This window comes from Oryctolagus cuniculus, chromosome 16, assembly GCF_051225735.1.
Source record: "Oryctolagus cuniculus isolate XC-2025 breed Fujian yellow rabbit chromosome 16, ASM5122573v1, whole genome shotgun sequence".
Classification (NCBI taxonomy): Eukaryota; Metazoa; Chordata; class Mammalia; order Lagomorpha; family Leporidae; genus Oryctolagus; species Oryctolagus cuniculus.
Window position 1 is genome coordinate 62,094,789 of NC_142882.1, and position 115,988 is coordinate 62,210,776.

Below are 115,988 nucleotides of genomic sequence, written 5' to 3' on the forward strand. Positions count from 1 at the left end.
TTACCAGCATCTCCCTGGGAGAACCCCGTGTTGTTGTTGACAGTTGTTTAACAACCTCACTTCCATCGTCAGCAGGAGCCTACTGGATGACACCGTGTCACAAAGTCCGTTTCACTATCTGCTCCAGACACACGTCCAAGCGATTCTGCAGTTCTCTGCTGTTACGAACCTTTTGTACTTGTCTCCTAGAGCAGGTTTTCAGAACTCTGTAGAGCAGGTGTCTAAGGAGCAGAGATGCTGGCTCGTGGGGTGTACATTCTCAAATTGATCAGTGTCACTTACTTCCCTAGCGGTTATCCTCCTTGGGGAACAGGGGAGAATCCATGCTGCTCCACCTTTTTCTCTGTACTTAAAATTTCTTACCACTGTTATCTTACAACCTTAAGGATTTATTTTGCATTTCCTTGATTTGGAAGAGGTTGCATTTGTTTTGTAATATTTTAAGCCATTTGCATTTCTTTTTCTTTGAAATGTCCATGGCTTTGGCTGGTTTTCCTAATGGATTCTTCATCGTTTTCTTACTGTTGCAGTTCTTCATTCTGGATTCTAATCTTTGTGAGATATACAAACTGCAAATATCTCCTACACATCATGACTTGCTTAACTCTCTTTCTGATGTCTTTCGATGAGAAGTTATTAACCATACCACAGGGAATGCACCGATCCTCATAGGCAGTTTTCACAGATGAGATATTAGGAAGTCCTTCTTCGCCAAAGTGCTTGTCTTCTCTTTTCTACTTGTCTCTCATGTTTAGGTCTTTAAGCCATCCAGAATTTTATTTTATTTGTATGATGCAGGGATTCCATTTCATTATTTTCCATATGAAAAATCAGTTGTTGCAGTCTCATTTGCCAAATGTATGTGCACATATGCTCCCGGGCTAGTTATTCTATTGGTCATTTTTTAAAAGATTTATTTATTTATTTGAAAGGCAGAGTTATGAGAGATAGGGAGACACAAAGAGAAAAGGGGGAGGAGGAGGGAGAGAGAGATATCTTCCATCTGCTAGTTCACTCCCAAAATGGGCAACATGGACAACAGCAGCCAGGGCTGTGCCCGGCTGAAGCCAGGAGCCAGGAACTCCTCTAGTTGTCCCATGTGGGTGAGAGGGGTGCAAGCACTTGGGGGCATTTTCCACGGCTTTCCCAGGCACATTATCAGGGAGTTGGATGGGAAGTGGAGCAGCTAGGACTTGAATACGTACTCATATGAGATACCAGCATCACAGTGGTGGCTTAACCCACCACACCACAATGCCCAGTCCCAATTTTTTTTTTTTTATATCCAATACCTCTGCGGCTGTTACAATAAATCTATCTGGTAAGAAAAATGTCCTTATCTCATCCTCTTCAGAAATATCTTGTTTATTCTTCATCTATAAAATTTTTACATTGTTTGTCAAGCTCCATAAAAATTCTTATTGGGATTTTGATTAAAACTAGGGACAAACCTGAGAACTGATATTTTATCTCTTATGCTAAATTTATACCTAGGTTCTTGTATGCATCCGTATTTATGAATCTAATATTCCTGTAGCTTTCCTTCACTGCATCGAGCCTACCTTGCTCTTGCTATTAACATTGCAGTCATCTAAAAACTGAAATCTCTCATTTCCGACTCTTCGGATGTTTGTGTGAGACTGGAATAATCAGTACACTGAATTTTTCTGGATTTGTTGCTTTCTTTGAGGGAGGATTTTTTTTAATTTTAATTTGCTAGATTTGTTATTTTTAATTTCTACTTCTCCTTGGATCAGTTCTGTCAAGCTGTGTTTTAAAGGAATGAAGCAATTTCATCTAAGTACCTAAATTTATTGAAGAAATTGCTTATACTATCCTCCTGTTACCTGTTTACTACCTGCAGCCTTTGTAGTTTGACATTCCTGTTTTTTATGGCACCTTTCTTTTCTTCTGATAGTGATTACAAATAACCAACTTTGATTTTTGTTCATCTCTTCTATTTATTTTCTGCTTTCAATTTCTGCCTGTTATGTCCTCTAACTATAGGAGTGGGTGGAAGTGCAGGGACTGTGCTATATTTACCTATATTCCTGACATGTTCTACTTAATTATTATATACTTTAGAACCCACAAGCTATTTGTGCTTCCCCCACCATCATTCTGTTTCCTCCCAAGTTTTCACCATAAGCTTTTGGACTCTCATAATTATTTATGATTTATTTTAAAATTTTGTATTGATTTCCAACTTAAGGGCATTGTATCTCTTCTTTGCTTGATTTGCTATTTGGTCACGTCTACCCAACTGTTATCATCCAACAAATACTGAGCACCCATCAGTGCCAGGTACTGTTCTAGGTGCTTATGTTCCATCAGGGAACAAGAGGCTCAAATCCCCTGTGGTGGCCATGGATTTGTCTGCACCTTCTGTTTTTAAGTACCACCCCAGGATGTGCATCCTATACTAGAATGAAGAAACATGCCCTATTCCAGTTTGTAAACGATGGACATAGGATTCTAATTTAGTTGCTTCTGACAGTATTAATTATGCAATCGCTGCCATCTGTTTTGCCTAACATCTTCATCTAATACCACACCAGTCTCTTCCCGCACTGTGGAAATTTCCTCCTCTAGACTTGAGCTCCTCGCTCCCGGGTCAGACCACAGGACCACACAACTGAACCAGGTCCACGAAGAGCCCCTTCCCCGGAGACAGAGAAACCTGTCTTTGCCATATCGCTTCCCAGTAGACACACAGTTACCAGCCCTGCCCGAATGTACTCAAGTACCCAGACAGGGTGTGTTCGAGTTAGCTTTTGTTTGGCTCTTTGTCAAGGCCACTGTCCTCCTATGTGTGACATTAATCTCATCTGAAGATGTCCAGCTTTTCTTTATTTCTTCTCCACAGTTGGGATAAATCAACTTCCATTTAAACAAATTGCTAAAATAATTTTAGTGCCATCTAGGATGTACCACATTGTTGAATAAAGTATGGTTTATTTCAAAAAATCATTGGTCAGTACAACTTGCCAGGAACTCTGCTGGGAGGCACTGTGGGTTCATAACGGAATCAAATGCACGCCCGTTTCCAGCAGGACAAGTCGTGGTAACAACCGTGTGATGTAACGGTTACAGGAGCATGGGCAGGGTGAGCAGGTCAGCCGAGGGGGAGGCAGTTACAGAGGGCTTCACAGAGAAGAGACCATTGTGTTGCATCTTGAGGTACCCACTGATCAAGAAAAGCATTTTGCAGGAAAAAAAGTATCTACAATGGAAAAAAACAAACAAACAAAAAAAAAAAAACCCAAGTTCCACATTTGTATTGCCAAGTTGATTCTTAATTTAACTGTCCTGGTTTTTTCTCATTGTTTCTTCTCTGCTTTTTGCTGCTACCTTCTGATTCCTCACTGACACGCTCATCAGGGTTTGCACAAGGCGGCTCTAGCACTGCCACTGCCTGCCTTCTCCTAGCCGCACCAGGAACACACTGGACACAGCATTCTCTCCTCAAAAAGTCTGCTCAAGACCACGTTCCCCGACAAGTAGAAATAATGCTGAAATTAAGTCAGTCATTAATAAGAGAGACACCAGCTTCCAATTCCTTCTTGATGGAAGGAGACTTGGAGAGGGGTTGCCCAGTGGTGAAGCAGGGAGGCAGGGTCTAACCTGTCAGCCGAAGCTTCCCATCGCCAACTCATAGTGACAGGCAGACAAGTTGGAGAATGGCTGCCATAGGCTTTCATTAGAAAAAGCTACACTCGGGGCGAAGGCTGTGGTGCAGAGGGTGAAGTGCCTGCCTGGAACACTGGCGTCCCACAAGGGCGGCGGTTGGTGTCACTCTGATCCAGTTCTCTGTTAATGTGCCTGGGAAAGCAGCAGAGGACGGCCCAAGGCTTGGTCCCCCGTACCCACATGGGAGACCTGGATAAAATCCTGGCTCCCGACCTCAGGACTTCACTTAGCCCAGTCCTGGCTGTTACAGCCATCTGGGGAGCGAACCAGTGGACAGATCTCTCTCTCTTCCTCTCCCTCTCTTAAGTCTGACTTTCAAATAAGTAAATAAATCTTTAAAGAAAGAAAGAGGAAAGCCATGCTCGCCTGCCTGTGTAGAGTGCTGGAGGGGTTACTGATTTGTACCTCCTCGAGAGAGGATTTTCTGAGTCTGAGGTCTGATCAGTAAGTAGATACCACAAATAAAATCCTGCGGGGCCTGGCCAAAGACAGGGATCAGCAGGGACGCAGCCATGGCCTGAGCGGTGCCGATAATGCTGGGCTTGAGAGGCAGCCCGCAGGCATCTTTAACAAAATCAGTGTTCATGGCAAGCCGCCAAATCTATTTAGAAACAGTCATTTCTGACATTCATTTCTAATTTTTTATAAGCAGGTAAGGACTACAGCCATCAGAGCAATCAGCATAACAACTGAATGAACTTAATTTTGCTAAATTTAACTTTTTTCCCAAGGTATTAAATCTGGATGCAGCAAAAGAAAAAATACACCCAGGTACTTAAAAATCAACGAAATGATAAATATGCTGCATTAAAAAGAGCATGCCTAAACAGAATACTGGATAGCATTACCATTTATTTTTCAGTCATTTTGGCAACGTCGTGCATCAAGAAATTAGAATTGAGGTTAGAGATAATTGAGTATAGAGAATCGGTTTTGACTGTGCAGCCAATGTCAATGCTACCCTAATCTCTTTGCACAAAAGAAAAATCTTATCACTCAATTATACGACAATGACTCAAAATCTTAAGTCTTCAACTCTTAACATTCAGAATTTTAAACCCCTCTAATGGGAAGAAATGTAAGAGAGGGTTTCTAAGTCCTTTCTGTACCTTGATACCCTTTCCAACTTCTAATATAAAAACACGCTTGTCCTGATACAGTGCTGTGAAATAAAGACCAATTCAGAAGTCTAATGAAATTTAAAAGCAGCTCCTTTTTTTCTACATTGAGAGCAATTTTACTGATCTAAACTGAGCCTCCGGCTGGAGAGAGGAGGAAGAGAAAGCAGCCAGTGTGTGACCCTGTGACCCCAGGCTGACTCCTGGTCACCCTCCTATAGAGGGAGGAGATTAAGAATTTCTGGGGTGAAAACCTAATAAAGTGCAAAAGCTTCAAATCCCACACATCAGTGAATTCACTTGTTTTCTTCTAAGTGAAGTAAGGTTACAAAAGGAAGCTGTGTTTCAAGGGATTTTCACTCTTTTTCCATCTCTGAAAAGGTTACAATTCCAAAATATTTAAATGACCCATAACTTAACACCAATGTTCTGATTAAAAATTACCTTATCTGTTTTCACCTCTAACAGTCAAAGGAGGGACTTGGTAAAATACAGCTCCAGACAGAGGGACCGTCAATGGGCCTGGGTGGGATGTGCTTCAGGGGTGGAGCGCCCCCTGGAGGCTGGTCTCCCAGCCAGTCTGTCCCCACGCATTAGGGCAGCTCTTCTCAACCATGGGTGGTCCTTAGGTTAACAGCACCAGCACCACCTGAGCCCTGGTAGGAACTGCACCCTCATGGTGGAAGCAGCAACTCAGGCTCCTTGGAGGTGATTCTGAGAACCGCTGTGTTAGAACACGCCATTCACAAAGACGCCGGCATCGAGGTGGCACTGCAGAAAAGAAATTAATTATATAAGAATGAGCAAAGCTAAACTGCCTTTCCTCCAAGGAGACAACACAATAAAACTGATGTTTGTATTAAATTAAAACATGGAGCTATAATTTGGGAAATGTTATGGCACCAAATTGTCCACAGTTTAATGTATGAGAAAATGCTTTCAGCTACTCTGCAATAATTCCTAACCTATAACTTTCATGAACTATTGTGTCCCTTAGTGGAAAGGATAAAATAATGTGACTCTACCCTATATGGGAAAAGTATCTGGAAAATTCCAGTGAATACCACCCACCAATGATGAGCCAAGGAGGCTCATGGAGCCCACCATTAGAACCCTTCCCTTTGTCTTCGTGACTGCAACACGTCTCAACCGAGTTCATGGCTACGTGGTTACAAAATGAGGCCAAATACGTCCACAGCTGAGGTGGAAATGAAAATAACATCAAGACAAGAAACACTTTGTACATTTTTCATGATCTTTTTTATTTAACATATATAGTACGTGTAAACAAGTGGCATAAAATTCATAAAAATACAATACTTCTATGCAACATTACTTTATTCCTGATACATCCTTCCATTTTCTCCTTAATTTCATTGGCCTATTTTAACACTACACTTGCTGCCAACATTGTTAGAGGATTATTTTTAACAGAAATACTGCCTCAACTTGGTTTGCTTAAGTGTCATAACAACAACTATTTTTGTCGCCTCCTGCCCAACCTTGCTTTCCTCACACTAAAACAAAAGTATTTGAAAATGTTAAAGGTATATAAAATACTGAGCCGTAATACTGCTTTGCCGTTCACACGGAACCCACTGCTCCTCTGTGTTGCCATGACAGACGCTTCCCCAGTGCTGGTGGCTGCTAGACACGATGAAGCCCAGGCGTGCACTGAGCCCCGTCTACACTGGCTTGTCCAGAGCAGAACCAGAGCTTGTTGGTGGGGTTACATCAATCCGTGCTGTCATCAAAGGATTCTTCTGGAAAAAGCTTGTTTAGCTGACTTCAATGTTTTCCAGCACAGAGATAGTAACATTTTATTGTTTTCCTGTGCAGAATTTTCATTCCCTACATCAGAATGTATTAGGAAAGGAATTTAAGGGAGGTGAGAAGAATAGAGAATAGCTTTAGAGGAGTGACTGGAGAACGTCAAGCAGACTTGGGTGGGAGCAGTCGCAGGGAGGGCAGAGCACACCTTCCCTGTCTCCAGCCAGTCTTTGCTTCTCAGCCTCCAGGGCCCTCTTCCCGTCTCCGTGTCGCTGCGTCATGGCTCAAATGTTTCCCTTCATCCACAATCTCCAGGAGCTTCCCTACTTTCTGAAACTGGCCAAAGTCTTAGAAATAAAGCAGCCAGCCAGCAATGTCCGGAGGACACTGACGGAATCAGTCTCCAGGCCGACTCCGGGGAAGGAGCTGCTGGCTCTGGGCACCCTCCCCCACAGGCTGTGCTGGCTCGGCAGCTGGCTGATACCACAAGCCAGTGCTCCCCCAGCCCAGCCGTGTCCTCTGGCAGAGAGCAAACAGCTCCCGGTGGCTCGCAGGACTGAGCACTGGAAGCCCTCCCGGAGGACGCGGCTCCCGGACAGTCCACAGGGAGGTTACCCTGCCTGTGGTTAACACAGAGAACGCTGTATGATTAAATGTATACTCAGTCACAGTCATGGTTTGCTTAGAGTTTAAAACTTTAAAACCATTTCGCAGAACTGTGAGGATTTACTACTGTTTTGAAGAATCTCATTTCACACAAATTAATTCCTAAGAGACAAAAAAGTTCATACAAAAAATTCAAAGTAAGTTTGGAAATTTTTCAAAATAAAAATAAATAGCAAGAAAAAAGAGGAAGACTTAATATACTTATTCCTCATACTAAAATAATGGTTTTTAGAACCAAACTTGTAACATAAGGCTTAAGGCTTTGTCTTATTTAAGACAGGCAATCTTAAAGTAAAATATAAAAACTCCATTTATCATATTTGCTTTTTGACTCAAAAATTAGTCACATTTTAATTATATTTGAATAGTAAAAGAAAAATTACCTTATACTTCTAGCTACTATCCCACTGTAAATTATGTCTAATCAAATATACATTAGTTTCTAGATACATTATATTTGGGGTTGTTCAAAATAGTTTTTCTTAAAACTACAATTAAACATGAAAAAATTTAAAAGTGGTTTAAAGGTATTAAAATATAAACATTTGAATAATATTAAAAATGAGAAAAATACAGCTACCATTACTGTTTTTTTTTTCTTTTTCTTTTCTTTTTTTTTTTTTAGCCAAGAGTAAGTACTGGATGAGCAACTAAAGGAGTAAAGAGCACATATTTGACAAGAATGGCAGGGATGGGGAGAAGGACGGGTTGGAGACGTGGGAGTTTCAGACAGTAATGCCGCAGGCCGCCAGTAAAGGAACTGAAAGGCGACTGGTCCTAAGCACTAACTCCGCGAGCCTGGGAAAGGAACGGGCAGGGAAGGCTTCCCTCACAAGTGCAGCAGACAACAGGAAGCAGTGAAATAAACACATGATTCCATACGCCGGGCCCACGTCTGCCCCGTCTTCTACACCCTGGCTGCCGGCAGGGGCTGACATGACAGGAGAGCTTAGAGGAATCAACAAAGTTCCCAAAAGACAAGAGCAAGAAGCAAAAGAAAAAAGCCAAGGGCGTTAGTTGCCCCTCCACTGTAAAATGCGTCCCTAGGTGGTTTAGAATTGAGTCTGTTCACATCACCCTTGTCATGATCCGTCATATTTTTTTTTGACCGGTAGCTTAGCTCACTTTAGCACAAATATTTAAGTACAAGCATATACTCATTTGCATAGCAAATTTTAAGGGATGCATTGAAATAGTAACCAACTGATAAAGGTATACGTTGTTTTACAATCAGAATGGCATTCAAATTAACCAAATAAAGCGTTTTCTATTTGAAAACAGTTACCTATAAAAGATTTTGGGATCTGAATTAAAAACAACACATGACTTCTTAGCAAAACATTAAAACCATTACTGATGTAGTTCTCTGGAGGCAGCAATTCATGTAGCAGTCACTCTTTTATAACTTCTAGAACTTTGTAAACACTGTTCTGGAACACGGTGGTGAAGTGAGGCTTGGACTCCTTCACCAAGAGGTTACATAAGGGTGTTTTCCCCGCATTAGCAGGATCTTCCACATCCCAAATTTCAGGCATACTGCAACCAGGCCTAGACAAATAAATACACACATTTGAAAAAAAAAAAATCAATGTATGTTATATAACTGCAAATAAAGCAGAGCAGTTTTTACATTCTTCACTTCAATTTCCTTTTTTTTTTTCTACTTGAATTAACTTAGTTTAAAAGAAACCCTATCATGGCTATTTATATTTTTGTAACTGCCATAAGTCCTCTTTGCGACAAGATGAATGAGAGGCCAAGGTGATGAGGAAGAAACAGATCTGGAGAACACACACATTCATGTGCTGGAGTAAGAGAGACCATGGTTCACGTCCGCCTCAGTCACCTGCCTAGAAGCAGACGCACAGGTAGCTTCCATAGCTGTGAAAGGGAGAAACACCATGACACAGGTCTGTGGCAAGGGTTGAGAGAGATCAGATATCTAGTACCATACCTGGCACGTAGTGATTACAGGTATTTTTAGAACTGTGATTGTAAAATATGCTCAATTCACAGGGAAACTGCAACAATTGTATTCTTAATGAGTCAATTTAAAGAAAGTCAGGTGGTATTAAGCTTACATCTTAGCTAAGAGCATAATTAAATATTAAAAGCTATATATATTTTTGTATAGAAACAGTGTAAGTGTAACGGGTATCATGAGATGTTTGCCTAAGTAAATCCTTTAAAGTTAACTAGCACTCTTTTAAATCAAGAACTGTTTTATAGATATAACTATTGGAACATGATAAAATTGACATTTTCTTACTTGCTTTTTGAGAAATTTTAAGACACAGAAAGCTGACAACTGCTTATGTTTTGTCAGTCGCTTCACTTTAAGAAAAAACTGCTCCACGAGCCCGTCAGCCTCCGTGCCAGTCCTGTTTGACTCTGCACCACCAGCGGAGACAAACATGCCTTCCCTTTCAAATAACATGTTTAATCAGAAAGTAATCAGAAAGTAATCTGAAAGTAATCAGGGGCCAGTGTCCTGGCGCAGCGGGTAAAGCTACTACCTGAGACATCGGCACACCTACACAGGCACTGGTTTGTGCCTTGGCTGCTCCACTTCCAATCCAGTTCCTTGCTAATGTACCTAGGAAAAGCAGTGGGAGACCCAGATGAAGCTCCTGGCTCCTGGCTTCAGCCTGGCCGAGCCCTGGCCACTGCAGCCATCTCGGGAATGAACCAGTAGATGGAAGATCTCCCTGGCTTTCTCAGGGACAGCCCTCTAACTCTTTCAAATAAATCTTACAAAAAAATAATCAGTCATTATCAAAGTGTCAAAATACAAATGAAAACAAAGTAAAAGAAATGAGGTTGAGGCCAGTGCTATGGTTGCCTGCAGTGCCGGCATCCCATATGGGTGCCAGTTCAAGTTCTGGCTGCTCCACTTCCGACCAAGCTCTCTGCTACAACCTGGGAAAGCAGTGGAAGATCACCGAAGTGCTTGGGCCCCTGTAGCCGTGTGGGAGACCTGGAGGAAGCTCTAGGTTCCTGGCTTTGGATCGCCTCAGCTCTGGCCGTTGTGGTCATCTGGGGAGTGAACCAGCAGATGGAAGACTCTCTCTACCTCTCTGTAACTCTGCCTTTCAAATAAATAAATAAATAAATAAATAAATAAATAAATAAATAAAATGGAAGAGAGAGAGAAAGAGAGAAAGAGAAAGAGAGAGAGAGAGAGAGAGAGAGAGAGAGGTCAACAGCATGTCCAATGCCATTCTCAGCAAACCCCCTGCGAGACCTTGTTATACACGTGGAGACAGAGGTGTGTGTGTGCGCACACACACAGACACCAACATACAGACATGCTCAGATGCTCCTGGGTTGTTTTTACAAAAATGGGGTCATTTTGGGATTCTCTGCTTAACCAAAATGTGGTCTCTGTTACCATCCCAGGATATAAAGGCCTACTTCAATCTTTTCAACAGTTGCTAGCACTCACATTGGATTAATCAATCAGTCACTCCTTTAGGCATGGATATTTTAATTATTTACATTTTGTCATCATAAAAACAATGTGTTTCTCAGCGAGTGTTCCCTTAACGAGGATTTGAACGCACATGTTTTGCAGAGACTCATTGACACTGGATGCCTATGAGATGACAGACAATACGGTTGGGCTTGGGCTTGTTACCTTTACATTTTCTCACAAGTGTCAAAGCCAAACTGTTAAGTGCTGAGGGCCAGTGGGAGAACAGAGAGAGAAGTACAGGAAGCAGACAATGACCCGGAGCTCTCCTGAGATCAACAGCTTTTAGGAAAAAGCGAGGGCAAAGAGCTGTCTTTGTGAGCTCTGTCTGCCCCGCAGTCTTTCTCTGAGTTTCCTAGGTTCTCCCCGGGCCAGCCAGCTACATCGTTAAATAGCATTAGTGGAAATTTGAATAATTTTCTTCTGAATACATATTTCAATTTTATGTCAACTCTATTATTGAAATAATGAAGAAAGGCAGAGAACTGAGAATAAAAGAGTAGTTAAGTAAAAACTCATCTACAGCTTGCATTTGAACAGCAACTGCTGAATATTTAAGAAATACTTAAGCCACTTGGAAAGGAGAGCATATGAATTCAGTGCTCACCCCTGTGCCAGGCAGGTGAGGTGCTGGATAACTATTAGTCCCTCTCCCTTTCCTCTCCTGCCTAAGGTCCCCATCTGCCCCACGTGGGAACAGAAAGCACAGCTTTTGCTTCTCCTTCAAGGTTGCAGCAGAGCGATCTGTCCAGGGTTTCCTGAGAGTAAGCAGTTAATCTGGTGCAAACCTTACAGTGGATGGAAATGTTACTTCGGGTGATGAGTCGGGAAAACAAGTGGGAGCAGGTTACTCTGAGTTTCCTTCCTCCCTCTCAGGTCCCGCCGGGACAGGCACAGCAAAGGCCACCCAAGGTCCACAAGGGGAAACCGCACTCCTGCCCCACCCTCTCTCTCACTGGAAGTGACCTGAACCCAACTGTCTTTGTTTGGTGTGCATAATGTATCACCACATGGAACAGATTTGCCTCTACATCCCTTCTTGTGGAAACAGGGCTCTGCGTATCAGAACATGAGACTACCACAGTTGCACAAATCCAAGGAGCACATCAACACCTTATAACACAAAGCCTCTGCAATGCTGACATTTTCAAATATGCAAGGGTCCAGAAAAAAAAGAATGAAGAATTTTGACCCAGGTCCAATTGTCAGCTTGGAGGAAAAAAAAAAAGATTGAAAATTGTTTTTACGTTCCAGTAACCTATAACTCTCAGCAAAATGAAGCCCAAGGAAATCAGAGATTCCAATTCTAGTGGAAACCTGTCAAGAAACAGAATTCTTCCTATTGAAAATGCCAGCTATCATTTATTACAATTCGCTCATAAAGATGAGAGATCTGTATAATTTTGCTCCAAATTTATATAACAAAATTCATTAAAGCTGTGTGAAATTTCACATATATTCACATATCTGAAAGTACTAAAAGCATTTTCTAAATTACAAGAACGTATTTTCTATAAATCTTGATTATAGTCAAGTCAACTGGAATCATTCCACAATTGCCAATTACTTTCTTTCCCTTGTGTACAAAGCTGAGTAGCTCCTATGCTACAAAACTATTTTCACCGGTGAGTCAATATTCAACCTTTTGTCTTATTACCCACGTGTTTCCTTGAAACAGATGATGGGCTATACAGTTAAGCCACAGATGTTGCAATCTCCTGAAGGTTCCTGTTTATAGAGTAAGAAATTTTTAAATAATAATGTCCCACAAAATACCCTTGATTTCTAATGAAAGTGCTCAAGTGCCATGCTTTTCAGGCACAGCATGGCCTTGATACTCCAAAGGCAAGCAACTGCCAACCCGCTGTCCTGCCACCCAGGTGCAACGTTTCCATATGCTTGACTGGAAACACTTGGACTTCCACTGTGCTTACTGAACTTCTCTGTGGGAACAGAAATTTTTAAACTATAAACCCAAGAGAGCATGTCACAGTAAAGTTAATTATTTTTCCACCCAAGGAAGAGATTAAACGGCAAGAAGGTAAAGTTTCATTCGCAGATGATGCTGCCAGGACGTCCTATCCATCCGCAGGACACAGTGTAGAGAAGATCACAGGTAGTCTGGGCACTGAAAGACAACGCTAAGCTGCCTGCCTCACTTCATCACAGTGTTGAGTTTCAGACTCTGGAAGCTTCTTCAATGAAAAATACATCCAACTTTCAAATAAAAGCTTTTAAAACATTGTAGGCAAATATGAACAATTTGAGATATTATCAGTCAGTGCCAATATAATCCCTTTAAGGTAGTGTGTGCAGGTAGATGGTTATAAAAGAAATATTCATAATGAGTAGAAACAAAAAAAAAAATACCACTCCAACCCAAATAATTATCTAAAAAGATTTTTCCACTTAGAGTTTGCAAACTGTTATCTGTCTCAGACCACCAGCAAAGCACTTGCCATGAGGGTGAATTAACTTTTCACATTTCATGACCATAGGGACTGTGTCCAGTACTCACTTGGATCTCCTTATACACCATGATTCTTCTAAGATGTAATAATTCACTTTCAACTTTATCAATTCTCGCTTCACTTCTTCAGCTGCTTTTCGACTATACATTGAGTATACTATTTTTGTTCTAGCTCTTTAAAGAAAAATAAGGGGGTAGAAAATTTTCAAAATTAAAAGGATACAATCACCATATTCAGAAGAAAGACCACACAGAATCAGGTCACCAGAAACTTCCTCCCAGGCGAAGCGGCATGTGCCCCGGGAGGAAAGGTCTGGGTTTAACACATCCCTTTGCTTCCCAACTTAGAGAGCCTTTTGCCTGTTGGTTGGTTTTGTTTTTAAAAGCTTTGTCATTCTATATATCACAAATAATTCTAAGGCACTCTGTGTGTGGACAGGGATGAGCTACAACCAACACAACCACAGGACCGTGCTGAAGATCATCAGCCTCAGCACTCTGATATCAACAATTAGCATTATATGGTTCTCCACTTTATAGATTTAAGAAAAACCAAACTTACTCAATGTAATTGCCCTGGAAATTAGCTGCTAAAAATGATTTTTAATGAAAATGTTTTATTTATAAGTTGTACATCCTATGGTTCTACAAAAAAACATATGCACTAACAGGATTTGCCTAGGAAATGAATAGCTTCACCTACCCTAGAAATTGCATGAAAATTAAATCAATTACTTTTATGAAGAGAATACAAGACTATAAATTAGGAACAAATGGTCTCAAAAAATAAATCAAAATAAAAATCCAAAGATTATTTTAGTAGGCTATATTGGTGAGAACCAGAATAAAATCCTCTTTGAAAGTGATTCTATTTCAACTGATTCCTCAGAATTCAAGAAAAATAGCCTATAAGAAGCCTTAAAAACAATAAGCTGCTGACTCTTCAGGAGAACTTGAGGATGATGACAACTAATGAGGACCTAGTTATCTGGAGCCCTGTGAGCCTGCAGAAACTGAAACAGCATGCAGCCTTCATCTGCCTGGTACAGAAGATCACCCAAAGGTTATAGGTCTACCGTCCTGTGGCAGTAAAAAGCTTAACAGTTCTGGTTCTAGGTTAGCAGTCTGATTTCAGCATTCCTCTCCCTGGCCCTGTAATTCTCAGTTCAACACTGCCTTTTTGAAACCTCATTACTTGGCTGGCTTCTTCACTCACTATTTATTTATATTTAACAGTTAGAGATCATATACTGACCTCAAACCTGCATCTTCATAGTGTGGATGATTCACAACTGGCCGAAGCGCGGAGAGCTTAACGCTCGCCATGGTGGGCATGGCACCCGCAAACACGGCATCTGCAAGGCAAGGAGGGCTTAGGGAGACGCTCGGGCAGCAGCAGCCGGAGTCTCCTCGAGGCTCAGCTCAGTTCTCTCACAGGTGACAGAGCTGAGGCACGGCAAGGTTTGTGACTTAATGACTTAAAGGTAGAACCAGAATGAACTGGACTGCTGAGAAAGCAGAGATCAACTGTTTTCCTTGGAAAACACAGGTTCATCATCTCACCACTGAGGGTTTCTTTTCTTTTCTTTTTTTTAGTTTCACAGCATTAGAATTAGAAATCTTCCCCATTTCTAAGAAAGTAGCAAATTGACTAGGAAAGTTTCATAGCACCAAGAAAATTCTGGAAGATGATTCAATATTCAGTCCCTGATATTCCAACGATTACAGTCTTGCTTTCTATGTATGAATAAAATATCACATTCCAAGAGTTCGTTTCAAGAAGGAATATGAGGACTACTATTAAAAATTCATTAAGAAAATAAGCATAATAAAATTATTTTAAAATGGAGCATTTAAACTTTGGATAACTTTTGAAAAAAAAGGATTTATGTAAAGTAGTGGACTATTAAGAGAATATTATAACATTTCCCCCTGCAAACCATTAAGAAGCACTGATAACTCCCATTTTTTAAATACAGAAGCAGCACTGCTTAGAAAAAGAGCATTGGAAACAACAGGAGTTTAGGATATCAACTCTAGGAAAAACACTAGCTATATAATATGATTTTTTTTGTTGTTTACCTGGTTTAGTACTATATTTGATCCATTCTATAAGTTCTTCTTGAGGCAAATTGCTGAACTCCCCTACAATATTCCACTGGGTCTGTAGATTTGCAGAACCTTGTATCGACATTGCTGCTAATATAGCAAAAACAACAGCACCAGGGTGTATTTTGCAAAAGAGCCATCCAAACAGCTGAAACCAAATTAAGAATACATTGGTAACTGCTGGTACAAAGCAGCGTGTACCCAATAAACAAAAGTCCTTCCCAGAAAAGAACATGGCCCCTGCTAGAGTCTTAGAGAAAGAATTATCCTAAAAAAGTCCAGACAAATTGATTCTTGGGATCAAAAAGGACATGACTTAAGGACATGACTTAAGAAGATCTATCTCTCAACCTGCTCCCTCTACTCTCAGATCCACATAAAGCCAGGACCATCTAAACTATTTATGAGGCTCAGTGAAAACTGAAAATGTGGGGCCCCTTGTTCAAAATCATTAAGAAGTTCAAAACAGCAAGAGCAGGCATTAAACTCAATGTCGGGTCCTCCTGAGTTTGAGTCTCTGGGCAGAGAAGACAGCAGAGTTCCTACCCATCAAAGCCAGCCTAAGTGACGTTTGCCACCCTGATGGGATTTCAGAAAGGTTCCCAATCAGCCTCCTTTCCAGCCCCCGACTGGAAGCACCAGGGACAGTGGACAGTCATGCCTAATGTAATACCCACATTGTAAAGTTGGCTGTTTTTTCCCAACAGTCCTCTCTCAGTAGCAATACTTGGTCCCTATCGTCTCCTTAATATCATTTCTCTACATCTTTATAGCTAGATCCCAAGCTCTGGAGGGCCTTTTCATCTTCCACCTACCCCACTGCCACGCCCAGGGTGCAGAGCAGGTGCTTGGTAACCATGCTCTGCATTTCTACAAGGAGCTGCCGCCGCCCCCTGGCTGGCAGAAGCACGAGAAGGTGACACTGTGGAGAACACAGAGCCAGGCGGCAGTTGCCAAGAAACACAAATCATCAAGCTTGGCTGGAACTAAATTTTACAAAGTGAAAATCGGGGATGTGTACACAAAATGTACACTCAAATGGAAAAAAAAACTGTTAAAGTTTGATAACAAAGTATCATAAAAGTACTTATGACAAAATATCCATTTCATTTCACTCCAATATATTCCATTTTAGACCCTCGACTAGTTACCCCGATCAGGGAAAAACATATGTTATCTGTCTTTTTGGGACTGGCGTATTTCACTAAGTATAATGGTTTCCAATTGCATCCATTTTGTGGCAAATGACAGGATTTCTTTTTTTTTTATAGCTGAGTACTCTACTCCATAGTGTATATATACCATAATTTCTTTATCCTGTCTTCAGTTGATGGACATTTTGAGATTTCATGATTGCTTACAACCCTTGTCTCTTCTGTTGAAGAATGGTGTTTTTTTTTTCCTTCATACTATTTGTTGAACCTTTATTTACTGAAGGGTTAACCTTAGGATCATTAAATAAGTTAAAAGTAGATCTCTGTAAAAATCTAAAGTGGGAATGGGAGAGGGAGGAGGCGGAAGCGTTGGACAAGGGTGGGAGGGAGGGAAATATCACTAAGTTCCTAAATCTGTATATATGAGAAACATGAAACTTATAACTTAAATAAAATTGAAAAAAAGTACTTATGACTTGAACTCAATTCTCAGAATTCCTTGTGATATGTATATCGAAACACCAAAAAATTATTTCCACAATTAAGCTTCACTTTCTATCAGCACCTGTAGTCACAACTCAGGAACTTAGCCTGCGCTGATTTAGGGTTTGCTATATGCCATGCTTAGCTTTGGCCCTTACCTTGGAGGAAAGATGAGAACAGAACCAGGAAGAACTTTAACTACAATGACCGGAAGAACTCAGGCTAACTCAGTATTGTTTCCAGGCCACACAACTAAGGCTGGGGTAAGTTACCCTGGCAGCTACAGCTCCTACATCAGCCCCAAGTTACCTGTCTTGAACACAGCAAGGAAGCCATGACACACATGTGTGGGGTCAAGAAGAGCTTCAGTCTCATAATTAAAATGCCAAGCACTGTATATGCTAACAGTTGCAATGCATGATAAACCAGCTGAAAGAAAGAAGAAAACCTTTTTTTACTCCTATTATTTGTGAGGTTTAAGAATATCCAGTTAAACAGGTGGATATACAGGAAAAAGTACTTTTCTTAGTAACAAAAATGAAGACTACTCTGATTTCTGAAATTTCTAAAACAATTCTTAAAATTCACTGCCCCATTCTAGTAAAAGGCTAAAATTATCAAGCCCCAAAGGCGAGTGTTTCTGTAATTCCACTTGGAGTGAAACATGCAGTTAATTAAGCCCACATTTCTGAATCCACGTTGGTGCTACCAGCAGAGGCAGGCAGGAACATGGTAAGAGAAGCAATGCTGCCTCTAGGTCCTAGAGCTCCACCTGGGAGCTACCAGGGAAATCAGGCTGCAGTTCCCAGAGACAGGAACAGGCAGCAGCCACATCTGAAGCCTTGGGGCCAGCAGGCAGCAAGGAAAGTCGTCTCCACGTGCGTTTAAAGGGGCTACGGGAATCAACTGTGATTACTGCAAGGATTATCAGAGCAGCCCCGATGAGCTTCCTACTTAATTGTTTCAACAAATGAACGGTCTGTGAATCTTAATTTAACATTCTCATAGAAACACACACTGGGCTGATCTGAAGATGATACATGCCAATAGACTGAGAAACGGGAACTAGAAAGGACAGTACAAATATATACAAACATAAGTAGAATTTTAGTAATGTTAGGTCCTTACCTCTCCATGATCAAAGTGGTGTTTTCTGAAATGGAAAAAGAAATATATATAGTGAATTTTTATTAGAACTACTTCCTTCACTTATTTGCATTTTAGCTTACAAATTTGAGTTTCACAACTTCTATAATATTCCCCCAGGACATATATATGCAAGTCAAGATAACTAGAAGTTATATACCAAAACAAGTGCTAGAATCCTTTATGACAGTTTATTTTAAACATAACAATGCTGTATTAGACTCTGAACATTTGACGAAATGGGTATTTATCAGGCCAACAGAGGCACCCCACGGTGGAGGAGATCCATCTCCGGTGATGTCCCAGTGAAGCAGAGAGTGCAACAGAGCTCTGATGCTTTCACAGTGCCATACACCTGCTTCCATCCCCAGTGGTCCTTCAGCTCCCACACACAATGAAGACACAATGGAGACAATCTAGTTGGGGCCGCCACTTGAATCTTCTCAGCACCAGCCGTGGAATACACAAATAGCCACAGAACTCCACCGTTAGCATTGCTGAACAGGTCTAATTTCCTCAGAAAGGATCCCTGCTCAGAGGCCAGACCACATCCCTACCATGGATTCTCATCCCAGCAGTGGGAGCAACCTTTCCACTCTCTCACTTAAAACCCCAAAGTAGGTTCCCTTCACAGTTAATCCTGATACAGTCATCCTGAACCAGCCACTGACAGTCACCTCATCCCAGGCCATCACAGAGCTCCAGTAAAACTAGACTAATGTGTTCCTTCCAGCATCTGAGAGGTCTCCCCTTGATCACTCCTACCCCACTGCCTTGGTTTATTCTCATACAGAAAACAAAGTTCTCACTTGTGGTTTACTTAATGGACATCTGTCTTTCCCTATAAAAAGGATCACTTCAGGAGTCAAGCCCCAACCTCTCAATTTCATTGAGGACTGAGGGCTCTAGAGACAGAGCAGTGACAAGATGGAAAGCCCTTTACCCTCAGAGGTTACTTGTAAGTCAAAGGGGACAGATGGAAAGCAAACACCCATTATGTCCCATGGTGACAAGTGCTGTGGAGAACAGGAAATGGGGGACAGATACGGGGAGGCACGATCAGCCTGATTGCCAACTGAGCGACATCTGGGGGAGCTGGGAGCACCAGCCCCAGGGACCCTGCAAGGAAAGCGCATTTCAGCAGGAAGGGGATTGTTGCAAAGGCCCCACGCTAAGGACACCCTAATGGGCTAACCACAAGGACAACGCGATTAGAGCAGGTGAAGGGGTATGACACGGGAGATCAGAGGGGACCAGAAGAGCCAGGGGCCTGGAGACCACGGTGAGGACTTTGGTTTTACTCCAAGTCATCTGGAAAACTCCTTGAAGAGAGCACTAGCAGGACCTGCCTTCTGTCTGAAAGGCCCATTTTGCTGCCGTGTGCCGTGGGAGAACAGCCCGGGGGCAGCAAGGGCAGAAGCAGGGAGTCAGATAGGAAGACAGGAAGCAGTAGCTGAGGGGAGGTGATGGCAACACAGACCGGACAGGATGGAAGTCAAAGTCTGGATAGAGTTCTGAAGCTGACAATGACAGCATCTGCAGATGGACAGATGTGCAGCGTGAGATAAAGAACACAGTCAAGAACAAGGACGGGACTTTTGAGCTGACCCACCAGGACTGCAGCCGAGGTACGTGTGCAAGCACGCCAGCAGGGCAACAGTCAGACCTTCCGTGCTGCATTCATAAAAACAGAAATTCTCAACCCCGAGGGTTGAGAGAGGAGTGGTTACACAGTAAATCTGGAGTTCAAAGAGGCTAGGTGAGAGACAGAGATGCGTGAGCTGACAACGATATGGGATAAGGCAGCTAGGATAGGGTCATGAGCTGGAAGCCACAGCTCCCCCGGTCCATGTAATCTTATCCACCCACCTATCAATCGGATGACCCCTTCCCCAGGAAGTACTTCCCCTAACTGAGAACCTGGGGGCAATACCATGGAAACACTTCCCTTTCTAAGATCATCAGAAGCGAGATAAAGGGAAGCTCATGCTCATCTCTCTCTCTCTCTCTCTCTCTCTCTCTTCATGTGGACCCAGAGTGAGTACGCTATGGAGATTTCTCTTTTCCTTTCACGATCCATTCTCCCTGGACAATGCCCACCTATGCATGTGTGTTTTACTCACTTTGTAAATAAACTTCATCTCATTGCACATCGTGTTTGTGCCTGTATTTAGAATGCTTCTCTAAGAGGCCAAAGGTCTGGAATAGGAATTTGGCCTAGGTTTGCCCACAACAACATACGTCCGCTCTGTTTTAAGCACTGATATGGCCCCAAGACCTAGAGCAATGACTGGCACATACAGCTCAGTTTTTTTTTTTTTCCCTAAAGAACGGACAGAACTATTAAGTGGTAGCCAGAACCATATGTGGACTGATTTCAGAGTCAATGTATGTCCTACTATGTCATGCTGCTTCTGTTTCACTTCATCCCCTAGATTCTTGAACAAAGGGGATACTAGTAGTCACATATTGATGATGAAAATGAATCTTCTACCTCTCGTCTTTGTATACTGAAATGTGACTTTGGAACTTACATGAAATGAAAAGTCAGCAAGCTATTCCACTTCCAGAAAAGAGTTCTGATCCTACTTGAATTGAATACCCCAAGCTCGATGGTTTTCTAAAACTATTCCTATAGTTGAGTTATTCTTGAAAGGAGAGTTTTGCTTCTGAGAGGAGTTCCATTCCTCTTCTCAAACTGTATACTATAGCTATAACCTTGTTGCTGTTTCCGAAGTTCTTCAGAAATAATTATCTCCAGCAAAGAGAAACGATAATATTGCATACCAGAAACTTTCCTTTTCCCTCAGTCCTCAATTCAAATGCTATGTGTATAATAAGTAAGAGTACAGTTACAGAAAAATGTCTCTAAATGAGAAGAATTCATTCAGGAGTGAGTAATAATTTATCATTGTGTTCCTAGAGATTTGGAGGTGAGGGAATATGGACAATTCCTTCTTCCTCAAAATAAACATAGAAATAAAATTTCTTTTTATCCATTATCCTATCTCATATTTTCAGTAGGTAAAAGTTTGATTCTCATAGATTATTCTTATGCACAAATAAACATGTAAAATTTCCATTTTGGGGCTGGCCCCATGGCTCACTTAGTTAACCCTCCGCCTGCAGCACCAGCATCCCATATGGGCGCCGGGTTCTAGTCCTGGCTGCCCCTCTTCCAGTCCAGCTCTCTGCTGTGGCCTGGGAGGGCAGTGGAGGATGGCCCAAGTGCTTGGGCCCCTGCACCCACATGGGAGACCCGGAAGAAGCACCTGGCTCCTGGCTTCGAATGGGCACAGCGCCGGCTGTAGCGGTCATCTGGGGAGTGAACGAAGGAAGACCTTTCTCTCTGTCTCTCACTGTCTATAACTCTTCCTATCAAATAATTAAAAAAAAAAATTTCCATTCTTTAAACAAATATGTAATCATGCTATACAGTTTGGCTAACTTTTATTCAATGACGAATGAAACTATTTGCATAAAGATGCCTCAACATTGCACTCCATGACCTGACCTTAATTAAAGCAATCTTTTCATAGATATTTTTGGTTGTTTCCATTGTTCATATTACACACAATGCCACAATGTGCATTTTTTTTATCATTTCTGTGTACATTTCTAGAGGATACAGTTGCCTTGCAGGAACTGCTAAAGGGTAAGCTCACTGTACTTTTTGCTATGTATTTATATGATCAAACCACTCTCCTACCTACTTCCTACCACCCTGGCATGCATTGGGTATTATTAATTTTTACAGATCTAATTAATAAATGGTTTTCATTTTAATCTGTCTTTCCCATAGGACTGGTCACTTTTTCATGTGTCCACTTACTGTGTGTAAATCATTCATTGTTCAACTAGTATTCTTTACATGTCCCAAGCACCATATAGAAACAGTTGAACTAAACAGAAATTATCCGTCCCTTCAGGCGATACAAGTAAAACATCAGTATTTAAGAACAAACGATGATAAATGGCAAGAGAGAAAGACAGAGGCTGTGATGTATTGAAAATAGCAAGCAAAGGGAAAAGAAATTTAATCAGAAATGATGGTTAGGAAAGCCTACCTGAAGAAGGTGACACTCGAGCGAGAACTAACAGAGTTAGCCATGCAGAGTCAGGCTGGGGCAGGAAGGGGGCGGAAGGGGCAGGGCACAGTTATGGGCACAGAGCATAACTCCTGCAAAGCTGCACAAACAGGAAACAACTTGCTGTTGTCAAAGAACAGAAAGCAGATCCATGGGACATAGATGTAGTAGGAAAGGAAAGATGTGAATTGAGTTTTCTCGCAATTGCTTGTTTGTGTTCTTCACTCATCTTCCACATGGGTTTTTAGCATTTTTCTTATTAATCTGTAGAAGTGCATTATCTATGATAGTCATTAGTCCTGAGTCATGCACTGCAAAATTTTCCCCAATTTGATCTTTCTCTTTGAACAATGCTCATTCTACTTTTTCTACATCAAAGTATTTCTCTACTCAACTTCATCAACCTGTCTTCCCAGTAGATAGGCTTTATGTTCCCTTGGCTAATTTGGGGGCTTGAATTTTTGTTATATTTAAATCATTACTCCATCTGGAATCTATTTTGTGTAAAAAGCAACATCTGAATCCAGTTTTATATTTTCCTACTCATTTCTCAAAAGGCAGTCCATGAAACCTAAAACCACTCAACATAACAATTTACTTTCTCTTCTGAATGGAATCACAATGCTGCACCCATCAAATACGACTTACGTGCAGGGCAACTGTCAGATTGTGCTAATGAGGGAATAAGGAGAAAGTCAAGAGGGGGAAAGACAACAACAGGAAGCATCAACTGCCAAACACTGAAATGTGAAACATGTAAGTATTCAACTAACACACAGCAAATATTTAATAAATGAATAGAGGAGATAACAAAATTGTAGCATATTTACCTTATATGTGTCTGTTGTTTAGTTAAGACACACCACATATCACTAATAATCTGCAAATAGATTTTTAAACATTTTAGAAAAGCTGTTGGGGAAAAACAAAATTTTAACTAAAATATCTTCCAAATTTTCAAAATTTTAATTAAAAATTTGAGAAGTGATAACTCAGAAAATAATAACTACAACATAGTCTTATATTTGCATAATATTTGACCATATCTAATATTCAACAATCCTGTTAGGTAGAGTATAACTTCCTCATTTTGAAAATGAACAATGGGCTCAGGTGGATTACATGATCTCCCTGAAGGTAGTCAACTATTAAGAAGCACTGCTGGGACTTGAAATCTGATCTTCAGGCTTCAAGTTCACATTCAGTGCTGCTTCCACTCTGCCTACGTTATTGGCAATGCCTCTGCTCATTTATATACATACAAAATTGGAGGCCTGGCTCAGAAACTGATAACTACAACAACATACATTCAAAACACGCTTCACTGTGCTTTCACATTTAGCACTAACTCCGAGGTCACTGAATCTGAAATCCAACTCCCAACACGGATGTTTTTGATGACATCAATGACAGGTTTTAATCCAGCCTTGGAAAAACCACCTTGCTGCTGTTTTAATCTGTAATACCTTCTGAATCAGCCCAGATCACTGATGGTCAAAGTCCAGTCTCCTAGAATTGTCATCATTCTAAAGAGCTAACATGAGTATAATCTTATTTTCAAATAGTATGCTTTTAAATATTTGGAAGTAATTATCCTCCTATTTGAATTTCTTCTTTTTAAGCCAAACCACTCAGCTTCTTTAATCTGATTTGTTTTTATCATTTCTTACCAGCAGCTTGTTGCCTTCTGAATATATTCTGGAGGGCTAATGCCTAGTACATATTTCTTGAGTTCCTACTAGATGCAAACCCACTGAAAGTATAAAGAAGTACAAAGCAGCACTTAGCACATAGCAGGGACTGCCTAGAGGTGACAAGTGTTGTGAGAACACCAAGTGGAACATCACTGAAGGGGCCGGTGCAGAGCATCTTTGCTTTGTAATGGGCATGATGTGCTAACCTGTCTTGCAAAATACCAAATATTCCAAAATATCAAAACGTGAACCATCCTTTTTCTATGTTTATTTTATGCCAGTAGATGTCAGAATATTTTGAAGAACTGTGAATGTCCATGAAAGGCTATCAATAAGAAAATATGTGTTTCAACAAACCCATACAAAGCACTGTATCACATGAACATGCAGCTAAGTACATGTAGCTATGATGTAAAAACAAGAAAATGCTGCTTTTATAAGAAAGAGCTCTCAAATGATAAACGTACCTTTCTAACAATTGCAATAAACACTACAAGAACAACTGGAAGCAACAATGTCTTTGTATACCTCAGCGGAGTCTGAAATTCAGAGAGGTTTTGTTAGAGGCAAATATTATTTTAACCAAACAAAATTTCATTTCAAATAATAAACAGATGATTTTCTGAAACTGTAAGTAGAGAAGCAGGAACATTCACTCATCAAGATTCCGATCTACCCACTGACTCCCATCATGAAAATGAAGGTGCATTTCCATAGAAATGAATTTCCCTAAAACGTTGAATTGAAAACACTGAAAAGTACAGTTCCCAAACACTCGCTAGAATGAAATGCGACTAGAGAGATTACTCTTCACTGTTTGCATGCTCCTCATCCAACTGGAACGTCACACTTAATATTCAACTAAGTTAAGCAGGGCTCTTTTTTTAAAAAAAAAAAAGTATTTATTTTTTGCTTATGAGAGAGAGAAAGCCATGGGTCATGCATCTGCTGGTTCACTCTCCAAATGTCTGTGACAGCTAGGGGTAGATCAGGCTAAAACCAGGAGCCTGGAACTCAATCCAGTTCTCCCACATGAGTTGCAGGGATCCAAGCACTTGAGTCATCACTTGCTGCCTTCCAGGGTGTGGGAGAGAAACTCAGGCACTCCGATATGGGATGTGGGTGTGCCAAACAGCATCTTGACTGCTATACCAAACACCCACCCCATAGAGCTCCTTTAAGGTTGTCTTGAATATATGTGCTAGTGGAGGATAAAAATCTTACCCACGACACACACATGCATGCATGCACACATTCACTGTCACCCACACAAATTCATACAAAATAATGACCAGTGTTGATGATGCGAACACAACACATTTTTTGTATTTGTTAGTAACAGGTAAAACGTCACAGAGGTGCAGGTCGAAGACGCAGCTGCCTCTACTCCAAACCACCCCTCTGACTCGGGACTTCTCTGGGGTCAGCAGCTGTGGGGAGCAACTGGGAGCAACTCGGACTAGACTAAGTTACTGGAATTAAGACTTATTCTATGCATCTGCTCTCCCACAATATGGCGCTGAGAAGGGAAAACAGCTTCTACACAGCTGCCTCCAGTTCAACCAATAAACTGTGGGACCTGCTCCTGATTGGAGGAGAGCAGCGTACTCGGCGTGTGGGTAGCAGAGTTGGGATTGGCGGAAGAGGACTATAAAGGAGGAGAGAGACAACATGCACCAGGAACATCTAAGGGGAACACCTGTGCAGCCCCCGAGAGAGCCGGCCGGCGGTGTGCCGCTCCCCCGCGGAAGTGGGGAAAGTGGCAGGGGGAACCGCCCTTCCACGGAGGTGGAAGGGACGGTAGCCAACCCGGGAAGAACCAGCAGCAAACCCGGGAAGGGCCGAGCAGACGAAAGAACAACGCAGGGTCCTGTGTCGTTCCTCCATGAAGAAGGGGAGCGACAAGCAGCCACCTGACTAATGGCCCAGAGCCGCCGGCTTGGCCGACGACCATGGGTGGCCAACCAGCGGCGAAGCGGCCCAAGGAGGACGAGCCTCAGATGCTGCATGGAGCCAACACCTGTAAGCAGTTCAACGTGCACATGGGGTTCGGCTTCCTGTCCACAACCGCCCAGGCCAGGGTCCCACTCGACCCCCCAGTAAAGGTCTTTGTGCACCACAGTAAAGGGCACATGGAGGGCTTCCAGGTCCCCAAGGAGGGTAAAGCAGAGGAATCTTTCTGCATCACTGGGTCTGGGATGCATCACTGGGATGTTCTGTCCTGGGTGTGCAAGGTGGCCAAGAGAGAAGAACGTGCAGAAACGCAGACTTGCAGGGGACAAGTGCTAAACCTGTGGGGGCCTAGACCACTGTGCCAAGGAGTGCAAGCTGTGTGTGCCCAAGAAGGGCCACTTCTGCCAGCACATCAACCATTTGGTGGCCTCGGGGCCCCCGAAGGCCCAGCAGGCCCCCAGCTCCCAGGGAAAGGCAGCCTACCACTGAGAGGGTGAAGAGGGCCACAGCCCTGCCCTGCTCCCTGAGGCCCAGAATTGAGCCACAGTGGCCATGGGGTGTTCTTTCACTATCAGTAAATTTCAAGGGGTACATACCAGCTGCAGAGTAGAGAAAGTGGGGCTATGGTGGGTTGGAGACAGCTGGCTCTACCACGTATCTCGGGCTGGGGTTCCCAGCATCACCCTTCCCCTGTTCATGCTGGGAGGAAGGAGTGAGGCAAAGGTATTACAACCAAACTCTATCCAGATACAAGCGAGGACTTGGGCAGGTCTTCACCCTGTAACGCACATGCTTCATCCGAGGCCTCCCATTCAGAATCTCCAGCTTTAGAAAGAAGCCTGGATGGGGAAGTGTTTTCCTTTCAAGGAAGGATATGGAATACTACTTCCCTGGCCAGGGTGAAAAGACTGGCTGTGGGACCAGATTACTGGGCCCAACCTGCAAGCCACTGCACTCTGGGGGAGAATCTCTCTTGTTTCTTCATAACCCAATCCTGGGACAGGGTGCTGGAAATTGTCCATAGCAATGGGTTGGGACAACAACAGGCAAAAAAGGGGGCTGGGGACACAGCCACAGACCCCATTCTGGGCCAATGTGATCTTAGCTATTTGCTCCCTTGCATGACTGCACCTTGGGGCCCACTTTCTCCAGGATGCCAACTGCACTGTGTGTGAATGACGTATCTTGTGCATTTTAACTTGTTTTTCTTAATATAAATAATCTGGTTTTATATTTTTGTGTATTTTAATCTAAGGTCCTCATTCCTGTATGCGTTCTCAGGTATGCAAGCAATCTCAGGGATACGTTGGCAGCAGCTCGAGGCCTGCACAGCAGGAAGAGTTTTTGCTGTTTCTGTCACCGTGGAGAGCAATTGTCTGGAGTGCACAGCCTATTGAACTACCCCATTCTGCCAATTAGAGCTGGTTTTTCTTGCCACAGAATCCTCTTGAAACCCCCTCTATCTGGAACATGTTTCATGGGAGATGAGGTTTTAATTGGGTTGCCCCATGACTTGACCTCCTCTCACTGGAAGACTCAAAATTAGTCTGAACAGGAAAAGGTGGTGCAGGCAAGTTCACAGAGGCTGAGTGGGGGAAAGGCCCAGAGAGGAAGCCACGGCCAGGGTTGCCTGATTCGAGCACATGGGTTTCTGCTTCACATAACACATCTATCCTTCACCAGGTAAGGACGAACCCATTACTCACAACAGGGTGTGTGTGCACACACACGTGTGAACAAATGTGAGCTGGTAAGGCTAAGTTTGAAGACCAAAACCCCTGTGCCCGTTCTGTGCCGTCCAGGGACAGAAACGTGAAGCAAGGACTAAAAATCTTGAACCTTTCCAAATTCTTGGCTTCCAGGGAGACAGACAAGCTAGGGCCTCGTGGTGCCAGGATCCAGGGTCCTGCCTTGGGACAGTAGTGAGCACTAGTGTCGTGGTGACTAGCGGAGAAAAAGGGGTTCTGTTTACATGCCGAGAGATCACTGCAAGCCTCCCTCACTGTGTTGGAATGGGACAAATGCAGTAGAGCACACTGGGTAGTGAGAGACTGGTCCTGGGTTCCTGTCTTCCCCAGATGCTGCCCCCTTTCAGTTACTGTACTTGTCTGGGCTTTGTAGGGCTTCACTGAGTCTCTGAGCTGGTGACTGCTAGGTGGCCGGGTCTGTGTAAATATAATGTGTTGGTCTTTCTCCACATTTGGGATTTTATTATTATTGGGTTCATTTGGGATTTTATGATTATTAACAAACTTCTTTTTGTATTGAGAGAAAACAGCTGAAGCATCTTCAACAGAAGGTTCCAGGCAGGCAAAAGGATTGGAAACATAAATTTGGGGGGACCCTCTTCTTGGAGTGGGGATCTAAAATCATCTTTTCTTTTGTGTTCCCTTTCTCCTATCCTATTTTGAATCTTCTATTCTTAAAACTCCTCCCTACCCTCTTCTCCATTCCCCCATCCACAAAAGGAAATACATACACCCACACATAAACATTTAATTCTTGGGTGTCTCCACAACTCTAAAGGATTCATGCAAAAATCCTAAAGAAAATAGGAAACTTCTACCCCTTGTTCCCAACCTCTGGAGTCAAGACCATTTCTTGGTATGACTCACACCAAAAGTTAAGACACTGATGTATTTGGATGGGTCAAACATACTTAATTTGTATCTGAAAGAAGAGAAGCTACTGGGGACCTTCTGTGTAGAAAGTGGGGTTTGGAGACCAAGAAGGAGGCTTTGAATGTATAGCCAAGTCACTCAGGAACTTTCACACAAATGCAAGAAACTTATGTCAAAATGGCCAAGACTGTTTGATAGGAGACAGATGAATGTAACTCCATGTTCACTGCTAGAAACCAAAGCTTTGTGTGAAATCTTGAATTGATGGGGAGGGAGGGAGGAAAGGTAAGAAAGCTTGTTCCTGTTCTTTCAAGGATCCCTGCCCCTCGTCCCTGAACGGCAGGAGACTTAAGTCCCCTTGGGCTTTGTTGAACCCCATCACTGGGGGGTGTTTATTTGAAGGTTGATTTTGCTGTACTGGGTACTTCCTTTCCCATTTTCTAATCGCTTTGTAACACAAATACTGACTCCTCCCACCCCTTCTCATTTTTCTGGAAAAATAAAGTGAATAAATCAAGATCTAGTGGTATGGGGGAAAAGAAAACAGCACAGAAATGTTTTTAATAACGAAGACCCACACACTGCAATCACACATACCTCATCATCTTTCAACAAAAACACTGATAAGACTGTTCTTTTTTACTTTATGTGTATTATTTATAGATACGTAAGTCATACAATTTTGTTCCCTCCATCATACATCAGAGGCATCTTACATTCTCAGGATGACAGCATGTGATGGGATAGCATGTGAATTTTTCCCTTTTCCCCACTGGATGGATATTCATGTCAGGGATGCACTTCCTGAACTGGCACTGCCCTCTCTACAGCAGAGTTGTTATGAACTAGGGGCCTCTGAAGGTGAGGGAGAAACAGCTTTGTTTATTTTAAATCAGCTGAAACCACTGTCTGCTTTGATAAGCAACTTCTTTCATCATGTAAATGAGGAGTAATATTCTCATGTTAATAGTGGCATGTATGTGTCCTCAGTAATGTTACAGGGCTTCCGATATGTCTTAATTATCCACTGATTTTACCCTCTATTTTCTTTACTGCTGCCTTGAATAATCTTGATCTCCTGTCTTGGAAGAAACCTTTCCTTTGTTTCCTTCAGCAGGGTCAACACTATCACACACCTTTTTATTAGCCATGTTTTGTCAAGATCACTTGCCAGAACACAATAAATGAAGACTCATGGGCCCCTGGGGTAAACATCGTATCTACAGGACACACTCTACTCAGAATGGCTGGCTGATAAGACTTTGCATGTGGTGCACCAAGGTCCACTGGCCCAGGGCTCAGGACACTGACCAATACAGTGGGATCATGGGGGACACGAATTTGTCATGAAAGTATCGTTAGCCAGTTTAATACACATATACCAATAGCTTTGAAGGAAAATATGTCACTGATGATAAAATACAATAAATCAGTGTCACATGAGAGGCATAAAAAAAACCACACATATACAAGTTTTTGAAACAAACCAGCTCAAAAACTATTGTGACATCATATTTTATTTAAAACACTGAAGTATTTTCCTATGTATTACCACATTTTTGTCTGCACAATATCCATTCATAGCATACTGCCAGAAACTAGTAAACTGTAACACAAAGAATCAGAGTCACTTGTTCGAGACCATTAGGTAATAGTGCAGGCTTCTGCCTCCCAGTCTTCAGAGGACAGTTTCAGGAAAAACAACGTTGGAATGAAAAACTCATACTCAAAGATATTTCAAAGCAATGTGATCATTCAAACCACCACAAAATGAGCGGAAATATAAGAACCTGAAAGCTTGACTGTATTAATGCGCTCTCTGAAAAGAGGCAACTTGAAATGCCTCTGTGTTTACTCATCCAAAAAACTACTGCAAGCCTGAACGCCTGTTTCCAAATTACCAAAACGAGAAACGGCCACATACTTCAAGAAGCTGCACTAAGGTAAACAGGAGCATCTTCTCTAAGCTGCCAGATTTTCCTTTTCCTTCAAACTGCGATAAGAGCACACAGTGTCTGAAATAGCAGGAGCACCTTTTATAAAAAATGAATGGACCAAAACCCACGGAAGGAGTACGAGAAATCACAGCTTACCTCCTTTTCCATAAAGTCAAACTCTGCTGCACAGGTGTACAATAAAGTATCAAAATCCTTATAACTGAAGAATTTTGATGTTAGTAAGTTGCCAATGTGAGCCTAGCAAGAAATAGAGAGGAACCATTACATTGAGTCGAATATTATAATACTTTTTAATTTAAATACTATCTAAAAATAGTTTTTTTTTTTTTTTTTTTTTTTTTTTTTTTTTTTTTTTTTTTGACAGGCAGAGTGGACAGTGAGAGAGAGAGACAGAGAGAAAGGTCTTCCTTTTGCTGTTGGTTTACCCTCCAATGGCCGCCGCGGCCGGCGCGCTGCGGCCGGCGCACCATGCTGATCTGAAGCCAGGAGCCAGGTGCCTCTCCTGGTCTCCCATGCGGGTGCAGGGCCCAAGCACTTGGGCCATCCTCCACTGCCTTCCCGGGCCACGGCAGAGAGCTGGCCTGGAAGAGGGGCAACCGGGACAGAATCTGGCACCCCGACCAGGGCTAGAACCCGGTGTGCCAGCACCGCAAGGTGGAGGATTAGCCTATTGAGTCACGGCATCGGCCTAAAAATAGTTTTTATAACATTATAAAATCCACTGTTCCCATATTGGACTTGCTTTTGTTAAACAAAGTGCTGTACCTTCCAACCTCACAATTCCTCCTCCTTTTGCTCTCAAGTGATTCTGATAGCTCCAACACTCCAGCATCCTTTCTCATCCACATACCAAAGGCTTCCACCCTGAGCTTTACCCGGCTCACAGTGCTAACCTTGGTAAAACAGGCTACCCAGCATCTACCCACAGAAGCCTACCAGGATATATGGGCTTGGGAACACACTTCTGTCCCACAGGGACAAGGAGTCAACGGGTAAAGAGAAGGGAATATTAATTCTGAATTAGGGCCGGCGCCGAGGCTCACTAGGCTAATCCTCCGCCTAGCGGCGCCAGCACACCGGGTTCTAGTCCCGGTTGGGGCACCGGATTCTGTCCCGGTTGCCCCTCTTCCAGGCCAGTTCTCTGCTGTGGCCAGGGAGTGCAGTGGAGGATGGCCCAGGTGCTTGGGCCCTGCACCCCATGGGAGACCAGGAAAAGCACCTGGCTCCTGGCTCCTGCCATCGGATCAGCGCGGTGCGCTGGCCACAGCGCGCCGGCCACGGCAGCCATTGGAGGGTGAACCAACGGCAAAGGAAGACCTTTCTCTCTGTCTCTCTCTCTCACTGTCCACTCTGCCTGTCAAAAAAAAAAAAAAAAAAAAAAAAAAATTCTGAATTAGGGAAAGGGGACTGAAAAAATGACTTCAATAAAGTGGAAGTGGGCAGGCCTTGGCATACAAGGCACCCTCTGACTTATAACCAATTCATGGTAATTCTTCATGTTAGCAAGTGCCCTCATTTATATCACCAGATTTCCTTCCCACAAAAAGCACCACGATGAAGGTAGATATTTTTTTACTTTATAAAAGAGGAAACAAGGGACTAAAGACTTAAAACATTTTGCAACTGTCATGTTCGTTACTATCTTAAAAAGACCAAAGAAAGACAGGAAATTATACCTAAGACCATAACTAAAATTCTATATGACATCCACATGAAGTACAAGCGTCAGGGTGGGAGGAGGAACCAACAAACAGTGGGAATGTGATGAGGCATTCCAAAATGCTTTGTCCTCTTGGGTGAAAAAACGCATGCTGACAACTTTGTGAAATCAAAAGGAGAAATACGGAGCATCTTAAAGTAGCACAGGAAAACAGACCGCAAATAAAAAGGAAGAATAAAAGCCTAGTATAATAATCGCCACAAATGTAAAGAGCCTAAATTCATTAATTAAACAACAGGATCTCAAAGTGGATTTAAGGGAGGAAAACCCAGTATCACGTTGTCAACAGACACAATTAAAATAGAAATATGCAGGAAAGTTGAAAATAGAACAGATCAAGACAAACCAGATAAATATGAATCAAAGAAACCCAGGTGAGCAACTGTCTCAAAATTGAAATTCAAGCAAAAAATATATGGAAAAAGAATACTGCTACATGCTGATAAACAAGAAAGCAAGAATATATATCAAACATATTTGCAGATAACAATACAAAGTATATAAAAGAACTGCCAATGAAATTGAATAAAGAAATAGGTAAGTTGACAGTGTTCACTGGAAATGTTAAATATTGTTCTCTAGAACACAAAAAGAAAACACAAATTAACATAAGACTTGAATAATATAATTAATAAGCTTACAACCAGGGGATATAATCTGCCTAAAGAGAGAATACACATTTTTCTTAAACACAGTAAAATATTTTTTTAAAATGTTAACATAGCATGTCAACAAATTTCAAAAATTGATACTTGCAGTAAGACTACAGAATAACTAGGAATGGCTTCAAAATCCTTTCAGTTAGAAACATAAAATTTAACAGTATTTAGATTAAATAGAAAAATCACACAATAGTCAACTTGTAAGACAGATAAAAAATAACTACAACTTATGGGAAATTTTAGTTTTAAAAACATTTACCAGAACATAAGATAGTGAAAACAAAGAATTAAACATTTTCCCTCAGGCATGATCTCACTCATCTGTGAAACCTCAGAAAACTGTTTTCAGAGACATAAAGAATAAAATAGTAGTTACTAGGGCCTTGGGAGAGGGGGAGGACGAGAGAGAGTTTGGCCAAAGGATATACAATTATATTACAGGACAGATAAATCCAAGAGACTGATTGTATACCAAGGTTACTACCATTAATGATAAATTATCATACTCTTGAAAAAGGTAAAAGGAGTACATTCACTACAAAAATGATAGCTACATGTGGTAATTCAATTGTTAACTAGATTTAACCATCCATAATGTATGTATACTTCAACACAAGTACATGATAAATATATACAATATCTTTCAAATTAGAAAATAAAAAATGAAAAATAAAATAAGGAACATAGAAAATCATTCCCTACACTTGCACTCATGTGAACATTTCAATAAAAAGAGTTTTAGCTGAGTCCAATAATAATTATAGTTAATTAATTATATTTGGAGAGACATACTGAGAGAGCTCCCACTCACTGGCCCACTTCCCAAATGCCTGTAAAGGCCAAGGTGGCAAAGTTAGGAGCCAGGAACTGAATTCAGGTCTAACACGTGGGTGGCAGGAATACAACTGCTTGAGCCATTGCCACTGCTTCCCTAGAGTCTGCATTAGCAGGAAGCTGGAACTGGGAGCCCGGGTTGAGAATCAAACTCCAGTACTCCAATGTGGGGCACAGGTATCCTAAACAGGGGCTTTACCACTAGGCTAAACACCCAACCACAGCAAGTTTTTAAAAACCATGCTCTATTTGATGACAATGGGCAGATTTCCCCTAAACACATAAACTACCACAGCTCATTCCAAATGAGTTAATTTCCTAAAGAAACTGAATTATAGTTAAAACAAACAAACAAACAAAGCTACTCACAAAGAAACTGAGTCTTGAGGACATGGAAACATTTAAGGGAGATATAATACCAATTCTACAAAAATTCTCTCCAAAACCAGGAGACAGAAGAGGCACTTCCCAATAATTTTTTCTATCTGCTATTGAGAATGAGATGTTACAATCTCTAATTCCTAAAATATCCATTTTGCTTTTCACAAGTTTTGCTTCATGTATTTTGGAAACTCTGCTTTAGGTGCATGAAAGAGCCACATTTGTAACTGTTAAGTCTTCCTGAGAAATTGACCCTTTTATCATCATGCAGCGCTCCTCCTTGTCTCCAGCAGTATTGTCTGTCTTGCCTGACAGTCAGTTTTGTCTGACATTGAAATAACTACCCCAGCTCTTATGGTTACTGTTTGCATGGGATGTCTCTTTCCTTTTTTTTTTTTTTTTTTTTTTTTTGACAGGCAGAGTGGACAGTGAGAGAGAGAGAGAGACAGAGAGAAAGGTCTTCCTTTGCCTTTGGTTCACCCTCCGATGGCCACTGCAGCTGGTGCGCTGCTGGTACTTATCCTGGTCTCCCATGGGGTGCAGGGCCCAAGGACCTGGGCCATTCTCCACTGCACTCTCTGGCCACAGCAGAGAGCTGGCCTGGAAGAGGGGCAACCGGGACAGAATCCGGTGCCCCAACTGGGACTAGAACCCGGTGTGCCGGCGCCGCAAGGCGGAGGATTAACCTAGTGAGCCGCGGCGCTGGCCTCTTTCCTTACTTTTACTTCCAAAGTAGTCATCAGACTTTAGTCAAGGAGAATACTGACAGGAAAGCAGGGATAAACGAAGAGATACTCACCTAGCTCCTGAAGGACACAGAAACTGCATTTCACCTTGCTCGCCCTGGCATCCCCGCTTACTCAATCACCAATCAGTTCCCATCTTCACCACCGACTCCGGGTGCCTTCCCGGATCTCCTGTGTCAATCTACAGCACTCTTACATACTTTTTATCCTGGTCTTCACTGCACCCCAGTATTTTTGCCATAAACTGTTCCTATCTCCCCACAGACCGTGTCTTTCTGTTTTCTGTCTCTAAGGTGTATTTCACATAGCAGGCACAATGCAGGTACATAGTTAATGAGTAAATGAATTTTCAACTACAGTTTTATAGTCTTCAAAATCTTTCCACAGGTTACAGAAACTCATTTAATAGCCCAGGTTTTTCTTAAACCAATTTTAAAGCAAAAATCCCCTTACTCGTATAAAAACCTATATAAACAATATGTAAGAGATTCAAGCTAAGCTGTCTTGGGTACAAAGAGGGGCTAGAGTGGGTAAGGGAGTGGATAATCTCCTAGAAGAGTTAATAGAAGTCCAAACGTCACAGAATCCAGCTTCAAAACCACAGCTATAACCTAGTAGAGGAGGAGGAAAGATCACCAGTGAAGGCAAACTACAGGAAAAGAAGGTGGTTCGCTCCTTCTGTACTGGGTCTTGTGTTGCTCTCTTTTTTAACTAAATTTCTGATAGCCTCCTGACTTAAATTGTGCTAATTCAAACACCAAAATAAAATAAGCAAAGCAATTACACGTAGGAAGAATACATAGAGAATTCTTCTCACTTTCTCTCCTACCCAAACACCTCTCTAAATAAGACTGACTTCAATTAAATTGTTTATAAAGGCTCATAAATAAACCTTTGAATTATCCAGAAAATATGGGGAACAAAATAGTAAGACTTTCACAAGATCTCTAGTTAAGGCTCTGAAGATTGTGCTTTCATCTGTTACAAAAGCAGATGTTCAAGTCAGAAAAAGAAAAATGGGGACGGCACTGGGGTACTGCAGGTTAAAGCTCTGCCTGCAACCAGCAAATCCCATAGGGGCACTGGCTCAAGTCCCCGCTGCTTCCCTTCTGACCCAGCTCCCTGTCAATGGCCTGAGAAAAGCAGCGGAAGATGGCCCAAGTGTTTGGACCCCTGCATCAACATGAGAGACCAGGATGAAGCTCTGGCTCCAGGCTTCAGCCTGGCCCAGTGCTGGCCTTGTGGCCATCTAGGGAGTGAACCAGCAGATGGAAGATAGCTCATTCTGTCTCTCCCTATCTGTAACTCTGACATTCAAATAAATAAATCTTCTTAAAAAAGAGGAAAAATGGATGCACGAACATTAAAATTTGGACTTTAATCCCTCTAGTTTTCGCCGGCGCCGCGGCTCAGTAGGCTAATCCTCCGCCTTGCGGCGCCGGCACACTGGGTTCTAGTCCCAGTCGGGGCACTGGATTCTGTCCCAGTTGCCCCTCTTCCAGGCCAACTCTCTGCTGTGGCCAGGGAGTGCAGTGGAGGATGGCCCAAGTCCTTGGGCCCTGCACCTGCATGGGAGACCAGGAGAAGCACCTGGCTCCTGCCATCGGATCAGCGTGGTGCGCTGGCCGCGGCGGCCATTGGAGGGTGAACCAACGGCAAAGGAAGACCTTTCTCTCTGTCTCTCTCTCTCTCTCTCACTGTCCACTCTGCCTGTCAAAAAAAAAAAAAGAAAAAGAAAAAGAAAAAGAAATCCCTCTAGTTTTCTAGTTTTAAACTTGTAAAAACTTTGTGATATAGAAGGATTAATATAACAGGATAATTTGTCAAGAAATTAATTTTGGAGAAAAGTAACTATGAATATTATCAACTTGCTTTCTACTATACGCAGATAAAATAGTAAGTGAACAGACTTCATCCTAGAATTTGGTTAAGTAGTGGTACTTTAATAATTCAAATAATTCATTCTTAGCCTGCTAAATTACTTCAAGTCTGTCAAGTTTAAGTAAAAATGCACTTACATCATCTGCAATACCAAAGATTTTAGATGTCAAAAACTTGAGAATTATAGTTCCAAATAACCAAAAACATCCTTGGATAACCTACAAAAGAAAAAGAAAACTAAATATGATACTTGAAATTCCATAGCCTAGGAAGAAACAGTAATGCTTTAATCATATACATATGAAATGTAAAATAAGTCTCTCTCCTAGAGAAAATGCATTCTAATTTAAAATAACATTTCTCCAAAATCAAGGCTATCACCAAAAAATAAAACATACATATATTAGTAAAGGCCTATTATAAAAGTTTAAATATTTTATAAGATTTATACAGGAATAAGAGATAAATTCCCCTTCTACAAATGTTTCTTACACATGAACTGCAACTCAGGGAAAAACATGGGTAATAAACTGGATTCTTTATCTACCACAGATTAATTTTAACAGTCTTCATGAAAAGGGCGATTTGGCACATCAAAATTGAGCCCTAGTATGTTTTAAAACTGTTAGATTCCTTGCATTATATAGATCATTTCCTTAAAAGTAAAACATAAAACCAATGATAAGTTTTAGACAAGGAAAAACACATGCATTAAAATAGATTGATTCTTACCCATAAACTAAGTTCAGAAACACTTATTTTCAGAAAATGTGGCTTCATTGCCAGCATACCCTGCAAAGAGAAAATAACATTTAATACTTGTAAATTCAACTACCGAAAGGTTATCTATATAATATTCTCTTAAATTCCTCACACTGTTGATTTTTCACCAGTATCTCCACATGCTCCTTTCTGTAGTAAGTAACTTCAAAAAACAAGTTTTATTTTATCCAAGGTAAGTCGGGTCAGTTAGTAACTTCACAAGGTTAAAAAGAGAATTACCATTTGTGAATTCCTATTATTGATTTTTGTACTGCTTATTTACCAAAGAACCAAGAGATACATATCAATTTCTGAATTTAGAAAGCAGTTATATAGGCATCACACTTTCCTTAAGCTAAAACTACTGAAACTTAGGATAAACTACAGATAAAATTTTAATGAATCAATTAAATATTCCTTCATATAGTTTTATCTTTCCAGGTACATGGATTCCCATGTACTTGGATTTTATTCCTATTCAGTATTCATTTCAACAGCTTCTCTGTGCACATGTAGCAAGAGTTATGTACTTTATCATTGGTAATACTACTACTTGCCAATGCATGCATGTAAAATATAGAATTGAGCACACAGTCACATTTCCTATTTAGAGAGTTCATTGATTTTAAGAACTAAAGTGATTAATCCCAAAGCAACTCAGTTAATGACTTCTATTGTCTAAAACACAGTATTGCCACATTTCTGTGACTAAGTATGCTCAAGTCACAGAGCCCAAAAAGCTGGTGGCTAAAATTAGGGATAGGTATATTTTAGGAAATGGGTTATTTAATAAATATTATTTGTAAAATGAAACAAAGAAACAGGAAGTTCCAAATTTGTTATTGGTTCTAGATAGCAAAATGACAAAAATAATCTGAGTAACTGAAGTGATTATTCAAGAAGCAGACATTGCAATTCATACAGGGCAAAAAAAATTCTTTTGTCTTCAAGAAACTGCAGTACAGCACATGTTCTTTAAATATAAGGAATAACTTAGGTTTGCAAAACACTAATAATGAAATCCATGAAAAAAAAGGCATAGCCATCCCTAGAAGTCTAAATTTCAGAAGACTTTTGCATTTAGAATAGAACTAAAAAAAGCATAGAAACTTTTTGAAATGAAACCTGCGACCAAAACTTAGGTGATAGAAAAACTGAGGAAAGAAAAAGAAAGGACAGACTGGGATCTGAAGTGAGGTGCTATGCTTTCTTGTATCAACATTTCTGTGCATGTGTTTCCCCAGTTTGGAAGTGAGCAACTGAACATTCTGTCACATGTAGATGCAGTCAGTAAGACACATGAGACAGTTCATATAGAAACTTCTCACAGATCCCAAGCCAATGATAAAGAAATTGATAGCATTAGCTTCCAAAGCAGCCACATGCTTAAGGAACACTTACCCAAATAACTACTAAAGAGGAAGCATAATAAGATGTTAATAACATTGAGTTCCCAAACATCAAAACAAAACAAAGTGCAAGAGAAATCTGGAAAAACACAAGAAAAAATACAATTAATGTACATAAAAGGAAAAAAATTATATTTGCTGTGTAAATCACACATGCCCACGAGAAGCAGTTTAAACTGTTCGAAGGGGAACACACACTGAAGGTGGCCCGCTCTCCATCCCCCACCTCACACCCCTGGAAATGACCACCACTAAAGTCAACTCCTGTGCATCTTTCCAAATGCCAACATGTATGAATTCCTTCTCCCTTTTTAGTTTAAGCCACAAATAAGAGTGTCTCGTAGCCTATGTTAGTTCTTGCTTTTACTCTGAAGATGCTTCTGAGAGCTTTCTGTATCAACCTAAACCAATCTGATTCATTCTGTGAAAGCACCGAAGAAAGTACCCTACTCCATACCGGCGACATAATCTGCTTGACTGATCCTCTGAGTCTGCTCAAAACAGAAATATTTTCATTCTGTTTTTTGTTTCATTTTTCATACTAGAAACACTGTCATGATAAATATCCTTATGTGTACATCTTATGTCTATGTCAATACATTTTGGATAAATTACTAGAAGTGGAATTAATGGGCCAAGGATATACCCATTTTCAAATTTGAAAAAACAAAAATGACAAATTGCTCTACAAAAAAGATTGAACTCTTTTCTCTCCCACCTATCAGGTAGGAGAGTTTTTGTCAATGCACTCTATGACTCACATTGTGTACCATTATTTAAAATATTCACCTATCTAATAGGACAAATGTGTTGCCTCACTGTTTCTTTTAATAGTGGATGGCACATAGCATCATTTCTTCTACTTGGTATTTGTGTAAATTGCTTATTCCTACAGTTTGCTTTTCTACTGAGATTTGATTATTTTCTTTAAGAATTAATATATTTCAGAATACAGCTCCTTATTAAGCATAAATAATTGTAAATAATCATCACAGTTCATTTTTTAACCTTTTATTATTTTTATTATGGTTATTAAATTATTTATGTTAGTAAAATTTATCATTCATTTCCTTTAAGGCTCCAGGATTTGTCTCTATAGTAAAGTTTTTAAAAATAAGTAATCTATATTTCTTTCAAGAAGTTTTATTTTTGATACATATATACCAATTTCTATAAGAATTTTAGAATTAGCTTAAGTTTCAAAAAGTAGAATCTTTATTAAAAATAACTATTCAATAATGTACATTACATGTATATCTGTCTAATATTGCATCAATACTATATTCAAAAGCAATACATGCTGCTTCTATTTCTTTGACATACATTAGTGAAATACGTTTCCCTCATACAGAACCTGCATGCTTAAGTTTATTCTAAAGTATATGATTTCTGTTGATTTTGTATCAGTAATCTTAGATCTCAGGAGTCAGAAATAGATGTTGACTTTTATTAACTGACTATTGCATCAAAGGAAATGATCATGCTGTTAAAAAAGCTTTTAATGTGATATTAACAGAATGCATAGTGTATTCCTGTAATGCCTTTGCTTGTCATGGTGTTTTACCTCTCACAGACTTACTAAATGGGTAAATAACCAAATTCCAAAAAACTGATGACAATACTTCTGTCCACAAATGCTAAGAACTAAGGGTAACTAAAGTTTTTGTAAAAATCAGGAGAATATCATCACTTGGAATAAATGTATTCATGACCAAGAATCAGCCAAATCAGTGCTAAGAGTTTTCAAGAGAAAATGTAAAACAGTATTAAGAAAGTAGGTACTAAATGTTTCAGGAATTATTTGGGGTTGAAATTAGTAAAAAGCACACTAACTTGCTAAAAAGACTCCTGAAACAGCTAAGAATGCTCTCACTGCTGGTCACAATAAAAAAGATTTTAATATCTCAATCTCAATAATGGATAAAAGAAAAGGAGACAAGTTAAGTACAGAAATAGATGACCTAAGCAATATAGTAGACAACCAGAACTAACAGAACCTTTAGCCAACAAAAGCAGAAAACGGAGTTTTTCGCAAATGCACATGGGACAAGGTCTAGGAAAGAAAACATGCCACCTAAAAATTAAGTCTCTGCAGGCTTAAAAAAAGGATCCCATATAAAAAGCATCTTCTGTGACGACAATAGGAGGAGGCTAGAAATCTATAACAGAAAGGTAATTGGAAAATTCAAAAACTTGTGAAAATAAAACAAAATGTCCTTAAACAACCAAGGGACAACAAAGAAATCACAAAAGAAAATTATTATAAAGCATTTAGAAGGAAATGGAAATGAAAACTCAACATATCAATAATTGATACGAAGGAAAACAATGCTAAAGGACAAATATATAGTCATAAATGGTACATTACAAATCAAAATAAAACTTATCAACATAACTTTATGCCTTAAAGAACTAATCAAGCCGGCGCCGCGGCTCAGTAGGCTAATCCTCCGCCTTGCAGCGCCGGCACCCCGGGTTCTAGTCCCGGTCGGGGCGCCGGATTCTGTCCCGGTTGCCCCTCTTCCAGGCCAGCTCTCTGCTGTGGCCAGGGAGTGCAGTGGAGGATGGCCCAAGTGCTTGGGCCCTGCACCCCATGGGAGACCAGGAGAAGTACCTGGCTCCTGCCATCGGATCAGCACGGTGCGCTGGCCACAGCGTGCCAGCCGCGGCGGCCATTGGAGGGTGAACCAATGGCAAAGGAAGACCTTTTTCTCTGTCTCTCTCATGGTCCACTCTGCCTGTCAAAAAAAAAAAAAAAAAAAAAAGGACTAATCAAAAAGAGAAAAGGAAGGGAGGGAGGGGGTGACAGAAGAAATTAAACCAAAGACAGAATAAGGGAGAAAAAGACAAAAATTAGAGCAGATATAAACAAAATAGAGAACAAAACACAACAAAGAAAAATCAACAAAACTAAAAGTTGGTTTTCAAAAAGATCAACAAACCAGATTGACAACAAAACTTCAAATTAACAAAAAGAAAAATGAAAAAGAGAGAACTACTGGTTTTATAAAAATAGAAGAATTACAAAGAAGTACTATAAAAAACTGCATACCAACAAGTTAGAGAACTTAGATGGTCAAAGTCCTAGAAACAAAAAAAACTACCAAAACTAGTAATAGAAACTCTAAATACATCTGTAACTAATAAGGACACTGATTCAGTAATCCAAAAAATCCCCAGATGGCATCATTGGGGGAACTCTGCCAAACATTTAAATAATTAACATCAATACTCCTCAAACTTATCCAAAAAATTCTATGAGGTTATCATTACTCTGACAGCAAAGTCAGATAAAGACACTACAAGAAAGGAAAACTACACACCACTCCTATCATGAACAGTTATATGAAAATACTAATAAATCAAATTCAGCAGCATATTGAAAGGATTATATATTATAATCAAGTGAAATTTATTCCTGGAATGCAAGGATGGTTGAACATAAGAACATCAATCCAAGTAATATCTACCTTAAAAGAATAAAAAGGGAAAAATGAGCATCTCAATTGATGCAGAAAAGCATATGATAAAATTTAACATTCCATGGCAAAAACATTCAACAAGTTAGAAGTAGAAGGATTCTGCATAAACATAACAAAATCCATATATGAAAAACCCATAGCAGACATTAAACTCAATGGTGAAAGACTGAAATCACCTTTTCTAGGTAATAAAGCAAGGATGCCAGGTTATGGCACTTTTACTCAACAGACTACTGGAAGTCTTGCTAGACAAATTAGAGAAAAGTCTTGCTAGACAAATTAGAGAAAAAAACCAGCATCCAAACTGAAGAAGAGAAGTAAAAGGATTTCTGCTCTAAGACGATATTTTAAATGGAGAAAACCCTAAAGCGCACACATGTGTAGGTGGGCGCACATACATACATACAATTACAATCAACAAATACAACAAAAAATTCACAGTGGCAAAATACAAAATGAACACATAAAAATCAGTTGAATTTCTGTATACAACCAATCAACCTGAAGAGGAAAACAAACAAGTAATTTCTTTCAACATAGTATCAAAGATTAAAATGCTTAGAAATGAACTTAACCAAGGAGGCATAAGACTTATACATACAATGAAAACTGAAAAACACTGCTGAAAGATATTAAAGAAAATATAAGTGTAAAGATAACTCCATATTCCGTGTTTTAAAGTACTTAATAATATTAAAACAATGCTACCCAAAGATTTCACACTATAATTCATATGGAAACTCAAGGGACATTGAACAGCCAAAACAGTCTTGAAAAAGAACACAGTTAAAGGATTCATGCTTCCTGACTTTCAAACGTAGCATAAAGCTACAGTAATCAACAGTGTGGTACCCACGTAAGACAGAAATATATACAACTGCAATGGAATAGAAAACCAGACACAAATCCTTGGATATATAGATAAACACTTCATGTCAAAGGTGCCAAGATCTTTCCATGGAGAAGAGATAATCTTTTCAACAATTGGTGCTGACAGAACTGGAAACCGCCAGAGACGGACTACTACCAAATACCATACATAAAAATTAACCTAAAATAGATTTAAAAAAACCTCAATCTAAGAGTTAAAAGTATAAAACTCTTCAAAGAAAACACAGGGGGAAAAGCTTCACATCATGATATTTTGCAATGTTTTTGTTGATATGACATAAAAAGCACAGACAACGAAAGAATATATAGACAAACTGGACTTCATGAAAACTGAAAACATCTGTGTATCAAAGGACAATATCAACAGAGTGAGAAGGCAGCTCACAGAATGGGGAAAAAAGGTTTCCAAGTCATATATTTGATAAAGAATTCAAATCCAGAATATCTAATGAATTCCTAAAATAACAAAAATAACCTGATTTTGAACGTGCAAAGGACCTGAAAAGACATTTCTCCAAAGATGACATATAAATGATGAAGAAGCACATGAAAAGATGCTCAACATAACTAATCATCAAGGAAATACAAATCAAAACCACAAAAAGTGTCCAGCATGTAAAGAGTTTAACAGCTGCCACTTGGTCCAAACAGTAATAACAAGCTGAACAAACTGAGCAGTCCACAACTCCTCTTGGTCCAACAGAGAACTGAGGCCAGGGCAAACTGCTGCCTCAGAAGCAAGACAGCCCGGGCATACAGAGAATCATGACCTGCTAGGACAGAAAAGCAGGAGTCGGAAAACCTGAGTGAGCTGTATGGCAAAATGACAGAGGCTCATGGCGGACAACTCTGAGAGTTAAAAACTCCAGGAACTTAATCCACAGAACAGTTCTTACATTTTTGTTTTACCTCTAAAAGCTCTACTAAGTCCCCACAATGAGTATCAGAGAAAAATCCTCTCGTGCTTCCACCAGAGGTAGGAGGAAAGGAGTCACTCCTTTTAAGATCTATTTATTTGAAAGTCCGAGTTAGAGAGAGAGAGGGAAAGGGAGAGGTCTTTCATTAACTGGTTCACTCCCAAGAGGCCACAATGGCCAGGGAAGAGCCAGGTGGAAGCTAGTAGCCAGGAACTTTTCAGGTCTCCCACATGGGTGGTAAGGGCCCAAGTACTTCAGCCACCTTCTGCTGGCTTTCCCAGGTGCAGTAGCAGGGAGCTGATCAGAAATGGAGCAGTCAGGACACGAATCAGCAACTATATGGGACGCCAGTATAACAGGAGGCAGCTTTACCTGCCTCACCACAATGCCAGCCCCCTTTCTTTTTTTTAATTTACATAAAGAGAACAGATCTCATATGAAGCCAGCATTACCCAATTATCAAAAACAAAGACAATAAAAAAAAAACAGACCAATGTCTTTCATGAACACAGACGCAATAAACTTTAAGAAAATATTAGCAAATAAAATCAAACAATGCACAAAAAGAATTATATACCAGGCCAACTGAGATTTACCACAGGTATAAGGCTGGTTCAACATTTGAAAACCACTTACTGTACCTCATTTTTTAAAACAGATTTATTTATTTATTTGAAAGTCAGAGTTACACAGAGAGGAAAGGCAGATAGGGAGAGAGGTCTCCTATCCGATGGTTCGCCCCCCAATTGGCTGCAACGGCCGGAACTGTGCCGGTCTGAAGCCAGGAGCCAGAAGTTTCCTCCAGGTCTCTCACAAGGGTGCAGGGGCCCAAGGACTTGGGCCATCTTCTACTGCTTTCCCAGGCCATAGCAGAGAGCTGGATGGGAAGTGGAGCAGCCAGGACTTGAACGAGTGCCCATATGGGATCCCAGTAGAGGCCTAACCCACTGTACCACAGCACCAGACCCTCAGCAATTCAGGTGCTTCTCCTGGTCTCCCATGGGGTGCAGGACCCAAGCACTTGGGCCATCCTCCACTGCCCTCCCAGGCCACAGCAGAGAGCTGGACTGGAAGAGGGGCAGCCAGGACTAGAACCGGCGCCCACATGGGATGTCGCCGCTGCAGGCCAGGGCGTTAACCTGCTGAGCCACAGGACCAGCCCCATATTGTACCTCATTAACAGACTAAAGAAGAAAGCTCACATATCTTATGAAGACATGCAGAAAAATTTGTCAAAATCCAATAATCAGTCATAATAACAACTCTCAACAAACTAGGAATAGAAGGAAACTTCCTCAACTAGTAAAGAATGCTTATTTTAAAAAAAAACACAGCTAACATCATACTTAATGATGAGAAACTTGCAGCTTTCCCTATGAGATCAGGAACAAGGTAAGAAAGTTCCCTTCATTTATACTCTTTATGCCATCAAATCAAAAGTTACAGCTAATACAGTATGAAAAAGAAAATAAAAGGTGTAAAGGTTTGGAGGAAAGAAATAAAAGTCTTTGTGTGCAGATGAAATGATTATTTATGAAGGATATAAAAAAAAAACCACAACAACAAAAATTCCTAGAATAAACAATTAGAGAAAGTTTCCAGGATCCAGGCTACTGCACAAGTCAACTGCTTTCCTATATATACCAGCAATGGAAAAGTGGAATTTGAAATTAATAACAAACTGCCATTTATAACTAGGATTTAAAACTGAAATACTTAAAAATCTAACAAAATTCTTACAAGATATATACAAAGAAGACTGTAAGACATGGATAAAAGATAATCAAATAAGAACTAAATAAATGGAAAGATGGTCTATGTTTATGGACAAGGTGGCAAAATATTGATCACAATGTCAGTTCTTTCCTAGTTGGTCTATAAATTCAAAACAATTCCAATCACCATCACAAGTTATTGTGTGGATATCGACAAACTGATTCTAAAGTTAATGTGGAGATTCGAAAACCAAAATGGCCACCTTGTGTTCGAAGAGCGACAAAGTCAGAGGACTGACACTATCTGACTTCAAGACTTAACTATAAAGTTACGGTTATCAAGTGTGGTATTGTGGGGCCAGCACCGTGGCTCACTTGGTTAATCCTCCGTCTGCGGCACGGGCATCCCATATGGGCACCAGGTTCTAGTCCTGATTGCTCCTCTTCCAGTCCAGCTCTCTGCTATGGCCCGGGAAGGCAGTGGAGGATGGCCCAAGTGCTTGGGCCCCTGCATCCAAGTGTGAGACCAGGAAGAAGCACCTGGCTCCTGGCTTCAGATAGGCACAGCACTGGCTGAAGCAGCCATTTGGGGAGTGAACCAATGGAAGAAGACCTTTCTCTCTGTCTCTCTCTAACTGTCTAACTCTGTCAAATTAAAAAAAAAAAAAGTATGGTATTGTGAAAGAAGACAACCTGATTAATAAAACAAATATATAGCCCAGAAATAGGCCCTCTAAGTATAGTCAACTGATCTTTCAACAAAGGAACAAAGGTTATAAATACAATGCAGAAAAAAAAAAATCAACTGCTACTGGATCAATACCAAAAAATGAAACTAAACATAGATTTCACACCATTCACAAAAATTCACACAAAATGGATCATAGATCTAAATATGCATTACAAAACTATAAAATGCCTAGAAGATAACACAGGAAAAAAAATCTAGATGGTTTAGGTATGGTGGTGACTCATATAGATACAACACTAGTGTGATCTATGCAACAACTGACAAATTAGATTTCATTAAAATTTAAAAATTCTGCTCTGAAAAAGGCATTTTCTTTTCTTTTTTCTTTTCTTCTTCTTCTTCTTCTTTTTTTTTTTTTTTTTTTTTTTTTTTTTTTTTGACAGGCAGAGTGGACAGTGAAAGAGAGAGAGACAGAGAGAAAGGTCTTCCATTTTTCCATTGGTTCACCCTCCAATGGCCGCTGTGGCTGGGGCACTGCACTGATCCGAAGCCAGGAGCCAGGAGCTTCTCCTGGTCTCCCATGCAGGTGCAGGGCCCAAGGACCTGGGCCATCCTCCACTGCCCTCTCGGGCCACAGCAGAGAGCTAGACTGGAAGAGGAGCAACCGGGACAGAATCCGGCACCCCAATCGGGACTAGAACCCGGGGTGCCGGTGCCGCAGGCGGAGGATTAGCCTATTGAGCCAGGGCACTAGCCTGAAAAAGGCATTTTCAAGAGAATGAGAAGACAAGCCACAGGCTGAGAGAAAATATCTGCAAAAGGTATATCTGATAAAGGACTGTTATCCAAATATAAAAAAACTCTTAAAAGTCAACAATAAGAAAATAACTCAATTTGAAAAAATGACAAAAGACCTTAACAGACACCTCACCAAAGAAGAGATACAGGAGACAAGTCAATATATGAAAAGTTATTCAACCAAATTAAAGCAATAAGACACCAGTACACATCTATTAGAATGGTCAAAATCCAAATACTGACAAACCAAAAACTGGCAAAGATATAGAGTAGAAGGAACTCTCATTCATTTCTGGTGGGAATAAAAAAAATAGTACAGCCATTTTAAAAGACATTTTGGCAATTTCCTAAAAACTGAACATGCTTTTATCATTTGATCCAGCAACTGCTTTCTGCCAGAACTTGGAATTCACCAAGATGCCCTTCAGTAAGTGAATGGCTTTAACACAACAACAAAAGAAAACAAAAAAACTGGTGGTACATCCACATAATCAAAATGTTATTTAATGCTATAAAGAAATGAGCTATTGGGGCGGGCATTTTCACAGCAGTTAATTAAGATGCCATGTGGGATGCCCGCATTTCATATTAGAATTCTTGAATTCCAGTCCTAGCTCCACTTTTGATTTTGGCATCTTGCTAGTGCACACCCAAGGAGGTAGCAAGTAATTGCTCAAGTAATTAAGTCACTGTCACCCATGTGGAAGGCCAGATTGGTTTCCAAACCTTGAGTTGGCCCAGCTCTGGCTGTTGTGGGCATCTGAGGGATAAACCAGTGGATGGGAAATCCATCCCTGGCCCCACCACCTCCACTCCTTCTCTCTACCTTTCAAATAAAAAAGAAATGAGCTATCAAGACATGGAAAGACTTTGAGGAAACTTAACTGCGTTTTATTGACAAAAGCCCATCAGAAAAAGCTACACACTGTATGACTCCAAACATATGACATTCTGCAAAAGGCAAAACTATGGCAACAATAAAAAGATGAGTGGTTACTTGGGGGTCAGAGGGATGAAGAGGCAGGGCACAGAGGACTTCTCGGACTAGGAAGCCATTCTGGACGATGCTATAGTAGTGGAAACATGTCTCAATACTTCTATCAAACCCAAAGAACTTATACAAATTATAAAACTAGTGGCAGGAGACAAATGTTTTCAAAGGAAAAATACCGATCCTTCGCTCCAGCTAGTCCCACCAAACCAGAATATTCCTCTCTGCACTATTTACTTTGCTAACTCCCTCTCTTTCTCCAATCTTTGCTCCACACCCCATCATGCTGGCATGCCCATCCAGGCTTTCCTTGATTTGTTCTTTTCTTTTTCCTATAATGCCTATCACCTTCCAACATTTGCTTACTAAATGCATTATTTATCTTTCTTTCCTCCTTTCCCTACTGCACAAGATGTCAGCAACATAAACCCTGGGGTCTCTGTAGTTCTGGTCACTGATGTGTACACATGCCCGCAGTCGGTGCTCAATGAATGATCATTCCACCTCCTTTTAATAGGCAGCTCCTGGATAACACGGCGTTCCATGTTTGCTCCTTCATGAGCTATTTATTTTAACAATAATGTATAATTTAGGAGCAACTGCAATTAGATAGGACACAAATTACAATTTTCTGGATAGCCTATTTAAAATCAGATTTGTTGACTGTACCGCAATGTTTGAACAATATTTGTTTTAGTTACGGAATCACGTTACAACTAGTTTCAATCATAAACAAATCAAATATTAACCTGTTTACTTTAAGGTCAAACTAAATGAAAAACAGCCAATAAAAAAAGTTACCATGTGTATATAAATGATCTTCCGCAATTTACATATATCAATGTATCCCACAACATATACTGCAAATAATGATGCAATCTGAAATTTAAAAAGAAATTAAATTAAAAATACATAAAATAACTATAAGAATGAAGATTATTGTTGCCTCAAATGGATTTATTTTATACAAAAAGTGAGTTTTTTTAGTTTTCCTTTTACCTGCTCATTTATTATTGAATATGATCAATATGTTAACATGCAAGCCCTGGTTGGTGTTTTATTCTCCTATACACATCTCTCTAAATGAGCCACATGATGACCCGCCTTGTGGATTATTCTGAATGCTGCTCATTTTTATATCAGGTTGACTCTACTGTGAACTTTTACAATGATCAAGAGCCCAGTCCAGTGAAAAAATATGAGATTACAATTATCATATGACAATGCACACACAACTGGGGAAGGTACATTAAACTCAAAAATAATTATGTAATACATATGTGTAAAATACATTCAATTCTACTTGTTAGCCACTCTTTACAAATATCTTTATAAGTGCCCTCTTTCATTAATAGAAATATTCAAGCACTACTTATAATCAAACTTAACAAATTTTATAAGCACTTTCACCACAAGCGTAGTTTTTACTTTTTTTCCATTTTGAAGAAAACTGTATAGTATTTATCAAGAACTCTAAGAGTACTAGAATTATTTAGATGCATCAATTCAGTAAGTGAAGATATTACACCTCTTGCTTAAAGAGATTATCTCAAACTACTCCTCTTCATCCTTCTTCATGGAAAAATCAATTCAAATTCAATCCTATGCCTCTCTTACTATACAGATACAGCATAGACAAATGGCAAAACAGCCAAATGAAACTTGAGTTTCATTCACCAAGCTTTTTATCTCCAAGAAATCTACCAACAAATTTTCCCATCAATAAGAACAACAAGAAAGTTTCCTTACACCCAAAGTGACCCCTGGGGAACACTGTAGTATGCAGGGGTGACTGTCATGACGTCCGAAGGGCAAGTATGCACATTTACTCAACAGAAGCGCCACAGACAGACATAATACACCGTCCAAAAACACGCAGGCAATCTCCATTAAATGAAAGCAGAAAAAAGTTCTTACACTCCAAGCACTAAGCCAGTAACTGCACAAACATAGCATCTTACGGGGAGAATCATGAAGATGATTTAAACCAGAAATTGATTTAAAATGTCATCAAACTAAAGACAACAAAGGCGTCTAAAAGATAAGGTCAAAGGAGGAAGTAAGTACAAATAAAGCTTATTTTAAAAAATAATAAAAGTAGTCAACCTTACTAGTATCTGGCTAAGTCCAAGGTACTACGTTCAGAGTCTTATACGCATTACCTCATCTGAACACAACTTACTCCCTTTCTCAACAAAATACCTTCCTTTATATACCTCTATTTGAAGGGAAGCTACAGTGCATGAAAAGCTGATAAATGAATTGCAGACTAACAAATGGAGTTATATAAAACAGGAACTGTCTAGCTATTTATCCTGTTACTCTGTACATATTTAACCTACATGTAAGAGTATATGGCGCTATTCATAAAAGAAACACATTTTACTTAAGTGAAATGCTACAGTTTATTTATGACGAATACTAAAGTTACAACACTAGTCTTCTGTTAAACACACGAACAAACACTGAAGAACAAAGATAAGCTAATCAATACTCATTAACAAGTAAATCTTACATATTTCACTACCCTGAACTTTTCTTCAAAAGCATTAACTAGAAAATATTTTTAGGACTTAGAGTCATAACATCTCAATTATAATTTTATACAAATGAGTTCACATAACCAAACACACTAAGCTTAAATCAGTTTAAAAACATAATCACCTTACCTGAGTAAGAAGTACAAACTGTGCAAATTGCCATGGAAGCATGAAAAATACGTTGGAAATGCAGAGTGCAATCAAGCTTCCTCTGTAAAGTTTTGTAGCCCTAGAAAAGATAAAATAAATATGTTAAGTTTAACTACAAATAATCTAGCATGTCTCCAAATCTGAATCTCTAACAAATTGATTAGAAATTACACCTCCTGACAATCAGTTACAATAGCTTCTCTTCCAAAGATGACCGACGTCGGCAGGAGGAAACATCAGTACATGTGGATGTCCCACAGAGATGAAGTTATCATCCTTCAGAAGAAAGGCAAGAAGTTGCCACCACCCCAGGAAAGCAGAAATGTGGACTCTCCAGCTAAAAGACTGCAGCTTCCAAGAAAGAAGCTGTGGCTCCAGGCACAATGAAAGCAGCCCCATTTCCAGTCAACCAGCCACACCAGGAAGGAAGAGAGCAGAGCCAACCACAGAACAAAACCAGAAAGCAAGGAAGACAAGGAAGAAGAGGAGGATCAAGATCAATCTAAAGGGCCAGTGTGTGGCACACTGCATAAAGACACTGCCCACGACGCTGGCATCCCACGTAGACTCCATGCCAGTTCATGACCTGACTGCTCCACTTCTGATCCAGCTCCCTATTAATGGCTAGGAAAGCAGCAGCGGATGGCCCTAGTAACTGGGACCCGGCACTCACATGGAAGACCCACATGAAGCTCCTGGCTTCAGCCTGGCTCTGCTCTGGCCATTGCAGCCTTTTGGGGAGTGAACCAGAAGATGGGAGATCTCTCTCTGTCTCTCCATCTCCAACTCTTGACTTTGAAATAAGCAAATAAATCTTTAAGAACAATTAATCCGAAACAGCAGTGGAGAAAGCAGCAGCTGTTCTAGCTTCAGGTGGCCAGGAACATGGGCAAGAAGAGGTTCCCTAGATAAACAGAGAATGAAGCAGACACTGAAGAACAGAAATTCTCCTAGAACTTTTAGCAAAAAAAGGGAAAAAAAAGGACACAGACAGACATGAAGGGAGGAGCTCAACAAGGCTGAAAATGACAATGAGACCAAAGAGAACATAAAGAAAAGAGTTTGCCAGTGAAGCAGGATAATGGCTTCCAAAGATGTCTCTGTCCTGATCCCTGGAACCCAGGAATACACATGTGGCATGGCCAAGGGGAACTAACGCTCAGATACAATTAAGATGACTAATCACCTGACTTTAAGAGAGGGAAAGGACCTCAGATTTTCCAGGTGAACCCAGTGTGTAATCACAAGGATCCTTGAAAGAGAGGCAGAAGATACATTTAGAATGAACAGACTGGTGAAGGACTCAATCCACCATTGCTGGCTTTGGTAATGGAAGAGGCCATCAGCCAAAACATGCAGGCAGACTCTCTAGCTGGAAAAGGCACAAAAACTGGTTCTCCCCCGGTCTCCAAGAGGTGTGCAGCCCTGCCGACCCTCATTTTAGACTCCTGACCTATAGATCTATAGGCCATGGCGGCCATTGCAGGGTGAACCAACAGCAAAGGAAGACCTTTCTCTCGGTCTCTCTCTCTCACTGTCCACTCTGCCTGTCAAAAAAATAGAAAAGAAAAGAAAAGAAAAGAAAAGAGAAGAGAAGAGAAGAGAAGAGAAGAGAAGAGAAGAGAAGAGAAGAGAAAAGCTAACACCAAAACCACCACCCATGCCATACAGTGGAAAGGTCTGACTAAAGATACCACCCAGGAGACTGCCCCATGTGACATCTGTGCACCTGCACAGATCACCACTGAGGAAGACGGATCAGAAGGCTGACGTAATGGGCTTCAACACGTTCCTTCTGACTCTGGCAGATCAATGAATGGATTTCTTATCTGAGTTTTCTTCTTTGTTCTACATTTTTATAGGTTCCATTTTCTTTTATTTTTATCCTCTGAAGTAAGGCAGCATCTGTCCAAACTGAATATTTTCAACCAAAAGGGGAGATAATTGTTCACAGTTCTATTCTCTTTGCTGCTTGAGTATCTGTTCAGTCTCTTTAGCTGAAAGCCAGATGAACGTAAGAAAAATCTAATCCAATCCTAATTTCTATAAAGAATTTTCCTGGTATATCTTTGGTCTACTGAAGCAGTTTCTTTCTACATCTACTATCTGATTGTCAGAGATGCTAAACCCATGTAGGAAGACCAATTTCCCATGTAGTGTATCGGACTGCTCTGATTCTGTGAACTGTTCTTGGCTCTGCAGGACTGTGCCTTACAGGACACACTCTCGCACGGCCATTATTCCCTTCTTTCTGATGGTTTCTTTAGGAGGCTACACTGGTGGCAGAAAAAGACTTGAGAAAGGGAAGGAGACAGAAGTCAAAGTGAATTTGCTGCTCCTTGAGCAGTCACTTCTGGATCACTAAAAGAAGAAAGAGGATCAGAAAGCACATGGAGGAAACGTCTTTGGTACTACGTATTTTTAAGTTACACTCTTAAAATAGCTTTATTAATTCAGCATAACAACAAGATCATCTTAATTATGTTGACTTTTTTATTACAAAAACCTAAGAACTTTTAGTTTAAGTTCTTTATGGCAAAAATCCAAAAGAAAACCTCGGGAAAAGTCAAAGTCACCTGAGAATGTGAGTCACGAGCAACATCTGAAGTACGAGGAATGGATACGAGAAGCTTTCCCGGAGAGGTGGCGTCCACATCACGCGGGTACACTGAAAAACAGCAGAGTGTGCAGCGCACTTGTTAGGCTTGCTAGCTGAGGCGTACCAAGTGACAGCTGCTGCTTCTAGTACTTTTCACACTTAATTTAAACTGTACATTATTAAACAGGCTACCAGACTTTCCACAAACAGCAAACTGAAGCAAGAAGCATCACTGAGAAAGGGACATGCCAAGTATTAAATCATAAAATGTCAACAAAAAAGTGTCAAAAAACTCCAACTATACCCTAAAAGGAAAAGGGGGGAAGTTCTAGGAAAAACATGTTCTACCAACATTAGAAATGTGTCACTTTGATTATTTATTTGCAGATTGCCTTCTTTCCTATGAATTGCAGCAAAAATGATCCAAACCAATACTTCAGAGCTCTTTAGAGTCATCAATTTTAGCATTTTTATTCCCAGTGCTACTAAAAGGAACATTTCATTTTGGTTTTTTATTCCTCTTTGCCCAAGCTACCCTAGGTTACAAAATACATAACAGTGGAAAGAGAATGAAACAGCAAACATTCTAAAACGGTCAAGTATCAGCTTTTCTAAAAAGTTCACTTTGGGGATAAATAAACAACACACACTCCGAGATGCAGCATCCAGTCAAGTTCCTGAATGTATTCTAAATGTAAGAAGTTCGTCTTTCCACTTCAAGAAAATGGCACTGTGTTAAATGTAAGCAAATGTATTATAACTACTAAGTTAGTTACACTAGAAGAAATCATTATGTCTTCCATGTCAAGCAGTGTTGCTTACATAAAGACTACACAGCATTACCAAGACCATGTCAGAAATATTATCTCTCCTTTATTTTAACTCGACCTTAGACTACTGGATATTTCTATTATTGCTATAGAAAATCTGAACCAATTTTTCTCCTCTTTTCTACCAGAGTTTACTATCTTCTAAGAAATTAACATAGCTAGCTATTTATGAATGAACTACATACACAAGATGCTTCTGTTAACAATGTGAATTTGCAGGTTCTGAATGTGGGTTAAGTTGTACCACTCAATGTTAGCTGGCATCCCAAGGAGTGCCAGTTCAAGTCTCGGCTGCTGTATCGGTTTCTGACCCAGCTCCCTGTTAACATGCGTGAGAAGGCAACAGAAGGATGGCCCAAGTGCTGCAGTTCCAGTCTCCTGGCTATGTCCTGGCCCAGTCCTGAACAATGCAGCCGTTTAGGAAGTTAACCAGCAGATGGAAAATTGACACCTCTCTCCCTCCCTTCCTCCCTCCCTCTCTCTTTCTCTCCCTCGCCCCCAACTCCCCCTTCCTTCTCTCTATCCTGTCTTACAAATAAATAAAAATAGATTTTTAAACAAAGAAAATAGTATGTTAGAAATTTTAGTATGACTGACAGCAAGACATATAACCAAAACTCATAAACTATAAGTCTCTTGCAAAATCTAGTAAGAAAATATTAAAATTACTTAATACACAATTTGAGAACTTTCCCTTTTCTTTTTTTTCAAGGTGAACAAATTTCATATATACAGATTTAGGAGCACCGGGATACTTCCCACCCACGTTCCCACCCGCCCTCATCCTTCCTTTCTTATTTCTTCTTCTATCTGTTGAACTCTTTACTTATTGTAGAGTATATTTACTTATTTATGAGTATAAAATAAACTGAAAATAGATCATTATAAAAATTAAAAGAAAGAAAATTTTCTTCATACAGTGTTCAACAGCAATTTTTGTTACCAAATTCAACTACACGGGTATTTCTCAGAAATTCATTTACTAGCTAAAGTCACTTAGTCCTCTCGAACTCAATTACATCCCCTGAAGTAGGAGTAGGAACATTCAATTACAGGGCTGTAATAAAGAACAAGGTCTTCTTCCTACAAAACGCTAAGGGCAAATGAATCCAAACTACGTGAAAGTGCTTTTAACAGCTTCTCTGATAACACAGTGGCTTTACTGCATCTGGCACAGACTCGCCGTTTCAGAGGACCCCATGTAATGTGCAAATAGTAAACAGATTTTGTTTAATCATACCATAAGTTTCAACAAATATTTTTTCTTAATTACAACTTTGGATGGAACATAAAAATCTTCTAGTTGTCCACACTTTCAGGTTTAAAAGAGCACTGCTTGTAAAAGGCAATACCCTGAAGTCTAAGAATTAAAGGAGAAAATATACAACAGGAGTCACTGTGTACTTACTCCTCATGTGGGATCTCTGTCCTTAATGCGTTGTCCAATGTGAATTAATGCTATAACTAGTACTCAAACAGTATTTTACACACACTTTATGTTCTGTGTGGGTGCAAACTGTTGAAATCTTTACTTAATATATATTAAATCAATCTTCTGTATATAAAGATAATTGAAAATGAATCTTGATGTGAATGGAATGGGAGAGGGAGCGGGAGATGGGAGGGGTGCGGGTGGGAGGGGAAGTTATGGGGGGGAAAAGCCATTGTAATCCATAAACTGTACTTTGGAAAATTATATTTTCTAAATAAAAGTTTAAAAAAATATATACACATGACATACTTCAAAAACGGTTATACAAATGCATAAATTTATGGTGAATGCTAAATACAAGAAATCCATTTGTTGTGAAAATGAAAGCAATTGGCCGGCGCCACGGCTCACTAGGCTAATCCTCCGCCTAGCGGCACCAGCACACCGGGTTCTAGTCCCGGTCGGGGTGCCGGATTCTGTCCCAGTTGCCCCTCTTCCAGGCCAGCTCTCTGCTGTGGCCAGGGAGTGCAGTGGAGGATGACCCAAGTCCTTGGGCCCTGCACCTCATGGGAGACCAGGAGAAGCACCTGGCTCCTGGCTTCAGATCAGTGCGGTGCGCCGGCCGCAGCGCGCCAGCCGCGGTGGCCATTGGAGGGTGAACCAACGGCAAAGGAAGACCTTTCTCTCTATCTGTCTCTCTCTCTCTCACTGTCCACTCTGCCTGTCAAAAAAAAAAAATTAAAAAAAAATGAAAGCAATTAAATTCTTATACGTGGAACTGCTATCATCCAGCATACAATGTTCCACACTTGGTTCACAGCACTGAAGAGTACTTCAATGTAATACTGTCTAAATACGGCGGGCAACAGGCTTTCCTTTATTTTCCACGGAGCAAAGGCTGAACTGTTTAATCATTCATTCAAGAATCAAAATTCAGCAATTTCAGCAATACCCAGCTTGATTTTCCAATATCTACTTTCAAATAATTTGTTCATATTAGAGATACAGCATAATCTACTGGCTTTCTCTTCATAATTTCAAAATAAACACGAGTACGGCCTATAAATTGTGATTAGCATTAGTATCAAATAGATCATGTTTCAGGTTTGTTCCAAGACTTTTGACTTGATATTTGTTAGTTTTAATCTCAACTTTTCGGGATAACTTTTAGGTTTAAAACAAATTGCCCACCTCTAACTACTTACTGCTATGCTGGATTTGTTATAAGGTTGCTTTATATTGCTCAATATTAGCTATCATAAAGCTTTATACACTAAATGTATCAGGGTCTCCATTAAAGATTTTTGGCCAACATAAAGGTTTGGCTACTATTCCTCAGAGAATGGGATAGGTGTAAGGATCCTATTAGCCACAGCATAACCATAAAAAAGCCTAGTGCAACAGCTATGGTTTGAGTATCTCTATTTGATGTTACTCAGGGTATCTCATTATCTAGGTAGACCCTAAGCTTGGTATGGGCTTTTGTGTTGCTGCTGGCACTGCACTTTGATGGCACATAAACTTGGTTGCTTTCTTGGAATTTTTGTCTATTTCTGTACCATGATATACTGGTGTTTCTGTAACATATACTGGTACATATTTCCATTTGAATTGAGAATTCAATTTTGCCTCACAGAAAGTTTTAGGTTTCAGTGATATGTAATTGCTATTATTAAGCTCTACTATCTTTAAATAGAATGTCTGCTGGTTCCACAAAAGGAAACACAGATCTTTCTCTCTGAATTTCCAATGTATCAGTACATCTTATCCTAAGTTTACAGAGAACCTCTGTGAGAACAGTCATCTTTCTTGGAAAAGCAGTACAGTACATCTACACACTTCTAGCCAGCGTTGCAGACTTGAATCTGAATACTCCTGACATATTTAAAATGGAAAATGCATCTGATGAGATGTGATCAATATCAACCCCACCACCTCCACCTTATGATTGTAAATTATACTTCTTGGGGATTTCTACTGCAAATAAACTCTGTGAAACTCTCTAACAAAAACATTAGTCAAGGCCAGCGCCACGGCTCAATAGGCTAATCCTCCGCCTTGCAGCACCGGCACACCAGGTTCTAGTCCTGGTCGGGGCACCAGATTCTGTCCCGGTTGCCCCTCTTCCAGGCCAGCTCTCTGCTGTGGCCAGGGAGTGCAGTGGAGGATGGCCCAAGTGCTTGGGCCCTGCACCCCATGGGAGACCAGGAGAAGCACCTGGCTCCTGGCTTCGGATCAGTGCAGTGCGCCGGCCACAGCACATGAGCCATGGCGGTCATTGGAGGGTGAACCAACGGCAAAGGAAGACCTTTCTCTCTGTCTCTCTCTCTCTTACTATCCACTCTGCCTGTCAAAAAAAAAAAAAAAAAAAAAAAAAAAAACACACCTTAGTCAAGATAAAAAGGCAGGATAAAGGCCGGCGCCGCGGCTCACTAGGCTAATCCTCTGCCTAGCGGCGCCAGCACACCAGGTTCTAGTCCCAGTTGGGGCGCCGGATTCTGTCCCGGTTGCCCCTCTTCCAGGCCAGCTCTCTGCTGTGGCCAGGGAGTGCAGTGGAGGATGGCCCAAGTGCTTGGGCCCTGCACCCCATGGGAGATCAGGAGAAGCACCTGGCTCCTGCCATCGGATCAGCGCGGTGCGCCAGCCGAAGCGCGTGAGCCATGGCGGCCATTGGAGGGTGAACCAACGGCAAAGGAAGACCTTTCTCTCTGTCTCTCTCTCTCACTGTCCACTCTGCCTGTCAAAAAAAAAAAAAAAGGCAGGATAAATACAAACTGAAACAAATGGTTTCAAGTGTATTATCAAAAAGCCTAACACAAAGAAAAAACAACTGAAGTTACTTTTTTTTTTTTTTTTTGACAGGCAGAGTGGACAGTGAGAGACAGAGAGAAAGGTCTCCCTTTGCCATTGGTTCACCCTCCAATGGCCGCCACGGCCGGCGCGCTGCGGCCGGTGCACCACGCTGATCCGAAGCCAGGAGCCAGGTGCTTCTCCTGGTCTCCCATGGGGTGCAGGGCCCAAGCACCTGGGCCATCCTCCACTACACTCCCTGGCCACAGCAGAGATCTGGCCTGGAAGAGGGGCAACCGGGACAGAATCTGGTGCCCCGACCGGAACTAGAACCTGGTGTGCCAGCGCCGCTAGGCGGAGGATTAGCCTAGTGAGCCGTGGTGCCGGCCCATGTATTACTTTTTATTCCCTTAATAAAATATACTCTTAGGAAAAAAGACCTACAAAGATATCTTGAACCTTACTTGGTAGGCTTATTATTGGAAATAGTATTAGTATAATAATTCTGAAAAAACTATTTTAATGTGTTAATAAATCAAGTAAGTAAATCTACTTAAAATGTGTGAAGATGGGCGGTACAAATATGGAGTAGGAAAAGGAAGAAAAGAACCTTATGATACTGGATTAGAACTGGAGGAATCAATAGGAATCAATGATATTTTAAACATGTACTTTCTGAGAATGGGTGTTGGTACTAGCAGTTAAGAGGCAGGTTAGGATACCTGCAACCTAATCACAGTGCCTGGGTTTAATTCCCACTTCTGTCTCCTAATTCCAGCTTCCTGCTAATGCAGACCCTGGGAATCAGCAATAATGGTTCAAGTAACTGAGTGCCTGTACCCACATGGAAACCTGGATTGAGCTCCAGCCTCCAGGTTTCAACCCTTGTTAGATGGCCATTGTGAGCACTAGGGGAGTAAGTCACTAGATGGGAGCACTATCTCCATTTATCTTCTTTGCCTCATAAACAGGCAGATTGAGGATAAAATACATTTTCTAGCTCTCTGCAGAAAGGGGGCTAAAAGCAATTATATGCAAGTAGCAATGAGCACAGTGAGTACCCAGACTGTGGTCTCTATATACTATTTTTCCACTTCTAGGACTAGAATTCCTTGTATAGCTGATGCCATATCTGTGTTCAAGACAATCCTGGAACAACTTTTTGTGACAAAAAGGAAATGTTCAAAGGCTGCAAGGACACCAAAAGGACAAAAAATGATGCCATTTAAAAAAAAAAATGTAAGCTATCTTGGAGTTCATCTAACAAACATAGGCAAAACAGAAAACACTGCTGAGAGAATTTAAAGACAAACATGAAGAGATGCATCTAGATTGGAAGATGCAACATGAGGGAACTTCAAATGGCTAATAGGAAAAACTGGCCTTCCATGTAGCTAGCCTTCCACATTTTTTTAAAATGTGAAAAAAAATTTAAAACAGGAACTGTTCAAGATAAACTGCTCTAGATAAAATAACAGCTAAATACAAAGTGGTATCCTTAATCCGATTATGGTTCCAAGACAAATCATAAAGGGATTTACTGGGATAACTTTAGAAATCTAAATATAAGATATATTAAAATATTATTGTATAATTATCAGTGGTAAGTTTCTTAAGTATGATAAAAATTATTGTGATTATATATGAGAATGTCCTTACTTTTATGAAACATGTAAGGAAGTATTTAGGGGTGACATCCCCATCATGTCTGCAACTCATTTTCAAATGAGTCAGAAGAATGTGTACATAAGACAGAGAAAGCAAATGCAGCAAAATATTAAAATTGGAAAGAAAAAAATGAACCTAGAACTTCTCTGTGAGCTTAACACTTTTCAAAATAAAAAAAGATGGAGGAAAACAACATACAGACACATGTGCATTTCTTGTACTGCCTTTGTAGTACAAGATTTGCAGTGGAAGGGGCCAGCGCTGCGCTGCGGCATAGCGGATAAAGCCGGCATCCCATGTGCATGTCAGTTTGAGTCCCAGCTGTTCCTCTTCTGATCCAGCTCTCTGCTGTGGCCTGGGAAAGCAGTAGAAGATGGCCCAAGTGTTTGGGCCCCTGCACTCGCCTGGGAGACCCGGAAGAAGCTCCTGGCTTCGGATTGATGCAGCTCCAGCCACTGCAGCCATCTGGAGAGTGAACCAGCAGATGGAAGACCTCTCTCTCTCCCTCTCTCTCTCTCTCTCTGCCTCTGCCTCTGCCTCTCTGTAACTCTGCCTTTCAAATAAATTAATAAATATTTAGAGGAAAAAAAAAGATTTGCAGCGGAACTAGGTACAGCTCCAATCTAGATGAAGGCAGCTGTTGGTCCTGCATTCACACCTGGGAACAATGGCCTAGAACAGGTTCTCTGCTAGAACTAGTAGAAAACGGACTTCTAACTACATAAACTGGAATCTGGAAAAGCCACAAACACAGTGAACAGTTATGCCTGATTTGGCAGAGTGAAGAATAAAGTACCAGTGAACTCTGGGCGGCACCGAGAGAAAAAATGAAGAAGGAAAAAAAGGAAGCAGGATATCAAAAACTTACAGACAGCATCAAACAAAAACGTATATGTCATCAGAATGTACAAAGGAAATGAGAGAGAGAGTGCAGAAGAGAAAAATATCCAAAGAGAACATATTGGCTACAAATTTCCACAAACTGACTTACAATAAAATCAAACCACTAAACAAAGATGTTCAGTGACTCTCAAGTAGGAGATACACAAAAACCTGGGCTCTAGGTCTACCACTATCAAACTAATAAAAAGCAAATATAAAAAGAGAATTTTCAAACCACCAGAGAAAAGACACATTCAGGGTACAATAATAAAAATAATGATTGACTTCTTATTAAACAATAGCCAAGAGACAAAAGAATGGCATCTTTAAAGTGTTGAAAAATAAGGCTATAAATCTAAAATTATCCAACAACAACAACAACAACAACAACAAAAAACAAAACATGATGAGAAAATAAAGACTTTTTTTTTAGACAGACAAAACCTAAGGGAATTTCTTGGCAGACTTTCACCACACTGCTAAACAAAGTTCTTAAATCCAAAAAGAAATTATACAAGATGGAAACACAGATCTGCAGAAGGAAAAGAATACCATGGAAATGTTACCTGAAATGTCTATTTACTAAGGATAATAAGGGTTTAATTAGGCACCAGTTAGGAGGTGTGTGTTGGTGTGGGGTGTCAAGGGAGAAGGAAAAAGGCCTAGGACACAGCAAGTGCAAAGGCCCTGAGGAAGGAAAAGGAATGGTCTTTTCTAGGAACTGGAGGAAGGCAGGCCAGTGGGACTGAAACAAAGACAGCCTAGAGAGAGCTGTGAAGCAAGACCAGAATCCAGAAAGCACAGGCCATTAAGGCCATTAAGTAGTTTTCTACTACACCACAGACTAGTTTTCAAATCTGTATCAGCAGATTCAATCCAAAGTATCCTTTCTTTTTTAAAACTTCTGGAGTTTCCCAAAGTTTAATAAAGGGCCACAAATCCATGGACACACCAATCAATAGCCTGAATCAGTAATACATCTTGTACTTATACTATTTTATAAATTAACATAAAAATAAACTATTTCATTCTCTTGCTCCTTCAGTGGCTTTCTGTCTGCTCTAAATGTATCTTTTCTATTTTTTAAAAAAAGATTTATTTATTTGAAAGGCAGAGATACAAAGAGACAGACAGACAGACAGGGACAGAGAGGTCCTCCATCCACTGGTTCACTGTCCAAATGGCTGCAATGGCTGCAGCTAGGCCAAGCCGATGATAGGAGCTTCTCTGGGTCTCCTACATGGGTGCAGGGGCCCAAGTACTTGGCCATCTTCAGCTGCTTTCCCAGGTGCAGGGAGCTGGGCCAGGACATGAACTGGTGCCCACATTAGATGCTGACATTGCAAGCAAAGGCTTAGCCTTCTATGCCACTTATCCCACCTCCCTTTATTACCTGCCTGACCTAATCTATTATTCTCTTTTCCTACAAGGACCTTCTTGTTACTGCTCAAATGGGCTAGTTTCTCTCCCACCTTGGGCAGAAGACTGTCCCCAAGGTCAGGGGTCTTTGTTTTACTCACTGACACATCCTAAGTAGCAAAAAGTTCTGGGATACAACAGACACTCAGCATATGTCATTTTAACTGAGCTGGATAAATAGAAGACCCAGAGTAGGTGTTCTGGCCAAAATTTGCCATTACTGGAAAGAAAGGAAGGAATAATATGTAAGTCTGGGCTTATACCCAGAAGAACTGAAATTGGCATGTTGAAAAGTTATCTTCAGTCACACGTTCATTTAAGCGTTGATCACAATAGCCAAGATATGGAAGCAAACTAAGTGTCTAGCAATGACTAAATAGATAAAGAGAATAAGGCATATATACTTAATGGTATACTAAACAGTCTTTACATAGGAAAAAAAAAAAAAATCTCTGATTCATGGCAACCTGGATGGGACTGGAGGATCTAATGGGAACTGAAAGCCAGGCATAGGAAGACAAACACGGTACAACCTCACTGACGTGTGGAATTGAAAACACCCTCAGAAAGAGAGGAGAATGTGGTGCCAGAGATTGGGAAGGGGGAGGTACAGAGAAAGGAAGAGGAGGTGTTGATCACAGGGTACACAGTTTTAGGTAAACTGAAAGACTAAGTTTGAGTGACTTATTCCACTCCATGATGTACCAAAGTTGGTAAGGTAATAGGTATGATAATTAGTTTGACTGATTCTTTTGACATGAATACAAAGGTATTTCAAAAAAAAGTTTATGCCAAATGCACATTATAAAAAAATTGTGCATGAATTTCAACCTTTTTTTACATCAAAGTAAACTTACAGGGTGGGTGTTGTGGTTCTGTAGGTTAAGCTGCTGCTTGGCATACCTGAATCCCATATCAATTTGTCTGAGATATTCCCACCCCTGCTTCCAATCCAGCTTTCTGGTAGGCGGCAGATGATGTCTCAAGGACTTAGAGACCTGTCACCCACCTGGAAGAACTGGGAGTTCCTGGCTCCTGCTTTCAGCCTGGCCCAATTCAGCTGTTACAGGCATTTGGGGAGTGAACCAGCAGATGGAAGTTCTATCTGTCTTCTTACTCTGCCTTTCAAATGAGTAAAAATAAATAAAACTTTTAAAAATAAATTTAACTTTTAATTCCATTTTCTTTTTTTGTAAAGATTTATTTATTTATTTGAAAGTCAGAGGGGGAAGGGCAGGGGGAGGGCGAGGTTCCATCGGCTGGTTCACTCCCCAAACAGCTGGAGCTGGACAGATCCAAAGTCAGGAGCCAGGAGCTTCTTCTAGGTCTTTCATATGAATACAGGAGCGCAAGAACTTGGGCCATCTTCCACTGCTTTCCCAGCCCACAGCAGAGAGCTGATCAGAAGTAGAGCAGCTGGGACTCGAACCAATGACCATAAAAGATGCCAACACTGTAGGTAGCAGCTGTACCCGCTATACTACAGCACTGGCCCCAAATTACTTATTTTTAAAAAAAAATTGCGTCAGAAATATTAGATATAACCCCAAAGGCAATCTTTTCATTTACTTTGAATTAATTTTTTAAAGTTCTTTTTCATTATAAATAAAGGATTTCTTCTTTAGGTGTTTATATCTTTATATATAAGAACATATTTTATGTAAAATATAAATCATGCATGGCAACTTTTAAAATTCTTATTATGATAAAACTAAATGATAATATTTCAGAAAAACAGAATATTAACAGTCAAAAATTAGAGGAAAAATATATTTAGGGGTTTCTTTATACTCATGTGAATGCTTTCAATCTGTACTCTACAACTCTCACGATACCAACCCAGGGTGCATGCACCTTATCCTACATGGATGTAGTCTCAAGAGTAAGCAAAATTGTTAGCTTTCATTATTATTTTAGCAATAATTCTCAATAGTGACAGAATTAAAATTTAATGAAGAAGCTTGGCAAATGAAAATAATGTATTTTATTATCAAGTGTATAAACTCGATATTATTGATCTAATTATCATGACCAATTAATAGCCCCTTTATTGAATTTTCATGTATTTCAGATTTGAAGGTTTTTTTTAAAAAAATATTTATTTTATTTATTTGAAAGAGTTACAGAGAGAGGTAGAGACAGAGAGAGAGGTCTTCCATCTACTGGTTCACTCCCCAGATGGCTACAACGGCTGGAGCTGCACCAATCTGAAGCTGGGAGCCAGGAGCTTCTTCTGGGTCTCCCATGTGGGTGCAGGGGCCCATGGACTTGGGCCATCTTCTACTGCTTTCCCAGGCCATAGCAGAGAGCTGGATTGGCAGAGGAGCAGCTGGGACTAGAATCAGCGCCCATATGGGATGCCGGCGCTTCAGGCCAGGGCTTTAACCCGCTGCGCCACAGTGCCAGCCTGGTTTTGGTTTTTTGTTTGTTTAAGATTTATGTATTTATTTTGAAAGAGTTAGAGAGAGTGAGGTATAGAGAGAGAGAGAGAGAGAGAGAGATCTTCATCTACTGGTTCACTCACCAGGTGGCCACATGGCTAGGGCTGGGCCAGGCAGAAGCCAAGAGCCAGGAGCTTCACCCAGGTCTCCCAAATGGGTGGCAGGGGTCCAGGTACCTGAGCCATCTTTCACCACTTTTCCCAGGCCATTAGCAGGGAGCTGGATTGCAAGTAGAGCAGCTGGGACACAACTGGAGTCCATGTGGGATGCCAGTATCACCAGTGACAGCTTTGCCCACTATGCCACAACAACGTTGGTCCCAGATTTGAAGGTTTTAAATTGCTGTTTATCACATAATTTTATTAACCAATGCACACTACACATATTATAGTTCTTTTGTTAGGGTAAAAATCTCTCCTGATAAAACCACCCGAGGGAAAAGAATTTTAAAAGTACACTCTACACTGTCTTATAGTCTAGTACAGAGAAAGAAAACTAATTTAAATGGAACATAAGTGCAAAGAACAAACGACAATGATTCTTTGGCACATAAATCGCTTACTCCTTTGATGAAAGTAATTCTTCCAAGAAAGTAAGGTATCAATTAGTGACCAAGTAGTAATTCCAGTAAGCAATGCTCCACAAAAGTTCTCCAAATGCATGAACAGATACCATCAGAGTAGATGTTTTTCCTCATATAAAAATTATATACTTTAGGTAGCATTTTTAAAAACAAGGAAAATAAATCTTATAATCTGAAAACCACAAGACATAAAATTTTAATAAAAGACTTCCAATCTTGAGTCCTCACCTATATTTAAACACAAACAGCAGTTTATGCTCTCAAATTTTATTTTAATTTTTAAAGATTTATTTCTTTCTTTATTTACTTGAGAGGTAGAGTTACAGAGACAGTGACAGACATCCACTGGTTCATTCTCCAAATGGCCACAACGGCCAGAGCTGGGCCAATCCCAAGCCAGGAGCCAGGAGCCAGGAGCCAGGAGCCAGGAGCCAGGAGCCAGGAGCCAGGAGCCAGGAGCTTCTTCTGGGTCTCCCATGTGGGTGCAGAGGCCCAAGGACTTGGGCGACCTTCCATTGCTTTCTCAGGCCATAGCAGAGAGCCGGATCAGAGGAGGAGCAGCCAGAACTTGAACAGGCACCCATATGGGATGCTGGCACTGCAAAAGGAGGGTTTACCCACTATACCACAGAGCCAGCCCCTTGCTACCCCAAAGCTACAGTTACAATAAAGACAATTACATACTTGACTATCTCAGTAAAACTGAAATTATAATTCTAATGCTAATTTACTTTTTTTCCTAAGAGTGATGTCTAAGCATGTTTAAATATACAGAATAGCTGAAAAGTATCAAAAAGAAATTCCATGAGCATGAAAAAAAATCACATAAATTGCCTGATTCCCTTGTAAGGAATGATATTCACACTACAAGATGATCAAAATTATAAGGAAAATATGAGATCAGGAATTAACAACCCTTAGTATACACTAAGTATAACACAACAGATCTTTGACTTAGTGATCTTTCTGTGTCTTGGCTCCAAAAATTTCAATAATCCCTTTTCTCCAACATGTTGTTGTTATTATGCAATGCTCCTTTCTTCCACTAGGAAGCAGTTATTTCCCATTTCTCAGGTCATTCTCACAAGAATTTGACAATAGGTCCACACGTTTCATGGGCCACACTATCAAAATGTACAGTATCCACAGTCAAGAAAAAGCAAAATCTTTCTTTTTTTCTTTTTTGGCTCAAAATTCATACTGTACTAATCATTATGTCATGCTACAATCATCTGTCAAATATTCTAATCTACTTGGCTATTCTAGCTTTTACAATTCTGTGATTCTAAATACTAAGTACATATTAGTTGAATAAACATTAGCAACTTACTGGTTAAAAAAGTCGTCTAAATTTGACTCTGCATCAAGTTTGGGTATAACTGCTCTTAGAGCTTCATAACATGTGCGTGTTCAAACCCTGCAGACACTGGAGTGTATAAAGGCACAAAAGGACGAGGTCACGTCACTCAAAGCAGGCTCACCTTTCTTTCCTCTCCTTCATATTAAACTTGCCATGAAAGAAATCTGGACAGAGATACATCACTAGAAATTCATTTACCACTATGATTAATTTAGGAGAAGGAATTCGTTGGCACTTTCAATTTATTATAAAGTTTAATCTGAACTAAATTAGTAATAACATTAAAATATTAATAATACAAGCTAACAATTACATTGCAATCACCGTATTTCAAACATTGCTCTAGGCACTTTACACATATAAATTCATTTAATCTCTGCAATTATCCTGTGAGAGGGGTAACATCACTGTACCCATTCACAATGAGGAAACCAGGCACAGAGAGATGAAATGATTAGCTCAGTTCACACAGCCACTAAATGCCAGAGCCAGGATTTTAATCCAAGAATCCTAGATCCAGAGTCTATATTCTTTACAATGCTGTTCTCTTTAGAGAGCCTTGGATATTTGCAAATTTGCGGGTATAATTAAGTATTTTACAAAGCATATTTGGTTAATACATTATAGTAAGAACTTGGTGTATAATTCCTATAACAAAGCTATCCTTGCACTAGGCAGTTAAAATATTATCTATGGTTGGCTTATTTTTAATATTCTAAAAGTATGGCTTTCATAGTTTTCAAAATAAAAAATTGGGGGCCTGCACTTTGGCATAGAGGGTAAAGCCGCCGCCTGCAGTGCCAACATCTCATATGGTCACCAGTTCAAGTCCTGGCTGCTCCACTTCTGATCCAGCTCTCTGCTATGGCCTGGGAAAGCAGTAGAAGATGGTCCAAGTGCTTGGGTCCCTGAATCCACATGAGAGACCTGGAAGAAGCTCCAGGCTCCTGCCTTCAGATCAGCCCAGCTCCAGCTGTTGTAGTCATTTGAAGAGTGAACCAACAAATAGAAGACCTCCCTCTCTTTCTCTCTGCCTCTGCCTCTGTAACTCCACCTTTCAAATAAGTAAATAAATCTTTTTTTAAAAAAAGATAATTAAAAAATTGATATAGAACCACTATTTCTTCAACCCTCTAAGAGATATATCATCCAGGAGATATAAGGATCATGAAATAGTCATGAAGAGTTAATTTAGTATTTAAATTTTGAATCAAAACAGTAATATCCAATATTTAAGGAAAGCCATTGTAGACGGAAATTAAATTTAAGAAGGAACATGTATTTCCAGGAGTCATTCTGAAAATAACTGCAACTACTTACCTCCCCATGATTGAAAAAGAAGCACAGCACTGTGACCAGGCCTCCTAACCGGCTGCCGCTGAAAAAGAGGTCAAGAAAGTGCAACTCAAACAACGGGAATTCATGGCAATCTGCTAAAACCGTAAAGTAATACCATCTAAAAGCTTTCTAGGACTACAAATAGTTTCACCTACACTAGAACTCTCCTACACTTATTTACAAAATAATGTACTTCCTCCAAAATATCGTTAGTTTGCCTTCTTCAAAATGTACAGACTCAGAATATCAACTGAAAGGGGATAGAAATTCTAGTAGTCATGTTACTGCGAATCATTCAACCTAACTGCCCTTTTCCCTTTTTGTCTTCAGTACCACAATCTGGTTGTGTCCTTCAGCATTTCTCAAATCATCTTCCCTGGAATACCCGATATTCATTAGGGAAATGGGTGAGGATGAGGGCAGAACAGGACTCCCAAAGGGTCATACAGCTGAGAAACACCACACCTTCTACCTGCACTTGGGCACTACAGAAAATGCTTGGCAAGGCCGGTGCCGCAGCTCACTAGGCTAATCCTCCACCTTGTGGCGCCGGCACACTGGGTTCTAGTCCCAGTCGGGGCGCCGGATTCTGTCCCGCTTGCCCCTCTTCCAGGCCAGCTCTCTGCTATGGCCCGGGAAGGCAGTGGAGGATGGCCCAAATCCTTGGGCCCTGTGCCCCATGGGAGACCAGGAGAAGCACCTGGCTCCTGCCATCGGATCAGCGTGGTGTGCCAGCCGCAGCGCGCTGGCCGCGGCGGCCATTGGAGGGTGAACCAACAGCAAAGGAAGACCTTTCTCTCTCTCTCTCTCTCACTGTCCACTCTGCCTGTCAAAAAAATAAATAAAAAAAAATTAAAAAAAGAAAAAAAGAAAATGCTTGGCAAACACTAACTTACAAATACAGGTTTTACCAGTGGTCTATATTCAGTATGTCAACCAGGTTTGCAACTCCAGCCAAGGAATAGTCTGGCAGTTCTAAACCATCATTTGCTCTGATAACAGTGAAATGTGTCTCCTACTTTCCTCCGAGCCTGGGTTTTTAGGTTTGTTCCACTGCTTCTTTCATCTTTACTCTTGAAGTCTTCTTAATCTTTAACTCACTGCTGCTTTCTTATTATTCTACCCACATACCTTTCCTTCTTTCAATCCGAATGTAAGTATGTGTACAACACAAAGACGTCAAAGAGCTAACAAAGAACCGGATGATGTAGGCACTGTACATACTACTAGGGATGTATGAATGAGAAAAGGACAAGGAGATGGGCAAGGCTGCAACCCCCAGCGCAGGCGGCCTGCCAGCCATAGCAAAAGGGGAAGAGGAAGACTGCATGTTTGCTGGCAAGAAGTTTTTGGAGTTCCGGTTTTTCCTGTAGAGTTGGAAGCACAGCCACTTGCCTCTAGAGAGACAAGGTGGCGGTGTTCACTCCGAGGTACTACTTCTACCTAAGAAGAGAAGTCTCCAGGGAAAACAGAACGGCCACTGAGCCATCTGGAAGGGAGCTGTGAAGGCTGGGACACAAACTCACTGGGTCACTAGTTACAGGATGATGGCTTCTCTCCATCAATTGTCAGCCTGGAGCGGCACAAATGAAATGCAAAGGGACAAAGAAACAGAATACTGGCTAGAACCTGGCCGAAGTGACAGATCAGAGAGATAAGAGGGACCGATGAAAGAGCTCAGAAATAACACAGGCCGAGAGTGGAGGTCAGGGTTCTCTCCTCAGAGGCCTACAGCGTCTTCAAAAGAAAGGCAAACCGGCGAACGCCAGGCATCATCAACAGTGATTTCAAATCAAGGGGGTTAAGACAGAGCAAAGGGTTTGACACAAATAGATAAATTTGAGTATTTTGAATGTATTCTTATAGGACACAAAGTACAGAATTTTCTAGTAGTAATGACTTCCTCTTTGCTACTTTCCTCCACTTCTCTTTATCTAGGATACTCAGCGACATTTTTGTGTGTCCACCCTTCCAAGCCTTTTAGTCACACATTTTAACGCAATCATACTATTAACAACTCTATGAAACTTGTTCCTTTTGTAAATAATTAATCTATCATCCAAGCTAAGGTATTCCATTATAGATGTCAAATACTGCACTGCACCAATATACTCCCATTTGTTTAGCCCCTTCCTTATTACTGTACATACTGATGCTTTTATTTCCAAAGGACAAGCCTAACTATCAGACGCTCAAGTCAAAGAAGTGACCTATGTCAGGAAGCACTGCCCCAGACCCCAACTCCACCACAGTGTGTCAGAGTCCTTTTCTCTATCACTGACACAGTACCTGATGCTTTTCAACCCTTTCCTGTTTTTTAAAAAAATACTTATTTCTTTAAAAGGCAGAGCTACAGGGCTGGTGCCGTGGCAAAACAGGTTAATCCTCTGCCTGTGGTGCTGGCATCCCATATGGGCACTGGTTCGAGTCCCGGCTAATCCTCTACCAATCCAGCTCTCTGCTATGGCCTGGGAAAGCGGTGGAGGATGGCCCAAGAGTCCTTGGGCCCCTGCACCCACGTGGGAGACCCGGAGGAGGCTCCCAGCTCCTGGCTTCAGATCGGCGCAGTTCTGGCTGTTGCGGCCATTTGGGGAGTGAACCAACGGAAGGAAAACCTTTCTCTCTCTCTCTCCCTCTCACTATCTGTAACTCTACCTCTCAAATAAATAAATAAAAATCTTAAAAAAAAAAAAAAAAGGCAGAGCTACAAAGAGAGTGGAGGAGAGACAGAGATCTTCCATCTGCTGATTCATTTCCCAAATGGCCACAATGACCACGGCTGGGCGAGGCCAAAGCCAGGAAGCTAGGAGCCAGGAGCTTCTTCTAGGTCTCCTATGTGGGTGCAGGGGCCCAAGAACTTAGGCCATTCTCTGCTGCTTTCCCAGGCACATTAGCAGGGAGCTGGACTAGAAGTGGAGCAGCCAAGACTCAAACCAGCTCCCATATGTGATGCTAGTGCTGCAGGCTATGGCTTTAACTCTCTGTGCCAGCTCCTAAACCCTTTAAATTTTGTCCTTTAGATATATGAAAACTTACTTCTCTTACATTCTTGTCTATCTTTCTATTGGACTGTCTGTTTTGTTATTTAAACATCAGGCTTATCAAACCTTTGGTTGTCATATGTCAGACAAAGTATTTTGATACAATATATGGTGTATTTTACCAGAAAGAATTTTAAATTTTATGTAGTTAAGTATGTCGATATTTTCCTTTGTTTCTTCTGTACTTTCTGTCTTATCTGTGAGATCTTCACCATTTCAAACTTATATAGCCTCCTAAAATTTCTTTTAGTATCATTATCATTACACTTTCAACTTACATCTTTCATCTGGTGAAGCCCAATTTTGTTCTTTTTGAAATAACAATTATAGTAAAACCACTTATCAAATAAACAGATCTTTTCCCAGTGAAATGAAATTCAGCTTATATATTAATTTCTTACAATACCAGATTGTACTCAATTTCAGTCCACTGATTTAATTCTGTACTTTTTAGTATCATACTATTTTATTACTGTAGCATTATCATAATTTTAGGACATGATAAAGTTAGTTCCCCACCTCCAACTACTCTTATTTTTCTAGGAAACTGTCATCAAAGTATTTTTAACACATAATACCTTAACGAATATCCCCTTTGAAAAAGGAATGTTGGGTTTCTGATTAGAAATGACATTCAATTTACATATAATTTGGGAAGGATTATAGGAGAATAATATTGCCTATTCAGTGGCATAGTATATGTCTCTCCATTTATTCAATTCTAGTTATATTTCTTTAAATAAAAATTTTATGAACAAGAAATATAGTAATCAAGTACCTAACCCTAAAACTTCTAGAAATGCAATCTGATCACAATAGAACATTTTATTATTTTCAGAACCTGGCAGGTCATGTAAGCTAAAGAAAACACATCAAGGATTTGAAGGAGTTAATAGACAAGCTCGATTTTGTGAATTTGTAAAGATTTTGAGATATACAGAGGATATGTTTTCTTAAGTCCCTTTATCATCTAGCTGCAAGATGAGTGAGACAAGACCCCTCACTCCGTGACTACAGTCCATGGCAACCTAAACCCAAGAAACATGGAAGAAGAGAAAGTTTTGGGAATTTAAAGTAAAATTCCCTATTAAATGTTCCCCTGAACAAAATGAGATCAAAACTGAAATTCCATATCCTTAATTTTTGTTAGATACTGATTGATTTATTTGGGACACACAGAGAGAGAGAGAAAGAGAAAGAGAGAGAACCCATTTGCTGGTTCACTCAACAAATGTCCATCATGTTTGGGCCTATGGTTGGTTGGGCCAAAGCTAGAAACAGGGAACTCAGTGTAGGTCTTCCATGTGGGTGTCAGGAATCCAATTACTGCTGCCTTCCAGGATCTGCATTAGCAAAAAGCTATAGTCAAGGGCTGGAGCCAAGTTTTAAATCTTGGTACTTCAATGTAGGACACAGGCAAGTTAATCAGGGTCTCAACAGCTAGGCTTAATGTCTGCCCTTTTAACTTCAATTTTTTAAATGGCAGAATAAGGATAGAGAGAGGAGAGAAAAGCCACGAGTATGAATTCCCAACAAATTACACAGATGAGGTTTGCCTACAAAATCCTACACCTCACTCAATCACCATACAACCCTGGAGCTGTGAGGGTAGACATTTTCCTGAAGACAGAACCAATGCAGCACCACTGCCTTTCCACCAAATTATACAAACACAGGTTATGGACCAGCATCTTCCATAAATATAGACTCCGCTTTGCCTAAGCTAACCAGGAGGCAAGTTTCCTGGTATAATTTCATGGCCCACAAAAGCTGGGAAGGAAGAACAAAGTGTGCTTATCTACAACGAGTTACAATTACTATGAAATGATGTGACTTGCGATAAATCTAAAATAGCATCCCTAACATCTACCTCCCTCCCACCTCAATTCAAAGAAACTACCACCTAAGTCATTTTATTTTGCTAAGCAGAAAAGATGCAGTAAGCAGAATACTTTAAACTGTTTTAATTGGTTTTTTTTTTCCCCATTACAGGCGATCAGTTGATATTTCAGCATTCCCTAGTGGTTAAAAAAAGAAGTCTCTTCTATAATATTACCATCAATTGTGAAACACAAAAGCTCCTATCATGAAAATTTTAAAACATTCTAATCTTGCTAAACATTTACCACATATACTCATATATTTCACCTTTTGAGCTTTAATTTCCTTAGACATAAAAGGAGGCAGTATTAAAAAAATTCAAAAAGATCTTAAGAACACTTTTCTCATTCTTGTATTTAATAATCCTGTAATTCTCCTCTTTCCTATATCCTAAAGTTGAATAGATTTAAATCAGTCATCAAATTTTAGTAGGTTTCGTAAGTAAGATTTTTATCTCTATATGCAAAAAATGATGAAACATAAAGTTCAACTTTACAAGAAAAAAAGCAATCATAATTCATTTAAAATCATATTAAATAACTCTTAGAGTTTGCTTGTTATTTGTATAAATACTTGAGAGCCAGAAAAAGAGTAACTTTGAAATAAATGAATCAAGAGAACTTCTAGTCTCAAGTCTGGCACTGAAGGCACTGGCACCTTGCTAGCCTGATGGAGAAATACAAACCAAGCCTGGTTCAAAGCTGAGATCCTGGTGCCAGCGCCATGGCTCACTTGGTTAATCCTCTGCCTGTGGTGCCGGCATCCCATGTGGGCACCTGATTCTAGTCCCGGTTGCTCCTCTTCCATTCCAGCTCTCCGCTGTGGCCCGGGAAGGCAGTGGAGGATGGCCCAAGTGCTTGGGCCTTGCACCCGCATGGGAGACTGGGAAGAAGCACCTGGCTCCTGGCTTTGGATCAGCATAGCTCTGGCCATAGCAGCCATTTAGGGCGTGAACCAATGGAAGGAAGACCTTTCTCTCTCTCTCTCTCTCACTGTCTAACTCCGCCTGTCAAATAAAAAAAAAAAAAATTGTGCTCCTCTCACTCTGAGCCTGAATCTCAAAGCTGAGACCCTTCCCTTGTACTGACAGGTGGGGAGTCCCTGGTACACTAAGGTAAGGGATAGTACAGTGAGGAAAGAGGGAGACAAGTGCTCTACTTAAGAAACTATTTAATGGCTTTAACTTAACTCATTGTCTGACACACTAAACAAAAGAGTATTTTATTTAGTGGATTATGAACTTCCAATTCATTATGGATGCTGCCACAGGTCTAGTACCAAACCTTGTCCATGGCAGAAAATCAAAAGGTACCTACCTGAAGGCCCAACAGAATCATGAATTCCATTCTGCCTGTTCAGACTGCTGTGGAGCCCACAGAATAACACACCACAGTGCATTTCCCTGCTGCCCTGGGGCCCTGGCCCAGATGTGGGCTTCTGCCCTCACCAGCACCTGTGCTCAGTGCAGCTTCAGCTCTGACCCACTCTGCTCTGCTCAACCATACCGGCCTTCCCATGGTGCTTTCCACAGCATTCCCTCAATGGCTGAACAGCTACTTCCCGACACCCGGGGCCTCTTCCCACAAGCTTCCTGCCCCTCCTGCTGGAATCAGCACTCTCCTGGTGAAGATGCTTCCCTGGAGCCTCCCTCACAACTCCTCCCTGTCCTCCCACACGCCAGCCCAGACTGCCATCCTCCTCCACCCTGCCACTGCAGCTAGTGCAATCTTGAAGGCTAAATGAATCCAACCAAGCCACCACCATCCAGGTAAACCTCCACCGGCATCTGTTTACTGGCAGGGTCAAATCACCGTGCTCACAGAATCTGGCCCCGCGTGCATCTCCAGATTCCCTTCACTGTTTTTCCTCCGATGAAAAGACCACATGGACTGCAGTATGCAAAACACAGCCTGCGGGAGAGCAAGGCTGGCGGTGGAGCTAAGGCAAAGCCAGTAACAGAACAGTGAGGTGTCCTCGGGGCACGGTGATGGCAGAGTGAGAAGCAGAAAGATGCCAGGGATATTCCGAAGAGGAACAGCAACAGGATCCTGTGTACACTTGGACGGCAGAAGTAAGGGAAGAGGTAAGCCACGGCAGCTCCCAGCAGTCAAGACCGGAGCATTCGCGTGGACGGAGGGCCGCAAACTGAGATATAGAGGACACAGAAGGAGCAGGTTTTGAAGAAAGGGTGCCAATATTTTCAACCAATAACTTTCATCAATTTGTGCATACTAAAGAGAAATACTTATCTCTTAAATATTCATATACAACTGTTAGACCAAGTGGGTTTGATAAAAGACATGTTAACAGGCCAAGTTAACAGAGAACATTCAAAAAAATCTGTAGCTGAAAAAGTTTGAGATGGTGTAATTCACAGCCTACTTATGACACATTTTTAGCCAAAAAGCCAGCCTGTATAAACACAAATGCTTAGTATTTTTTAGCAAAGTTAGAACAAGAAAATAGATAAAACAATGGAAGCAAAATTAGTATAAAGTATATATTTAACTTTTCCTAAAAACATGTAGGGGTGGGGCAGTGGAGGAGTGAAGAATTGATATAAAAAGCTATTTTATTCTATAACAGAGACTAAAAAGAATCCTGAGTGCTTCCTGGGTAACTTGGGTTGGATCATGAGGAGAGAGAATAGGAAAATCGGTTATGTTAACAATGCGGGCAGGCATTTGGCCTAGGGGTTGAGGTGCCTGAAAAGTTAAGACCCCTGTATCCCTTGGTTCAATTCTTAGCAATGGTTCCCAATTACAGCTTCTTCTTAATGCAGAACCTGGAAGGGAAGGGGTGATGGCTCAATTAGCTGAGTCCCTGCCACCCACGTAGGAGACCCAAATTGCATTTCCCAGCTCCTGGCTTTAGCCCAGCCAAGCTCTGGCCATTGCAGGCATGTGAGGAGTAAAACAACAGACAAGAACACTCTCTCTTACATCCTCTTTCTCTTTCTCTCTCTCTCTCTGATTCTGTCTGTATTTCTGCCTCTTGCCAAAAAAAAAAAAAGTCTTTACATGACTATTTACTTGAAATGTAAATGGGAACATTCAGTAAAATTAAAAGTGGGGTTTGACATACATACGAATATTCCAGACTCTCAGCGCTTCTAGAACACATCTAGACATAAAGTAGCTAGAAAATTCTCTCTGGTTTCAGAAAAGCTACTCTGACCCACTGATGAATGACCCAAGAAGGTAACAGAGGAGAACGCACTGTCCTGTGCGCCTGGCTGCCTGCACTGAGGAGGAAGCATTCACGCTGACCAGCTGTGTCCAGGGGACGGCAGGGCTTTCCTCACAAGCAATGGAGAACGGAGTGGACAGACAAGGGTAAACATTCACGAGGAGGAAGTGAAGGGGCGGGGCAGGGTGGTCACAGGGACACTGAGCAGCAGGCACTCAATACAGAGAAGTTCATGAAAATATCCTATGAAGCTCTCTTCAAAAAGCCAGCCACACCTCACTGCAAGAGGGAATGAAAAGCAGGAACAGGGAAACTTGACTGTGCCTAGGTGAGTGTGCACACAGGCCCTATGCATAAAATGAGGGAGCAGAACTCTGTGCAGCTACCAGTTCTGCTCAGAGGGGTTTGGCAGTCAGCTGTGCCTGAACTCTGCTGGTTACGTGCAGGGGCTGCCGAGGCTGTGAAGGGAGAGCTAGAGGACCAAAGCAGCTGGGCCTCCCCGGACAGAGCCGTTTACAGTCCGATCATTCTGTAATCAAACCCCCGGGTCAGTGGGGCACTACAACCTTACAACCAGCTTTTATAAGCTTTGTTCTACAAAATAAAAAAGCCAAGGATCATCAACCTGCTGGTGGGTTTTCAACATGAAAAACAGGCGCTAACACAAATATAAGGGGGAGCTGGAGGTGGCAGAGACAATGCAAAAAACCAAAGAAATAGTCAAACCCAAGATTCTTTAGGTAAGTTGGAAATCTCACAGAAACGACAATAAAATGTAACATAGAAAAACGTAACAGGGAAAAAAAAACTAAGAAAAGTAGATTTGGATGTAAGAATTCCAGTACGCAAACAATAAAACTGCAAGAAAAGAGAGAAAAATTAAGAAAAAAGTCATCGATGAAATAATAGTACTAAAATGTATTCCTCCAAACTGAAGAATGGCAGAGCCCAGGTAGACAGAGCCTGAAAGCACCCAGTGAAAAGCAGCAGCTTCTGCCACATCATGATCTTTTAGGACATAACAATACAAAGGTGAGCATAAAAGCTGTCACTGGAGGATAACAAGCCACATACAAAAGGAACTGAGGCAGAATAGGGCCAGGCTTTTGAAAAGTCACACTGAATCTTAGAAGTCAGTGGAGTAAAGTCTTCAAAAGTCTCAGGAGAAATAAGTCTATAACCAGTCAAAAATAGTAGTTAAATAAAAAGTAAAATAATGGTCAAACAAACAAGATGCAAGTTCTTCAAAATTACCTCCATGTACTCTTTCTTGGGAGCTACCTGACGATGAAAACCACCAAACTGAAGGAATAAACAACAAAGATACAACTCAGGGCCCAAGCAGCCACACTCCCACCCAAAAAGGAAGCCTAGGACTGCTCAGGAAGGGCAGTGGTGAACAAAGTGCAGGGAACAGAGAGGAGTGGCCTCGGCTGCGGCAAGCAGAGAAATGCGGACTTCATACATCAACAATGGAAATAATAACTGCTTTCCATTCAGTTGCAGATCTAGAGAAGGATTAGCTAATACACTGGAAACTAAAGGAAACAAAATATTAGGCAATTATTAACTACAGGACAAAATTAAAGTTACCAAAGAAACAATTATTTCTATTACTTGAGACAGCAGTGAGTCATATGTACTGGTTTACACATTAGAACTGCTGAGGGTCCGGTGCTGTGGTACAGTGGGTTAGGCCTCTACTGGGATCCCATATGGGCACTCGTTCAAGTTCTGGCTGCTCCACTTCTGATTCAGCTCTCTGCTGAGAGCCTGGGAAAGCAATGGAACATGGCCCAAGTGCCTGGGCCCCTGTGCTGGAAATCCTGGAGGAAGCTCCTGGCTCCTGGCTTCAGATTGGCTCAGCTCACTTGTTGCAGCCATTTGGGAAGTGAACCAAAAGATGGAAGACCTCTCTTTCTATCTCTCCCTCTGTCTGTAACTCTACCTCTTAAATATTAACTTAAAAAAAATACTGTGGGTTCAATGTTCTTATCTGAAAATCTGAAATCTGAAATGTTCTAAAATACGAAATGTTTTTAGCACCAAATGTCACAAGTTTGATGGCTCAATGTAACACACTGTTTTTGTGCACAAATTTAAAATACTGCAGAAAATTATCTTCAGTCAATGTGTATAAGGGATATGAAACACAAACAAATTGTGTTTTGACTTGGTATCATCCCCAAGATATCTCATGATGATATGTAAATGTGAGGGTACTTCAACAAGTTCATGAAAAATGAAATTAAAAATTAAGTTTGGGGCCAGCGCTGTGGCGCAGTGGGTTAACGCCCTGGCCTGAAGTGCTGGCATCCCATACGGACGCCAGTTAGAGAGCCAGCTACTCCACTTCTGATCCAGCTCTCTGCTATGGGCTGGGATAGCAGCAGAAGATGGCCCAAGTCCTTGGGCCCCTGCGCCCATGTGGGAGACCCGGAGGAAGCTCCTGGCTTCAGATCGGCGCAGCTCCAGCTGTGGCGGCCAATTGGGGAGTGAGCCATCGGATGGAAGACCTCTCTCTCTCTCTCTCTGTCTCTCCTCTCTCTGTGTAACTCTGACTTTCAAATAAATAAATGAATCTTAAAAAAAAAAGTTTGCCTCAGTGCAAAAAGTCCTGAAATCCATGAGCGTGAGTATTCCAAATCCAAAAAAATGAAATTCAAAACACCTCCATTCTCAAGCACTATAGATAAAGGATATTCAGCCAGCAATAAATAGCATATCCAGGGGTACAGTACATAACCAGAAAGATATTCGATAAACTTATCTGGGGACTTGCTGATATTTGTTAGACATATGACTCTGAGAAAGAAAATCATAAAAATATTCCAACTAATTTTCTAAAAAAAGTGTTCTTCACCACCAGAAGAAATAAAACAATGAACTTTGTCTTGAAACTCATTAAGAGAGAAATTTTCAAAAAAAAAAAAAAAATGGAAGCAACCAAAAACTGCTGAACCATCCAAAACTATGGAATTATGAGCTAAAGTATACATGGGGGATGAATCATCAAGGGAAATGTACAGTCGCATATGCAGACATAAAGGAAACAAAAGGGTCACACACAGTGTGTCACATTTCCTTCCAAATCTGTAAGGTAGTTAGAATGTCAATAAAATGACTCTAAGAAAAATTCACTGATGAGAAAACACAAGTAGGACACCTAAAACTGGAGCAAATGAATTTGTGAGAAAAGGGCAGTAATATACATCTACATATCAACCTGAAAGAGACAACACACATTAGCCTCAGAACAGTTCTCAGAACTCAGAAACCTTGGGGTGCTGAATTAGTGCAGAAAAGAGACGGAAGTGTGGATCCCTCTAAGTGAAACTATTTTCAAACTATTTCACGTGAAACATTTTTTACTAAAAAATAAATAGCTATTCTCTTTGGAAATGGAATAAACAGGGTCTTTTTCACTCAGAGTCTCTAAATAGAAATTAATAAAGCTGCAGCTGATTTTACTACTATGGAAAGAACATTTAAAATGTAGTCCCACCAACCCCACGGCCACAAATCCCAACTTGGCAGCTAACGAGCTCTGTGATCGTGAGACAGTTATTTCCGGTTCCTGGGCTTCAGTTTCCTCATCTATAAGATGGCATTGCACAGGATTACCACAGGATTAAATGAGTTTAAGACTGTAAAGAGCTTACACTAGAGCTTCATACACAAATGTTAAATATGTATTTTTCAATATAAAATAGACTTAAGTATATATTGGAATCTACTGAGCAAAAGCTTCAGAATGAGCCCCCTTGGAAAGATATCCTAAATTGGTAAATTCTACTAAGGTTTATATGATACATAACAACGTTTTTTGTTGTGCTTTGTAATTAATTAATTAATTAATTTGAAAGGCAGAATTACAGAGGTGGGGAGGAGGGGAGGAGAGGGGGAGAGGAGGAAAGGGGTGCGGGGAGACGTATCTTCTCTTTGCTGGTTCACTCCCCAAATGGCTCCAATGGCCAGGGCTGGGCAAGGCCTAAGCTAGGAGCTTCTTCTGGGTTTCCTATGTGGGTGCAGGGGCCCATGCACTTGGGCCATCTTCTACTTTACCAGGCCACAGCAGAGAGCTGGATTGGAAGTAGGGCAACTTGGATTTGAACCGGTGTCCATATGGGATGCTTTCCCAGGCGCTTTAGCAGGGAGCTAGATTGGAAATAGGGCAGCCAGGGCTTGAACCAGATATGGGATGGAGGCGTCTCAGGTAGGGCCTTTACCAACTACACCAGAACACCAGCCCCTGATGTGCCTTTCTTATTTGGCAATCATGAGTGAAGTTTGTTTCAATGAATTGAATTCATTGAATCAAAAACAATTGAAGGCAACCATTCTTCTGGGTGCTTTCTAGTCTACAGAGAAGACAGTGTCTCCTAAACTTACATCTTCTCCCTCTTACCAAATAACTTTTTTTCTTAGTTTTTTATTTATTTGAAAAGAGTTACAGAGAGAAGGGGAAAGACAGAGAGAGGAGGAGATGGAGAGAAAAATCTTCCATCCACTGGTTCACTTCTCAAATAGCCGCAGCAGCAGGGGCTGGGCCAGGCCTAAGCCAGGAGCCAGGAGCTTCATCTGGGTCTCCTTGGGGGTGCTGGGGCTCAAGGACTTGGGCCATCTTCACTGCTTTCCCAGGCACATTAGCAGGCAGCTGGGTCAGAGGCAGAACAGCCATGTCTCATTCAAACCAGCATCCATATGGGATGCAGCAGTTGCAGGCAGAGGCTTAACCTGCTTTGCTACAATGCCAGCCTCATCAAGTAACTTGTTAAAAATTATTCAGTAGGCTGGCGCCGCGGCTCACTAGGCTAATCCTCTGCCTTGCAGCGCCGGCACACCGGGTTCTAGTCCCGGTCGGGGCGCCGGATTCTGTCCCGGTTGCCCCTCTTCCAGGCCAGCTCTCTGCTGTGGCCCGGGAGTACAGTGGAGGATGGCCCAAGTGCTTGGGCCCTGCACCCCATGGGAGACCAGGAGAAGCACCTGGCTCCTGCCTTCGGATCAGCGCGGTGTGCCGGCCGCGGCGGCCATTGGAGGGTGAACCAACGGCAAAGGAAGACCTTTCTCTCTATCTCTCTCTCTCTCACTGTCCACTCTGCCTGTCAAAAAAAAAAAAAAAAAAAATTATTCAATAGGCAGCACTGTGGTGCAGTGGGTTAAAGCCCTGGCCATATGCGCGCCAGTTCTAGTCCCGGCTGCTCCTCTTCCAATCCAGCTCTCTGCTATGGCCTAGGATAGCAGTAGAGGATGGCTCAAGTCCTTGGGCCCCAGCACCCCCAAGGGAGACCCAGAAGAAGCTCCTGGCTCCTAGCTTTGGATCGGCACAGCTCTGGCTGTTGTGGCCATCTGAGGAGTGAACCAGCGGATGGAAGACCTCTCTCTCTGCCTCTACCTCTCTCTGTAACTCTGTCTTTCAAATAAATAAAATAAATCTAAACTAAACTAAAAATATTATGCTATAACCATGTCAGTTAACTTGATAAAATACGTTTTTTGTTACAACTCTGAAAGAGCTGCATTATATTTTCTTTTATATCTAAAGGCAAAACCAAAGAGCTGACAGGCACCCCTAATAAGCTCTTCTCACATCAATTATTCAAATTACACAAAAACTCAATGTTAACAGGTTCCATCCACACCTCAGAGCTTCCATACAGCTTTTTTGTCCTCGAGTCATAATCTTGACAACCTAGGATTGCCAGATATCTAAGGAAAGCTTCTAACAGGGAAGGTGGAGATGAAAGATATTAAAGGAGCAAGCTAAGACGCTGAGCTTATTCAAGGAGAAAAAAAAAGAAACCATTAAAATCCTCAGAAAGAAAATATACTGAAATGCATGAAGTAAGACAAAACTTTTAAAAAAATGAATGATTAGGCAACAAATCTCAGAAATTCAAAGTATGAAAACAAAAGTGAAAAGAGTAGTAGAGGGTTTGGAAAAATAAGGCTGATAAAATTTAAAATGTGAAAAAAAAAATAGCCAAAGAGGTTAAAAAGAAACAACAAAAAACATGTAAAAACGAAAGTAGTGGGAAATGGAACATCCAAATAATAAAAATTTTGAAAGAGAAAACAGAGAAAGACAAAGAAATCACTGAAGAAAATTTCTCAGAAATTAAAGGTATGAATTGTAAAAATGAAACAATAAATCAAATACCCAAGGTGACAGATGAAAGCAGATGTACACCATGACATATTGTTGTGAAATTTCAGGACTGGGGCTGGCACTGTGGCACAGTGGGTTAAAGCCCTGGCCTATGTGTCAGCATCCCATATGGGTGCCGGTTCTAGTCCCGGCTGCTCCTCTTCCAATCCAGCTCTCTGCTATGGCCTGGGAAAGCAGAAGATGGCTCAAGTCCTTGGGCCCTGCACCCACGTGGGAAACCTGAAGAAGCTCCTGGCTCCTGGCTTCAGATCAGCGCAGCCCCGGCCATTGCAACCATCTGGGGAGTGAACCAGCGGATGGAAGACCTCTCTCTCTGCTTCTACCTCTCTCTCTGTCTTTTAAATAAATAAAATAAATCTTTAAAAAAAAAAAAAAAGAAAAAAGTTTCAGGATCACAGAAACAAAGAGAAGATTCTATAATCATCCACAGAGAGGAAGGAGAGGAAAGGTGACATAAAAGTTTAGGAATCCGAGTGACTTAGAAGCAAGTCAACAATAGTACAATGCTTGCAAACTTCTCAAGGACAATGTTACAAATCTAGAGCAAAACAAGGAATGAGGGTTCTCCACATTCTGGGCCAGCATCCCATGTGGGCACTGCTCTTCTTTCCATCCAGCTCTCTGCTATGGCCTGGGAAGGCAGTGGAAGATGGCCCAAGCATTTGGGCCCCTACACCTGCATGGGAGACCCAGAGGAAGCTCCTGGTTCCTGGCTTCGGATTAGCCCAGCTCCAGCCATTGAGGTCATTTGGGGAATGAACCAGCAGATGGAAGCTGTCTCTCTCTCTCACTGTATGTAACTCTACCTCTCAAGTAAATAAATAGCATCTTTTTAAAAAAATGAGATATAAAGACAAAATAAAAACATTTTCAAATATGCAAAGTTTTCATAAACATCTGCCTCCCATATATCCACTCTCAACAACTGCTAGAAGATGCTCTGTCAAAGTGAGAAAATAGCCAATTTAGAGGAATAAACAAGACATAGCACAGAAGGTCCAACAGGAGGCCAAGAAGCAAATCCAAACCGAACAGTGAAGGAAACCACCAAGAGGACAGATGTAGACAAAAATACAGAAGGCAGACCGTCCAACCAGGTACCAACCTACGCCCAAGACCCTGGGGTTTTATTAAACCTGAGGCCAACATGCAGAGGAGCCTGGATGAAACACAGATTCTTGTGTTTGTCTTATTTTAGCTCCTCCATGCCTTACTACAACTATCAGCTAAACACTCATTCTGTGCACAGAAGATGTTCTACACTGAGGTACTCCTGAGAGTGAGGGTACAGTGTGACTTCAGACACGGTGGTGCCTTCCCCGACAGCATTCCTGCAGGACACGCAGCCCTGGCCCACACTACATTTCTGCCGGATGTCCTCACGGACTGCATTACATTCAGCCCAGGACAGATTCACGATCCTGTTCACTGATGTCCTAACAAGTGGAGTTGCTGTTTAAACCCTGCGTGTGATTTTCAGGCCAAGCCACAGACAAGGCTTTGCTGGTAGGCCACAGAGGAAGCTGCACTTTCCAAAGCCAACGCTGGTGCACAGCCAATGCTGGCCATGCTTCACAGATCTGCACTCTCACCCTGGCACTGTGACTCCTCGGTATCTAGCGAGGCCTTGGGCAGGCTCCTCTTATGGACCTCAGCTGAGACTTCTTGGTGTCATTTTCCCATTCTGCCTCAGATCCCAGGTTTCTGTGTGTCTGTCTCGCTTAGTTGCCAACACAGGGTAACTCCCCAGTTACTAGGTTCTAGTAACCAAATCTGACCTTGAAATTGAAAGGAAGCCAAAGGTGAAGGACAGCATGACAGAGAGAGAGCAGGCCTCCTGGATTACGGGAGATTTCAAATTCTCACGTAGGGTTTTCAGCAGGCCCACATACTTTGGTTTCACGACTCTGCTTCCACAGACCCCTGGAACCTAGTATTGCACTCACTCTTTCATTCAAGCTAGTCAGAGTATTTTTAGAGTGCTACTTCCAAAAGAGAAAGAAACACACCCTATTTAGAAAACTCATTATATTTGTACACCTTCTTTATATTAGTGGAATTCATAATAAACTGTATGTATGCATGTATTTTTTTCCAGAGCTGGCTATAAAATAAATACTGGAGCACCACTGACTAAGGGTAAATAATTAATATCTAAATATACCATCCAATATATTCTTCTTCAGCAATGCACAACAGCCTAGCTAGAGGTAACCCCAAACTCCAGAAAAATATTAAAATCAAACTAGACTGCAAAGAATAAAAGGTTTAGTATTACCTTCTTGATATCTGCCCTTGGGGTCTAACCACAAGAATGGCTGGTATTTATCGATGAGAGAATTTCATTTCCATGGAATACATGAATTTTCCCCAAAAGAAATTTTAGGGAAAGTCCCTAATCACCTGACCACCTCTGTCTTGTGTTTCAACTTCCCGGCAGAACGGGCTTCCACATGCTGGATCTTAAGCACCAGCCTCCAGAAACAGTCTGTGACTCAGAAACATTAGGGTATCTTAACAAAATAAATAACTGTATTCTATGAATTAAAATTACAGCTTTAAAAATAACGATAGATATTTTAAAGAAAGACTAAAATACTTAGGAGTCTAGAAAAAGAAGTCCACCATGAGTAGGCGATGTCTACAGCAGCACATCGCACTTCATCCCAGCACAGTGTGGCAGCCCGCCCCTTCCCATGGGGCTGTTTTCTATTTTTTATCCAACTTTCCATTTCTGGAAGGGACTGGCATGCCTGACTTCTGAAAATGTATTGTATTTAAAGACAAGCATACTTTGGGGTTTTAAAATGTCATAATCTGCCTGCAAATTTCTAACCTGCTAGATAAATCGCAGCTTCTATTTTACAATCTATAACATAATTTATTTTAAAAAATCCAAGCAAAAATCTAGGCAGCCTTCTCTTTAACCCACCCTTAAAGAAGTCTACAGCTTTATCCCACTCACAAAATTAGAAGGGTGACTAAACTAACCATCAAGGAAGATATCATTAAGAACAAACCAGAGCCGGCGCCGCGGCTCACTAGGCTAATCCTCCACCTTGCGGCGCCGGCACACCGGGTTCTAGTCCCGGTCGGGGCGCCGGATTCTGTCCCGGTTGCCCCTCTTCCAGGCCAGCTCTCTGCTATGGCCAGGGAGTGCAGTGGAGGATGGCCCAGGTGCTTGGGCCCTGCACCCCATGGGAGACCAGGAAAAGCACCTGGATCCTGGCTCCTGCCATCGGATCAGCGCGGTGCGCCGGCTGCAGCGGCGGCCATTGGAGGGTGAACCAACGGCAAAGGAAGACCTTTCTCTCTGTCTCTCTCTCACTGTCCACTCTGCCTGTCAAAAAAAAAAAAAAAAAAAAAAAAGAACAAACCAGTAATTTGATACCGCTAAAAAAAAAACCTTGATGTAAAAAACAGTTCAGGCCAGGGCCACGGCTCATTTGGCTAATCCTCTGCCTGTGGCACTGGCACCCCAGGTTCTAGTCCCGGTCGGGGCACCGGATTCTGTCCTGGTTGCTCCTCTTCCAGTCTAGCTCTCTGCTGTGGCCCGGGAGGGCAGTGGAGGATGGCCCAAGAGCTTGGGCCCTGCTCCTGCATGGGAGACCAGGAGGAGGTACCTGGCTCCTGGTTTTGGATCGGCACAGCTTTGGCTGTAGCGGCCATTTTGGGAGTGAACCAATGGAAGGAAGACCTTTCTGTCTCTCTCTCTCTCTCTCTCTCTGTCTAACTGCCTGTCAAAAAAAAAAAAAAAAAAAAAAAAAAAAAACAGTCCAAAATGTAATGGAAAGGGGCTGGCACTATGGCACAGCAGGTTAAAGTCTCAACCTGCAGTGCTGGCATCTCATATGCGTGCCAGTTCGAATCCCGACTGCTCCACTTTGGATCCAATTCCCAGCTAATGCACCTGGGAAAGCAGTAGAAGATGGCTCAAGTCCTTGGGCCCCTGCACCCACGTGGGAGACCCGGAAGAAGCTCCCGTCTCTAGCTGTGGATCGGCTCAGCTCCAGCCGTTGCAGCCATTTGGGGAGTGAACCAGTGGATAGAAGACCTCTCTCTCACTCGCTCTCTCTCTGTAACTCTTTCAAATAAATAAAATAAATCTTAAAAAAATGTAATGGAGGGGCCGGTGCTGTGGCGCAGCAGGTTAACGCCCTGGCATTAAGCGCTGGCATCCCATATGGGTGACAGTTCGAGACCCAGCTGCTCCACTTCCAATCCAGCTCTCTGCTATGGCATGGGATAGCAGTAGAAGATGGCCCAAGTCCTTGGGCCCCTGCACCCACATGGGAAACCTGGAGGAAGCTCCTGGCTCCTGGCTTCGGACCGGTGTAGCTCCGGCCGTTGCGGCCATCTGGGGAGTGAACCATCAGATGGAAGACTTCTCTCTCTCTCTCTGCCTCTCCTCTCTCTGTGTAACTCTGACTTCCAAATAAATAAATAAATCTTTAAAAAAATGTAATGGAAAAAAAAATGGGCCTAAGTAGCAAAAAAATCAAGTTTGTTTTTCCTTACTATCCTTTGGATCAGGTTAGAGAGATGGATCAGGGTGAAGAAAAAGCCCATAAACAGCAAAAGGGGAGCTGGAAAAATGGGAATATGTGCTGCTATCGCAGACCACTGCTGGGTGCAAGGGTTGGACAACACCATAAGGGCCAGGTGGTCCACAAATCAGGGAAGAGGACAGACACAAATCAAGCTACAGCCCCTGATTCTGGAAGAACCAGAGACAGCGATCTGGAAAGACCCAAACACTCTTGGCTATCAGTTGCTTCTTCATGCCACCTTCCACAGTATCTATAAGCATTTTTTTCCTACAACGACAGTAAGAAATAAGACTTTATACAACTCGGTACACACACATATGCACATATGCACAACCAAGTCTAACATCTATCCTTATTAAGACTAGTATATGTTGTTATTCACATTTGTATTATTTCTTTTTCCATGTAAAAATAATGCTTGAGTTCAATCCACTAAACTGATTTTAAAATCTTCTAACAGGTGTTGCATCCTGCAGTTTGACAAACTCTGTGATGGAGCAGCGTTCACTTGACTTTGCTGAAAGTGAAAGTCAAAGGTCCCACGGCATCATAGCCCAACTTGAGTCCTGTCCCTCTACTGGTCCAATTTCTGATCTCCTTTACGAGCTCTGGAACATGTCTCAAACCAGCCTAGCGGAAGCCCTCTCATCATCCAGCCCAACCATTTCCCAATCTTAATCCCCCACAATCACCGCCCAGGCTTATTATAATTAACCACTGCTTTCCAGAATGCCCACCTTGCCTAGCCCCAAGGTGTCTTCTCATCCTTTATTTCCACTTATCCAGATCCCTCTGAATACCCAATGCCCAGCTAATGTGGCTCCTCCATGCAGAGCAAATTTCTCCTGCCTGTGGAAATCTGAGCACTTTATCTTCCTTACTACTCTGGTTTGGATATGGCTGTCCCCGCCATAAGTCCTGTTGAGGCTTAAGCCCTCAGTGAGGCAGCGGAGGGGGTGGTGTCACTAGTGCTTTCATGAATGGACTAATCTCTTTCTTGAGAGACTGGAGCAGAGCTCTGGAGACTAAACTGGGTCTTGGCAGTGAGCTGGGTCTCTCAGGACTGGACTAGTTACCTCTGGAGTGGGCTGCTATGGAACAAGGTTCCTCCTGCTGTCCTGGTGTCTCCAACATGTACCCATCACACTCTTGCACATTCCTACTGTGTGATACCATCCATCATCTTCAAACACAACACGGCAAGAGGTTCTTGCTAGATACAGCCACCAGATCATGACACTCCCCATCCTCCAGAACCGTGAGCTAAATAAACCTCTTGTCTTTATAATGCATTTTCACAAAGCAACACAAAATGAAGACAGACCCTTACTGTCTCTCTGTCTTGCATTTGCACACACCCAGCCACCATCCCCACCTTCTGCCCTGACCCACTCTTGTGCTCTCAGAGCCCAAACATATACTCCTTAAAAACAAGCTACTTCAACGTGTACTTTTATGTGTTGATTGAATGACTTAAATATGTATCTCCCACCCAGGGGGAAAAAACTGCCTTCTAGGGACCACTGGGGCTAAAGACTAGGAAAGTTCAGGTCAGAGCCCAGACCACTAAGAACCCCACAACCAAAAGCAGAACTTTGCATTCTCTTCAGCAGATATTGTCCCTTTGGTCTTTGAAACAACGGTTATAACCAGCATTATAAGAAAACAAAATGAATGTTTACTTGAATTTTTTTTTCAATTAAAAAAGTAGCATAACTATAGATATGCAATGCAGCAATTAATTCCTTGTTTCATACTTAACTTCTCTTACTTATAATCTAATCACCCAAATTTGAGAAAGGTAGCCCTAAGACAGATGGTGAGCACTGAGTGCAGTGAACCTAGCCCACCAGGTTTCCCGCCCTGTGCTTGTTACGATACGGGCACACCAGCCTCCCTTCCTGATTACCACAGCTCCTTCAGTTCCTTCTCTGTCTGGATTCTAAAACAAAATTGCTCACATCTTCTCATAATTATGCATTTTCAGTCTCCCCAATTAAATAATTCAAAGAACTTTCTTGAAATTTATCTTCTAATAGCTTACTCATTTGACAAATATTTATCAAGTAAATGCTATTCACTCAAACACTGAGCCAGCAGTTCAATAGATCTTTGAGCTACTAAACTGAAAATGCCACACTTCCAAAGCAAAGGAGATAATGGGAAAAGAGCAGATTCAAACTCATTATCCCAAGTCAAAACCATTTACATATGCTCATACTTCTGTAATACAAAGAATCAGTCAGCAGAAAAGAAAAAAATTCTAAAGTTACTCAGAAGGTAAAAGAGTTCAAACACACATACCATGTGATAAGCTGTCAAAAGAAGGAACATAAAAATAACAATCCTTTTAAAATTGTTCATCTTCTGATTTTAGGAATGCTACTCAACTATGAAGTAAATCAGATCCGATATTAAATGTTTGTATAGAATAGTCTTATATTTCAACATTAGCAAAGTAAAAGCCATTAACATTAATTGGTGATATGTAGGATTTTCCCTTACATTTTACATAAAAATATACATATATGGCAGACACTCAAAGGCCTGTGAATGTTTAAAATGTATCAGATATCTTCACAAGGTCCTGGTTAGGCCTCAACAACAATCTTAAATATGGTTGGTCATGCCAACAGTAAACTCATGCAAATATGAAATAATTTTATAAATCAGATGTTTTAGAAATGATATTATAAAACTGAAGTATAAGCTTCAAGGTCATTAACTCTTACCTAATAACTAATCAACTCTTATTATTCTAATTAATCTTACAAACACCTACTAAAATATTCTTACCTTAAATACGTGCCATATATGAAGAATAATGCCATCATTAATCCATTTAAAATAAAAATTACAGCAACATAAAAGCAAGCAGGATCTCCCAATCCTTTAAAAATAAACAAAACATATGTTCTAACCATACATTACTTTACACATCTAGCAATTTACATTAAACTGTGCGTATTTTGAAAATGGCTGCCAGATACATGAAGTGATTGCCTTGGTTCCCATACCAACACATGACACTAGTGCAAGAGCCGTGAGAACAGGGCAGCAACTGCGGCGGTTTTAAAACAGGCTGCAAATTTGATGACACACCTCCTATCAAGCCAGGGGGCTGTGGCTTCTGTGAGGCTGGTGGAATATGTGACTGCCCCGACAGAGCATGACAGAGGCGACACTATGTACTCCTGAGGCTATCGCACGAGGCCGTGTGCTGGATCAGCTTGGTGCTTCGAGCTGCCACAGACAGTCTGACTACTCTGAGGCGCCCCACTACCACAAGTCCAAGCCACACGGAAAGGCCCTGTAGGAGCAGCCCAGTGACAGTCCAGGTGGAGCTCAGCCTTGCAGTCACGCTAGCCCGAGGTAAGCCCAGGCTTCCAAGCGATCTGAATCTTATAGCACAAGTTCCTGAGCTCATGCAAACCCCATCCTGTGTGGCCTACCCACATTTCCCACCTGGAGGGTCCCCGTGCATAATTAAAGGGCCGTTGTTTATCCTGCTGCCTTTGGATAAGTCTAGTAGTACCCCAGGCAAGCGTGGAGCAAGTTTACTGTGTTGCAGCAGGTAAATGGGTGACATCACAGAAAGAAACTCACCTTCACAGCTTTCGATAGGGCTGAGTCCTTCTCCTCTGGTAACTGTCCAACATATTTTGGTTTGAATGCCAATCAAGTCCATTATTTTGGTATAAATCCTGTACCAGCTGGCCAAGATTACCTATTTTTGAAAAATATAAGAAATTAAAGGAAAATATATTATCCTAAACAGTTTTCATTACTCAAATTTTTTTTAGCTCTTTTGACAATGATCAACTTTTCCTTTCCTGTACCATTCACTGAGCTTCCTTTAAATTTTGTTAAATGAGGCTCAGAATCTCCCACACATATTCCTCACAGGTCAGTCATCTGTTCACCCACTGGTAGGAATAAAACGTAACAAGAAATAACCAAGATTTTCAAAAGCTATAAAACTCTACTAAGGGACATAAGAAGATGCTAACAAATAGATACATTATGTTGACTTGAATAGACTTAATTTTTCAAGATGTGAATTTGCCTCAAATTAATTCATAAACATAATACAATCCAAATCGAAATTCCAAGTGTCTAAAATGTATCTAGAAAAATTACAAGGAGATGACTAAAGGGAATATCCTCCTAACACACTTTAAAACTCATTACTTATGATAATTAAACAGTGTGGTGATAACAGAATAACCACACAGATCGATGCAACCGTGGTGGTGGCAGCACGGAGCCACCTGGACCCCCACTCAGAGCTGAGGCACTCATTCCTCAGCTGCCAGGAGGGCTGGTAGCTGACATCACTTAGCTGACTCCATCTCTAGAAAATGCCCTGGGTCAAGGGGACACTCCCCACCCAAGGGCAACCTGCATCCAATGATTACTATTCGATAAAGAAGGATGTAAAGCCCAGGGACCTCCGCAGTCAGCCCAGCTCCAGAGCTCCCCACAGGCTCTGTCGAGGTCTTTGTTGTGACGGCATCACAGCATCCTAATATCTTTCCCTTGATTCCTGCTCATGAGCCCACCCCAAGGGCATTCCTTGATACTCTTCCTGCATGCAAACCTCCATCCCTAAGTCCACTTAGCAGTACCTCAATCTAAGGCAACGTTGAGCACAAAGTCTAAACGCAAAGACAAGCATAATACAGGTAATTTTGCATATAAAAAGAAAGCTGGCATCAGTGTTACAGCACAGCAGGTTAAGTTGCTGCTTGCAAAGGAAGTATCCCATATCAGAGTGTTGATCTGAGTCCTGGCTACTCTACTTCCAACTCAGCTCCCTGCTAATGCACCTAGGAGGCAGTGGAAGATGAGCAAATGGAGACCGGGATGGAGTTCCTGGCTCCGGACTTCAGCCTGACCTGGATCTGGTTGCTGCAGCCCCTTGTGGATGGAGGATGTGTGTATGTGTGTATCACTCAGTCTTTCAAATAAGTAAATAAATCTTTAAAAAATAAAATAAAGAATAAAGATACTTCCAATCAGTGGGCAAAGGACAGCTCATCCATCAGTGTTAGGTTACACAACCAACCATTTTGAAAATAAAAAAAGGTTAGATTTCTATCCTACACTAAAGATCAAAACAAATTCTGGATAAATTTAAAATGTAATATAAAAATATTAATATAAAGAATGAAGCTTTTTATATGTACATAAATGAAAACCATAAACTAAAATATACATACATTATATAACTAAAAGGCAAACAAAAAGCCAGAGAAAAATGTTTTACACAACTTAATATTAACATCCTATATTTAATAAATGACCTCTCATAACATTTCAGTAGAAATACAAAGGGCCTGAACAAGTAATTATTTTTAAAAATGAAAATGCACTTTACATACACACACACACACACACACACATATATATAGCTTTAAGATATATTAATGAATTAAACATATCATGTGGTTTTAATTTCTCTATCCAATTAGCAAGGATATAGGTAAACAAATATTTTAAAAAACTCGGTGGTGGGAATTCTGGTTAGTATAACCTATCTGGAAGGCATGTGGCAATATGTACCAAAATTATTAAATTACATATTTCACTGAATCCAACAGTTCTGTATTAATAAATTTATAATTTAAAAAAATAAGGAAATCTAGAAAGATTTAGCTTCAAAGATGCTTACTGCAGCTTCATTTGGAAGATTTAAAAATTTGAAAGTAATCAAAATTTCCCTAAAGGATAGGCTAAATAGACAACGATATACATAAAGCCACTAAAAATGAAATTGTAAAAGAAATATAACACAGAAAGATGGTTATAAAAATTCTTAAAAGACAAAAGACACTTATAAAAAAATTTCCATGCTCTATGATCCCAGATGTCAAATCAGTATGTATGTGGTCATAAAAAGTACTTCTTAAGCGGCGCATTATTAAGAAACACAGAAACTTACTGCTCATCTACTTGTCTGTAACCTTATCTCCTCCTGAATTCCTCAGGCTAACTCACTGATCTGGACGCTCCATCGCTCCCACTAAGGGCTGTGCTAGAGCAGCAACTGAGAAGCAGGCCCTACCATCAAGCAGTAGGCCTCTGGCAGTGAGTACCATCCCAGCTTCCTGTATCGCAGTGCTTGGCTCCTATTCCAGCTCTGCTTCCAATTCCAGCTTCCTGCTAATGCACACCCTGGGAGGCAGCAGGCGATGGCTCAAGTGCTTGGGTCCCTGCCATTCATGTGGATGCAGAATGAGTTCTGGACTCCTGGCTTTAGGCTGGCCTGGCTTCAGCTGTCAAGGGTATTTGAGTAATAAGCCAAAGCATGGGAGATCTCTGCCTACCTGCCCCCTCTCTCTCTCTGCCTCTCTAATAAAATTAAAATGTAGGTGGTGAAATGGATTTTAAAAAGAAAAAAAAAAAGTACACTAGGCAGGGAGCACATGGAGGAAAGCGTCTCGCAGCAGGGCCTCCAGTCAAGTCTAGGAAGAAGTCGCCACTCACGCAGGCACCGGAGAACACGGGCGATGAGTCAGAGAGGGAGGGGGAGGAAGGAGAGGCCCTTCAAGTTAAGGATACCACCACCTTTCTCCTTCACCTCCTGGGCAGACCCACAGTCCTGTCAAGTGCAGTCAATTAAATGAGAAACCTCAGAGAGAGAAGAAAGGTTAATTTGGCAAATAAAACCCAAGATTCTCCCTTGCTATAATTCCGCCAAGCACACCAAATCATCATTTTCACATTTTCTTGTTTTTCAAGATGTATTTATTTATTTTGAAAGTCAGAGTTACAGAGAGAGAGAGAGAGAGAATGGAGGGAGCGAGCTTCTAGCCTCTGGTTTACTCCCCAGATGACTGCAATGGCCAGAGCTTGGCCAGGCCAAAACCAGGAGCCAGGAGCTTCATCTTCTTCATTCCACGTGAGTGGCAGGAGCCCAAACACTTTGGCCATCTTCCTCTGTCTTTCCCAGGCCATTAGCAGGGAGCCAGATCAGATGCAGAGCAGCCAGAACACAAACGGGCACCCATGGAATGCCAGCACCACGGGCGGCAATGTTTACCCACAGTGCCACAACGCTGGTCCCGTTTTCACATTTTCTGAACAATGATGTCACAATAGTTCCACAGAATCAATAGTGATCTCATTTGATTCCTCAAATCAATAGTGATCTATTCTCCACATTCCTTCCCAACATATTTTCTTTTAAAAAAACAACATAAAATGTAATAATAAGTTATATTTTAGAATCAGCATTTAACAAAAAAAAAAGCAGTTTTTGTAAGTGAAAAGTCACAATTGAAAAAAGGAACTTACCTCAGGGTAAAGATTGAACCTTTTCAACGTATTAATAACAAGGGGGTATTCCGTCAGTTTATCATTCATAATCATCCAGACTCCATTCAAGAATGAGGGCGCTTCTACAATAGTCTTGAAGTAAGAATAATATAGTCCCTGAAATAAGGACAAGCTCTACTTAGAATGAAAGGTACATGATTACTATGCTCCTCTTAGCTTAAAAAAACTATTAAAAATATACTGTTTGTGAAAGCAAAGCAATCGAGCAGGTAATAGCTACAATTAATTTCACACATTTCTGATCACTGATAAATTCTTAGGCTGCAAAAAACCACATAGTTTTGCATAATCTAGTCTTAACTGGAATAACTGAATACAACACCTTCAAAAACACTTTCATGAAAAAAATGGACAAATTCCATGTACTTCATGTAAAAAATCCTATAGCCCAAACCAATGTGTTAGAAAAGACTACCTTATATACAGAGTAAATGGTTTATTATGGAATTAAAGTTTATCATGAATCAAGAAATCTTTTCAAGCCAAAAATGCTTCCACCCTAACTGTTCATAGAATTTCCAAAATAGCATTAGTCATCCTTCCTGCAGATTTATAGGCAAAAATGCAAATATGTTGAAAAGGCTGCATGTTGATCATATACATTGATTTATATGCATTACATATAAATTTCAATCAGATGCCAAACAATTTTACACATCATTTTCACCCTTACCAGCTCAGCATTAACAACCCTAAAGAACTGGAGATATGGAGGTAAGGATGGGACAGAAATAACTGTTTAGCTTGACATGCCTCCTTGAAAAGATAGCAAGGGTAGAATAAGACATTCACCAAAAACCAGGAACATATCAGAAGTCTAGTGAGAGACTAAATGGCAGTACAAGGAAAGGCAGATAAACAGAATACAAACTCCACCCTTCATCCAATTTTACCTACAGCTATTCTCATTGCTGGGACCATTACCTGGCAGACTCTAAACTTGGTTTAAGCCTCATACATTCAAAAATAATTTGCCTACCCAGACATTTATTTAAAAAGAAAAATCTACCTTGATGCTATGTTGTTTTAGTTCTCACATCACTATTTTTAAAATTATATTTTCTACTGTCCTGTATTAAATAATTCCCCCAAATTTTCATGTCAACCAGAACCTGTGAAGGTGCCCTTATCTGGACATAAAATTAAGATGAGATCACTCTGGATTAAGAAGGGCTCTAAATCCAATACAACTGGCATCCTCATAAGGAAAGGTAAATCGTGCACAGAGCCAGAGCCACAGCCATGTGAGGATGGCGGCAGACTTTGGAGCCATGCACTGACAAGCCAAGGAACACCAGAGACGGCCAAAAACCACCAGAAACTCAGAGAGGCAAGGAAGGATCCTGCAAATATCTTCATTTCCCACTTTTAGCCCCCAGAACTGTGAAAGAATAAATTCAAATCTTCAGCTATAAAACTCTGATCTATTAATCTATAGGAAGCTTAGACAAATACAATAAACAAGATGAATTACTCTGGGTAATTGTATAGGACAAATGGCCTCAATTCCTCAATGAATAAATGACAAAAAAAAAAAAAAAAGAACAAAAGTAGGAAGAGGAATTTAAGGATAAAAACACCTTCAAGACACACATCAACTAAATGCAATGTGTAGACACTGCTTGGACACTGACTCAAACACATCAATAGTGTCTTTTCTAAGTGCCAATCAGATTATTAAACACTGATTCATATTTGATGATATGAAAGAACTGCTGTTAACAGTTTTTAAGTGTGACATTGCTATTGTGATTAACCAAAACTAAAAAAATCTTGTCTTTGGAGTTACTTAACAAAGTATTAGCAGATAAAATGATACATGTCTGGGACTTCCTTTAAAAAGAGAAGGTGAGGAGCGATGTGCTGGCAGCTGCTAAACCTGGGAGTCAGAAGCAAGGGTTGTCTACTTTTTCTACTTTGGTACATCATCTTTTAAAATTTCCTGATAAAAAGCTTAATTTTTTTTAGAATCTTAAAATACTTCAATAAAATACCACACAAAACTAACCATTTCAGTGCGAAAAGCCATCTCCCTTTCCAATGTTGAGAGGTGAGAAAAATGACGATCATTTTCAAACAGGTGTGTTATATGGCTCCTGGGAAAACAAAGCAGCAACAAAACAACTGTGTTGAAACTTACACAAAGTATTATATTTTCTAAAGCAACTATAAAAGCAAAAGAAGTACCACAAATTTGCAGATGATTTAGTAATGAATCTAAAATGCAATGATATTCATATTTTCTTTCCATTCAGTATGTCTCACATGTCTATTAAATTTTCTCCATAAGAAAATATATTAAAACTAGATTTTAAAATTAAAATAAATCAGATTAATGCTATTTTAAGTGAAATACAATAAAAGTACAGATTAAATTATAAATGTCATAGTGTATGTCATTTCAGAAATGTCTGATTAATGAAATTCATATGTCTCTCTTCCAGAATATTAAAAAAATTAATCTTCCTCTCAACGTGACCACTATATTAACGTTAAGAGAAGTCAAGACTCAAATATAGACTCTTTAATAATATATCTTTTTTATTAAAATTATATTTTGACTCTGATTTTATCAATTAAGCTTTTTTCAGGTTATTGTATCGCATGTAATATATATTCATCCTATTATTATTCCTTTGCAGATCTGAGGATGGTTATGGTTAATTATAAACATACATATGTAATATGCTATGAGGGGTGGGTGTTTGGTATAGCAGTTATGATACCACTTGGAATGTTCTCACTCTATATCTGAGTGCCTGGGTTTGAGTCTTGGCTCTGCTCCCAATTCTAGCTTCTTGCTAATGCACAACATACTCTGGGAAGCATGTGGTGATGGCTCAAGTAGCTGGGTCCCTGTCACCCACATCAAAGACCAGACTGAGTTTCCTGGCTCCTGGCTTCAGCCTAGCTCAGTCTGAGCTATTGGGACCATTTGTAAACCAGAAGATGGGAGTGTCACCCACTCTGACTTTCAAATAAACAATTAAAATATATCATAAAAGAACAATCTTACCAATGCAACACTGCTGCAAAGGCAGCTGGAAGAAAAAAAGAAATTTAAATTACTATTTTAGCTTAAAGAAATGTTTTATCTTACAGAAAAACATTGCCAAGATAGGCCTGTCAGTGCTTTGGGTGTATAACTGTTGGTCCAATCTTAGAGATTAGGGGAAGAATACCGACTCGGAAGAAATCACCAGGAGGGCTATGCCTAAACAGCAGCAGACTGGGTCATCAGGAAACGAGACGAGACGCATCTCCACAATTCTCATTCATTCATTCACTCACGGAACAAAACATCTGAGGTCCTACTGTCTGCCAGACTCTATACAGGAAAACTCAGCAAAACCACACAACAGAACTGAAAGAGGAATGGAACCAGTTAAAAGAAATATGGTGACCCTGGAGGTCAGGACTAGGAGTAGGGAAAAAGACCAGACTGTTGCATTTTTATTTACTGCTGCAATATCTGAATTTGTACAATAAATCCTGATCTTCTTAAACAAATTCAAAATAAAACGAGGAAGGAAGACATGGAGGAAAAAAGAAGACAGAAAACAAGCTAAAGACAACATCAGTTTTACATAAGAGTGAACAGTTGCTTTCTGACCAAGTACAAAGAGAGTTAGATGAAGTTACAAATATTTAAGCTGGTTAGTCACCTGACATTTTTTATTTAACCTTTCAAAAATGTTTCTTGTTCATCTACCACTGTTTGGTTTGTCTAGAACAATTTCACCCCATCATAAAAAAAAAAAAAAAAAAAAAAACCACTGAGCTTTATTTTCTCAATGATTCAATTATCATTTTCTGAACAGATCATTCTTCCATTGAATGTAAATGCCACCATTCTCCTACCGAAGACTTGTCACACATACTTTGGTAATTATAATTTGGTAATCATTGGTATTTCATGATAAATTATTAGTTCAGTGAATCCTCACAACCATGCAGGGTGTGAAAGAGATGAGACAAAGGCCTAGGCCTCCTCACCCTAAAGTACTCCTATTCTTCCTTCCTCTTTTTTTCCTTTTAAAGATAAAAGAAATGAAATTCGTCTATTGATATAAAGGATATTTTATAGGGCTACTCATTTTTTTAAAGATTTATTTATTATTTGAAGGTGAGAGTTGCATAGAGAGAGGAGAGGCAGAAAGAAAGAGAGGTCTTCCATCTGCTGGTTCACTCCCCAACTAGCCGCAACGGTCGGAGCTGCACCGATCCAAAGCCAGGAGCCAGGAGCCAGGAGCCAGTCTCCTGGGGGTCTCCCGTGAGGGTGCAGGGGCCCAAGGACTTGGGCCATCTTCCACTGCTTTCCCAGGCCACAGCAGAGAGCTGGATTGCAAGTGGAGCAGCCGGGACTAGAACCAGCGCCCATATGGGATGGTAGCACTGCAGGCAGTGGCTTTACCTGCTATGCCACAGCGTCAGCCCCAGGGCTATTTGTTTATATACAAAAATTTAGATATACTTTGTTTCAAAATTAAAATACATTTTATTATGCCATTTGAAAAATAGAAGTGACTGCAAAGCCTGGACCTTTGTAAAAGCATATAATTTAAGAATGAAGATGCAAAAATGACAGGAACTTCTAACGATATACCTAGGGAGCTCTGCTTGTCTTCTTGCCCACAGGAAAACAAATTCTCAAAGATGTTCTCTAGGCTTCTTCCAGTGATTATCAACCCTGTCTATATCTTTTAGGGGTGTAACAAAATTGATAATACATTTTTCCACTTTAACATATATGCCATTTTTTTACATTCTCAGGAAATGAGATACAGTATGTTTTTGTTTTCAATTCAGAACACAAATTGTAAGTAAGAAAACGGCATTCAAGGACAGAATTTTGCTTTGTTAATCTAATTCAAAGGATGCAATCCTTAAGACTGCGAATTCTGAAAGGCTCTCATGACTGTGCTGGAAGCACATAAATTGCCTACACTCCAAAACTGAATTAGACATTCTCGGATATTGCATTAACCATTTCTGATTAAACAAACTTTGTACCAGATTATATGTCACATTATATCAATTTACAGTCTGAAGGGATTTGAAAGGACTCTTTACCGAAAATTATTCTCTTGTTATTAGAATCTTACTTAAACAATATAGATTGTAACTCCCTGAAGGAAGAAACAATGTGTCACCAAGCCTTGTGACAGTACTTAAATGAGTAGGAAACAGAGAAAACAGCTGAATTCATGCCTACAGTTTGATACAATTAGGGACCAGGGGACACAACACCTTAATCATGCCCACATAATAACCTGAGTTGAATATACTTTGATAGACACACACCCACACATTCATGTGTAAATCCTGCCAATCCATCCTGGAGGCTGAAGTCAGTTTCTAAATGCACACGTCTGGGAATCTTCCCAGAGCCCACCCCCTGCCCTAATATCCAGTTGATCCCTCTCTCAGACCCATGTAACACTGGGCAACAATTTCCAGAAACCCCAAGAGTCTTAGTGACTCTGTGCCTTTTTTCCTGCCTGAAAAAATCAATTTGTCTTTTAAAGTGCATCTGGGATGCTTATCTGGCTACCTCAGCTGCAATACCTCTACGACAGCAGCTCAGCAACTAGTCAGGCACACACCAGTCTCCTCTGCCAGAGTGCAAGGGCCTCAAGGCAGGGCCTGTGTTTACTTCACCTTCATACGACATCCTTTAACAATATGCATGGCACCTCACTTCCTCTCTGACCAGCACCACAGTTGAACTGTTAAATTACTAGAGCCTGAGAACATGTAGGAAAAATTAAAGGGGCCAGCGTTAAGGCATAGCTGGTTAAACTACCCCCTGAGACACCTGTATCCTATATGTGCACTAGTTCATGTTCAAGCTGCTCCACTTCTAATCCAGCTCCCTGCTAATGTGCCTTGGAAAGCAATGGAAGATGACCCAAATGCTTTACACTCTGCCAACCAGTCCAGCCCCAGATATTGTGGCCTTGGGGCATTAATCAGTAGATGGAAGATTTCTCTGCCTCTCCCTCTCTCTCTCTCAGTAACTCTTTCAAATAAATAAATCTGTAAAAAAAAGAAAAATTACAGAATCTACTCAATGAAATAAAAACCAAAACACAATAAACCAAATTATTCAGTGGGTTCCCATTACATGAAGGTGTGTATGTATGTAAATACAAATATACATATAAACGTATGTGTTTATATATATGTCTAATATATTAAAAAGAAATCGCACTTCTAGTTCATGGCACTTGCAATGAAAGGCCCAGTTTCTGTGTTGTAAACTAACCAGTGGAAAGATATTCTTTAGGGGCCAGCGCTGTGGCATTGCAGGTAAAGCCGCCAACTGCAATGCTGACATCCCATATGGGTGCTGGTTCTTGTCCTGGCTGCTTCACTTCCAATCCAGCTCTCTGCTATGGCCTGGGAAAGCAGTAGAAGTCCTTGGGCCCTTGCCCCAGCATGGGAAAACCCAGAGGAAGCTCCTGGCTCCTGGCTTCAGATCGCACAGCTCCAGCCATTGTGGCCAACTGGGGAGTGAACCAGCAGATGGAAGACCTCTCTCTCCCTGCCTCTCCTTCTCTCTCTGTGTAACTATGACTTTCAAATTAATAAGTAAGTCTTTAAAAAAGGGAAAGATATTCTTTAGGATACAACTTGAGAAAGTGAAGTCACTTATCCCAAGTTGCAGTCTATTTTCTGTTGCTATAACAAAACACCTCGGGCTTGTACTTTATTTAAAAGATTCTTGAGCTCACAGTTTTGAAAGTCCACATAGCCCAATAATAGCTCTAGCACGGGCCTCCCTCACATCACATCACAGTGGATGCCATCATGGCAGGAGTGATTGCGGAGGGTGGGGGGGTGAGGGGAGTCACATGTTGAGACAGGGAGGGGTCAATCCTGCTCCAAAACACCCTCAGGGAAGGAAGCAGGGTACTAGGAGAATGACCTTAGTCTCTTCTGAGGACAACACCCTCAATGCTTCCATCGGGCTCCCCCTGAAAGGTTCCCCCACCTCCCACAGACACACCGGAGGATACTCTTCTATTCAAGGAGTCACACACACCACAGCATCCCACAAGCTCAGAGCCTTCCTCTCTTCTGGTGCTTAGATTTTTGTGACCATTATGAACAATTCGAAGTCAACAAGTACCTACACCTATTAGAGGCACAACACACCTTCCTAAAAACCAAGAACATCTTAGAAATATTAGCCAACATCACTGCCCTTAATAATAAAAATCTGTGAGACACACAATTTGGGCACAGAAGATACACATGAAGGGAACAAACACGCGACGCACTCAAGCAAATGGCACAAAGCCTGAGGACTGTAAGGAATCTGAGATGCAGACACATGGAACCTTCTTAGAGTGCATTTCTTTAAAGTGGGAGCTTGGGGGTGGGGGGAAGCCACAAGACACAGATGCAATTGATGTAGGGATTTACAGTGGGAAGCCAAAAATACAATACAGCTGGGCGTGGACTTGATCCAACATGCCAAAGCATTCCCTTTATAATATTCACGATAAAAAACATACATAATAGTGAGAAACAAGCATTAATATTTTTGAGGGTCACTCAGTATACAGACAGCGTGTCAAGTTCTCAGTGCTCCAAGACTGTCAGCATGGGCATTTAGCTAGAGCCCTGGAACGCCAACAAGACAGCCAGAATCCCTGTGGCAGTAACGTCTGGGCATTCAGGAGGCTGTCATCTACCCCACACCACGCCACACAAATAGGGTCATTTTTGCCTGTGCACTGTGATAGGAAAAGGTTGGAAAGCACTGAGCTAGTAAACAAAGAAATCAAGCCAGTCTCACAGAGAACATCATAATACAGCAATTTAAAAGTGCAGTGATCCAAACCCTAGTATTAGAATCACAATTGACACTAAATAAAACTAGAAATACCTGAATATTAATCCAGGGCCTCTAAATCTGAAACTTTTTTTTTTTTACAAGTGATTCTGATATACAATCCAGTTGAATTATCATTGGTAAGAGAATGACTATGGCAAAGCCTAGGAGCTGTTTACAAAGTTTAACAAGAAAATGGCTCCTTGCAAAACCAAGTGCCCTTCCATGAAGCAGTAATTTTATCATCTGGGAGCTGTTGGAAATGTAGAGTCTCAGATCCTACCCCAGACCCGACTCCTCATCTACATTTTAACAAGCCCCATGAAGTGATTCACACACATTTGTAGAGACACTGTTGCAACACTGGCAGCACACTGGAATCCTGGGCTCTCTCCTCATTACCAGGTCTGGCATGGGGCTGAGTCCAGAGCACTACCAGGGTTGAGGGCACAGACTGAAGAGGAACACGTGACCACTGCCTGCCTGGGTCTCCACACTCAGAGATCCTGATTCAATAGTTCTGTCCTGGGACACAAACCTGCATTCTTAACAAACCCTCTCATGACTTTATACAGCCCAGACTCTCAGAAGCACCACGATGTCAAGAGGTCCAGCGAGCAGAATAAGACGACAGTACAGGTGTGAGATGAAGAGACATGTACAGTAGTGACGAAACGGGCCTAATTAGGGAAGGGCAAATACAAACTCAAAAGATTCTTAGAAGGAAGCATGGGCAAAACTTGATGGCTGAAAATAAGGGTTTAAAAAGAGAAAGAATTAAAAGTCAAATTCTTTCTTACCTGGTAAGAAAGACGATCTTAAGAAGAACAATTCCTTAACTTTTTGTATGATTTATAAGTTATTTACTCTATTGGGGTCTGATTTTCACCAAGTTTAAATGAAGGGTTTTACTTAGATTTCTATTCCTAGTACTTCATGACCTTGAATAGCACCCAGGGCACTAACGTTTCTCACTTCCTACTTGTAAAGGTAACTACACAGCTATTTTTTTTTAACTTTCTGTTTGCATCTTGATCTTTCTGCTCCCCAAATTACAAACTCTTAGTAGGTCTGGCCCTTCGGTTTTCTATTTTGAATGGGGGGTGGGGGAGGACAGAATGTATTTCAAATAGGAAAAGAACAAATGCCTCCAATGTATTAATAGAGATAATCAGTCTCAAAGTGAGAAGCAAGGCTGCTTCTCAGAGATACTGACTGAAGAAACCACTGCCCCTAGGAAGGTCTAAAGCTCCCAGTGTCTACAGGACGATTTTAAAGTCGGCTTTAGTTAATCTCGACCTCCTTCATATACTTGGCAGAGCAAAATCATGCTTTACAAGTCTAGTAAAATTAGGAAGTTCTTAATTAGAATGATAATGTCTAACATCTGCTTATCAGCTGCAGATTACAGAGCGCTTTCACACATTAAGCAAAAAGAATCCAGGAGTCCTTTTAAGACAGATATGGTTATTTCCCAGGAGGCCCAAGGCCACATGACTGGAATGCAGCAAGGCCTGGAGGAGAGCCCAGGTTTCTCTGACTCCAAACTCATGCACGAAAATCTTAAGTTCATTCAACCAAAAGGATTCATCAGCACACAGAATGAAATGCCTTAGAAAACACAAAACTTCAAGGACAAATGGTTTATTTTAAAGTGAATATATGAAAATAACAGAATTTGGAAAACATATATCATCAGCCCAAACAGAATATATTAAGCTTCTAAACAGAGAAATACTCTAAGTAAATTTTCACATATTTTAAATATTCGTGTATGTACATATATTAAAGTAGGAAATATTTAATACAATTAACCAACATACGTAAATGCAATAAATTCCAACTTCCCATAAAAGTCTTACCCTCAGTTGTGGAACACATATATTTCTAAATCAAACAGCAAAGTATGTTAATTTTCATAAAGTAAAGTTCTTACTGAAAAGAAGTATTTCTAAGTTTTAGTTTTAAGAACAAGGGGCTTGGCCAGCACCACAGCTCACTTGGCTAGTCCTCTGCCTGCGGTGCTGGCACCCCAGGTTCTAGTCCCAGTCGGGGTGCCGGATTCTGTTCCGGTTGCTCCTCTTCCAGTCCGGCTCTCTGCTGAGGCCCGGGAAGGCAGTGAAGGATGGCCCAAGTGCTTGGGCCCTGTACCTGCATGGGAGACCAGGAGGAAGCACCATGCACAGGCAATCTGCAGACCTTTAGCAATCTTGATGGGAAACACGCAGAAACTACATCTTTTCACTAGGTGACAAAGACAGACAGACAGACACACACACACACACAGAGTATACATTATTAAGGCCCATCATGCTCTGCAAGAGATTTTAACAAGTTCATTAAGTAATAATCTTAAGAGTCCGGATTTGCCCCAATATGCAAACTGTCCCTGGATACCACAGTATCTTGCTTATCTTTTAATTTAAATGATTAAGAAAGTTGTGATACTGTTTTGCCTATTGTGCTCTGTTTTTAGAACACAGCTGAACAACTAGATCAACTTTAAAATTTCAGAATTGAATAGATTTCAAAAAATAATAATAAAATGAAAACTGACAGATGGACCATAAAGTTATACAAACCACAGTGATTCCCAAATAAGCAGAAGCCAACAAAGTAGTGCTCTAGCTAAGTAGTTATCAGGTCTATTAGGTTATCTTCCCATTATATCTTTCATAATTTCCTTAGACTTTAACTCTGAAACCTACAATTTGACAGATGTGATTAACAAAGCCAAGAGACCTTAACTTCAAGCCCAAGCTTCACCCACTGATTAATAATGATGTTGGGCCATTGACCTGGTCCTACTTTAGTTTACTAACCAACAAAATTCTGAGAGGTAACCTCGTAATCGAAATTTCTAAGGAAATCAGAGACGAAAACAACATATACATATATATATAAAATATATAATATCTGAGAAATAAAGTCTCAGATACAGTGGGGAAAAAAGAGAAGCAAAAATCTTGTAAACATAGTGGGAAACAGCAGGACTCTGCTTGTTACGTAAGTACTTTATGATTAGTATTAAAGCCCAGGAAAATAAGATTCTGCTGTTTGACAACTAGAGCACAAAAAACAATGATTACCGTTAGCAAACAGGAAAACACAGTGCAGAACAAGTAGAGGTTTAGGCAAATTAAGCATAAAGTTATAAATAAAGCTTCACTCTCCTGAATTACAACAATATTCCCAAATTAAAGATTTGTTATGATAGCAGGCTTTCAAAAGCAATTTATCAAGTGATTTATAAACTGTCTTCAAGACACAGCTGGTGCTGCTGTACTCTACAGACAAAGCTCACCTCCATCCTTGGTCAGTACAGTGATTCACACGGGAACTTCTGTGAGTGATTCGGGTGACAGCTATGCTATTATGTTAACATTTACCACTACAAGAAGTTAAAATTACCAAATGCCATCCCAACACTCATTATGACAGTGATAGTGCAGAAAAACACACCTGACAATGGGCTACCCTGGAAGGAAGTCAAAAACAGGGAGTGATGCCAGACAAACTATTCATTTAAATGCCCCCAGGAAAAAAAAAGTCATGGTAATAATGCAGAGAGAACAAAGAAACAGTATCAAAGCACAAAAATATGCTGTAAGTCATAATTTACACATCCTGAAAATTAATTTTTACCATTTATTTCCATCCACTGATTTTTATTTCATTATAAAAGGTCACCCATGGAGAGTGATCTTCCCTATGAAACAAGACTGCTCTTTATGGGATTAGACAACAGCATAAAGGTCAGGACCTAGAAACAGATGGGAGAACACTACAGACTGTCCACTAGAAGAGTGAAGTTCCAAAGGTTAAAGTGTAAGCTTTAAAGGATAAGGGATAAAGTATAAGCTTTTGGCAAAAGATGAACTCGTATAACAAGAAATTAAAAATAATCACATAGAGACAGGCCTTTGGCACAGCAATTAAAGCGTCACTTGGGATGCCCAAGTCACACATCAGAGTGCTTGGATCAAGTTCTGGTTCTGCTCAGGATTCCAACTTCCTGCTAATGTGCACACTGGGTGGCAGCAGGTGATAGCTCAAGTACCTAGGTTCCTCCACCCATGTGAGAGACCAGGAATGAGTTCCTAGTTCCTAGTTTTGGCCAGCCACAATTATTGCAGGCATCTGGTAAGTGAACATCTGATGGGAGATACCCACACACCCCTACTTTACCTACCTCCCTCTCTCCCTCTCTCTCTTTGCCTCTCAAATAAATAATTTTAAATAATAATAAAACCTAAAAATATCATTATAAAAACAAGTAAACCAACAAATAATAAAGCCTGAAGCTACCCCATGTACACAGGCTTACGCTCTGCATAATGTAAATAGCTCATTAACAAATATTTTGAGACACTGTTACACCTAAGAGGCATTAATGCAATCTAAAAGGGTGTTTAAAACTAGTAACAACTATCAAATCTTAGCAATGTCCAAATATACGTATATATGTTGTAAAAATTTTATCTTCCTGTATTGATGCCATATTACTGACCAACAGACAACTACAAACTAAGAGTACATTATTTACACAAGAATATATTTACACAAACTAAACTCATTACATTTGTTATTTTAGTGCTCATGAGCATTTCATGTCCAGATATCTTCTAAGTGTATCTTTTAATAATACAATATGTTTAGGTCATTTGAAACATTCTTTACTGTCAACCAGATGTCTATTTTAGAGAGGGAAACAACGGTTTCAAACATTGAAGAAATTCTCTAAAATCCTCAATTCCCGTACTGCTCATTGGCTTTCCTGGGAAGTGCCTGTGTGTTCACACAGACACACACTCTCAGCTGGTGCTCAGCTGTGTCTGAGGTTCGTGTGAAAGCAAGCCCACACGTCCTCAGCTTTTCTTGCCCCTTATGCCAGCCCTAACATGCTCTTTCTACTTCTCCCCGGATCTCTGCAGACGATGCCTCCTTTCCTTATTTCCCTTGAAGAAAGAAGAATCATGAAAGCTAACACTTACTGAGCATGAAACATCAGGGTTTTTCAGAACTGGACTCTAGGGCATTTCCTGACCCTATTTAAAGTGAACATGTCCTGTTTTTTTTTTTGTTTTTCCTATCTCAACTGCTTGCTTCTTTCCTCCAAAGCACTTAACTAGAATGTGCAATTGTCTCATTTATTTGCCCCCCCTTCTTTCTGGAATGCAGTTTCCATTAAATTTCTGAAGACCTCATATATTGTCACATGGTTTCATGAAGGTGAATCATGTACTCCATTTTATCCCCCAAAACTAGCACCTGTCACAGTATGTAGTCAATAGATGGCAATTAACCTGCTGTGCTAATTTTTTTATTAATTTATTTGACAGATAGAGTTAGACAGTGAGAGAGAGACAGAGAGAAAGGTCTTCCTTCCATTGGTTCACCCCCAAATGGCCGCTACGGCTGGAGCTATGCGGATCCGAAGCCAGGAGCCAGGTGCTTCTCCTGGTCTCCCATGGGGTGCAGGGCCCAAGCACCTGGGCCATCCTCCACTGCACTCCCAGGTCACAGCAGAGAGCCAGACTGGAAGAGGAGCAACTTGGACAGAATCAGGCGCCCCAACAGGGACTAGAACGGGGGGGGGGGGGGGGGGGGGCTGGCACCACAGGCGGAGGATTAACCAAGTGAGCCACAGTGCGAGCCACAGTGCCAGCCCCGACCTGCTGTGCTATTCTATATGTATCTCATTTATTCTTTGGCATAAGCAGGCAAAGCATTTAAAGTTGACACAGCTAAGGGTGAGAAAGTGATTGCAGAAACCAGATGAAAATGCAGATCAGTACTGAAATGGCTGTGCTGCTCCGACCACACCACACTGCCCCCATCTACTTCCCAATACCTAGACTCTGCCTCCACCTAGTTTCTTACTCCTGCTGCCCCTAAGAAATCACAATGTTCCCATGACAGTCATGTGCCAGAGAATGAAATTCTAGTCGAGGACAGACCACACACACCATAGTGACCCCATAAGATCACATGACCTCGTGACATCGCGGCACAGCCATCTTAGTTTTTGTGCCAGTACTCTCCATCAAGTTTGCAGGATGATGAAATCCCCTCATGATGTACTTCTCAGAAGGCATGTCCATCATCAAGCAACTATACGAGTGTATGAGGGGTCTTCAGAAGGTTCATGTGCATCATGAAATGTATCCCGGGGCACAGTGAGTTAAGCTGTTACCTGCAATGATGGCATACCATGAGTGCCCCACTGCTCCACTTCCGATCAGGCCCCTGTTAATGTGCCTGGGAAAGCAGTGGAAGATGGCCCAAGTACCAAGGCCCCGGCCAGCCACATGGGAGACCCAGGTGAAGCTCCTGGCTTCGGCCTGCCCCAGCCCTGGCTGTTGCACCCATTTCAGGGAGTGAACCAGTGGGTGGAAGCTATCTGTCTCTGTCTCTCTTTAACTCAGCCTTTCAACTAAATAAATAAACCTTTATGTTAAAAAAAAAAAAAAAGAGAGAGAGATGTGCATTATGAAAAAACTTCCTGGATTACAAAACATCTTAACAGCAAAATAAACTCTTAATTCCACCTTTCCATAAATTTCTTGAAAAAATTCTCTCATGGGGGTTCAAGCCTCCCAGGGCACACATGCCAATATATGGAAGCATTTTGGGTGTCCCACTGGGAAGGTAGGGCTGGCATCTATCAGGTAGAATCAGGGATGCCACTAAACCAGGAGTGCAATGCACAGGACAGCCCTCCCCCCCCAAAAAAACCACTCCACTCACACTGCGAGGTTGTGAAGCCCTGCCAATAAAGGACCAGGCTAGAGGAGTGCAGGTGCTCCTGCACCAGGCAGGGAATGAGAACGAGTCCAACAGAGCAGGAGGAGGAGGGGAAAACAAAAAGGTATCTGTTCCATGCTCCGGTTATATGTTTTGTGTTTGCTTTGTAAACACACTAATTTAGTCTTTCACCAGCCGCACTTTGTTTGCATGTTTAACATGTGTATTTTCCACTTCCACAGAGAAAAGCAGCCCTTCCGTTTTCCCTTGAAACACAGAACCCTCTCCAGCTACCCCTCTGTCTTCCCTTTGCTGATAAGGGACATGGTACAAGAAACATGTCATTCTTAAGTCCAACTAAAATAACGGCCTTATCAGATGATAAATGGCAACTGACAGTCCCAGCTCTGGGGAAACAATAGAGATTGGGGAAACTGCAGCCAACTGTTCTGGGTCCCCATTTAAGGAGGGGAGAGGCTTCCACAGTGCCACCGTGGGAATGTCAGCTCAGTGGAAAAGCACACACGCGGCCTCCATGATCGCCGTCATCGCCTCCACCCCACAGCCACGCTGGGTTGCCCTGATACGCGGCTTGGATCCGGGTGTTTAGAAGTTTCCAGGCAACTCTACAGACAACTGAGATGGAGACCCACTGGTCTAGCCCAGGGCTCGCATTTTACATACACACACACTGAGGCTCAGAAAAGACATACGCTTCGCTCAGATACCCACCTAGTTTGAAACAGACATAGAAACAAAAAACAGTGCTTCTGAGGAAATGTTTTCAAGTTTGGTATCACAACGCTGGACCATGAAGCAAAAACAAGAGGAGGAAATCAGAGCATACTGCACATGACAGGGGTACACACTTTACAGGACACTTTTTTCTAACACATGCACATATGCACTGGCTGGTTTCCACCCACTCTCCTCCCTTCTCTGTCCCAGGAGGCTGACCCTATACAGTACCCCACTGTGCCCTTCGCCCAAGGGTTTCCAGCAGGTTTGACCAGTGCAAGGCACTAGTGGGAGAGCAGAGGGTGGACGGAGGGTTTGGGGTCACTCTGACTGACCTCACTCGCACAGCACAGCTCCTGACGAAGCTCTCCTTCTCCACTCAGAGGCGGCGGCACCTTCCCATTGGGGACGGTCCCTGCGTGCCTCACGATCCTCTGTGGGTGCGCTAAACCTGCTCACTCGTCTGGAAATAGCCCATTTATTGCACCTATTTCCTGCTTGAATGCGAACATACATAAATAGGTCAACAGCCATACTAGCACATACAGAATGTCTGGGCTGCATTTTCAGAACTGTGACCAGGTTTAATGTACACAGTATTGTTTACTGTGGGCTGCAGTCAAAATAAGTTTGAGAAACACTGTCAGGTTCTTCCTACACTTCCACTTCCTCTGGCTGATATTCCTGGGCAGGCATTTTGGCTCAGCAGTTAAGACTCTGCTTAGGACAACCACGACCCATTGCGGAGTGCCTAGTGTCCAAGTCCCAGCTGCACTCCTGATTCCAGCTTCCTGCTAACTGCATCCTGGGAAGCAGCAGACAATAGCTGAAATAGCTGGGTCCCAGCCCCTCACACAGGAGACCTGGATTGAGTTCCTGGTTCTGGGCTTAGGCTTGGCTCAGTGCACACTATAGTGTGTATTTGGGGAATAAACCAGAAGATGGGAGATATCCCTTTTGAAGTAAAATAAAAAATATTAAAAATATACCATTTAAGAACCCTTCTTTATGTTTGCTACCATCAGGTTGATATCAAATAAAGAAAAACACACATTTATCAAACAACTCTTAACAATGCCCAACAATGGAAAGCGCCAGCTTGGTGGGCAATGTCTTCCTTCTAGGGGCTTAGCACCCACAGACTAGATCTCTCATCAGTCTCAACCTTTAACAATCTGTACTTCTAACACATAACTTCATGCTACAAAATTTCTTCTTAAAGAGAAATGAAACCATCTTTTGTGCTAGCATAACATCTAGTTGTTATACTTCACCTCTTTGGATCAGGTATCAGTTAACTCTTCATGAACAAAAAAAAGATCCAATGCCTCTCAGTGTGGAAAAGCAAAGAGCTATTTTTAAATCCCACACTAGAGCACTGGACAGTGTCAGCTCAACCCTCACTCATTCTGGGAAGGTTAGAAAAGAAGAAATGAGGCAGCGTTCACAAACGCTAAATTCTGCTCCTCTCTTCACGACCTGAGTTGGTTTTTCTTGGTTTGCTTTGGTGTTTGATGCTTTGGCAAAGCATGATGACAGGGAACAAATATGCATGACATCAGTCTCGAGATGACATACAGGACCAGAGGAAAAACCAATTCCAGGTCTGATCATTTGGCACTGACATCTCTCCAGGTAGCCTGGGGACTCATGTCGATGGTGAGGAAGTCCCCAGGCCTTGGTCTGTCACCCAACCTGGTCACTGAGCAGGATGCAGGCAGAATGGTGGCCTACATTCACTCTTCCTCCTGCAACCCTCCAAGAGGCAAGTCACGCAGTGTCACAGTATTACAGTACTACGAAGTTGTATGAAGGCACACACACATTAATCCAAGTATGAGCTAGCAATACAAGGCCATCCACAGGAAATGCAATCACAGGAAAAGAAAATATGCCCCCCCCCCAAAACATGGCAATAGATATTATATCATTCTAGTGTAACCTCCCTGAAGAAGCAATGCCATTCCATAATTTCTGGCAAATTGGTCATTGTGCTTATACTAGCCTTTCAAGAAAAATGCCAACTTCGTGGTCATGAGCTCGCAAGTCGGCATTATGCATTTATTTTTCTAATAACCACTAAGACATGTCAAGTGCTCTAGACACAATGCGTCAGTGTAGTCAGTGTATCACCCAGCCCGCTGGGTTCTGCTCCTCAGGGCATCCCGAGGAGGAAGTAGGCACACACTCTACTCCCTACAGCAGAGAAAGGGAGGCTCACAAAGGAGCGAAGTTGAAACTTGAACCGCACTGAACTACTGCGCACGGGCTCCGGAGGCTCTGCTCATCCACTGTCTCATGCTGCCTCCCCAAGGTGACTGCTCCGGCACGCCGGCCGGCGTCTCAGGCTCGCCGCCGACAACACCGTGCAGGTCTAGCCACACTGGGAAAAAAACACCGCCTAATAACAGCAGCAAACTTTCTGCCCCGTGCACGTGCACACACACACACACACACACACACACACCGCGAAGGCTGAGCGGCTTCAAGCAATGGCTGGATCGCAGACAAAGCCAATGCGCTGTGTTCCTTCCTTCCGTTCCTCCACCCCTACCGAACCCCCAAACTCTTGGCTAAGGGCACTCCGGGTCAGGAAGGGAATGTGAAAAACTAGGAAGTGATAAATCACAAGGAATTAAACTAATTCAGCGGCCAAACCCATTGTGGCAACATAGAGAGAGCGCAGCAGCTCAGCGGCTGACTTAGAAAAATGGGGCCTGTTATCCAAACTGGTACACCTTGCCTCCTCGAAGGTCAGTCCGGGAACAATGGAAACCAGACCGGCCCCCGGCCTGCGGACGCTCCAACTTTCTTTCCCTTCGGTGCTTCGGCCCCACCGCCCCGTCGGCGTTAGGCTCCGGGAGGGCAGGGACCCGGTCAGACGCCCGCAGCCCGGCGGGGAGCCGCACAGCCTGCCAAGTGCCGTGCCATCGGGAACCGCACGCAAAGTGCCAGCGGCTGGGGCTGCGGCCGGCACGCAAAAGGCCCGCTACAGTTGCACCGCGAGTTGAGCAACTTTGCAGGACGGGGAACGAGCGCCGGCCCCGAGCTCCGCCGAATCGCTCCCGCCCCCCACCCCCCCACCAAGGCAAGGAAAGCATCCCGCGACCGGGGGGCCGAGGCCCGCGCCCATCCGCCGCGCCGCGGGTCCCGGCCCAGAGCCGCCGGGGGTCGCCGCCAGGGCCGGGCGGCTGCGGATCCCGGGGCCAGCTTCGGAAAGCCGCGACGGACAGCCGACGCGGGGGAGGGGGAGAGGAGGTGAGCCGGTCCCAGGGAAAAAGTCGGAGACGCCGGCAAACTGGCGGGCACCGACCTGCGGGGCTCCGGGCGGGGCGCAGAGCGCGGGGCCCGAGCCTCAAAGTTGCGCGTCCCGGCGGCGCCGCGCGCTCCGGGCTGCTCACCTAGCAGGAGCGTGGTCCAGGTCCGGCCGCGCCCCGCGCGCCGCAGGCCCAGCGCCCCGCGCAGTCCGGCCACCAGGCGCCCCCCGAGGCCGCCCCCGGCGGGCGGCGCGGCGGGCTCGGCGCGGGGCCCCTTCCTGCCCGCGGCGCCCTTGCGCCCCGGGGACGGCGGCGCGCGCTCGGGCCCGGGCTCCCCGGCGCCGAGGTCCGGAGCTCCCCTCAGCGGCGACTGCGAGGCTCGGGGCGGCTGGGGCGGCTTGGGAGCCGCCTCCCGGTGCTTGTTCCGCGCCTGTAGGACCATCTTGGCATAGTCGCGCCCGCTCCTGCGCGCGCCCGGACGGCGGCCTGGGGACAGCGGGGCTGGCGGGGCGGCCGGGCGCCGCTCACTCTCTGGCGGGCGGGCGGAAGGCGGGCCGGCCCTCCGCGCGGGCGGGGAGGCGGGGAGAGCACGAAGGCCGGGCGGCGGCTGCCTGCCTGGCTGGCGGGGCGGCCGGGAGGCGGCGCCGGACTCGCGCGCCCGCCGCCGTTGCCGCCGCTCGGGTTGTCACGGCGACCGCGGAACGCCGGGGGGCGGGGGCGGGGACTCCCTGCGAGCGGCCGCGGCCCCGCCCCCCGGCCCTCCGCGCCGGACGCGCGCGCGCGGAGACGGCCAGCGCGCACGCGCAGACTCCCAGCGCGGGCGGGGCCCGACCTCGCGGCCGCCCGGCGACCCTCGCCTGCTTCGGGGCGCGAGGTGGGTTCCGTCGCGGCTGGGGTGCGGACGGCTCTCCGGAAGCAGCCTGGTGGCGGCGGGGGGAAAGCCAGCGCCCTCTCGGGGCGGGCGGCGCGGGTGGAAGTTTGAGAGCCAGGTAAGGCTGCGCGTGGAGCGCGCGGAAGGCGGAGGCCGGGAGGAGACGCCGCCGTGCGGCCGCGGAGGGGCACTGTGCGTGGGCCACCGGCTGCGTGTCCCCCACCGCGCGCGGTCGAGTGTCGCGCCCCCAGGGCCGCAAGGATGGAAGCCCTGACCCGGGGTCCCGCGGCACGTGGGCCCGAGCGGGGAAGGCAGCAACAAGTGCGCGCTGCGAGTTTCACCTGTCGTAGCCTTGTTACCTAACAGCAAGCAGGAGAAGCTCGGCGTGGCGGGACCACGGCCCCGCGGTCGTGCGTGGGCGAACGCAGCCCGGGGCGGTGCCCGCCGAAAGTCCTGGTTGTGTGAGCCGAGGCGCGCTGTTCTGTTCACCTCCGTTGTGATTCCAGGGCGTCCACGTGACTGTGGGGCTCCCACCGTGTTTCTCAGCCAGGTGAGCTTATTAACACCGGCGTTCGTTCACTCGCTAGACTTTTTTAAGGGACTGTGGGTTCTTTTATAAAAGGAAAGGTGTTTGCGTTGCTAATTCAAAGCCTTCTTAGTATATCTTTTTGTTTGGATGGCTGATGCCAGCAGGTTTAGATTCTGAAACACTGCGTCCAGTGGATTAATGTGGAGTATAAGTTAGCCATGAGGTTAAAAACAAAAAACTGCATCTCAAGGAGTTGCGTGTGTGCAGCCCACAAGGGAGACCCAGCTCCTGGCCCTGGACCATTGCAAACATCTGGGGAGTGAACCAGCAAATGGGAGATTCTTTGTCTCTCTCTCTCTCTGTCCCCCCTTCATAGTAAAAAGTGTTTTTAATTAATTCATTATTTATACAAATAATTTGTTCGTTAGTTTTTGTTTCTTTAAATAATGAGGAAGATATGGAGAAAACGGTTGGTTCAGCATTTGAAATGTTGGTTGCTTGTCTGTTTCCTCCTCTGTGTGATAGGACCTGCATTCAGGAACTGCCTCCCTAAAGCTACACCGTTTTGCCAGAGAAAATGCTTGTTGGTTAATAAAGAAGTGAAGGGTTGCAAGAAGTAACGTGATCGAATGGTCGTTCATAGCACTGTGCTGTCGCATCCTTGAAAGTCACTGAATTCCAGCCCTGTGTCTTATCCCACCGTCTCGAGTTTCCAGACCAGATGTCTTTCCCACTCAGCTGCCCCTTAGAAGGAAGGACACAGGTGAGCAGAGGACCGACAGCCCGTGATCCTTGGAGCAGCCGCACTCCCTGTTCTCAGCTGTCTGAGCTGTCCATGCCCCTGAGTGTTCCCCGCCTCCCACAGGTGATTTATAAATGCTACCAAGAGGTAACTCACTAAACCTAGGTAAAAGAGCAGGCCCCCAAAAGCAGGTGTTTCACATGGGGGGAGTGGTGCAGTAGAGTCTGGAAGAGTCGTGGAAGGTTGTCTGGCAAGTTTCATCTTTGTGAGATCACAAGAACAAGGAATGCAGCAGAATCCTCTCTCTATCCCTAGGCCAGTAGTGGTGGATGCTAAAAACGCCACATAGTGGTGGATGCTAAAAAACAAAAACAAGTTGGCGGAATTCAAAGCTGTGTTTTGAAAGATTATTGTGCATGGATGATCCCGTGAATCAACCCAAGGTTACAATGAATTTACTTGTCTCTAGTGTGTGTTGCTTCCTGAGAGTTGCAAACGTACCAGGAGTGCACTTGGTTGTGTGACATCACAGCTTCTCTGGGACAAGGCAGGCAGGTTCTGAGCCAAGGAACCTGAAAGAACAGGCACTCGGGAGGAATCACTGGTCTCACCCTGCGGCGGAAGCCCACCGTTCTCTCAGTATACGCTGTACTTTGGGCACTGAAATAAAAAGCTGTTAGCTTAAAAAAAAAAAAGTGGTTTTGATTTACTTTATGTGGGGAGCAACTTGGACTAAGCTAAGTTACTGGAATAAAGACTTATTCTATGCATCTGCTCTCCCACAAT

At 41.8% G+C, this 115,988-nt stretch overlaps 1 protein-coding gene and 1 long non-coding RNA gene across 4 annotated transcripts; one reads left to right on the plus strand and one right to left on the minus strand.

The window, feature by feature from the left end:
• Positions 1-6,045: 6,045 nt before the first annotated feature.
• Positions 6,046-113,647, minus strand: DPY19L1 (dpy-19 like C-mannosyltransferase 1). Of its 3 annotated transcripts, XM_051852895.3 has the most exons (22): positions 113,205-113,647; positions 97,492-97,516; positions 96,484-96,571; positions 94,434-94,571; positions 90,741-90,861; positions 89,931-90,024; positions 68,287-68,344; positions 53,539-53,630; positions 50,942-51,041; positions 49,074-49,151; positions 38,780-38,866; positions 37,349-37,408; positions 36,754-36,834; positions 30,528-30,629; positions 24,328-24,399; positions 22,997-23,046; positions 18,061-18,085; positions 17,242-17,361; positions 15,269-15,443; positions 14,442-14,541; positions 13,235-13,360; positions 6,046-8,792 (listed from the first exon to the last, which is right to left on the minus strand). In XM_051852895.3, the coding sequence occupies exons 1-22, from the start codon at positions 113,500-113,502 to the stop codon at positions 8,636-8,638; spliced, it is 2,247 nt and encodes a 748-aa protein (XP_051708855.2). In that variant the 5' UTR covers positions 113,503-113,647; the 3' UTR covers positions 6,046-8,635. The 3 variants fall into 3 exon arrangements, with proteins under 3 accessions (XP_051708855.2, XP_089171632.1, XP_089171633.1); XM_089315506.1 differs by lacking the exons at positions 6,046-8,792; positions 13,235-13,360; positions 14,442-14,541; ... (3 more) ...; positions 22,997-23,046; positions 24,328-24,399 and adding an exon at positions 30,006-30,427; XM_089315507.1 differs by lacking the exons at positions 6,046-8,792; positions 13,235-13,360; positions 14,442-14,541; ... (3 more) ...; positions 22,997-23,046; positions 24,328-24,399 and adding an exon at positions 30,006-30,449.
• LOC149121780 (uncharacterized) lies at positions 24,408-28,993 on the plus strand. The gene is made up of 2 exons (XR_016222617.1): positions 24,408-25,882; positions 27,095-28,993. It is a non-coding gene; the product is annotated as an uncharacterized LOC149121780 (long non-coding RNA).
• Positions 113,648-115,988: the final 2,341 nt, after the last annotated feature.

What these genes read in the sequence shown, in the direction of transcription:
- DPY19L1 (XM_051852895.3), bottom strand. Translation starts at nt 113,502, where the DNA reads ATGGTCCTACAGGCGCGGAACAAGCACCGGGAGGCGGCTCCCAAGCCG. An exon ending in GGTTCAATCTTTACCCTGAG is followed by an intron (nt 90,862 to 94,433) that starts GTAAGTTCCTTT and finishes TTTCAAAAATAG; the next exon opens with GTAATCTTGGCCAGCTGGTA. An exon ending in AAACAACAGACACATATAAG is followed by an intron (nt 18,086 to 22,996) that starts GTAAATATGCTA and finishes TTTCCATTTCAG; the next exon opens with AAAACACCACTTTGATCATG.